We start from the raw sequence: 144179 nt of genomic DNA on the forward strand, positions 1-144179 counted from the left end.
TGGGCCACACACTATATATATATATTGGGGGGGGGGATGAACTAATTCCTTTGCCCCACAAATAACCCAGAGATACATTTTAAATAAAAGGACACATTCTACTCATGTAAAAACACGCTGATTCCCGGACCATCCGTGGGCCGGATCTAGAAGGTGACTGGGCTGCATCTGGCCCATGGGCCTTAGGTTGCCTACATCTGATCTAGAGGAACACATGGCCAATGCCAAGGAACCAACCCCTTTGTCTCTCCCCCGCATGGCGGTTGCTGGAATGACCCACAGGAAGCACTTAAAAAGGTCAGTGAGACTTGCACATGTGTGCACACAACAAAAGAGATGTGTGTGCAAATTGTTGCATTTGGCAATGTACAGACAGCTTGCATCACTTTCTTTTTCTGAGACAAAGCATTACCTGTGAAACGCATTTGTCATGGTTTAAAAAAGCCTCAAGACAATGTAGGCTGTTCAGAACACACTGAATGCTATACCAGCAACCTCCAGTGGGGGAAGACAAGGGTAAACCTGTGCTTTTCCAGTAGATAAAGGGCTGGTTGTGAAAGTCTCTGTGGGCCTCTCAACAAGGAAGGGGGGGGGGCGAGACTCACATGGTTTCTGTACGCTCTCATTTTAGGTACAGACTGCCCCCTACAGGAAAAATTAACAGTGGCAGGCTCCAACGCACCAGCTTTTTCCAGGTTTGTAAGAAAAGGGCCTTGGTCTTCAAAATAATGACCCTGGCACTATCAACCTATTTTTTTCATTTCATTTTTTCATTTCTTCTAATGATCCATAGGGCCTAGTTCTCAGCTGAGGTGGTAAGCCTTTTTGTGGACCTGACCCCCAACGATAATCCCGTCACCTAGCATGTCAGATCAAAAGGGGGTAACCTAGACACGCTAGATTGGCTTTTGTGTATGTGTTGGATGGGGAATAGTCCATGATGTGAGTCCCCACCTGCAGTTTCAAGTGGTTCATTCCAGCCATAGCTTTTGCTGCTCCATGGTTAATCTTTGGGGTTCAGAGTGGGAAAACGGGGCTGAGGGAGAACAGTGACAAAGACAGCAGCATGTAGATCAGGGGTGGGAAACCTGTGGCACTCCTGCTCCCATCAGCCCTAGCTAGCATGGTCAATGTCAGGGATGATGGGAGTTGTAGTCCAACAGCTACTGGAGGGCCACTGCTTTCCCACCCTTGCTTTAGAAGACGGATTCTCCAGATAAAGACGGCGGGGCAATGTGTGTCAAAAACCTGCAGGAGAGAAAGGCCCATGAAAACACTCTATCAAGTAAACACTGCTGTGAACTGTGAGTGAATGAAGCAGCAGCAACTCAGTCCACCCAAAAGCTTCAGATCTGCCCACCCACTTGGGCTGGAGAGGATTCTTATAACTCTGGAGTTGGAAGCAGTACTGGGTCAGCCTATAGGCAGACTAAGCACATGCTTAGGGCACCAGCAAAGCAGAGGCACCAAAAAAGAAGAGAAGAAAAAAAAAGACACTTTAAAAAGAATTTGACATTTGGTATTTCAAAAAAGCATTGAAGTCGTCATCATAGGAAAAATCTGAATTTTGTTAGACATAGAATAGTAGCCATATGGGAGATTAGGGCTACAGATAATAAAGTACTAGGAACATCCCACACCGTCAGGAGGAAGATGGTATGTCTATATCAACTTTCATCCATGCACTTAACCTCGGAAGAGCAATTGAAGAACATGCTTGCCAAACAACTCACAAGAGCAGCTACCTTTCTATGACCACCGTGTTTTAATTTGAAGACTGTTAGACAATCATTATTTACATGTTACACAGCTGAACCTTTCCACATGAAGAGGGCAGTGGGTGGGGAGAAGTGGTAATAATCCTGTCCCTCTTTGCTGCCCCTCAAAAACATTTTGTTCTCTCCGGCAGGGACTCTCAAACAGCAGCACATGAGATCACACAGGCTTTCCAAAATAACTTTAAAAAAATAATAATACAGTTAACAGATTTCACCAAGACATGCATTTGGGTCTCGAACAAGACACTTGTCGTGAGCATGCTGGAGACTGAAGTTTAAAGTTGTCCGTGGACTGGCGAAGTGGGACCAGACTTGTTGTGAACTGAAGTCTTAACTCCCTTCTCAGGAGGCTTCCAGAGGCACACATGGTGGTCGCTCTCATCATCAAGCAGCCAATAGGGGAGACAAAGACTTTAGGAGCCAGCTGCTGCGACCGGCATGTTTTGATTGGCTGTCTTCTTAGCTGCCACATTCAAGTATTTCTGGGGAGAGAATGGAAGTCTGGACATCTTTCCAGGCAGTCTGCATTCAGAGACAGATAGATAGAGTGCACCACAGAGCATCTCCCACGCTTCCAGGCAAACATCTAGGTCTATTTTCAGCTGGAAAAAAGAAGCGCCCCCCCACCAACAGGCCTTGGAAACCAAGTAAGGTGGATAGCGTGATCTTTGGATGAAGAATGGCTTTGCTAGTGGGACTGGGAGAGTGGATCTCCAGGCTTCTTCATGAGCCAGAGGCAAGTCCAGGCCACAAAAGGTCTTCAGCTCATTTCCAACTGCAAACAATTGGCTGTGTGGGATTTTCATGGCAAAGAAGGCAAAATTGTTGGCTTTTCTTATTTACTTTCTTCCCTCCTCCAGTGCCGAGTGAAACTGTCACAGGTTATGGAAGAACACCAGCCAACCAAAAGCACAACCCAGTTTATTGTCTCTGTTCAGTCCAGACATAAACCTCAACCTTGTATAGAGATTGAGGTACAAGTTTAGAACCAATGATATGCTGTGATTTTAGAGTCCCACATGAGCAGTAAGACTGCACTGGATTGGCGGTATTCCAGAATCAGCTGGGAGATCACTGTTAAAAGCCACAGATGAGGTGGCTGTGGCTTCCTAGATGGCGCAAGGCGTTTTGGAGAAAGATGCCTTCACTGGATTTTAACCTGGCAGAACCAGTTATCAGAAACAAAGCAAACAACATCATAAAAAAGGCGATGGACCAACACATCCATCAATCCAACACATTGGTTAGCATGGTTATGATGCAGAGTGGACCCTGAAAGGAGATATGGGAGGTCAAGACAGTTGATGAAAAGGGTTAACGCAGCCAAATCAAAATCTCTGAAGCAAGGAGAGATATCAAAAATAAAAAGAGAGAAACAAAGAAGAAATAAATCCTATCCAGTTATTTTGTACAAAGACAGCGACAAATCATCAGACACAAGAAAGAGAAAGAAAGAAAGAAAGAGAGTCCCCTTTGCTGGAAAGGGTTCCAGTAACACTGCTTTTGTGGGGAGGGGAGAATAAAGGGGTTTGGGGAAAAGGTTACGTGGAGAGGAGGGGAATCACTCTCCCCTCTCAGTAGTACATGTGCTTCCCCTCTCCGTGGCACCCAGGGGTGGGGGCTTCAGGACTGCTGGAGCTGTGGACATCGAGTGGGGCTCGGGGGGAGCCTGGCTGCAGCGCTCTGCTCTGTCCGGAAGCTGTAATCGTACTGTGGGAAACAGAAATAGAGGTGTGTTGAGCTGGATTCACAGATAAGCCACACCACACAACAATCAAGAGAGCCAAGGCAGCTGAGGAATGGACACCTAGAGATTTTAAAGCAGACTCTTTCCAAGCTGACCTCACTTGTGTTTGGGTAACAAAGAGAGGCTTAGGTCATCATCCACCACATGCATTTAAAGCACATGGCTTCTCCGCAAAGAATCCTGGGACATGTAACTTGCCCCCTTAAAGGTAAAGGGTAAAGGTAAAGGTACCCCTGCCCGTACGGGCCAGTCTTGACAGACTCTAGGGTTGTGCGCTCATCTCACTCTATAGGCCGGGAGCCAGCGCTGTCCGCAGACACTTCCGGGTCACGTGGCCAGCGTGACAAGCTGCATCTGGCGAGCCAGTGCAGCACACGGAACGCCGTTTACCTTCCCGCTGGTAAGTGGTCCTATTTATCTACTTGCACCTGGGGGTGCTTTTGAACTGCTAGGTTGGCAGGCGCTGGGACCGAACGACAGGAGCGCACCCCTCTGCGGGGATTCAAACCGCCGACCATGCAATCGACAAGTCCTAGGCGCTGAGGTTTTACCCACAGCGCCACCCGCGTCCCTTAACTTGCCCCCTTACAGAGCTATAAACCCAAGCACCCTTAAACTACAGTTCCCAAGATTCTTTGGGAGGTGGTGAAGCCACTTTAAGAGGTTCCCCATGCCCCTGGTTGGCTTTCTCTAGGGAATGAGTCTTTCATGTGGCAATCCCTGGCTTGTGGAACCCCTTGCCAACAGAGGTTTGGCACGAAGCACCCTTCCCTTCCTGAAGATGACTTCAGGAGGGAAAAAAGGTTTAGTCAGGTCTTTACATCACTATATTTTTCCTTTCAACCCATCAGCATTTACGGATGTTTTTAATTATAGTTTCATGCATCTCTTGCTCATATTACAGTGGTACCTCGGGTTACATACACTTCAGGTTACAGATGCTTCAGGTTACAGACTCCGCTAACCCAGAAATAGTACCTCAGGTTAAGAACTTTGCTTCAGGGTGAGAACAGAAATCGTGCTCTGGCGGCGCATTAGCTAAAGTGGTGCTTCAGGTTAAGAACAGTTTCAGGTTAAGAACGGACCTCTGGAATGAATTAAGTACCTAACCCGAGGTACCACTGTATTCTTATATGATGCATTCTGCCTTGCTGTATTTCTATGGAAGTGCATAGTTTGTTTTGCAAACAAACAAACAAACAAACAAACAAACAAGCAAGCAAAGTGCTTTAAGTGTAAGGTGTAGATGTGACCAGAATCCCTAAATCTCCTTAAGTAATTTTGGGGTGGGGAGTGTGTGGAGGGAGTGTTAGTTCAGGGGTAGGGAAGCTGTGGTCCAGGGACCAAATCTGGCCCTCCCTTTTATCTGGCACTCACTCCAAACCATATATATCCCTCACTGGCCCTGCTTTGCACTCTTCTTGCTTGAGTGTTTCTGTTCCTGGCTGAAATGTGTTTTTGCCTCTTGTTTCCCTGGATGGAGGACAGAAAGAAGCATGTGTAGGAACCAAGCTAGTGCACAAAGCTTTAACATTTAAACTGGTCTGGGGAAAAGTTCTGAGAGCCAGACAGAGAGGCCTGGGGGCCACATTAAACTATTTGGCCTAAGGTTTTTTTTTTTGTTTTTTTTGACATGCAGTGGCAGAGTAAGTACAACCATCTCCTCAACACATGGAAGTTCTTTCAGCTGGGGAGGGTGTGTGTGGAGGATTCCAAATCATCTGTTCCTGCAGATGTCCCTAAAAGCCCTTGGCTCCTGCCAGAAGGGATTAAACCAGAGAAGTGTCTTCATTGAGCTGTTACTTAAATCAGCATTTACTCCAAAGCCTAGTATGAAGAACAGTACATGTAGAAATACTGCCACCTTGTGGCCAAACCACAGTGCAACACCAAAAGTAAACATTTGAATACTAAATACTGTTTTCTTACTGGCTGGTCCCATCTTACTTCCTGGATGAGACCAGAGATCCATCTAGCCTAGCATTACTGGTGACCATAGGAAGCCCGCTGATAATATTAATAGGCTCTTGTGTATTTCTGAGGCTTTAAAGCACATGCTGCAATCTGCAGGGTAAGCCAGTATTGGTGTCCTGAGAGTGAAGCTGCCCACAAGCCACTGCTAACAAGATGCTCTTGCTCTAGACTCCAACCAGCTACTCAGTCATGCCTTCGTGCAGCATACAATAAGAGGGTGCCAGTTTACTTGTATCTCACCCGATGCTGAACGTTCTGTGGCTTCTGGAGGCCAGTGATCATGCTCAGTCCCTCAGGGGGTCTGGGTTTAGGGTCCTCCGTCACATTTCAGCTTTTTTAAAAATTATAAAAAAATACCGTATTTTTCGCTCTATAAGACACACTTTTCCCCCTCCAAAAACTAAGGTGAAATAAATGTGTGTGCGTCTTATGGAGTGAATGCAGGCTCCATGGCTTCAGCGATAGCAACACCGACCCCTCTCACTCCCAAGGCTTCAGTGAAAGGAGGCTTCAGGCGGCTATCCCTGAAGCCTGGAGAGCGAGAGGGCGTCCTGGCGCTGCACAGAGAGGGAGAGCTGCGCAGCGCCCCTTCAGCCAAGCGGGAGGAGAAATGGAAGGGGCTCCGTTTCTCCTGCCGCTTCACTGAAGGGGCGCTGCGCAGAGAGGGGGAGATTCCCCCCCCCCTTGTTCTCCCCCTCTAAAACAAGGTGCATCCTATGGTCGGGTGCATTCTATAGAGCGAAAAATACGGTAGTTTTGCATGCCTACGTATCTTAGGTTCCACATCAAACAAGCATTGCTTCATTCACAGTAGCCCAATTTTTGTGCCATTTATGCTGGCATGGAACCTCTGAAGTTTGCTGTTAAAGAGGGAAAGCTGTTTCCAGATTAAGAGGAGGCAGCTGAGGTCACTAGTGTTGTAAGAACAGCTTGATCTTCAAGCCCCGTGTAGGACCTTAAGGTCCATAAATAGCAACATCCTAGAGGTCCCAGGCCCTAAGGAAGATAGATTAGCCTCAACCCATGCAAGAGAGAGAGAGAGAGAGAGAGAGAGAGAGAGAGAGAGAGAGATTAGCCTCAACCAGAGCCAGGGCCTTTTCAACACTGGCTCCGGCCTGGTGGAATGCTCTGTCTCATGAGACCAGGGCCCTGCAGGATCTGATTTCTTTCCACAGGGCCTGTAAGACACAGTTGTTCTGCCTGGCTTTTGGCTTGGAATCAACTTGATCCCCTCCCCCCCTTTCTTTCTTTTTTTCCTTTCTCCTTCTGTGATGGAACTCCTATTTGGGGACTTCCCTGGCTTTTTTCTGGCCCACGTAGGACCAGTCTGGATAGTTGGCCTTGGTGAAGATTTGACGTTTTCATCCCCCAAAAGTTTTTGATTTGAGTTTCTACTGAATTGAGGCTGCATTTTAATGTTGTATTTTAATCTTGTTTTTAAGTTGTATTTTAATCAATTGTTTTATACCTGGTGTTAGCTGCCCTGAGCCCAGTCTTGGCTGGGGAGGGCGGAGTATAAATCATAATCATCATCATCATCATCATCATCATCATCATCATCATCATCTAGCCTAGCATTGCTGTTTCTACCCTGGAACCCTCCAGTCAAAAGAGTCCTCTACCCCTGTCATTACCTGCACAACAAAGAACTGCCATTTGAAGACAGACTGTCCCCATTTAACATCACAGCTACTAGCTATTTGTAGACCTATCTCCTCCATGAATGTGTCTAAGCTCTTAAAAGCCGTCTAAGGCAGCAGCCATCACTATAACTTGTGCCACAGGCTTCATCCTCACACCACGGCCCACAAACGCCTTGAACATCTGAAAGACCCCCTCCTTCCCTAGGCCTTCTCAGGTGCTGAAACCAGCAGGGGGTGGGGCTTGGTAGTTCCTCCACCCTCAGACGTTTGGGATGGTGGTGGCCCAGGAGAGGGCAATTCTCTGTGGAGACCCCTAAGCTGCGGAACTCCCTCCCCACAGAGATGCATCATTCATTGATTTCCTTTATTAGACGTATTAGTCACTTGTCACCCAAAGGTATCCAAGCAACTTACAGCAAAAAGAAAAAAGCAATGCCTATTACCATGGGGAGAAGGTGGGGGCGATCATGTAATATATTAATATTTCATATAACATAACATCCATTTAAAAAAATACTCAAATAATAAACAAAGCACAACTAAGACTTGCTAATTCATAAAAAAACCTTAAGGTAAAGGTAAAGGTATCCCTGCCCGTACGGGCCAGTCTTGACAGACTCTAGGGTTGTGCGCCCATCTCACTCAAGAGGCCGGGGGCCAGCGCTGTCCGCAGACACTTCTGGGTCACGTGGCCAGCGTGACATCGCTGCTCTGGCGAGCCAGAGCCGCACACGGAAACGCCGTTTTACCTTCCCGCTAGTAAGCGGTCCCTATTTATCTACTTGCACATGGGGGTGCTTTCGAACTGCTAGGTTGGCAGGCGCTGGGACCGAGCAGCGGGAGCGCACCCCGCCGCAGGGATTCGAACCGCTGACCTTTCGATCGGCAAGCCCTAGGCGCTGAGGCTTTTACCCACAGCGCCACCCGCGTCCCTAAAAAAACCTTAACCTCCCCCTAATCCAAAACTCATTCACATCAAACCAACTGTTTCCCCCACTTTAACCTCCCCACCCAGAAGTCTGGTGTCAAGGCCAGCTGCTGCTGGGTGGTCCAATGCCCGCCAGCGATTCTCCTCTCCCTTCGGGGGGCCGTAGCAAAGCAGGAAGACAGCATTGAAAGTTTTACCTGCTTTGCGACGGCAGCAAGAATATTATTGGCACAAAATTGGAAGCAAGAAGAAATACTGACAAAAGAAGAATGGAGGATGAAACTGATGGACTATGCAGAATTAGACAAATTAACAGGAAGAATTCGAAACCTGAGAGACCAGAGATTCACAGAAGACTGGTCTAAATTTACGGACTATTTGAAAAGTAATTGTGATGATCAGATTACACTTGTAGGTCTGCAAGAAGTTTTGTAAGGTGAATTATTGCAAAAATGGTAAAGAGGAGAATTGTTAGTTAAGATAATTAAAGGCAATATGAATTTAAGAAATGCAGAAGAAGTGGTAAGAATGGTGGATCATCAGAAGTGCTGATGGAAGTCCAAAATGATTGTACAAGTGAAGTTTTGTTGTATGTATGATAATATCAACATGTTAAAATTATTAAAAAATTACTATATTAAAAAAGAAAGTTTTACCTGCTTTGCAATTGACTCAGCTACTGCTCTCCCCCCCCCCCCCCCTGCAAATCTGTTCCAGAGTTTTCCCCAACCCTCCAGAGCATATTTGGGGAGGGGACAGGAGAGGGGATAAGGTCCTGTTGCACAGGCCTGTACTTTTATTTAGGGCTTAACCACACTTCTGCCGGTCCAGCCACTTTACGCTGGGGTAATCCACTGCCCATTGGTGAACTGGAACAGAAGTCAATCTGCAGAAAAACCAAATGATGTTTGTTCCGACTGAGTGGCAAACAGCAGGGAAAGCAACAAGGTGACAGAAAGACCGCTCAGACCTGGGACAAGAGGAAGTGTGGGCGAGCTGTTTGTTGAATATCGCCCACCTTATGACACCTTCATTATACAGCTTCCAGCAAATGCTGCAGGTGCACCTCTTTACCTTGGCTTTTGATACCTTATGTGTATATTTTTTTTTTACCCACCTTATTATTTTTGCTATTTTATATTTGCTATTATATTTGCTATTTTTGCTGTTTTCAATATTGTGTTTTAATGTTGTAACCTACCCTGGGACCTTAGAGTGAAGAGTGGGAAATAAATAAATAAATAAATAAATAAATAAATAAATAAATAAATGTATGTAATAAAAAAAATATTTTGTGTTAGCATAGGCAGTTTGTATGCAACAGCACAGGTTAACACTGATACTTTCTGAGTGTAATTTAAGACAGCTTATGTTTATTTATCAGAAGCACATTCAGGTTTCACTATCTGAACGCAATACATTCTCAGGAAATTGTTTGTTAGGCAAGTGTTCACATAATGAGTCAATGATTTCCATTGTTTCCTTTGGGGAAATATCTAATGTGTTCCTGATAATGGAATTTCAACCTTCAAATGACAGGGAAAAACTAGGAAAATCTAGGAAAATCTTGCAAAACAAGTATGAAAGAGAACTTTTATTTGTCTGATCTCTCCCCCTTCTTCCCTGCAAGGTTTCTGGTGAAGGGGCTGCCAAGAAGTAAGGCTTCTTAAAGGTTGATTTTTTGTTTGTAGTACTACACACAGGTCAGGCTGTTTGATATCTGAATCTACGGTGTGTATGGCACGACTTGGGTATTAATTCCTCGTGTCTGGATAAGTGGATTTCCGTACAATGAGCATTTGGAGAGACCCCAAAAGGAGGTGGAGGTGGAGCCAATGAAAGGCAGAGCCAACTAATTCTGATTTTGTTCCCATTCTCTCTGAGTTATACAAGGGCAATACTGAGACCTGAAGAAGCAGCAGCTGATGGGCAGGGCCAGCCCTTGGTTTAGATGTAAGAAGGCAGGCAGTGTAAGAAAAACACTGGGGCCTAATTTGAATAGTAGAGTGCCTGGTATCTGGTGGGCAGGGCTTGTGTGTTTTGCTCTGGAATCAGCCCTTCCCTTCAGTGTGTGTTCAGTTAAGAATGTCAGTTGAGAGGGACCAACTGCCTCTTCTTGTTTCTTGCCTCAGACTTGCCTCATGATGCTGCTTTAGTTTCTCTCAGTCATTGTTATTTTGTTAGTTTTCTTTATTATTAAAGCTTAGTTTACATTTACGTGAGCCACTTATTTTTCTCAAAGAAAAAGAAACTCTGCTGAAGAATGGTGGAATACAGTGGACGCTTGGGTTGTGAGCGTGATCCGTGCGGGATGCATGTTCACAATCTGCAGCGTCATGTCTGTGCAAACATGGGTTGCGATTCGGTGCTTCTGCGCATGCACAAAGCACGATTTAGTGCTTCTGCACATGTGCGACCGCCAAAACCCTGAAGTAATCCATTCTGGTACTTCCGGGTTTCGGCAGTCCGTAACCCAAAAAAACGCAACATGAAACATCTGTAACCCCAGTTGTGACTATATCCTAAACTTGGGCGAGTGAGAGGATATTTCCAGTTTGCCAGGAGGACTGATTTTGTTAATCATCCCCCCCACAACAGGCAGGTGGGGGCTGGCTGAGGTTGGAGGGGCAGTGCCACATTCAATGAATGAACCAGCCTCTAAATTCTCCCTTCCTGCCCCTCATACATTTGAGCCACCACCCAGGATGCCTCCATAACAGCAGAAAGACTTGGAGGCCACATTTGACCCTCAGGTCTGAAGTTCCCTAGCCAAAAACAGCACTAAACTAGATGGACCAATGGTCTGGCTCTATATAAGGCAGCTTCTGACATTCCCAGAATTTGGGAGCATAATTTGAGCGTTTGGGTTTGCCTCTGCAACTGTGTGGGATTGAATGATCCAGTCGCTCCTGGTGCCACAGAACTACCCTGCCTTTAGTGAAGCTACAACCTGCACTTATTCTAGAAGCTGTCGGTCCATGACAGACAATGCCTCTCTTGTTGGGGTCCTCGGAAAATGGTGCCACTGGATAATGTAGCTAAACTAAAGAAAGCAGATGGTGAAATGGAAATGCCTTCCTCACAACGGTTGTAAACACAAGAAATGGAAATATAACAGGCAATGGAATTTGAACGTATGGAAGTAGGCTAGAATTAAGTGACAAGGAAAAAATATGGAATATTATTCCAATATGTGCTCAAAGTGGAGAGATTTTAACATGGACATGGGTGGAAGAATTTACTATTGCTTCGTATGGAGGAATGGTGGTGGGAATTAAGGGAGCTGAAGTAGGGTTGTCATATTTCAAAAAGTGAAAATCTGGACACAAAAGTTGTTGATTATTTTTTTTTGCAAGATCTAGAAAAAGTAGTAGTAGTTTTGGAGCTTTTAAAAGGAAATTCACTCCCCAAAATCATGGGTTTTCCCAGACATTTTAAGACATTTCCAGACATATGGGAGCCCTAGGTAAAGTAAAAATTAAAGAAAAAACATGGTTGATACCCTCTTGGACTTTCCGTGGGAAAAATAAATGAATGGTTCTGAGAAACTTTGACTTAAATATTATTTAACAGAAAGTGGAGAAGATCATGGACTGAATGTCTTAAATATTTTTCTTTCTTTCTAATGTTAACTGATAGATGGAAAATCAGTTTTCTCTACTGTTACTTTTTCTTTTGTCTTTTTCATTTCATTTCATTTTGCTCCTCTCTCCCCCCCCTTCTTCTTTCTTTCTTTTTTCTTTTTCATTTCTCTTTGGAGTCCTATGTATGGGACCCTTGTAATGGTCCAGGGATTGTGTACTCATGGGGGTGGTAGATGGTTAATGGAGAGCCTTGGGTGGGAGACAAAGTAATGTGGATCTCCCAGGGTGAGAGGCTGGAAGGAAAAAGGACCCTGGGCAAGAGCTGGGAAGCGAACTGGGGACTGAGAACTACTTTTAGGAAAAGACTCTGCATTTTACTTGTTGTGTTTGCATTTTTTGGTAGCTGTTATTGTATTGTATTGTGAAAAACTTTAATAAAAAATCTTACATACTTAGAAAATGCCTGGTGCCAAGGTGTGATGCAAAAGGAGTGCAAGTACAGTCATACCTTGGTTGTCAAACGCCTTGCAACTCGAATGCTTTGGCTCCTGAACACCGCAAACTCGTAAGTGAATGTTCCAGTTTGCAAACGTTCTTTGGAACACGAACGTCCGACATGGCTTCCAAGTGCAGGAAGCTCCTGCAGCCAATCGGAAGCCGCGTCTTGGTTGTTGAACATTTTCGGAAGTTGAACGGACTTCCAGAACGGATTCTGTTGAACAACTAAGGTACAACTGTAGAACATTCCAAAGTGGAGCAAACCTTGCTGGAAAGAGAAGCTGCAAAGCAGTGCCTGATTCCGATGACACAAACTGCTCTGTTTAGCTGCCCTTGCTATGGGCAATGACTGGCAGGGAATATGATCCTGGTTTGATGTTCTGGTTACTAAGACATGATTAAACCAAAAGCCATAGTAGAGCAACAGCCTTCATTAAAGCCCACCAAAATGTCACAAACTAATGTGCAACCATTTGAGTCATCCAGAGCTTTTCACCAGCTGAGTGTTATGCAATGGAGGGCAGGGCATCTGATCTGTGTACACAAGGTCCCAGGTTTAATCCACGGCATCTCTTGGTAGGGGCTAGGAGGTACCCCTGTCTGAAAAACTGGAGAGCTGCTGCCATTCAGTCTAGACAACACAGAGCTAAAGGTAGCAATGGTCTGACTCAATATAAGGCAGCTTTCTACGCTTTTGGCCAGGCGGTAGATCACTGGTAGAGAATCTGTTTTGCACGCAGGAGGTCCCAGGTTCAATCCTGAGCATCTCTAGGTAGAGCCAGGGCACACGTGCTGTTGGAAACTCTGGAGTTCTCCTGCCAGTCAGTGTTTACATTACTGAGGTAGATGGACCCAGAGTCTGGCACAGTATAAGGCAGCTTCCTATATCCCTATGTGGGGCTGGATGGGGATTATGAGGGGAGGGGGATGCAAAGACAGACATTGTGCTGGATGTTGAAGCTACGAGTGTGAATTTTTTCCAAAGACCAGAACATAAAGCCCAGCAACCAAGTTTGGATGTAATAGGAAACTGAGTGTTTAAATCAGGGATGGGGAGCCTGTGGCCCTCCAGAAGTTGCTGGACTCAGTGGAGAAATGTGCTTATACATATATGTATATATTGCATTTTTGTTTAAAAGGAAGATATATTCTGTGACCTCTGTGACTGCAACGTGGCCTTGTTTTGTTATAATGTGACAAGCCTGTTTGGCAGTTGGTTGCTAGGTAACAGGATTTGGCAGGAGAGGGGAGGCTGCCTTAAGACTTAGTGGGTGGGATTAGGGCTAAGGGTAGGCAAATGTCAGTCTGATTGGCTGGAGGTTTCAGTCAGTTGGACAGTTAACGGCTCAGCAACAGATTCAAATCTCCGTTCAGATATGAAACTTACTAGATGACTGTGCACCAGTTAACAACAACAACATCTATCATCATCATCATGCCATCCATTTGACTGAGTTGCCCCAGCCACTCTGGGTGGCTTCCAACAAATTAAAACATCGAACACAGCAAAACATCAGACATACAAAAACTTCCGTATACAGGACTTCCTTTAGATAACTTATAAAAGTCAGATAGTTGTTTATCTCCTTGACATCTGATGGGAGGGCGTTCCACAGGATGGGCGTGACTAACAATAAGGCCCCCTGTCTGGTTCCCTGTAATTTCATTTCTCAGTGAGGGAACCACTGGAAGACCCTCAGAGGTGGACCTCAGTGTCCAGGCTGAACGGTGGGGGTGGAGACACTCCTTCAGGTATACTGGGTCAAGGCAGTTTAGGGCTTTAAATCTCAGCGCCAACACTCTGAATTGTGCTTGGAAACGTACTGGGAGCCAATGTTGATATTTTAGGACCATTGTAATATGGTCCCAATGGCCGCTCCTAGTCACCAGTCTAGCTGCCGCATTCTGGATTAGTTGTAGTTTCCAAATCACCTTCAAAGGTAGCCCTACATATAGCACATTGCAGTAATCCAAGTGGGAGATAACCATGGGATCTACTACTCTGACAAGACGGTGCGCAGGCAGGTAGGGTCTCAGCCAGTGTACCAGATGGAGCTGTTAGACAGTTGCCCTGGACACAGAATTAATCTGCACATCCATGGACAACTGTCCTGGTCTTTCAGGGGCACAGTTACTCCATTCAGGACCAGGGAGTTCTGCACACTCACTTGCCCCTTGTCCCCCTGATATAGTACTTCTGTCTTGTCAGGATTCAACCTCAATCCGTTAGCCACCATCCATCCTCCAGACACTCACATAGGACATTCATCATCTACACTTGTTCTAATTTAAATGAGCTGCGTATAATCTGCATAGTGGTGAACACCCAGCCCAAACCTAGTGGTTTCATATAGATGTTAAAAGTGTGGGGGAGAGGACGGAGCCCTGATTTACCTCACAAGTGATCACCCAGGGGTCTTAGCATTCACCCACAACACTACTTTCTGGTCACGGCCCAGAAAGAAGCAGAACCACTGCATAACAGTTCCCCCAGAACCCAGCCTTGCTAGAGGGTCCAGAAGGATACCATGGTCAATGGTATCAAAAACCGCCGAAAGATCTAGCAGAACCAGGAAACAGCTTTCACCTCTCTCTCTCTATTCCACCGGAGATCATTGACCAGCACGACCAAGGCAGTTTCAGCCCCATGATGGGGCCTGAATCCTTACTGGAAGGCATGCATGGAGTTGTTCCATGACCACCCACTCAATCAGCTTGGCGAGGAATGGAAGATTTGAGACTAGGTGATAACTGGCCATAGTGGTCGGGTCCAAAGATGGTTTTTTAAGAAGTGGTTTAATAACCACCTCTTTAAGGGGTTCCAGGAAGACTCCCTCACAGAGAGAAGCATTCACTATCTCACAGAACCCACTGCTCAGCCCTCTCTGGCTCAGGATGGGCAAGGATCGAGAACAGGTGGTTGGTTTAACTTGTCTAAGCAGCCTGTCCACATCCTCAGAGATAACAGGTTGGAATTGATCCTTTACAACCTGACTAGACAGAGCACTGGCATTCTCTTTCTCTTTTTCTCAGCCTGCCCTACATAATAGGGTTGTTGTGAGGATAAAATATGATCACAGAATTCATCCTCCCCAGAGACAGCTCTTAGCATTAGGTAAGTTCCTCCAAATTTTAGTGATAAACCCATGTAACTGGTAGCTGCTAGTAGGATAGGTGGTAAACAAATAGAATGAATATTCAGAAGTTACTAAGCCATATTAAGTTGTGGAATGGGCAGTGACCTGAAGGAAAAAAGCTTTCCCCCCTATGAATGTGACCAAACCCCAGGAGGTAAAAAGAGAACAGGTGTTCTTCTGTTTATGGAATGCTCTCCCCTAGGAAAACTGCTAGGTGCCAACTGAGATTGTTTTGACCTCAGGCAAAGATGTTTTTGTTTTACAATGATGCAAAAGCATTCTCCTTTCCTGCAATTTCTAGAAACAGGTATTCAGAAGCATACTGCCTTAGACTGTGGAGGCAGAGCACAGCTATCGTGTTTAGTAGACAGTGGTAGCATTATGTTTTAAAGTCATCCAAGCTGGTGGTCATCACTACCTCTTGTGGGAATGAGTTCCATAGTTTAACTATGTGCTGTGTGTAGAAGTACTTTCTTTTCTCTGTCCTGAATCTTCCAACATTCAGCTTCATTGGATGTCCACGAGTTCTAGTGTTATGAGAGAAGGAGAGGAACCTTCCTCTGTCCACTTTCTCCGCACTGTGTATAATTTCACACACCTTTGTCATGTCACCCCTTACCTTTTCTCTAAACTAAAAAGCCCCAAATGCTGCAATCTTTCCTCAAAGGGGAGTCACCTCATTCTGTTGATCATTTCAGCCACCGTTTTCCAGAACCTTTTCCAACTCTACAATATTAGTTTTGAAGTGAGGAGATCAGAACTGTAGACATACCTGGAATGGAAGTTCTGTTGCGTAATGTTTGATGTATTACAGTATTTTAATATTTTGTTGGAAACCTCCCAGAGTGGCTGGGGAAGCCCAGCCAGATGGGTGGGGTATAAATAATAATAATAATAATAATAATAATAATAATAATAATAATAATTATAATTATAATTATTATTATTATTATTCAAAATCCAAAAGACATCCATGCCTTCTCTTTTGGAGTGAACATTTTACCACACCCTCAATTGCTATTTTGATCAACTGCTATTTTGATTAAGCCACCAGGGACTAATTGATTCATGTTTGTGGGGGCGGGAAGATTTCCAGCTCCAGATCACTAACTGGCTATCCCTGTCTGTCAGTAACATAATGTCACAATTTCATTTTTGTGAGCAAGTTAATACAGTGGTACCTTGGGTTAAGTACTTAATTCGTTCCGGAGGTCCGTTCTTAACCTGAAGCACCACTTTAGCTAATGGGGCTTCCTGCTGCCTCTGCGCCACTGGAGCACGATTTTTGTTCTTATCCTGAAGCAAAGTTCTTAACCTGAGGTAATATTTCTGGGTAATATTTCTGAAGCGTATGTAACCCGAGGTACCACTGTATGCCCTGTTCATCTACTTTATGTATGAGACCTACTGTGGTGTACAGTGGTACCTCGGGTTACATACGCTTCAGGTTACATAGACTTCAGGTTACATACACTTCAGGTTACAGACTCTGCTAACCCAGAAAGTGTGCTTCAGGTTAAGAACTTTGCTTCAGGATGAGAACTGAAATCATGCTCTGGCGGTGCAGCGGCAGCAGGAGGCCCCATTAGCTAAAGTGGTGCTTCAGGTTAAGAAGAGTTTCAGGTTAAGAACGGACCTCCGGAACGAATTAAGTATTTAACCCGAGGTACCACTGTAGTGGTTAGAGTGTCAGACTAGGACTTGGGAGACCTGGGTTTGTATCCGCACTTGACCATGAAGCTTGCTGGGTGGCCTTGGGCCAGTCGCTGCACCTCAGCCTCACCTGCTTCACATGGTTGTTGTGGGGATTAAATGTATGCCTCCCTGAAGAAAAAGTAATTAAATATAAATGCAATGAACAAGTACATTCCCTCCCAATGCAATATTTAATGCCACCACTAGATGACACTGTGTGACTATAAGAGAACAGAGTTTGTTTATTTTTTATGTTTTTTTGCATTGTTTTATTATCAACACCTGGTTATCTTGAAAGTTAATGGCTGGGGAAAGTTTTAAAGAAAGGAGAATACATTTTGGCATTATCCCGGTTGCAAGTTTGATTGCTACCTAGGTAACTGGGAAATGTACACCATGTTCTTGGAAAATTAATACGGACACCTGCTTAGCAAAGATGTTGCACGGAAAGTGATGTATGAGTACACATCTCCCTCTCCTTAAAAAAATAAATAAATAAAATGGCATGAAGGAGAGTCTTGCCGAGGAGATCTTCCTAAAGGCAGCTCAAAAAAAAATTGGCACCCATGTCTTCATTAATTTTATGTCAATGTCGCAGTGTTGCAGTGAACAGCAAGGGCCCGCAGCTAAGGCAGCAATAAGCGCTATTTTTCACAGATGCAAACGCATAAAGATGTCAGCTCAAACTGTTTACTAATTAACACTTAAAAAGATACAAATTAGATATGCGTGGGTAAGAGCAATTATAATCAAGACGAATTTCTCCAGTCATTTGGGATTGGGGTGTGAGGGGGGGAGAGAAATAACCAAAACTCCCAAGCTGAATCGCTGGAACCAACATTTAAAAAACAAATGAACAACCAAACCTGAATTCCTGCCAGTTAGCAAGTGTGTTCGTTTAAAGACCATTACATGTGACTGTGCTCAGGAGGGGAGGCCTGCTGAGAAGGAGTGGGGGCATGGGGCGTGAGGGAGGGAGGGAGGGAGGCAGCAACTTGGGAGGATCTGAATAAAATTAAGTCCTTTGAAATGCAGTTGAAGAGGCTTTGCTGAGATGGTGAAATTAAGCCATAAAAGCCAACAACACTTCCCTTGTCGAATCCTGAGAGACTGATTTATCTTAAAATGTATGCACTTGTGGCATCATGTTACTGTCAAACAGGGATAGCCAATTAGTGATCCTGGGGCTAGAAATCAGCACTTTGTAAGCTGCCTTACATAGTCAGACTCCAGTGGTCCATTTAGCTGAACCTGGGATGGGAAACCTCAAGCATAAGAATGGCCAAGGCCCCCTCTAGTCCAGCATCCTCTTCTCACAGTGGCCAACCAAGATGCCCATGGAAAACCTGCAGACTCTCCCCTCCTGCTGTTTCCAGCAACTGATATTCAGAAGCATTAAAGGCTCTGAGGGGGCAAAGTATGGCCATCAAAGCTAGTAGCCAATGGCAACCTTATCCTGTATGAATTTGTCTAATCTTTGAAAGCCATCCAGTTCGAGTGTTATGAGAGAAACTTTTTCTATCCCCTTTCTCCATACCCACCCCCACATGCCTGGGTAATGGGGAACAATTGTGGCCCTCTAGGACGCGGGTGGCGCTGTGGGTAAAACCTCAGCTCCTAGGACTTGCCGATCGCATGGTCGGCGGTTCGAATCCCCGCGGCGGGGTGCGCTCCCGTTGCTCGGTCCCAGCGCCTGCCAACCTAGCAGTTCGAAAGCACCCCCGGGTGCAAGTAGATAAATAGGGACCGCTTACCAGCGGGAAGGTAAACGACATTCCGTGTGCGGCTCTGCCTCGCCAGGGTAGCTTCGTCACGCTGGCCACGTGACCCGGAAGTGTCTGCGGACAGCGCTGGCTCCCGGCCTATAGAGTGAGATGAGCGCACAACCCTAGAGTCTGTCAAGACTGGCCCGTACGGGCAGGGGTACCTTTACCTTTAGGCCTCATTATCTGGTCCTCAGAACTCTTCCCAGGCCATGCCCCTCAATAGCCCTGCACTGCAATCTTCTTGGGTGTGTTAGTCTGGCTGGAATGTGTCTTTGAACTGTGATACTGCCTCTTGCTTCCCTGGATGGAGGAGTAACACTTGTTGCCTCACCCAGTTTTGCCTCTAAATAATAATAATAATAATAGTAATAGTAATAACAGCCTCAGAAGCTGGAGGAGAGGCTGAGTTAGATTTCTGCAAATTTTAAAGGCAAGATTTCATACCACCCTGTATGAGTTCTCCCAGTCTCAAAATATAAATATATCCCCACCAGAGCAGCTGACAAAGGCGAAAGCCAAAATGTTTTGCAGCAGAAATAAAATCTGTTTGTTAACCACCCTGTTGTATATATTATTTTAGTGATTAACTGAATCCCAACAGGGAACCACAGCAAGCTTGTGTTAAGTGCTGGTCTGAAGCTTTATCTATATGTACAAAATAAATTGTGCAAAGTGGGGAAAGTTATGCATATTTGCATCAAAATACAGACGCTGCAGAATTTGGGTTATGGTGGTGCAGAATTTCACCCACAGCCTTGTAAAGTGAATAAATCATATCCAGGCTCTGAAAAGAACTCAGGTGGTGAATCAAGGAAAGACAAGATTCCAGAAGGGACTTACCTCCTTCTCGATTTCTGCCAAGGATTTAATAGTGATGCCCAGGAGATCGACTGGCTGCATCTATAAGGAAATTCAAAATAATAATAACAATAGCAACAACAACAACAACAACAATCAGTTTATAAAAATGATAATTCCAGCAAATGAAATGTTCCAGCTTCCTAGCAAGTGCAGGGATTAGTTAAGAGGCTCACAAAAGTCCAGTGGGTCACAGGATCCCAATACATCGTGGGTATCTCCCCCGAAAAAAACAAGTCGACAATCCATTTAAAATTAAGCTTAAAATCAGGAAAACCACTGGGTTGGAACTTCTTTCCACTTCACCCTCAATGAGAGCAGTGTAGAACTTAGCTTGTGTCAGTTATCAGTACACTTATCTGCCAAAGCAGATACCTGATTATCACAATGGAGGTCACTCCTCCTTTGCACTCCATTAAAAAGTACTGAGAGCAGCCCAATACCAATTATAATCAATGTGGTTGGCTCAATGGATGAACAGGTGGCCTATCTGATTCTTCACAGGCTGGCATTCTCCCCCATCCCAAAAATTGTGCGTTTTTCCCCTAATTGCTAAAGGAAGAAAGACAATTATGTCTCACATGTGTGGCTTTTAAGAAAAGTTTTGAATCTGAGGTGCCTGGGAGGGGAGACTCAGAAAATACCATCTAGCAGAATGGAAAAAAGCTGGATTCTAGCACAGCTAGAAATTATTCTGGAATGTATGAACTTGGAGAACTGTTATAAGGGTGATATAATGAAATTCAGTTAGAGGAGATTCGAGGAAGTCAGTTATCAATTAGATATTTGAAGAAATAACTTTTATCTGTGTTTAATTTTGTTGTATTATGGTGTGTTTTTCTTTGTTGTGTCATTTTGAGATAAGTGTAGAAAATCAATTTTAAAAAATTGGGGGGGGGGGATTATTCTGGAATGTATGCCCTAAATATTTTGAATAATTGAATAATTATTTTGAATAATTGACAGACGGAGAATCGCGAGACACTCTTTTTCCTTTCCCTTTCCTTCTTATCTTGCTTTTTCTATGATTTTTAATTCTAGATAGCTCAGTGTTAATTCTATTTACATGTATGTTTTGGTCTTTGTATTTGGGATGGATAAGGATGTTCGTGCTGCAGAAATGAGAACTGGAGCTCTCAGTTGGGCTGGATTACCCAGGGTCTTGCTCTTAAGATTTGAAAAGACTGTGTGGCTTAGCGGTTTTAAGTGTCTCAGCAGTGTGATAGAGTTGGGGAGACACCCAGGTCCAAATCCTCTGCCAGGAAGCTTATTGGGTGATTCTTAGTTAACCAGCACTCTGTAGCTACCTTATAGGGTTGTTGGGGAGATACTATGTGATGTGTGTTTGTGTGTAGGTTGGGAGAGGAAACATGTATTCTGCTTAAAATTTCTTAGAAAGTTGCCAAGATAGAAGTACAATAAAATAAATAAATGAAAAGTGGCTCCTTTGAATTGAGTAACGGGCAGGAAGGTTTTTTTTTGGGGGGGGGAGGGGAGGAAGAACTAGATTTGGATTTGCCTGTTGCAATGGCCCACGTGATGGGGAGGAGAAGGGCACTCCACTACCCCAGGCCCACTTGCCATTCTTGGGGCAGTGAAAGGGGTGGCCTCAGGCCAGCTTCTTTGCTTTGCAAACTGGACACGTATGAGCTAGAGTGGTGCTGTTAAGTTGGACTTCAGGGCCCAACTCAGCAATAAGAATAAGGTGTGCTGAGTGTGCTAGGCAGCAGTGCTGGCTAAACACATCTCAGTCTCTCAAGTAATACACATTACCATCCCAAGCAAGGGAGCATAAACTTGGGCCCAGGGGCCAAATGCCTCCAGGCCTCTCTATCTGGCCCTTGGAATTCTCATGAGGCCACACCCCTTCTCCTCAGGCACACCCCTCACTGGCCCTGCTTTGCACCCTCCTTGAGTGATTTTGCCAGGCTGGAATGTGTCCTTGAACTCTGATCATGCCTCTAGCTTGCCAGGATGGAAGACAGTGAGGGGTGTGTTAGTTTACGGAGCCTACTGTACAAAGGTAAAACCTACATTTGTTGTTCTGCCTGCTATTACCTTTCACCCTGCCCACTACTGTCATGTGGACCCTGGGACATTGCCCAGAAGGGAGTGCAGCTCTTGGTCTGGAAAGAAAAAAATCCCATTCCTGGCCTAATACGCTAACAGCCCAAGAGGAGCTTTTACTGTATGAACAGACATTTGGGCACTGACTGTGTTCTCCAGGCAGAGGGGGAAGAAGAAGCAGGGAAGATGGACGAGGTTATTCTTAAGGCTGCGTTGCCGCTGCCCGGACTCCAGCTGAGGTCCATCTGCTGCCTCATTAGGACGTAATGACCTCTCAACTTCTGAGAGAGGAATTGGTAAACAGGACCAGCGAGGCTGTCCTTCTCTGCGGCAGCTGGGAGCCAGCCAACGTCGTCACGGCAACCAAGAGGAGTTGGGTCAGCTCAAGTTACTTTGCGCTCCATGTGCGGAATAGCTCACATTTTTCAAGGTCTAAGCAGCTCCCAGAAATAGGGAGTCGGGGCGGCGGGTGCAAGGTTCGGTTTCATTTGGCTGGAGACAGCACAGGAACAGGGGAAAGAGGCCATTTGATTCACTTGGGGTTGTGCCCAACTAAATTCTACTTGGAGTAGACCCATTGAAATGAATGAACATGGTCATTCCCCAATAAATCTATCAATAGATACAGACCTAACTTCTGGCAATCACTACATCTGGGCCATCCAGGAAAGGAAAACTAATACTGTTCCTCTGTATGTGTATTTCTTGTGTGCCAGGAGCTGTCCTATTTTCCTGTTCTGGATGTTGTCACAAGTTCTGCTCTTGGAATGGGTGCATGTTAAAAGTGGTTCAGGAGGAAGGTTGCTCTTTATATCAATGGCAAGATAGCCAGGACTGCCATCAACTGTAACTTTTAAAAACTTGTGTTTGAGCTTGCTTTTTTCCTTCTGCTTCTTCCTCCTTTTTCCTCACATGCCATGTCTTTTGAACCTGAGGTCAGGGACTGTCTCAGAACTGATTTTTATAAGCCACACTGAGAGCCTTTCTTTGGCCAGAGCCCTGAGTACCAATGCTGAAAATAAACAGAGAAGGAGCAGAGAGAAGGAATGATGGCCAGAGCGATTAGAAAATATACACTTATGTACATGGATAAAAGAACTTACCCCTTCGGAAGCGCAGGCAAACTTCTCCGAGATCATAAAAGGCACTCCTTCCATCGCTACAAGCACAAAGAAAGCAGCATTAGCCATCACTCAATGCTGATGTGATTCACAGCACTATTTTTCAGCCAAGTTCCCAAAATCTACATCTCTCTCACACTGTACTCACGTGTCAGTCTGTTCCATCTCCCTGACATTCCCCGTTAATTTCCACATTACATTTCAGCTTTCACACAACTTAAAAACCAGGTCCAGAAAACTAATGAGAGTATACTGTGTCATTTGATTCCAGAAAACAAATCTGTTTGCAGCCCCCTTAACCTGCAAAATTGGGGGAGCACAATGAAAAAACTGTGTGTGGAGGGGATATACTAGCATTCAGCTATTTCCTGCTATTTTCATGGAGGGATCATGGGGTAACAGAAGCAGGTATGTGTGGAAAGGGGTGAGGAAGTAGTGACATTGTTCAATTACACTCTTTGTGTCACACCACACCCACTGGTGGGAGTGAAATTTAGTGTGGAATGCTGATATACGGCCTAGGACCCTCGTACCTACGGGACCGCCTCTCCTGGTATGTCCCACGGAGGACCTTACGGTCTTCAAACAAAAACATCTTGGAGGTCCTGGGCCACAGGGAGGTTAGGCTGGCCTCAACCAGAGCCAGGGCTTTTTTGGCTGTGGCCCCGATCTGGTGGAACGCTCTGTCACAAGACACTAGGGCCCTGCGGGACTTGACATCTTTCCGCAGGGCCTGCAAGACAGAGCTGTTTCACCAGGCCTCTGGCCAAGGCACAGCCTGACCGCCTCCTTTGGTAATCCTCATAGAACTCTAGCCCAATGGTTGCCATTAATTTGATTTTGAATTGATTTTAAAATGATTTGATTTTAGAATGTTGTGTTACTTTAATTGTTGTTAGCCACTCTGAGCCCGGCTTCAGCAGGGGAGGGCGGGATATAATAATAATAATAATAATAATAATAATAATAATAATAATAATAATAATAATAATAATAATATTTTGGTCAAAAAGCCGCAGTTCTGTAGCACATCAGGTGCTGTAGGGTGAAAGAAACATTAAAAAAACAGGACCGAAGCACTTGCATTACAATCAGAAAAACTAATGCCTTGAGATCTAGGGGTATAGGGCAGTATACAATTTTAATAAATCACCACCACCACCCCATGTCAGAATGCAGCCCCTACTCACAGCACAACCATTATACTCAAGCTGGCCTTGTCTACATAAGTTTTTGACATGCCCTCCAAATGATGACACTTTGGGAAAACATCTCTCCCTCCCCATCTCTCAGCCTCATTTTGCCTGGGCTTGGGTTAGAGATGAGGGAGAAATTCAATTCAGTTTGCATTTAAGTTCAGTTTGCCTCCCTAATTTGTGCTGTCCCAAGCCATGAATCAAGGGAAACACAGCTATCCTTCGAAATTCACACTTCCCCCACCAAAGAATGCAAACAATCAGGAAAAGGGTGTATAAAAACTGATAGATTGGTGAAAATCACATACAAAAATGCAGTGCTTTAGATAAAACAGTTTTGCAAGACTGTGTGAAAAAAGCATACACATTATGAGAAATTCATGTTAAAATGCTGGTGAACTTTCATGAGGATGACTTTTTTAAAAAATCACATTTATTTTATGTATGTGGAATGCATAGCAGAGTACATACGGGTTTCTGCTCCATTTTCCATCCTTGTACTGAACGCATTAACTTCGGAAGGTGGCTGTTTCATGCGCCTCCCGATTAAACCCCAGGACTTATTTCAACCCACTTGTACGACTCATAAGGAACAGCAAGGAACTATAAACAGCAGAAGCTACTGGATCTGTGTGCTGCTCCCTCATGTGGTGAACTACTGAATGGCAGCTTCTCAGTGGAGGTACATTTCATGAGCTGGATTGCAGCCACCCACCTGAGCTGGTCACTGGATCCTTGTAAGCAGGAAGGGAGTACAAAGGACTTCCCGTTTAAGCAGGGACTTGCTTGAGCAAGAGGCCTTCTGAATTCTGGTGTGTTCCTGTCATTCTTAAGTTCTGGTTTCTCACTGTCCCTGCCTTGCACCTGCCATGCCTCTCTCTTATTTTTGCTTTGTTGATATACTATACTGAATTGTTCATTAAATTTTCAGGCAGAAACCATAATATGAGCTCAAGTACTTCTTCAGACTGGAGCTAGGACATAGAGAACAACTATCAGTCAGCGTATAGACAATACTGAGCATAGAACAATGGCCTGGCACAACAAAAGGCTGCTTCCTATGTTTGTTTATTTAATTGCATTCACAGCCCACCTTGACGCGGGTGGCGCTGTGGGTTAAACCACAGAGCCTAGGGCTTGCCGATCAGAAGGTCGGCGGTTCGAATCCCCGTGCTGGGGTGAGCTCCCATTGCTCAGTCCCTGCTCCTGCCAACCTAGCAGTTCGAAAGCACGTCAAAGTGCAAGTAGATAAAGAGGTACCGCTCTGGCGGGAAGGTAAACGGCATTTCCGTGCGCTGCTCTGGTTCTCCAGAAGTGGCTTAGTCATGCTGGCCACATGACCTGGAAGCTGTACACTGGCTCCCTCGGCCAATAAAGCGAGATGAGTGCCGCAACCCCAGAGTCGGCCACAACTGGACCTAATGGTCAGGGGTCCCCTTTACCTTTACAGCCCACCTTACTCTCCAAAGAGCTCAGGGTGGTGCATGAGTCCCACCCACCCCACATTTAATGCCCACAACAACCATGTGAGGTAGGTTAGGATGAGTGGCAGAGACTAGGTTACCCAGTGAGCTTCATGGAGGAGTGAGGATTTGAACTCTTGTCTCCCACATCCTAGTCCAACTCTTGCTCCCCAAACTTCCTCTTTAAATTGAGAAGCTTTGGAGAAGACAGGAAGCACCCAAATATTTATAAAAATCTAGATTCAGGTTCAGAGCCCACCTGCTATGGGGCTCATGGGGAGATTTTGTACAGGATTGTTGAGAGGATTAACTGGAGAGTGTCCTAGATCTCCTTCGAGGAAGGAGAAAGGCTATGAAAGACACCAGTGTGTGGAGAAACCCACAGCAGATGAAAAGTGGGGAAAATATATGCCAAAACGACTCAGCGCTACAATGTGGATTTGCCCAAGCAGATGAGCTTCCACAGAGCTGTAATTAAGGAAACCTGTAATTAAGCAGATGCCCTTTATCGGAACGATTGTGCTTTTTTTAAAAAATAAGAATGTCAAGACGCACAATGAGATCTGTTATTAAGGCTGCTGTGTCAAAGAGAAGTGAGCACGGAGTCGCAAGAATCAGTCTTGTCAAGGTCTGTCATCAAGAGATTATTTGTGAAGTCTATGCTTCGGAAAGTATCAAGCATGGGTGGATGGGAAAAAGAGAGACCGGGGAGATGGGCATGTTCAATGGCTGCTCCTTAGGGAGAGAGTACTGGCAAACTATTGCCATGACCCATTTACCACAGTCAGTGTGGGAAACTCACTTTCCAATAAATATCTTCTGCTGCTTGCCCCCTATTTCTTGCTAGGGATCTCAAACTAGAGACTCCAGATTCAAATGTACTTTTTGAGAAGGGCTGTAGCTCCATAGTAGAGAATCTGTGTGACACATAGAAGGTCTTAGGTTCAATTTCTAGTATCTCCTGTTATGGATGGACCTTGTCTGAAATCCTGGAGAGCGACAGCCAGTCAGTGTAAACCAGGCATGGCCAAACTTGGCCCTCCAGCTGTTTTGGGACTACAACTCCCATCATCCCTAGCTAACAGGACCAGTGATGAGGGATGATGGGAACTGTAGTCCCAAAACAGCTAGAGGGCCAAGTTTGCCATGCCTGGTGTAAACTATGCTGAGCTAGATATATCAATGGTTTGACTCAGAGAAGGCAATGTTGAAATGTTCTCATGTTCTTTCCTTGTCAGCCCATGCTGGAGGAGGAAGCTGCTAACTTGCTCTCTGGTGCCCCCTGTTGCTGAAGGTCAAAAGGTGGCATTACATTTATCAGCACAATAGGGGACAGATGAGATGAGGGGCCAGCAGGGTTCCAACTGGCCCTATGAAGCTGCTGGACTTGGCCTTACTCTTGGTTCTGATTTGTTCTTGCTTCCTGATTTGCCATTCAGCCCTGACTTGCTCTTAGGCTCCTGGCTTACCATGGACCAGCTTTGACATGTTAAAAACCTGTGACATCATAATGTATTAGCTAAGGTCTTATTTGCAGTGTTCTATTTCTGCATTGTTTTGTTAAGAGGGCTGACACTTTGGAGAAGATGGGCTGTGAATACAATTGTATCTGAAAGCGCATTGTCACACTTTCTCCAGGCACTGGCGCATTATGTACTCTAATGTGCCTGCTCTTCTTCTGTGTGCATCATATCCCTGTGCTTCAACCTCAAATTGTCACACCGGCAATTCATCTCCCTCCAGAATAGCTATATTTTTAGCAAAGGCTACCAACAATATCCCAAATTTAAACACACTGATGCATTCCCATTGGTCACATTGGCTAAATATACTGAGTTGCAGGAGAAAAGAGAGCTTCAGCTGAAACAGAACAACATTTCCATGAATAATAAGCACTTGTTCTCTCAAAAGGAAAAAAACAAACAATGGGATCAGAAACAGGAGGAATTCTAACTACTAATTGCTGTTATTATCTCCTATGTATATACATATCTGCAGCATTTCACGGTGATTATGAAAACGCGTGCAATTGTTCCTTTTGACTCATTCAAAGATCAGATGGTTTCTTCAAATCAATGTTAATAAAGAACTTTATGGAACAAAGAATGTGACAAGCTCAAGAAAAATTATCTAAAAGCGGGTGAGGGGAAAAAGGTATGCCAAATATAGCTGTCAGTAGCTGTGGAGTAAGGACTGCTGAATTTTTGCTTATGGAAGTTTTAATGGGGTTGAAAACTTACCTAATAACACCAGTTCATGCACCTGTTTTGCATTTTTTTCTGTTGCTTCCCCACTTTCATTTACAATATACACACACAATGTGTGCGTGTGTCTATCTCATGTCTTGATGAGGCAATTCCAGCCAACCAGGGATCACATGGATAATGTAATAATATTACAAAATCATGCTGCTAATTCAATTTTCAAAACCAGAATAAGGGTCCTCAAACAAAAACCTATTTCCCCCTCCACAGTGTAGCATAGCTAACCGGAATTGGCTAGGTGATGTCACAAAGCCAAATCAGAGTGAGTGCAATGTCTCCCTCTCTTCACTCTAAAGAGGTATTCTCATCTCCATTTTGCAACCTTTCCAAATGAAAAATTACCAAAGCAGAGGAGAAAGAAGGGGACATTTCCCCTAAGCCCTAGGCAGAACCAGGAACTGTTGGATCACTGATAAGCTGTCCCTCAGAGGGAGTCACTTTGAGCTGCAGATGTGAGAGCTGCCAGGATGACAAAGTCTCCAGAGTGGCTCCAGCCACCCTAACAGCCCACTAGTCTCTCCCCACCCAACTACGAAAAGTACCTGGCTCAGAGAGTTCCCCCAAGACTTCCGGGTTAGCGCCATTGGCGAATGGCGGATTCCCTCCGAGCTCCGGAGGGAATCGGCTCCGCAGGATTTGGGTCTTCCCGCTGTGGCGACGCGGGGACCCTTAAAAATCACAGGCGGTGAAGCCTGTGAACCTGGTGACTCGGCGGGCACTATTTGCACCCCCCCGACCTGCGAAGGAGCCTTTTTAAAGGCTTCGGAATGGGGGAGGGGGTGAGCGGCGCGGTGCTGAGAGTCAACTGCTTCTCCTGCGGAGTGAAGCCGCATTGCCATGGCCGGAGAGCGCTGACTTCTTCTTGTGAGTAATTGGATTTTAAAGCAACAACCCGTGAGTAGTACGGAAATTGGATTTGCAAGGAATTTTTTTTTTTTAATTAGGCACGATCGGGGAAGGAGCAAACAGGAAGTCCGTCTCCCCGTCTTGTAAATAATCTAAAGCAAGGACCTGCTAACTAAGGTCGAGAGAATCTTTTCTTTTTTATTGGGTAAAAGACATTAATTTCACGATTTGGCAGTATAAGAAATCTTACTGGAGGATAAGAGCTAATTTTGGGAGCTGAAGTGCCACCCCCCCGGACCCGGGAGTGATCCGCGAGAGAGCCTGTTGAAGAGGTATTGAAGAGTTTGACAGCTGTCAAATTAGCTGTCAAGACTGAAAAAGAGAGCTTTGTTTCTGTTGTCTCTGCTGGTTATATTTGTTATAATTTGGTTATAATTTGTTGAAAACAAGGAAGAACTGATACAAACTAACTTGACTTTTGGATTTGAACTGGAAGGAATATTAAGTAACCAAAATCCCTCTAGAGGGGGTTTTGGGACATTACAAGAATGGCTGAAGGAGGGAAAATACAAGCTAAATTGGACAGAGTTTTTGTTCTCTTGGGAAAGTTACAAGGCCAAATTGATGTTTTGGCTACAAATGTTGCAACTCTGGATTTAACAGTAAATAAGCTCATTGAATTTGATAAGGACTTGACTCAGGAAGTCCATGCAGCTGGACAAGAAGAGAAACTTGAGAGCTTTGAGAGTGTGGAGAAGGAGATATATGTTGTTCCTGAGGAAAAGGAAGGAGGAGCTGTAATGCTGCAGATGACAAAGGAGAGCCAGAGGCCTGACATGATGGCTACAAAGGAAAATAAGAACTTGATGTCGAAAATCTGGTTTGAATTGGAGATTGAAGAATGGAGAGATCTCCTTATGTGGAGATCTGAAGATCCAAGGATTACAAATCTGATTAAGGTGGAAGTTGGAGCTTTGGGGACATTTGGACTTTAAAGGAGTAAGAAACAAGATTCAGGCTCCACTTTTAAGTATGGAGGTCTGGCTGGAAGAAACATGGATCCCGTTGGGCCAGAGCTTCTCCGAGATCTGGTGTTTAATATTAAGGACCATCAAAAAAAACCGGCAGAGAGGAATTGAGAGAGAATTAAGAGCCTCGGACGTGAGATCTCCAGGCTGATAGTAGATTAAGACTGATGGACATTTGTTGGGGATTGAAACCGGGAAAGGGGGGGGTGGAGTTTGGGAATCCAAAGGGTGCATAATTATAACCTGTTTTTGTTTTTATTCTGTTTTGTTATTTGTATGAAGATTGGGGAAGTCGTGGAAGGGAATTTGGGTCGACTTTAGAAAAAGGTTTTAAGAATGAGTACTGATGTATAAATATTGATGTTTATAAGGTAAAATTGGCTTTTTTAAAATGAACTAAATAGAAAAAGGTAAAAATTTAGGGATAAGAACTTGCTGAACTAACAATTTGAATTGGAATATAAGAAGGGGAGGTGTGGGGAAGTCAGGGAAATATGTTATAGAAAAATAAGGATTGTGAACTCTATGTGTTTTTAAACTTTTTTGTTTTTCTTTCTTGATTTTTTTAATGTATTAAAGTGGAAAATTTCAATAAATATCTTTAAAAAAAAGAAAAAGAAAAGTACCTGGCTCAGCACTGGCCTTTTCTTGCCAGGGTGCTACTTCCCCTAGTTCTTGTTCCTTCACCTGTTGGATGCCCTCCTCAAACCCCCCAAGTCCTAGGAACTCAGGCTTCATGCTCCACCAACCCAGTAACAGCAAGGTACAATTCAGCAGAAGTTAAGACACCTATCATCTCCGGTGAACATATGGCAATGAGAACAAATTTTATACAACTGAGGGAAGCGATAACACTTTCCCCAGACTTAATACGTGCAGTAGGCGCTACGTATTTTAAAAGAAAGTACTGCCTGCATAAACACTCCCACGTCTTTGATGGCGTAGAATGCTGTGTATATTTGGACTATGAACAGACCCTCCCTGCTGCCACCTCAACTTTGTTGAAAATAAAGAAGCCTAATCTTCTAGAAACATAGGAAGCTATCTTATACTGAGTCAGACCACTTGGTCCATCCAACTCAGTACTGCCTACAGCGACTGGCAGCAGCTGCCCATGGTTTCAGCACTACCTGAAGATGCCAGGGATTGAAGAGCGACAGCCCCTTCTGTGCCCCCTTTTCTGCAGAGCCGGAGCATAGTTTGAGGCAAATGTAAATACCTCATTCTTTTTTGAGTGGTTCAGCAGTCAGCCTCACAGATAAGGCCGAAAAGAGCCTGCTCCATGTCATTATTTATGCAAATAATTAATTACGCCTGTTTCCGTCAAGCGGTTTGTCACGACACATTAATGACTTGATAGACTCCCATGAACTAGAGAACACTGGGGGGAAAAACAGCCCTGCGCGCCTTCGTCGTCATTTAATTTAAAAATGATCCTGTGTGAAATTATCTCGTCATGAGTGATGGAAGCATAAAGATCAGACTCAGCAAAGCTGCTTTTGGATCATTGCTTTATTAATGGGGACATAAGGGAAGTGAAAAATGCTGGCATTGTCAGACTTAGGCTCTCCTGAAGAAGCATGTTGGACATTTGGTATGCTGCAGGATGCACCAGCACAGCACGGGACGATGGAAAAGCCAAGGGAAGCCAGAGACCCAATGCATCGAGTGGGCATTCTGCTTTTCTTGTCCACACCTTAATATCTACTTTGTGGTACTGTTGCTGCAATTATCATAGCTACTGTTCAGCACTGTGGTTGCTTTTGGAGTCGGCCTAAAACCACAAATTAGCACATAATGCTGCTGTCAGACAACCCAGCACCTGAGGCCCAGAACATACAACTCCAATCAACCCTTCTCAACTTGAGGGCCACATTCCCTTGTGGCAACATTCCCTTGTGGCCATATTCCAATGCTGAGCCACTCCAGAGGCAAAAGTGGGCACAGCAAAGAATGTAAATTTTACTTTTGTACAGTAGGGGAGCTTTTCTCTACCCTCCATCTAGGTAAGCAAGAGGCACTATCAGACTTCACCAGCACATTCCAGCTATGTGGTGTGGAGGGCCAGTGAAGAGTGCAGCCTGTGGAGAGTTCTAAGGTCCAGAGGGCCACATGTGGCCCCTGTCTGAGGCTACCCAGTCCAGGCTTATTTGTTTTTGGGCTTGACTTAAAATACTGAAAATAGTCATTCAAAGCCCTAAGTGGCTTCCTTTGAGATAAGCCTCAGAGGCCCTGTTTTGTGGTCCATCCATAACATGAGAATCAGGCAGACTTGATGGAGGCTGAGTTCCCCTGCCTTGTTTTATGCTTTATTGCAAAGTTTTATTACTTAAGTTACAGAGACACCATGTCTCTCAGTACCTACTGCTGAGGAGCATAAACATGAAGAAGCTTTTTACCTTCAGGACTTGTCTGAGGGCTTCCAGAGACACATGATTAGCTACCGTTAGAAGCAGGAAGCCGAACCCTTCGTATGATCTAGCAGTGAGCTTCTTACATCCTTCTAACTCCTTCTAATAGAAAACTCAGTTGCTGAGTGCAAAGGATTGCAAACAGAATGAAACCACTTAGGCTATGGACACACCATACATTTAAAGCATCCAGCCCCTCAAGAAACCTGGGAACTGTCCCTTATTAAACATGGAGTTTGGGAATTGTAGGTGTGTACAGGCAAACTACTGTTCTCATGATTCTTAGGGTCTATGTGCTTTAAATGAATAGTGTTTATGGAACCTCAGAAACAAGGAGGTATCAGAATGATCAGGGGAACTCCACGTTTGATAGAAGTACAAAAAAAGAGAAACATTTAAGGATCCGTCCCACACCCACAAACCCCTTAACGATGCAACTGCTTTTAGATGTTTTTAGTTGAAATTGTTTATAGAACGATTTTCCTTTCCTTTTAAATTGTGACTCTGTTTGCCTCTCTGGGCTCCTTATGTAGGAAGGGTGAGATATAAAACAAACAAATAATAGTAATAATAGTTAGTCTGCTGTTCTATTACGCTGCATTTCATTTTTTCCGGCAAGCAGCTTTGAGACTTATTTTTAAATAAAAGTAGGGTGCAAATAATAAACTATACAAAAGGAGAACGGAATACTGGCTATGGGGTGGCAAAAGTGAATGAAACAGGCGAACTCTCCAACCCAACAGAACACCGTGAGAAGACAAACAGGCTGCTTTTGCATGGCAAAGACATACTGCTGTTTATTTTGCGGGTTGGGCCTGCCATCTGTTGTCGTACATTCAACAGAGGCTGCCTTGCCATCCTGCTTCCAAGAGGATTAGCCCAAACCAGCTGGGTTCCAGGAGCCCCACACATCCAGAACAGCTATTCTTCAAAGCATCCAGGATGGGATCCTTCCAAAGGATGGGCGGGGGAATTTGCCTGTGTTCACTCCGAAATCTATTCCATCCCATTTCTGCATCGATCTGTAATCTTCTGCTTGTTTTTAAATTTGCAGAAAAATATGGGCTGTATCCAACTAGATTCTACACATAAAAGGCATAATGAAATTAACAGATCTAAGCTAGTCATGCCCATTATTCTCAATAGGTCTACTCTGAGTAGGAGTAGCGCTGGCTAAAACACTTCAGCACAGGGTGGGGTGGGGATTCACCTAATGATCCCCACCAGCAGAAGCACTCCTGTGTAATGGAGCTTTCCCTCTTCTCCCCCCGCCGTGTCCCCTGATTATTGTTTAAAAGCCATCAATGAAAATTCATCAGTGTTTTAGTGCACCCCTATGTATATTAGTAATTTTACCTCATATTCACATTTCTGCAAAGCGATTTCCATTAATATAGTCCTTTTTTGCATGTTAATTTTACCAGTACATATGTTTTTATGGACACTTCTTCACAGTATACAGGCAACTCCCCATTTGCGTGCATTTGAGAAAAGTCTGATCACTGATGCGCACACAGTTTTCAGCTTCAGAAGGGGATGGAATAGGGTGAGGGTGGAATAGGGCGGGCTTATGCGTGTCCAACAAACATGTGCAGTGCCCTGGAAAGCAGCTCCCATAGATATGGGGAGTTGCCTGTATGCATTTTTATATACGTTACATGGCTGGAGAACACTGCAAAATTCAGAGAACTTGTCACCTGCCCCTACAAGGCATGCCTTCTTAAATCTGTAATAAATCAATCTTTTAGCGTGGTAGCCCCCCCCCCTTCAGAACTTCCTGCCTATCGACATCAAGAAGGCACCTTTGCTGTACACTCTTTGATGCCCACTAGAAAATGTTTTGTTTAGACAAGCCTATCTGGCAATGTGCTGACATTTGTTTTAATCTGCTTTTAGCTTATAGTTGATTTAGGGTTGCCATATTTTTAAAAAGTGAAAATCTGGAAACAAACGCTCCCCCCCCCCAATCTTTTAAAAAGTAGTAGTTTTGGAGTCATTTTTAAAGGAAATTCACCAAAAAGATGCCCGGGTTTCCCCAGACATTTTAACAGATTTTTGAAAATTCCGCCCAGATGCCACTTTTTGATGGACAAATCTTGGTTATGTCTGGGAAATTCCGGACGTATGGCAGCCCTAGTTGATTTTAATTATTTTCTGAATATTTTAAATAGCTGTCTAACCAAACGCTTTGAATTGTGCTGTTTTAAAATACAGTGTTGGTGCTGACCTTTAGAACCCTAAATGACCTTGGCCCTGTATGCCTCAAGGACTGTCTCCACCCACATTGTTCTGCCCAAACACAGAGGTCCAGCTCTGAAGGCTTTCTGGTGGTTCCCTCACTGTGAGAGGTGAACTTACAGGGAATCAGGTAGAGGGCCTTCTCAGTAGCCACCACTACCCTGTGGAACGTCCTCACATCAGATATCAAGGAGATAAAAAACTATATAACCTTCAAAAGACATCTGAAGGCAGTCCTGTATTGGGAAGTTTTTAATGTTTGATTTTTGTATTATATTTTTATATGTGTTGGAAGCCGCCCAGATGGGTATGTACGTACGTACGTATAAATAAATACTGTTTGTGGTCCTTTAACAGTGGTGCCAACATACGCAAAGACACCCCCCCCAAAGCACATGTGGCAATAGCTACATGCCATGCTTCCATATCATTGAAATTAAATTTATATTTATTCATTTAATGTGTCTCTATATTAAAGGGTTCCTTCAACCTCCTTAAGCATGCATCTTCAGCATGCAGTTCCATTCTGAAGAGATAAAACAAAAGAGATAGCAATTAGGTTGAGAGTGATTTAAAAACATTGGGGAGGGGTCTTTGGGGGGGGAAGGGAATCAGAATCATTAGGGCAGCAATGCTATTTCTATTAGGTATGTTTTATTTGCATATGCAAATTCCGTCAAAATAGGATGCCCCCATTAATGTAATTGCTAATTGCATAATAGCCACCAATCTCCATATAGATCAAATGCCCAAGCCTTGTAGCTATTAGGGAAATGGTGCTCTGTAATTAAGATTGTCCTAATTTCCAGATGCCAATTAACTATATAATTATTAGCCCCCTTTCACTAACACAAAATTAAGGATTTTCACCCACTTTAGTAAAAGGTTTGGGTGCCCCCCTAACATTACTTAAATAGAAACTACCAGGCGAAACAGGTCCCTAGGAAACCTATCACTGTTTCAAAATTCAGTAGGTAAATATGCTTATAACTATTCCTTCAAAGGCAACTTAAGTCTTGATTATTCAATTATTTTGTTCAAAATCCACCAAGGGGATATTGATGACTTCCATTTTATTAATTCCCTTGCAAGGTAGGCTAGGCTGGGAGAGAGTGGATGACCCATGCTCACCTAGTGGGCTTCATGGCTGCTTGGGAATTTGAACCTTAGGTCTCCCAGATCCTGGTCCAACATTCTAACCACTACACCATATTGCCTTTCCCCTATGAACAACTGCATCTGATATTAGCATTAGGAGAGGTCCTCTTTTTCATGAAGCAAGATCAATGGGGAATTGGGAAGAATCCCCATTTATTTAAATGATTGGTGCCTCAACTTTCTGCCCAAAGCAGTTAAAGATGACTTAATAAAAACCCTGTCGGCAATAAAGGGAGGGGGGAGAGCACAGAAGCACAATACTGTGTGGAAAGAATAGATAACAGCATCCGTTAACTAGCTCAGCAGTCAGGAAGCCCTCGATAGATAATATTGAGCAGGCAAGTCAAGTATGAACAACTTGCATACACCACAACTAAACTAAAGCTAAAACAGAACTCATTACCAGAAGTTTGAATGAACCAAAGAAGACTTTCAGCTTATCTACACTATACATTTATAGCAGTATTATACACTTTAAACAGCCATGGCTTCCCCCAAAGAATCCTGGGAAATGTAGCTCATTAAGGGTGCCAAGAGTTGTTATGAGATCCTTGTTCCCTCCACAGACCTACAATTTCCAGAGTGGTTTAACAACCATTCTCTTTTCCCAGGGGACTCTTGAGTGCAACAGCATTCTCCTCATCTCCAGTTCCCAACTAGTATTCAGAGGCATACTGCTTCCAACAGGAGGGTGAACACAACTATCATAGCTAGTAGCCATTGGACAGCCTTGTCCACCATGAATTTGTCTAATCCTCCAGCGTGGTGAGCCAGTGTGGTGTAGTGGTTAAGAGCGGTAGTCACGTAATCTGGGGAACCGGGTTCGCGTCTCCGCTCCTCCACATGCAGCTGCTGGGTGACCTTGGGCCAGTCACACTTCTCTGAAGTCTCTCGGCCCCACTCACCTCACAGAGTGTTTGTTGTGGGGGAGGAAGGGAAAGGAGATTGTTAGCCGCTTTGAGACTCCATAGGGTAGTGATAAAGCGGGATATCAAATCCAAACTCTTCTTCCTCCTCCTCTTCTCCTTTACAGCTGGTGGCCATCACTAAATCGTGTGGGTAAGCTCTGGAAGGCCTCTGGTTATCCCTCTTGCACAGCCCCCCAAATCCCCACTGAATTCTAGGGAGGGAAAGTCATAATCCTTGGAGATCCACAAGACAAGGTTATTAGACCCCAAGAATGGATCCAGCAAAAGCCTTTGGGGTGTGTGGGAGAGAAGAACCACAATAAACCCATCAATCAAAACTGTTCTTTTCTTTTAAGTCCTCCACTAGAAATAGCAGAAAAAGGGATTACCGAAAGCGCATATAATGGAATCACATCCACTGCTCCAAGCCAGCATCCCGCTCCTTTAAATCACCAGATGCCTTACGCAGAGGTGTGTGGCTCTGGAGGTCACCTGACCCTGCTTGGGCATATGAAAGAGCCAGTTCGATATCCTGCTGGCCCTGGGAGCTCTCCAAGTCCTGTAAGCTTGACAGGTTCCCGTTATCTGCTCCTCACTGTTGTGGATTGCCTTCTACTTTGGGTCAGCTTCCTTGGACCCTGTCTATCACACTGCCAGCTTTCCGCCCAACTAGATTAAGACAGACAGCAGACATTTGTGAGAGATAAAAACAAAAGCCACATCAGCAATACAGGGAAAGCTATCAGACGACTCTCAAAGGAATCCGAGAACAAGTGCACGCCTGTGTTCCTAAGTCCCCCCCCCACTCGGAAATGACAGTGAATTTAAGCTGGCACCTATGCCCTGTGACTAATGAGAGCTACCTGCTTGAGAACAGAAGGCCAGGCAGCCAGGTAAGGCACTCTTGGCAGGAATCAACCTGGGCCACACGGCATTCATCATCTGCTAAACCAATCCACCAGCTCCAACCACCATTTGTCATTAATTGTGCTAATCAGCAAACCATTACTCTCTTGATGACAATGCAACACTTATTAGCTAGTTATGGGGATGGAGGTGGGGGGAGGAAAGGGGATTTCTAGCCCCCCTCCAATGTGTATCTTAAACATGAGTCCATAGGGAAGAAATGTCCAATTATGAAAATAAGAAATTTGCTATCATCTCCTACTAATAAACCACCTGAGTAGCTTGAAACATCGCTGAAGCTAGAAGACGTAAACAAGAACAATCTCATAACAATGTACGTAAGAGGCCAAATAGCAGCAGGATAGAAGACCTTTGTTTAAGAAATGATTGGAGGACTTCGAGAATGAGAAAACAATAGGAAAGGTTGTACGATATAATCATATGAACTCGACTGCATCAAATGCTCTCTCTGTTCCATTTCTGGATCGGAAGTGATACTTCCAGCATGTGAGAAATATTTTCTGAGAAAATTCTTGATTGAGAGAATATTCACTTTCCCCCCAATCCTATTTAGTGTTGTTCTACTATCTTCTCCACTGTTGCTTTGGTGCAATCCTCTCCGCCCCCACCCTGCCCAATCAATTACTTTGTCAAATAAACATTCACATCATTAGTATTAGAGAATGTGTAGAAGGTAGAGAAATAATATGGTGTACTTATTTTCATCTTTATGTGTTTAGGTTTGATGTTATTGTATAAATATGTTATTAGTATTTTTTTCTTTTAGGAGGTAGCAAGGTGGTTGAAAGGAGAAACAAACCAGAAGCGGAAGTTGGGGGGAGCCTAGGAGGGGAGGGAGGGAGGAATGCATAGTAAATGTTATGGATATGAGATGTATGTAATTAATGAAAAAGAAAACTGGGGGGGGGGGGATAAAACAACAACAGCAATCAATTACTTTGTCTTGGCTGCATGACCAGATTATGGAAGGAAAACATATCCAGCGGAAAACCAAAGGCAACACTTCCTGGATCAGCAACACAGGAATGCTGTTGTGAATAAGTTCATATACACAAATAGAAAAAACAGGGGTTCAGGCCAGCATCAAAAAACACAATATATGGCAAGCAAAGTACTACAAATGTATTCGTCACAATGTACCTGCTATTACAAGGCATACAGTACATGCAAGCGGTACTCCAAAATCATCAAAATAAGTACAATATTACAATTAATGATATATTTTCATTATTTCTGACCCAAGGAACTTCTTGGGAGTGGCAGAGCAGCTGTAGCAAACAGGACTGGAGTCTGGTTGATCTCAGTTTCAAAGAGAAAACTCCTCCTTCAGCTGACAATATAGAAGAAAATTGTAGCAACCCAAGTCAAACATTATAGTGCAAACTTTTCCAGACCATGAGCAGGCTGACTCACCTGTGAAGTGAACAAGGTCCCACATCGGGTACAAGTAGAGGCAACTGCTGCATGCTGGCTAGCAGAGCACAGAGGAAGCCCACTAGTGGACATTTATGAGTAGAGATTGTGAAACACCAAGGGTTTCTTAAAGAAGAACTACAAGAAACAGCCCAAATCAAAAGATGTATTCAGCCCATGCGGTGAGATTGTATTGAGAAGATAATGAAAATATATCATTAATTGTAATATTGTACTTGTTTTGATGGTTCTGGAGTACCGCTTGCATGTACTGTATGCCTTGTAATAGCGGGTACATTGTGACGAATACAGTGGAACCTCGATTTTCAAATGTCTCAGCTGCCGAACATTTTGGTTTTTTGAACACCAAAGTGAATGCTTCTGTTTTCGAACGCGCCTCGGAAGTCAAACGGCTTCTATGGGTTTTTTTTCCATTTTCACCATTCACTTTGCCGACAACCCTTTGATTTTCGGTTCTTGAATGTTCTGGAAGTCAAACAGACTCACGGAACAGATTATGTTCGAAAACTGAGGTTCCACTGTACATTTGTTGTACTTTGCTTGCCATATATTGTGTTTTTGTATGCAAGCCTGAACCCATTTTTTCTCTTTGTGTATGTTCCTATACAGTGGGTTCCTTATTTTTGTGAATCAGATCACATCATGGTCAGATAAGGCTAGCAGACATCACTGAAAGCAAACCAAGACAATGAAGAGTGAAAGAAATGGCTCCCAGATAGACAACAGCTTCAGAAATTATCTTTGAAAAATGGCCAAGGTTGGGGCGGGGAGGGAACTTTTAAATGATACCCAAAGTATCATTTGCACAAAGTTGGATCATTTTCATCCCTGTTCTACTTATGGAATTCACTGCTGCAAGATGGGGGTGATGGTTATTAGCTTAGATGACTTTAAAATGAAACTGGAAGAATTTATGGAAGAGGAGGAGGACAGAGTTATCAATGTTTAGGGAAGGGCCATAAGCTCAGTGGGAGAGCTTCCGTTTTGCATGCAGAAGGCCCAGGTTCAATCCCCGGCATCTCCAGGTAGGGCAGCGAGAAATTTCTGCCTGAAACCCTTGGGAACCACTGCCAATCAGTGTAGACAATACTGTACTAGATGGACCAAGGGTCCAACTCAGCATAAGGCAGCTTCCTATATTCTTTTGGTACTGCTCATGGTCATGGTCTTCCACATCCAGGATTAGAACGCCTCTGAATACCAGTTGTTACAACAAAGGAGGGTTGTTGCTTCCATGTTCTGCTTGGGGATTTCCCAGGTGCCTCCAGTTGGCTACTGGGAGTGGTGGCAAGGAGGAAAGCCGGCCTAGATGAACCTTTATAGATAACTGTCTTGCTGGATCAGACTCGTCTCACAAAGCCACGGGGAAGATGAGTTTGGAATGCCAGCAGTCACCATGAGGACTGGAAACATGTTGCAGGTGAAGGGCACCCGTGTGGCTTGCCAAATGGTGGGGGGATTTAACCCTTTAAATCAACTGAGCAGTGCTACGGGGTTAGGAATGCAGTTGCACTGGAGGGTTTTGCTTCAATGGCAACTCTGGAGTTGTCCGCTGCCTTGACATTTCCAAGTTGTTTTGTGCAGCCACAAACTCTTCATACACATTAAGATCCTTAAAATTAGGTAGTAAGAGCTCATTAATATTGCCCAAGTAAATGGGCCTATTAAACCATCTTTAAGCAATATTGAAACATAAATCTCCTTAAACTATATTTAATGACTGTACTTAAGATACATTATATGTGACTCTTAATGAAACATTAGATAGCGTTTTGGAGATGAAAATGAGAAAATCCATACAACGTCCATCCGGTTAACACACCCGAAAGCTACAGTCATGAAATGCATTACGACCAAATGATTACTTCATTAGGACAAATATTTTTCTAATCATTCCTGATTTATATTATTAGAGCTATAGATATTTTGATAATGTGTTAGGAAAGCCTCCCAGTGGCCTACAATGTTTATGCATTTTAACACAGATCTACTATGCACCTTTAAAAAATAAATAAATTAATAACTTTGGAATCTTCAGCAATTGTTTAATGTTGGTATGGCTGGACATTTGGGCTTTGGGAGCAGGTCCACTGAAAATAATGGACCTATGTTAGTCATGTCTAGTAGTGTAGGGGCAAATTGAGAAGTGCAGGGTCCCTTCATGATAGTCACAGCCATGCACTCTCGCAGCCATGTCCCTTTCTAAGATTATACAATAATCCTATCATTATACAAAATTATTATTTAGCAATGCACTACAATGGCCAATGTAGTTCTCCGTGTATCGCTTTCCAGCCAGATCTACTATTTTCTGTGCACACACATGGGCACAGAACTTGCACATAATTCTCTTGAAAATGAAGCACCTTTTGTTTTCCATGTTCCTAATATTTGTATATTTGTGTGCATGTGCGCAAGTAAATACATCAATACTTGTTTTTTAATATTGCATTCCCCACTATGTTTTTAGCTGTTTCTATTTTAGCTGTAAGCTGCCTTGAGCCCCTATCAGGGAAAAACACAGAATATAATAGCAACTACTCATTGATGTTCTTCCTGCATGTCTTCTCCTACGGGCCAATTCTCAGTGGGCAATGCACCTCCTTTTACACTGTTTGGCTCCAATCAGCACTAAGGGTGAGAACAATTCTTAGTGGCTAAACAGCTCCCCTTTCATACTGACTAATGTAGACACAAGGAAAGTGCTTTTACAAACATACCCAAGTATCCTTCTCCATCCAGCTTCTCTTGAACTGAAACTTTATTACTAACCATGCTAAGTAGCAGAGAATATGTTTTGCATGTGGATGGTCCCCAGATTCAATATCCAGCAAGTCTGGTTAAAAGGAAATGGTTAGTAATTGATGGGAAGACTGTGCCTGAAACCTTGGTGTGGCAGTGATAGACAGCATTGTACAACAAGACTGTAGCATAAAAAGGATAGAGATTCGAGGCCTTCCAGATTCTGTTGGACTCCCATCAGTCCCAGCCAGCACTGCCAATGGTCCAACTATATAACGGGTTTTAGTCAATAACAGCTGCAGGGTCCCCGATTCTCCATCCCTACGTTGTAGTCTTCAGAATGGAGTCCTTCAAGAGGTGGAATAATAAGGGATTGGAAAAGTGTTGGATTCCATATGGAACCATATACCATATACTGACATATCAAGCTCAGTATTGTCTCCAATGGCTCTTCAGGGTTTCAGGCAGAACTCTCTCCCAGACCTACCCGGAGATGCTGGGGAATGAACTTAGGACCTTCTGCATGCTAGGCAGATGCTCTACCAGTGACCTTCAGACTTTCTCCAACTCCCATCAGCCCCTACCAGCATACCAATGGTTAGAGATAATGGGACTTGGGAGACCAACAACATCCATAGAGCTACTGGTTTCCTATCCCCACAGTGTAAGCTCATATATTCTCAACTAGGACTTCCCACAACCACATTTGCACACACATAGCATGAGGTGGGGGAACTTTTTAAAGAGACTGAATTGCAGCCACCACTCTCTACTACAAAATGCCTTTTCAATTACAAAAAGGGGACCATTGAGATATCCGAATTAGACGAGCCATGAAGGAGGATGGCGGTGACACCTGTCAACAGGACACAGCCCGTGCCAGTGATCTAAAAATTAAAATACAATTTGCCACCCTGATCATTAAAAGAAAATCATTCTTGATGAGAGGAAAGCAGTCACAACAAGGTTATTTCATTTGTTCTGCACATGGATCTGCTCTCCAAAAACGAAGAGAACAATTCCTTTGCATTTTATCTAAGTGCACAAATTATGCATTATGCATTTTTCATCAGCCATAGGCTTCTCTCTCTCTAGAAATGCTGTGTGTGTGTGTGTGTGTGTGTGTGTGTGTGTGTGATATTGTAATGAACAATAGTGAATGTGTTATATTATTCTTCATCAAGCCTCCAAGTGGAAAAAGAAAAAAGATCTCTCTGTTACATTATAATAGCTGTTGGCCAATGTAATTCAGTAGATTAAATTCAACTGAATGTGTGTGTGTGTTTTAACACACCATAAAACAGCACGATAAGGCTGCTATAATTTTTTTTAAAAATTTTACTCCGAACACCATCACACACATCATATACAAGCACCAAAAGAGGGGGTGAAAAAAACTGTGTGAAAAGTAATTTTGCATAATCAGTACACGCCATCTGGAACAATTAAACGATTTCTATAGAACTATGAGGATCAGTCATATCTGCTTATTAAAGATCAGAAATTATACAAGTAATAAATCCTCGAAAAAACTAAGCGTGCTCTCGCCTGTCAACGCTATTTTAACTTCAAATACTGAAGAATGCTTGATAAGGCTGAAAAGAGGAGATTAATATATGCAAATTACATTGAGCATTTAAAATCCCCTACAACTGTCTCCCGTTCTCCTGTCCCTTATTGCCGCATTTATGTTTTATTCATTCATTCACCCAACTCACCTGTCACTTCATAAGCTATAATATTATGGGGGTATTATTAAACAGCATAAAGCCCCCGCTTTAATTGGAAAGCTTCATTGCATTTTCCAATTATTTGGACTAAATTAAAAGCAGATGTACATAGTTTAATAAGGAGTCTAATATCAGTTCCGGGAAATCAAAATTCATTGTCATTACTGCACCGCGATACTTTTTGCAAACTGTACTCCATTTTCGGGGAGGCTTCCCCCCCCCAACTCAAGGAAATCTCTGTCGGCAATCGGTTAATTGTCATTCCTTTAATAACTGTTTAAATATCCAAACGCTGCAGCAGCTTCCTATTAAAAAAATTAAAACGGCGGGGCATGTACAAGCAAAACAAATACACTGCAGATTCCTGATAAAGGCAGGCGACTCTTACCACAACTAGTACATGATGCGCATAAGCATGTGTGATTAGCAGTGCATTGTACTGGAAGAAGGGGATGCTGAAACTTGAAGCGGTTCCTGGCTGAGAATCAACTAAATTGAATGCGAAATTGACACTCCTCACTCCTAACCTTTCAGTCTTCTTCATGTATTCAGCCTGGATACATGAGGGTAAAAGTATACAGACAGGCAGGGGTGATTATGTACACAAACTCCATTATTCAGCTTGCCCCTCTACCAAAGCCACAAAGGTCTTGCCTGAATTACAAGCCTCCTACTAGCCCCAATGGCCATGCTCTCCACTGTCGGAGGCAGCAGTATGCCTCTGAATATGGTATGCCTCAATATGCTCACGGGAATCGCAGGTGGGGAGAGCACTGTTGCACTCAGGTCTAGCTTCTGGGCTTCAGATTAAGGTATCTGGTTGCTTACTGTGAAAGCAGGATGCTGGACTAGATGGGCCTTTGCTCTGATGCTGCCGGCTCTATCTATGTTCTCATGATCAGAGAAGAAGAGGAGTTTGGATTTGATATCCCGCTTTATCACTACCCTAAGGAGTCTCAAAGTGGCTAACATTCTCCTTTCCCTTCCTCCCCCACAAAAAAACACTCTGTGAGGTGAGTGGGGCTGAGAGACTTCAGAGAAGTGTGACTAGCCCAAGGTCATCCAGCAGCTGCATGTGGAGGAGTGGGGAAGCGAACCCGGTTCACCAGATTACGAGACTACCGCTCTTAACCACTACACCACACTGGCTCTCAGTTCTCTCTGCTCAGTTCTCAGTTTCTCTGCTTTATCTCTGCTTTATCAGCTCTCATTTTAAGAAACACTGGGGCAAGGCCAGGCTGAACATCTCAGGAAAGGGTTTGGCTCTCAATAAATTTACACCTCCTGCCCATGCTAAGCAGTTTTTTCTAGGCAGCAGCCAAGTGGAATGCAGCGGGGAAAGGGCATAAGCTCAATGGCAGAGCACCTGCTTTGCATGCAGATGGTCCAAGGGTTCAATTTCTGAGATACCCCTGTCTGAAATCCCTGAGCTGCTGCTGCCAATCCATGAAGGCAATCCTGAGCTGGTTGGATCAATGGTCTGGCTCTGAATAAAACAGCTTCCTATGTTGACAGAGCCTTGTAACCCACTCATGAAGCTGGCCCTGCTGAAACCACAAAAGAACGCCTAACAGATGTAATGTCATCTGATGGCCATGGGCAACTAAAGTCAATCCTGCAGGGGGATTTCTTTTCTTTTCTTTTTCTAAAAAAGAAGAACATAACATTGTGCACAGTGCAAATTAAAGCACTCAATAACTCAGAAGAAGGAGAAGAGTTTCTCAAGGAAATTCCCTGTTGCTCAAGCAGACTTGCAAAAAAATTTAACTGACATTCTCCAACATCAATTCTTTTTCCAGCATTTGCAATCATAGACTGAAATGAGGATTTTTTTGGGGGGGGGGGATTTTTTAAATAGGAACCCCAGTGCAAAAAAAAAAAGTATATTGATACTTGGTAACATATTTAAAATCAGCCAAGACGTAGTAGTTAAGACAGGCGAGGGGAAACTTTGGCCCCCAGATATTGCTGAACTACTTCTCCCATATCTCTGTCTCTTGGCCATTATTGCCAGTGCTGATGGGAGTTGAAGTTTGGCAAAAACAGGAGGGCCAAAGGTTCCCATATTTAAATTAAGATTTAAAGTAGTTTCCCTCCATTTCAAAGCCTTAATGTGCAGAAACCAAACCAAAACAAGTGTGTGGGTATACACACTTGACATTCTAAAGGAATATGTCTTAAAAATTTACCTTATTTGTGTAAAATTCGGTATATATTCCTAAATCTGGAACTCCAGATGTGCTTTGGTTTGCATCCGAAACTCCTGAATATGACTACCTGGCCGCCAGGTTCCCCCATCCAAAATCATTCACACAATTATTCTATTCTGCTTATTTACAGAATAGCAAAAGACTCTTAAACACCTTTAATCCCAATAGAAATAGAGGCCTGTTGAGAGGGCCACCCCTATTATAATGGTGGTGTACAATAAAAATCACTAACACAGCATAAAGTTGTTAAACCATCAAGCAGAGCAGAACCACTCAGCACAGAAATTAATTCTCCCCTCCCTCTCAAGAAAACACCCCACTTGGTAAAACAGAAACTGAATGATGTTGTCATGTCACAATCCGTGTTGATCCTCACAATGCATTGCCATTATGGGGGCACATTTGAGGAGAAAATGGTGACTTACTAGGAAGAGTTCTGGCACCAGAGGCAGCAATAGCAAATATGTTCTTTAGAAAGAAAGCAAATGAGCCATGAACACCACCCAAGAAAATGGAGCCGCAGTAGTTCATGCACTGGGTACTTCAAGACTGTGATATGCTCTATGTGGGGCTTCCCTTGTGCTTGATCTGGGAACTTGCAGTTGGTGCAGAATGTAAATAACACCTGTGCTCAGAAATTGGTATTGGTTGCCGATTTGCTACTGGGCCAAGTTCAAGTTGTTACTATTAGCATATAATGCCCTTAACATATTGGGACCAAGTTTAGCTATGAGACTGCCTTCTCCTACATGTGCCCACTCAACCCACTTTTAATGTAAGATTTTTTAAAATAGCGGTGTATAGATTTTATAAAACATATATATATATATACACACACACACACACACACACACACACACACACACACATATATACATCTTTACAGAATTTGTGATAGGACCTTTAAAAAAACCAAAACCAAAACCAAACAAAATGGCTGACAAGTACAATTCCTCCCCGTTCACCCCAGAAATTCCTCCTTCAGAAGGAGGCACCAACATTTAGTGGAGCAGGGAAGCTTAAAAAAAAAGACTGTTGTTATTTATTTTCATGGCACAGAAGATGAATTTTGAGAAAACAATTATTATAACAGTAAACAACAAATAACTTGTCCTGATAAAATTACAGACTTTTATCCTGCCATGCATGATCCTTAAGGTTTTCTTTTACTCAGAAATCATTTCTATTTTACCACTGTAATCAGTGGACCTACACTGGTCATGCCTATTAATCTGGCCGGGCCTACTCAGAGTAGGCCTAACATTGGCAACAGACCCTCAGGCCCAAACATCAGACAAACACTGCAGCAACAACTGCCCAAACCTCCTAATGTTCCTTCCAAGAAGAAGCTGAAAGCAATTCTTTTAGCTGCAAATTAAAACAATGGCATCTCTTTTTCTTTATCCTCCTTTCAAAATTACCTATGTTAATAAAGGCGCCACCACACTGTGCTTAGTGAACTATTTAATTATCTTTGAAAAGTGAGGAGAGGGGTGGAGGGGGAAGAGATGGATCAAAACAATAGTTTTTCTGTGAAAAATAAATGGCTAAGCCCTGATTAAAATGTTCTCATCGCCTACAAAGAAATGATACAGGGTTTTATTTTATTTCTGTTAACGCACATTGAAGAGCACAAAGTTATCATGGAGGGGAGCACTAGGCATTTTTTTGGCAACATGGGATGAAATTTCCCGCCCTCTCTCTGCAAGAGAATTGGAGGTTTCAGCCATTCTGCCTTTTCAAAGCAAATGGCAAAAGGACATTTTTTTCTATTCAATCTGCCACCAGAGCTCATTAATCAACGCCAAAGTACTTCAGCAGACCCAGGCTTGAGACAAAGCTGTTACCAAACCATTGGCTGGATGCTTTATTTTCCACGCCAACTGCTATCTTGAAATTTAGACCTCATCTTCCAATAGTGCTCTGGCCAAGGTGCTTCTTTCCAAAGTTTGGTTTATGTTTTATAAATGCACATGGTGATAGGACAAAAAAGAGGAAAAATGTAAATTATCATCTATTACTATTAGTTATATCCCACTTTTCCTCCATGGAGTTTACATGAATGTCCTCCTCTTCATTTAATCCCCACAACAACCCGGAGAAGTACATTAGGCTGAGAGACTGTGACTGGCTTAAGGTCACCCAGTGGGCTTCATAGATGAATGAGGGTTTGAATCCTGATCTTGTAGGTCTAGAGAGTTTGACCCTCTAACCATCATACCACATTTGTTCCTCCCAAGATCCTTTTTCTGATTACAACATACAGGTTGGAAGTCTGTGATATGAAGGTACTTATCACATCTGTTAAAATTATGTATGTAGTAACAAGAGTAGGAGCTGCTTTCTTCATTTCATTTTTAATTTGTACACTGCTGTTCTAGATTACTGTACTCAAAAAAGTTTACAAAATTGACAAAAATATGCAACAACAACAAAATCACATTGCCATCCTATAACATTTCAAACTTCAATTAAAAGCAAAGTAACAGAATCCAAGATTCCATATCATATCTGGTATCCTAAGTATTTTAAGATAATAAGCTATCAGCAAATTACAGTGGACGCTTGGGTTGTGAACGTGATCCATGCGGGATGCACGTTCGCAATCCGCAGTGTTCGCAACCTGCAGTGGCGCATCTGCACATGCGTGGGTTGCGATTCGGTGCTTCTGCACATGCACAATTGCCGAAACCCGGAAATAATCCGTTCCAGTACTTCTGGGTTTTGGTGGTCCGTAACCCAAAAAACCCGCAACCTGAAGTGTCTGTAACCCGAGGTATGACTGTATAAAACAAAATCACCCCCATGAATTACAGTAACTTAAATAATGACAACCAACTAAACACGTTCAGACATTTCCCCATCATTAGTAGGAAATCTATTGCAGATGGCACAAATATTTTGCCACGTGATACCTGTGATATTCCACTTCATAGGAAATGATCAGACCACTGGTTCATATAACTCATTAGTGTCCACACTGACTGGCAGTGACTCCACCAGGATTCAGTCAGGAATCCTTCCCAGAGATGAAACTTGAAGCTATAATATGCAAAGCATCATTTCTTATCACTGAGCAATGGCCATGCCCTATAGAAAAGGAGCAGCAGAGCAAGTGGTAGCTGGACCTCTCCAGAAGAGTCATTGCTGTGTAGTCCAAAGAGCAACCTACTAAAGGGACCAGCACCTGGAGGCCAAAAGCAACTCCATGTGAGAACTAGAGAAGCATAGTGGCTAAGAGACTGAATATGAACTAAAAATGTTATCCAGGACCATAGCTCAGTGGTTAGAGCATCTGCTTTGCATGCAGAAGGTCCCAGGTTCAATACCCTGCATCTCTGTGTGAGGCCTGAAATGTCCTGAAACCCTGAAGAAGTATAGACCTTGGGTTCCCAGATGTTGTTGGACTACAACTCCCATCATCCCTGACCTCTGGTCCTGCTAGTTAGGGATGGTGGGAGTTGAAGTTCAACAACATCTGGGGACCCAAGGTTGAGAAAGGATGGTGATGACAATACTGAGTGAGACAGACCAATGATCTGATTCAGTAGAACGAAGCTTCATAAGATCCAGCAGGCTCTTATATTATGTTCATACCTTATGGTGACAATGATGCAGGATGATGACTGCTCCTCCATTCCTCGGGTCCATTCACCCCAACTTGCTTGCCCAAACACTGCTGGTTAAGGGACTTGTAAGCCACCTGTGTATCTATTTCAAGCTCTGGAATGGGGATACAACACAGCTATGCACACACAATGTCAAAGCACTGCCTGATGGAGTAAGGCCTGGAAGTCCTGGTGCAAGACATGAAACGAAGCAGAAGGCGCGGCTGTCAAATTATCGGTGTCTCACGCAGAACTGAGAATGCCATGTTATCGGTGGATCGCTAGATCTTTGATGCCATAAAACAACCCAGGCATGTAGGAGGAAGGGGGGCTGAGGGGAAGAGGGGGAAAAACCCAGCTCTCTAGATAACAAAGGATCTCAGGCTGGCATCATTCATTGTCTTGTAGACAATGGGGAGACAAATCTGCGGAATAATGAGCTCCTTTTCAGCGAGCTGACAGATCTGTTCCATCTCAAGTCTAATCTATGGGACCTAATGTTCTTTACAGTGAAGGCAGCCAAGATGTTCATCTTCAGCTTTGCCACTCTCTTTTGTTTTAAAGTCAACAACTCCCTGGGGACAATAGAGAAGCACAGATGGATACAAACCGGTAGGAAGCCTTCAAAACAGGGGTCTGAGTTGGCTCAAATCAGCAAGAAGCCTTCAAAAGAGGGGTCAAAGCTGGCTCAAACCAGAACAGAGCCTTCAAAAGGGCTCTAGGTATGGCAGAAGATGATGCAAAGTTTGCTATCCAGCAATCAATCAGTGTTGAGTCAATGGGCCACAGTAACACATTTAAAGTGCCACGATACCATTTTAAACAGACTTTGCTCCCCGTCCCCAAAAAAGGGAACTGGAGTTTGTTAAGGGTGCTGAGAGTTGTTAAGGACCTGTATTCCCCTCTGAGCTACATTTTCTGGGAATCTGAGGCTAAAAGCCAGGGAGCCAGAATAATGTTTTCCCCGCAATCCCTTCACCCACAGAGCTCAAGTGGTGTATCTAGTTCTCTCCCTGCCCACTGCCCCCTTCATTCTTCTCACAGTCTATAAAGGCAGGTCAGGCTGAGAGAAAGAAAATAGTTTAAGGTGTTTATCCCTTTCTCAGAATACTAGAACTCAAGATCAACCAATGAAGCTGAACACTGGGAGTCAGGATGGATAAAAATGAAGTACTTGCATCATTAGCCCACAGAATACAGAATCATAGACTTGCAGACTTGGAAAATGTCCCAAAGATCATCCAGTCCAACTCCCTGCAATGCAAAAAGTCACATCTAAATATATGCTATCACAGCATATAGTGATGGCCACCAAATCTGGAATGACAAGGCTGTCAATGGCTACTTGGTCATGATGGCAACAGACCCCTCCAGCATCAGAGGCACTATGGCTCTGGAGACCTGCTAATGAGGAATGCAAGAGGGCTGTTGTGCTCCTGTCCCGCCTGCAGTCTTCCCATCTGGTTGGAGACTGTGAGAAGAGCATCCTGAGCTATTGCTTACTGCCTATTGAGCCCCTCCCCCCAGAAATGTACGATTTAAAACAAAGCATATATTCTAAAACTGATTCTAAAAACAATTACAACTGAAAAACATATAAAAATCAGTTCCAGTTTTAAGAAATGTTGTAAGAGTGCTTAAAAACTTTCTTCCATCTAGTGATCTTGGGGCTGCCAGGAATAGTCTTCTTCAGCCACCAAATGCCTGGATAAACAGGAATGTTCTCAAATCCCTCTTGAAAGATGGAGACAGGTGCACGTCTTTTGGGTGGGCATTCCACTACCAGGGAACCACCACTGAAATGGCCCTGTTGTGGATCCATAGGAGCCAACTCCTAGGGGCTGAGGTTCCTTCAGCACTCTCCCCATAAAATATTTGAGGGGCTGGGCTCCTCCCAAAGTTAATGAGCACTGCCATTCAAATAGTGTGTGTTGCATCTTGTGATCAATTATGCAGGGTAGCGTTTACCTGAGGCCCCGATATTTTATTAAAGTTGGCACTCCCGCGAGGGGGGCAACCAGGCAGTCCTCGGTAGCAACACTACAAACAAGGCCTTCCTTGTTGGTCATACGGCATGAGGTGGTTGCTATTGGGGAAGGTGCAATTCACCTAATCTAGCAGGGCTCTTCTTATGTTCCTATGCCTCTCCCCCATGCTATCCATGCTGGACTTGGGAAGGTCTGACTGTCTGATCTACATACATAGATTCTCCAAATGGATTTAGAACCCTGCAGGCTATGTCAAGGATGGGGAACTTGTAGCCCTCTAGATGTTGCTAGATGCCAACACCAATCAGTTCTAGCCACTATGCCCAATGCTCAGGGATTCTGGGAGTTGGAGTCCAGCAACACCGATAAGAGTCACAGTCCCCATCCTTGCACTACACAGGGTGATATGTCACAACACCAGAGAGTCTATTAGATTTGGCTAAATGAGGGCATCACTGAGGCCAAGTAAGGGCAATTTAAATGGTTAAGCTAACATAGTTGCAAGTGTTGAGTCCGACAGAAAAAAGTACCAGAAAAAAACATCTGCAACCGATTTGTCTGTAATGCACGATTCATTTGTAAAACTTTCTGAAAGCTTGTGTGTCCATTTGAGTTTGTAGAGAAGAAACATCTTGCAACTGAAACGACTTTTGCTTGCAGCCAAATTCCTCTCCCCCCCCCCACATTTTTTTGGAAGCCAGACCAATCTTCTTCCCTTTGGGGACCATTAACATATTGTCCTGAAACAAGCTGTTTATTAACTTCACTGCAAAAGCTGCCAAGGTGTTAAAAAGCTGATCCGTTTAGCACAAACTTTTGATGGAATATTTGCACTCCTCAATTTGACATCTTTCAAAGGATGTGATCCAGTGGCCAGCTGAACAGAACACCTAAGTCCCATTGTAATCAATTGCGCAGAAAGAATTAGGATTAAGCATACTGTAGTTCAAATTAACTACAAATGTTATAATGAGCTCCTTTGATTTTTCTGTTACTGTACATTGCTTTTATTAAAATAACACACACTATGAATTGATATTTATTTAAAAATATAGAGCATGAGGTAGCCAAAAATAAGGCTACTTTCAATATTAGTTGGATAATTTAGTATACCAGTATCTCAACCATTGAAATAAAATATGCTTCTAGGCATAGGCAAACTCCAGCCCTCCAGATGTTTGGGACTACAGTTCTCATCATCCCTGACCACTGGTCCTGTTAGCTAAGGATGATGGGAGGGCCAGAGTTTGCCTATGCTTAACCGTCGCTGGAATTTGCTTATAGACATAAGTCTAATTCATTATTTTTATTGTTAATGCAACTCAATGGTCAGGATGACAAACTACTGAATAGTTATTCTTTGTTCCATTTCCACCACTTTCCTCTATTTGCTACCATGCCAAAATTTAGACTGGAGGAAAGAAGGACCTGTCTTTTTGTATTCTGCAAATTGGGCGGGGGGGGGGAGGGAGAGAGAAAGAGAAATTAAACATACCTGGATCTACAAATATGAGGGGGGGTTTTTGTTTGTTTTTTTGCAGTACTAGTCTATTTGGTCTGCAGACCATAAAAACCAGATGCAGTTATTAAAACAACCACAGCAGAGACAAAAGAACAACAAATACTCTCAAACTGTGGATTCTGCTACGCTCTTATTCTAAAAGGCACAGCCTGTGTGCATGCAGAGTGGATAGTATCCACATAAATTAACATAATAGCATTGGACTAAAGAGCCTGCTGGCTTAGGTCAATGGCCAATCAAGTCCAGCATCCAGTTCTCACAGCGGCCAACCAGATACCCATTATAGGAAGCCCTCTAGCAGGATTTGGGCACAATAGCGCTCCCTCCTATGGTTCCCAGCAACTAGCTTTCAGAAGCCTTACTGCCTCCAGCTGTGGTTGGTAGCTTTCACTGCCTCTTGTGGGAGTGAGTTCCATAGATTAACTATGTTCTGCGTGAATAAGTACTTTCTTTTATCTGTGCTGAATATTCTACTCAGAACAGACCCATGGAAATTAATGAACTTAAAAGTCAATTTCACAGTGTCTACTCTAAGAAGCAGTACACTAGCTACAACTCAACAGATATTTACACAGATTGTGCCTTTTAAAATATGAGCATAATTCATGATTTAAAATAGTTTGAATATACAGATAATTTTGACTCAGGACTCACCTTCCCTTTAACATCCTTGTTTCAAAGGCTGTAGCAAAGAACACTGTCACACTTGAGGAATTCAGATAACCCCCCCCCCCCAATTTCATAGAATCATAGAATTGTAGAGCTGGAACCCTGAGGGTCATCCAGTCCAACCCCCTACAATGCAAGAATCTCAATAAAGCATCATTAGCAGTTTCTGACTAGCATTGTTTAACAATAGCAAAACAAAAAGAACAACAAAACACAACCCCCCCCAACATTTTCCACCGAAACATGGAGGCTGAAACGAAGCCCTTCAGTAGATTTGTGTATAAAAAGACAGTGACCTCAGCACAGTATAGATGATGAAAACAAATTCCTAGGTTCAGAATATGCTTAGAGACATCACTGTTTTTCAACCATAAGAGGACCTGAAATTTGCAGGTAGATCTTCAGAGTCTACTAGAAACTCAGGTAAATTCAACAACCCTAACCATTCAGCCGACCACTGTTGCAGAGTCACACACATTGCTTGTATTGACAATCAACAATGCTTTGTGCTGTAAGCCTAAGAAGGCTGTCAACTGAGGAAAGGATATTTTAGCAGATTACTCTGCTTTTTAACAAACTACATTGATTTAAATTTAAACACACTTGCCTTATTTCCAAAATCTAATCATAGATGGCTTTTTCACATACCAAAGCAAGCACATGACGACGAAAAACTAATCCACTCATTCATAGCAGAAAAGCCATTGTGTATATTTCCTTTTTCATTCAGCATTACAGTAACACACAGTTAATCCTGTAACACACCAGTATAAAAAAAAAAAGGCGTATTGGTTTTCAAAATACACAAACGTAACCACAGAAAAATAAATCCTCAGTCCTTTGATTAGTCAACCAAAGCTCTGGTTGATTAATCTACCAATTAAACTGATTGAAGACCTCAGTTCTCGCTCTCTTGGAAAGGGCCTACCATCTGATTATTAACATATAATTTACAGGCCCTCTCTCCCACAAAAGAAACAAGACAATATAAATGCCACATTCATTTTAATAATACACATTGTACTCTGTGCCCAACATCTGCAGAAAGGTAAAACAGACTCCCACCCCCCCCCCCACACACACACACTTCTTGACGTGTCCCTCTCTCTCTCTCTCCCATCCACGCCTGGGCTTATTGTTTCTTAAGTGACGGAAGGTTTAATCAAGAAAGCAGGCAATTCATCAATTGCAACGAGGCCGCCTGCGTGGGGCTGACAGCCCCCACATGGCTTTATACAGTGGAAAAACCCGGCCACCTGTCAGCCTCCAACCTTTTACGTTGGGATATACAAACGCACTCTGCGATCAATCCACCAGGCCTTCCCATCCGTCCCCTCCCTCTGCCTGATTATATTCCTCCTTTATGTTCGGCGCCGTCCGTCCCTCGTTATTGGCGGGGACAGACGGGGAGAGAGACAAGACAAGCTATGGCTGTTTATGCGCCATCGTAAAAATTTATGCACCCTTAAAGTGACTTATTCCCCCTTCTGTTTGACTCCCATTATTATAAATAATCCCCCCCCCTTTCTACTTCTACTTCATTCAGGATTCTGCTTCACTTCCATGCTTTATTATCTGTTGCCCCTGTGTAAATACACATCCCTCCTTGGCCTCTGTCATTTCGCTGCTCTCTCGCTCTCTGCTTGCCCTCCTGGTTTAGAGAAGCTCAAACGATGCTACCTGAGATGTGTGGTCCAAGCAACCACTTTTAATTACGCCTCATGGGCCATATCGTATGTGGGCGGAAACAGTATCTATAACCTAATTAAGCCAGTTTCTGACTTCTCAATCCAGTTATCACCGTTGTCTGTCACACTTCACTGTGACCAAGAAATGGAAGTACAGGTGAGGCCATGCAGATAGGAGAAAGCAGGCTTAAAACAAAACACAGCCGGGCTTCCCACTGGGTCTTTTAATAGCACGCATGGCCTTCAGGAACCAGCAAGCAACGCTTATAAAGGCATGGAGTAGATGACACAGGAGTGATAGATCTGCCGACAGGTACTAGCCATGACAGCCTGTGTTCACTTTCAAGTACTCCAGGAGAGGAGAACCTCTGGCCTGGTGGGGTCTAATGTAGCCTCTCTGCCTAACACTTGGAACTCTCTCCAGGCCACACCCCCTCTCTGCAAGGACACAGCCCTCACTGGTCTTCTTTGACATCCTCCTTGAGTGTCCTTTGCCTGGCTGGAATGTGTCCCTGGCTTCTGAGGCCTCTTGCTTGCCTACGTGGAGAATAGAGTGGTGTGTAGAAACCAGCGTACTGTACAATGGGGGAAGTTTCACATCCTTTGTTCCTCTAGCTCCGCCCACCACTGGCAGGTGGCCTTTGGAAGAGAGTCCAGAAAGGGATGGCATCTCTCAGTCTGAAAAATGCTCCCCACCCCTGAAGAATCAGATGCCAGGGGAAAGCAGCAGGATAGCATCACTGTTATGCAGTGCTCAAATTACCAGTGGGGGGGAGGAGATGGATGTCCTAGACCCCTTTTGTTTTGTGGTGGCCCTGCTCACAACTGTTTTCAAAAAGCTAGACAGATGGGGACGTGGTGTGGCTAAAATGAGTGAGGGGCAGAAATGGGGTTGGGTGCTCTAATAACCTTGTCACCCCAACTTTCATTTCCCCCATAATTTAAGAACTGCCTTCATGCTTGGTTGTGGGCTTCTGGGGCAAGTCTGCAGCTCAGTAATAGAGCATCTGCTGGATGCAAAAGGTGCTGGGTTCAAACTCTGGCATCTCCAAGGAGGGCTGGGAACATCCCCTGCCTAAAACCCCTGCTGGAAGTCAGTGTAGACCATGGGTAGGCAAACTAAGGTCCGGGGGCTGGATCTGGCCCAATCGCCTTCTAAATCCGGCCTGTGGATGGTCTGGGAATCTGCGAGTTTTTACATAAGTAGAATGTGTCCTTTTATTTAAGATGCATCTCTGGGTTATTTGTGGGGCCTGCCTGGTGTTTTTACAGTGGTACCTCAGGTTACATCCGCTTCAGGTTACAGACTCCGCTAACCCAGAAATATTACCTCGGGTTAAGAACTTTGCTTCAGGATGAGAACAGAAATCGTGCGGTGGCGGCAGGAGGCCCCATTAGCTAAAGTGGTGCTTCAGGTTAAGAACAGTTTCAGGTTAAGAAAGGACCTCCGGAATGAATTAAGTAAGTAACCAGAGGTACCACTGTACATGAGTAGAATGTGTGCTTTTATTTAAAATGCATCTCTGAGTTATTTGTGGGGCATAGGAGTTCGTTTATTCCCCCCTCCCCAAATATAGTCTGGCCCCCAACAATGTCTGAGGAACAGTGGACTGGCCCTTGCTGAAAAGGTTTGCTGACCCCTGGTGTAGACGACACTGAGCAATGTGGACCAATGGTCTGATTCAGTATAAGGCAGCTTCCTATGTCCCTGTGACTGTCCTCTGTCGGAGAAATAATGCAGGGCCAGGTGGATCTGTAGTCAGATCTAGCCAAGCATTTGCGGTTTCCTTAATGGAACTGCAGGGTTCCCTCCCAAGCCATCCCAAGGCAGAAGAGCCCATCCAAAACTGAGCAGAGCTGTGGTTTCCACGGAGCTGGGGAAGGGAAATCTCTTCGACTTCCTCCCAAACCTTCTTCCCCGATCCGGGATCATTGCCAGGGCAGCATTCCTGCTCTCCTCATTTCCAAGCCAATTAAGACCACACCAGAGTAACAAGGGAGGAAATGGGGGGGGGGAATGAACACCTACATGAATTATGTGATCGTTACATTCCATCTCTGGAAGAAACCTACAGCGGCAGCTTGAGTAAAAACAAAAACAAAACCCTACCAGGATTACCATTTGATCAGCCCCTTCATTAAGGTACATGAGTTAATGCCATGTTCTTCTGTTATAAGTGCCAGTCACCATTAACACATGAAAAAGCCAAGGAAGGAAAACCAGCTGACAGCACCCCCCCTTTTTTTTGCATTTCTTGCAGTGCAATAGTACTCCCCTGCCAGAATTTCACAGCTTACTTTCTTTCCCTTTGTAAAAGATAAATCCCAGTTTCTCCTTGGCAGGGCCCAGCAAATTCAATGGGTCACTTTGCTGGATTACAACTCCATCACATCTAGAAACTCTTGATTCTACCCATGGGCCTGGGAAGCTCATGAAGAAGGTGTAGAAACTAGTTTGTCCAAGCATCTCTTATTCAGAGATATACTGTTCTTTTACATTGGGTTTGCATTTACTGTATTTATTGTGGTGAATGTTGGAAGATGCAGGTCAGATAAAATGGTGTCCTTCTTCATTCAGTGCATATTGAAGCTATGGAATTTGCTGCCACAACAGGCAGGGATGCAGAGAGTGCTTTAAACAGAGGTTCCAACACGCATCATTGGGACAAGTTAAGAATCATCCCAGCTGGACAAAAGCACTCAAGGACAAGGGTTGAGAAGGGCCAGAGAGGTGTGTTGCCTGGGAGGAGTCCAGAGAGCCAGAGAATCCTGGAGGGCTGGATTTGACCCCTGGGCCTAAGGTTCCCCGGCCCCAGCATAGCCAATTAGCAGATTAGACAAATCCATAGTAGAAAGTCTAAAAACAGTGCCTAGTCATGACTGCTATATGAAATCTATGGACTTCCAGCTGGCACAGCTCTAAACACGAGTTTCTGGGGCCCATCAGTGGGAAGGACTAGTGGGCAGCTGACAGCAGCATAGAGAGATGAGGCTGGAATGGGACTTTTCCACGGACTGTGGCACCCAACTGAACCAATGGCTGCTACAGGCAACTGAGGCTTCTGATCACAGGGCAGTTCCTTTTAAGACTTATAAGAACCATGTCTGAGCCCTGCATCAAGCACCCAATCAGACCACCTGCTTCTGCGGACAACTTGAAGCTTCTGCTAGCGACATGGAGGATCCTTTTAAGACGTGTGAGAACAACATCTGAGCATGACACCCCATCTTCTGCAGCATTGCAACAGATTCTGAGCTTCGTCATGCTCCTATAAAGGTAGAGTGACTCTACCAGGTGACTGTTTGAGTTGCCTGGGCAGTCAAAGATGGCTCTGAGTTATCTAGCATGTTTTTTTTTAAAAAAACCGAGTAACTAACACTTTGTCTTACCTGATATGGCATATAAATTGGAGTGCTGGTACTCAAAGTCTGGTCGAGTGCCATGCCCTTTCCCTCGAAAACTGGCCGGAAGTGTCAGAGATATATGCCTAGCAAGGAAAAACAAAACAAGTTGTTACAAGATCAAGGTTGCCAGCAATAGGAGTCCTAGAACCAAGCATGACCTGTCTAAGTCTTGAGATTGGCTTCCAAAGGTCTTGTTGCTCTTAGGAGGTCAACAGGTGGGTGGTAGGGCAAACAGGTTTCTTGGTTGTGACACCAAAACTTTTGAATACTTTGCTGATTTCCTTTGGGGCCAGGGTCAAGGAACAGTCGACTCTCAACTTACATGGGGCAGGATGCAAGTCAAATTGCATACGGTCAAAACACACTTTCCCTTCACCTCCAAGTGTTCTCCCAAGGGGATACAGAGTCTCCCAAGCCTGCTGAACACTCTTCCCTGCAACTCCAAATGTTCTCCCATGGTGAGTGTAATGGCGGGTTGGATTGCTGACTTTCCTCCCCCTTTTTCCAGACAAGCACATAAAGCTGAATTCACCCAAGTTAAATGTACATGAGCTGCGAGTGGACTGCATTCAGAAAGCCCTAAACATTTCTGGACCGATTCTTTATGTTCCGTCTCAATCAACGGGGTTATCTGATGGTTTGGGTGGTTCTACATACTCCTGAGGTTCCGCAGGTCTTCACTAGGAACTGAGCCTTAAGTGGGGCAGGCTGGTTCCTTGTGGAATTCCCTGCCAGTAGAGATTAGGAAGGAATTGTCCCTGTCTTCTTTTAGATGTCTTCTGAAAACTGTATTGCTTCAATAGGTGTTTGCAGTATGTTTTTTGTTTTCTTTTTCAACCAGCCAATGATGCTGTATTGATGTTTAACTGAACCCTATTCCTTTCACAGAGCTACAATTCCCAGAGCGGTTTAACAGTCAATCCCTCTTCCCAGGGGACTCTGCGAATTGTAGCTCTGGGAGGGAAATACGGTGGGCTCCTAACAACTTTCAGCATCCTTTAATAAACTACCGTTCCCAGGATTCTTTGGAGGGGAGAATGTTTATAAGGATAGGGTACTGCTTTAAACGTATAGTACAGATGGGACCTTATTTTAAGTAAGCGTTGCTGGTTGGCCAGGATGGATATAAACTTATTTATCCCTGCAAGCCAACAGCAGAAATGTGTTTTCCTTATGCCTTTAAAACTGCTTGTCATTTTATTCTATAGACAGGAAATTAGATGTGGAACATTCTCTTTCTCTCTCTTTCTCTCTCTCTCTCTTACACTTACACACACCCACAAGAAACCAACAACAGCCCAATTTATAAAAGTCCCCAAGTTCCTAAACACATATTGTTAAATGTGAGCAGCTTGGCACCATATGGCAAATCAATTACTAGTTTCAATTCCGAAACACAGACACGCACACACCCAACCCGAACAAAAGCAGGTTGGGGGAGAGAGAGAGAGAGAGAGAGAGAGAATGGAGGTGTGGAGCGGAGGAGAGAAACAGCAAGCCAGAGAGAGGAACAATCTGGAAACAATGGAAGAGTTGAAATGAACAGCGGCCGCCGGAGTTTTGAATACAATTAATCATCATTCCGAGCCAACGGGAAGCCATATTGACGCGGGCCCTGCATTTGAATATTTAATTAGGGCGAAGTTCTTCATCAAATTATTGCAGATTTGGGGGGGGGGACTGGTGTGCATGAGGAGGGAGAACAGGCGCAACTCAAACCCCCAAATCCCTTTGATCGAAGCTGCCAAAAAGCTGCACTGAGCCTGTTCAAAACCGCAGGGCTAATTCCGATGCGGCTGCGAAGGCATTTAGCAAAAATAAAAAACAGAAGAGGAGTAATCATTGAAGTTGGCTTATTAGAAATGCATTGGGAGTGGTGGTGGTGGGGCTCTGATATTATACGAAGAAGTGGAACACTCAAATGAAGACGGACACACAGATGGAGTGGGGGGAGAGAAAGAGAAACTTGATTTGGTACTGTGGGGGTCCTTTTCATTTTCAACCATTCCTGCTACCTTTAGCACGATCACTTAACCAGGATTTTAATGGGCACAGTGTCATCACGTGGATTGAAGGCTCACCACTGGCTGCCATCACAAAAATAAGATGGGCCCTTAAAAAAATAATATACACCCTGGCTTTTGACCCTTTAGGTGTATCTGTTTAGGACTCTTTATTTTTCTGTTCGTAAGTTGTTTTAAACTGCTTTCGATCCTGTGCTTTAACTACTGTAAGCGGCCCTGGGACCTTGGAGTGAAGGGCAGGCAATCAATCAATCAATAAGCAAGTGCAAGCCCAATGTAAAAATTAAACAATTTATATTTTTTATTGAATTTCTAACCCACGCACCCTCCCAAAGGACCCCCGGGGTGGCAAAACAGATGTATTGTTTGAATGCAACAAACAAACAGCAGACATTCTAACACAGATTTAAAAATTCTAAAAACAATTCCAATTAAAAACATCTAAAATCAGTTACAGGTTTTTTAAATAACAACAACAACAACAACAACAATAATGTGAAAATAAGTTTAGAACATTCCTCCAGCCAATCATCCTAGGGATGCCTGGAACAGTATTTCATTATATTATATAATAATAATAATAATAATAATAATAATAATAATAATAATAATAATAAACAACTAAAAAAAACAAAAAAAAAACAAAAAACACTGACTCTTAAAGCACTTAATCAGGAACAAGGAATCCTGTAGCCCCGCAGATGTTGCCTGATGACAACTCTCGTCATCCCTTAGCCATGCTGGCCGAGGAGTTGCTGGGAGTTGTAGTATACCATCATCTGGAGTACACCACTCTGGCTACTTGCACCCTCTGTCTCCCTACCCGCTCTCTCATACCACTAAGTCAACTCCCCCTCTGACATCAGAGGTGGGCAACCAGAGCAGGGTCAAGCTGTCCTATCCTCCCACCTCCAAAACGCTTCCTAAGAGAGGTTCCCCTGGTACCAACAGTTTCATTTCTATACAGATATATTTGATTTATATCCCACCAGACAAGGCCCATGGGCTGGAAGTTCCCCCATAGATATTTTAAGGCCACCCCGGTATTTCTGCCTCCTCCATTTACTGGATGCAGCATTTGAATGGGCAGTTGTGGGGCCTTTCAAAGACCAAATCCTTCTCTACCCAGTCCCTAAAATGCAAGTCAGTGTTCTTGCTCAGAAATTCTCCCCGTATGGGATACACAAGAGCAAGCGACAGTGGGAGACTGCGGATGAGGAAGAAAGAAGGGGGGAGGGGAGGGAGAATGTCTTTTAATGAGGAACAATACAGCCCCTAGTCTCTCTCTGGAGCCATAATTAGAGCAAATTAATTGAAGTTGTGTTTTGACACACTTGCTGAACGCACAGGCGATGCATGACATGCTTACAACTCCACTTGCGGCAAACAGCATGACGGAAGTGAGGATACAAAATCACTAGGTGCACACAGGAGCCGATTTGCATGTGCGGTGTGCAGGCACTAAGCCATTCAACGGTGCTCCTGTGAAAAGTTGCCACTGAACGATATTAACAGTAATTACTAAGACTTCAGGAGAATCTGTAATGCTGAGAGGTGGGAGGTAGAGGAAGGCTCTCATTAATAGGAGCCAGTGCCAGTTACTATCATTTCTCCTGCACATTCTGGAAAGCCAGAATCTCCCACCTCCATCCCCACCAGCATTAAAATGGCACAAAAGAGATGCGGTTCAGGTAAGAGAGAGAAACATCCTTTCAGGACTGAGAAAAAGCACTCAGGAGAAAGCCACCACCCTCCCACTTCCTCCCTGTAACAAAGAATAAAATCTACTCACAGGAAGCTGACATCCCAATCTATTCTGAAGCAGTCTTCACCCTTTCTAATGCCTCTCTTTAAAAAAATTACACTGGTTTTTCCATTGCTTTCCTCATTCATAGCAAGTTCCTGATCCTCATGTTTACCTACATTTTCGACCTGCCTGTTGTTCTCAGTTTTAATGTCCTGTGCTCACTTGCTGCCTACTGTCATTTCTTGCTGGCATTAGGCAAACGACTCCTCATTTGACCAAGCTTTTTTAAACAGACCTTCTTAATCTCTTACTATATTACATTTGGCTGCTGTGATTCTATGCTTTCCTCTGCCCTGACATTAAGAACACACACACAACAACAACCAGGTTTAATTCAGTTTCAAAATCATTTTACCAACACCTTAGCTGCTGTGTGAGCAGCAATACTGAAGGGTAGCTTAAAGGTAAAGGGTAAAGGGGCCCCTGACCATTAGGTCCAGTCGTGACCGACTCTGGGGTTGCGCGCTCATCTCGCTTTATAGGCCAAGGGAGCCGGCGTTTGTCCGCAGACAGCTTCCGGGTCATGTGGCCAGTATGACTAAGCCGCTTCTGGCAAACCAGAGCAGCACACGGAAATGCTGTTTACCTTCCTCCCGGAGCGGTACCTATTTATCTACTTGCACTTTGACGTGCTTTTGAACTGCTAGGTTGGCAGGAGCAGGGACCGAGCAACGGGAGCTCACCCCGTCGCGGGGATTCGAACCGCCGACCTTCTGATTGGCAAGCCCTAGGCTATGTGGTTTAACCCACAGCGCCACCCGCGTCCCGAAGGGTAGCTTAGAAATTAAAATTTCTAACAATGAATGTCCATCATTTAAAGGTGGGATGGAGAATCTGTGATCATCCAGATGCTGGGATTATGACTGAACGTCTCTAACACTCCAGGTTCAATCCCTGGCAGCTTCAGGTGGTTCTAGGGCTGAAACCCTGGAGATCTGCAGCCAATCAACACATTTATTTATTTAAATTCGTATACCTTCCTTAATCCGAAAATCACAGGGCAGTTCACCACATAAAAACACAAAATAGCAATGCAAAATAATGGTCTCACTCAATATAAGGCAGTTTCCTTATATCCTTATATGAGGTGTGGTTGATTGCTTTTGAAGGCCCCCTTGGAAGGCAAATCACAGGCAAATGTCAAGTCAAGCTTTTAAAATACACTGGAAAGAAAAAGAGCCACTAGTGCCAGACCACCAGAGTTAGACGCTTATGCCTTCTTTTGCAAAACTGAAGCCAACATCAACGTATTTTAAGTTTCTCGTCCAGGCAGGGCTCTGCAGGGAGGGCCAACTGTTAAAAGTGTTTGTAAATGTTTAAAACTCTCATTGAAGCCCATTAAAATATAAGCTCACGCTGCTCTTAAGTTCCCCTGCTTCTCCCTCAGACACGACACCCCCCTCCAAGTTCACCCTCGTCTGCAGACGAAACCCACTGAGTTGGAACCACTTCAGGTGCTTTGACATCCAAGCAAGATGCAAATCATGTGGGTTCTGTTAAACAATATTCTGGAAACAGCCTCTGGGCTCTGTTCTCTTCCAAATACCACTTGATGGGAATTGCAAGAGGAAGAGTGCTACTGTGGTCAGATCCAACTTACGGGGATCCTACACTGTGCTCAGATCCTTTCTATTTGGGATATCCAGCTGGCCACGATGAGAAAAGGAGGCTGCACCAGATGGGCCACTGACATGATCCAGCAGGTATTTCTGATGTTCTAGGGAGCCAACCCTGCTAACAGGTCTGGCTGCTTGCCCCTCTGCCCAGTATTCCGTTCTCTTGGCGGGCAGTGGCATTCCAAGGTAATGAGCAAAGAGAAAGCCCCCTTTCCCCATTGCCTGTTACATTACCATTTTAACTGGAAATACCTTGGGTTTAATCGAAGACCTTTTGCCTGAAAGCAGAGTCATGGGAAGATATCCTCGACCAGGCTTGAAACTCATCCATCCAATTAAGCATTATCTACTTTGACTGATGCTTATGAGCCATACTTGCATTCCATAGATTCTGGGTTTGATAAGCATATTAAGAACTTGAGAGAATGACCATAGCTCAGTGGTAATACACCTGCTTTGCTTGTAGAAGGTCTTGAGCTCAATCCCTATTGTCTCCAGGGATAGCTGGGGAAAGCTCCTGCCCAAAACCCTGAAAAACCACTGGCCGTAAGTGTAGATAATACTGAGCCAGATGGAGCAATACCTGGATTGATATAAGGTACCATCCTATATGGGACGCAGGTGGCACTGTGGGTTAAACCACAGAGCCTAGGACTTGCCGATCAGAAGGTCGGCGATTCGAATCCCTGTGACGGGGTGAGCTCCCGTTGCTCGGTCCCTGCTCCTGCCAACCTAGCAGTTTGAACGCACGTCAAAGTGCAAGTAGATAAATAGGCACCGCTCCGGCGGGAAGGTAAATGGCGTTTCCGTGCGCTGGTGTGGTCCGCCAGAAGCGGCTTAGTCATGCTGGTCACATGACCCGGAAGCTGTACACCAGCTCCCTCGGTCAGTAAAGCGAGATGAGCGCCGCAACCCCAGAGTTGATCACGACTGGACCTAATGGTCAGGGTCCCTTTACCTTTACCATCCTATATTCATAATATTTGCAATCTTATGTGCCTCCCTACCCCAAGCCAAGTAACTGGCATTTGGAGGTAGACTGCCCATGGACCTGGAGGGTCCATTGACCATGGGTGCTATTATTATACACATTTATGGGAGACCAATCCAACAAAGTTCCAGCAGGGTTCTTCTTTCGTACTTGTGTCCCTGACTTCTGACTCACCACCCCGACACACTAGGTTAGGTGCTGTGTTGCACCCATCTTTCTGACATTATGTCTAGCAATCGCATGAGCATGTTTCACACACCCACAGGATCAAAAGCTATTTGGCACTCAAGGATCAGAGCTGGGAAGAGAGGAGAGGCAAAATTCAACATTAACATGCAGAAGTTGAGACCAAAATCCCCAGTCTTGGGCAAGTGGGACGTGAAACGCAGCCGACTCATCTTTTCGCAATTGGAGTGTGTTCCATTTCCCAAAGTGTCTGTCGCAAGCTGATAACTTTTTTGTTGTTGCTGCATGGATGTTAAGTACAATTATATCTGCCACTGGGGGGTGGTGGTGGGGAGGAACGCACAAACACAGAAAGGAATGACATCTTTGCTTGAAGCTGACAGATTGTTTGGAGACCGTTTCAAGGATAGCAAGAGAGGCACTGCAGGAATGAATCCCAAGCACGCCAAGGGTAAGTCTGGGTACAGACTGGCAAATCTGCCCATTTTTGGTTCTTTCAAGTTAATAATTTCCCCTCCTAGCTGTAAGTTCACTCCCGTGAATCTCTGCACCAGTGTGTGATTTAATTCTGTTTAGAAAAACCATGCACACAACACATTATCTTCCCCCTATGAGGAAAAGTGCAACGTTTTAGAATTTTTTAGTTTAGAGAAAACATAGAGGTGGTATGTTAGAAGTTTATAAAATGATGCGTGGCATGGAGAAAGTTTTTCTCCTCTTATAACACTAGAACTTGTGGACATCCAAAGGCAGCTGAATGTTGGAATACGGAGGACAGATAAAAGGAAGTTCTTCTTTACGCAGTACATAGCAAAACTGAGGAATGTTCTCTTGCCGGAGGCAGTGATGGCCACCAACTTAGATGACTTTAAAAGAGGATTAGACAAATGGGGAAAGCTAATGATGGCTACTTGCCAAGATGCCTATGCTCTGCCTCCACACCTTCGAAGTATCAGCTGCTGAAAACCATCTAGTTGGCCACTGTGAAAACAGAATGCTGGACCAGATGGGTCATTGGCCTGATCCAGCAGGCTCTCTTTATGCTCTTAAAGTACTTCCTTGCCCAGCATAGCTACGCTTTAGAATGTGCTCCCATAGAAGGAAGTGATGACCACCAACTTGGATAGCTTTAAAGGAGGATCAGAAAATTTATTAGCGGAATAGGCTATCAATAGCTACTAGTCCAGGGGTTTTTGTGGCTTGGGCTGGTTCATGGTCCCGCAGATGTCGCGGTGGGCCGGAGTGTGTGTGCGCGCATGCGCAAATGCTATTTCCAGCGATCCTTCTGGCATGGAGGAGGCGTGCGCAGCTTCCCATTGGCTGCAGGAGCTTCCCGCAGCCAATGGGAAACTGGCCAGCATCGCAGAAGGCGGTCCCCACTCTGCTCCGCGCAGGTTTAGTGCGGTGCACGGGACTCGACTGAGCGGGCAGCGGGGGTCCCCAAGCGGTCAGTGGGGGTCCGTGGGCCCCCCATGGGGGGCCACTTGCGGTGTATGGGCCTTAGGTTGCCGACCCCTGTACTAGTCACAATGTCAGAGGCAGTATGTCTCTGAATACTAGTTGCTAGGAACCCTTTATACTGCTTGTTGAAGTACTCTAAGTGGGGATATGGTGACTAGTGCTAGCATATATATAATGCTTTTTATTCTTATTACAGTTTAATTGTTTTTAGCTGTTCCCCCAATGAATTTAGCTGTTCTTATTTTATCCATAAGCCGTCTTGAGTCCCTGTCATGGAAAAAGGTAGTAGCAATAAGGACTATATTTTATGTAATAATGCCCAGCTTTCAGGCTTCCCACAGGCATCAGGCCAGCCTAATCCAGCAGGCTTGTTTTATGTCCTTATGCTCACAGTTAACAGGTATCCCATAATACTTCTGCATTTGTAAGAACTTGATTACGGTGGTACCTCTGGTTGCGAACGGGATCCGTTCCAGAGGCCCGTTCTCAACATGAAAAGAGCGCAACCCGCAGCGGCGTGTCTGCGCACGTGCGGTTTGCGATTCGCAGCTTCTGCGCATGATGTCATTTTGCGCTTCTGCGCACGCGCGAGCGGTGAAACCCGGAAGTAACCCTTCCCAGGACGTAACCTGAAAAAACGTAACATGAAGCAGACGTAACATGAGGTATGGATGTATTTAGTCTGGCAGCACCCACACTTGGGAACTCCTTGCCTACTGACATTCGGCAGGCACCTTCTCTGTACTCTTTTCACCACCTGCTAAAAGCATTCTTGTTTAGACAAACCTGCTAACATGTTTAGAAAGCTGATGCAAGTATTATTCTATTTTTAGTCTACTGTTATTTTAACTTTTAGAACATTTTAAATTATTAATTCTTATTGACAATTTCATTGTTTTACGCTTTAGTAAACTACATCATCATCATCATCATCATCATTATTACTTTATACTGTCAAGTGGTGTATAAAACTGTATAAAAATCCCACTGGCATTGAAGAACTTGAGAAGAGCCTCACCTGGGAAGGTTAGCAGCTGGTGTTGTAGCTGGAGCTTGTGGAGAAGGTGTCGTGGGCTGAGACGTTTCATGGTTCCTGGGGACTTTGCCCATGCGGTACCATATGCCCATGTTGTTCAGTTCCCTTTGCAGCAGACAAGAGAAGACAATCAGCCACACAGCTCAAGTCAATGGTCAAGGTAACAAATAGGCTAGCACTTGGGAGGTCTTGGCAAACAAACAGCGTGGGGTCCCTTTGGTAGGGAATGCTGGACTCCTATCTGGAAAAACCTCAGTTCCAAAATTCCTGACTTAAAGGGTGAGGAGGAGATGGGACCCTTACCCAATGAACGTATACTGCGGAGGGGCTTGTTTGCCCCGGCCCAGGATCCGAATATCGCAAATTGCGGCCTCCGTAGAATCCCGCGGAATGAACTTGATGCAGAGCCTCTTCTTCCGGAAAGCAGTTTCTTCTGCAAAACGCCACAGCGTGAGAGTTCAGGGGTAGGTTCCCTCTTCACCTCCAAACCTCTTTACAAAACCCAGACCTTCTTTAAGTGCAGCCCTCCTCTGAACACCCCCACACCCCCCCCATGCCTTGTAGTACTCCCTGATTTTTATACCGATAGTGGATAGTGATGCTGTTTTAAGCATTTGCTTTTTGTGTAAATCATTTGACGTATTATGTTTCTTCTACATGCATATTCATATGCATGGACTCAGGGGTTACCTGACAGGTAAAGATACCAACCTCATGTAGTAGCCCTGGTGATGATTTATAGATCGCTCAGTATGTGAAAAACTCAAAATGGTTCACAACACATAAAAATATCCAAATCATAAAATCATGGAGGTGGAAGGTAACTCAAGGGTCCTGTAGTCCAACCCCCTGTATTCTTGCATTGCAGGGGGTTGAACTAAATGACTCTTAGGGTCCCTTCCAACTTGGTAATTCTACGATTCATGTATTTTTACCTACTGTAACTTGCTTCAAGATCTTTAGATAGTAAATGGTCCATAAATCATCATCAGGTCTACTTTGTTATGTTGGAATCTTTATACCTCGGCCAACACCTGAGCCCATGTACAATTCTTTCTTCTTCTTTTCTTTCTGCGGAGAGAAACCTAGAACCTGGACCGCATCATCAAAGGGATCTGGTAGCCCACTGGCCCCCCTCCCCACTTGACTGCGGTGCACAGCCTCTAAATCCAAACCACACAAATTATAGTGTGGGAGCAAATCTGGGATGAAGCACAAAACACGGATATAATTCCCACAGCAGGTGGTCACCACTACAAAGCTACTTCTCTAAGAGGGTATGCACAGGATCTGGTCACCGCAAAGAGCAACAGTCTCAACTCACGTGTGTCCATGGTCTCTTGGATAGGAATGAAGCCGACAGGCAAAGTATCCTTGATGTCTATGAGCTTCATATCGACCAAGACATTGCCCAGGTGGCTCTGTTGGGAGACAGAAGGAAAGTGATGGCCAAGAGGTGATGAAACCCAAACAAAATGACAATTCTTAGAACTGAGCGTGCAGTTATGCACCTGCCCCACATACGCAGTGTGCAAATGGAGCAAGAACTTGTCACAATCAAAAGGACTAGAAACTTAATTGCTCCTTTATTATTACAGTACTATTATTAAAAGTGCCATTCCCAGGACGTTGAATTCGACAACTAGGTTTGCATCCAACTAAGTTGTGCTTATGTCATGATTTCCCCCCAAATACCATATTTTTCGCCCTATAGGATGCTGAAGCAGAGCGCCCCGCGCTTCGGGCAGACATCCGCAGGGCTCCCTAGGCTGCAGATAGCAGCCTGCTGCCTGGAGCGCAGGGCGCACTGAAGCCGCAGCTGGGGGAGGGGAATAATTTTTTTATTATTCCCCCCCCAAAAAAACCCTAGGTGCGTCCTATGGGCCGGTGCGTCCTATAGGGCGAAAAATATGGTAATTTTGGGAGCTGTAGTTTGTTAAGTATGCTGAGAGTTGTTAGGAGAGCCCTTACAAAGCTACAATTCTCGGAATGGTTTAACAATTAATCTCTCTTTCCAGGGAACTCTGGAAATTGTAGCTCTGGGAGGGGGATATAGTTGTCCTAACAGCTGTCAGAACCTTCTGACATTAAGAGCTGTTTGTGACAGTGGAAGGGACTCCCATGAGAGGTGATGAACTCTCCTTCCTTGGATGTTTTTAAGCAGAGGCCACCTGTCTATTTGATTTAGAAATTCATTCACTATGATTCTATTCTTCACCTAGTCCAACTCCACTCAACCTGCTGCCCAGTTGTGAGGGGAAATTTAGTTTTTAAAAAAATCAGTTTTAATCAATTATGTGTTGCTGTGCTTGTGGGGTGTGGAAAGATACCCAAGAACTTTGGGATTCAGTGGGGGTTGCATTTAGGGACAGGGAAAGGGGCAAAAAGGCTGCCTTCAAAATTTAAATGGGGAACTAATCTGGCTGCATACACACCACGCATTTAAACCACATGACTTCCCCCTAAGAATGCTGGGAACTGTAATTTACTACCCACAGTGCTACAATTCCCAGCACCCTTAAACTACAACTCCCAAGAGTCAATTTTTTTCCAGGGGTGATGTCATGTGATTTAAATTTGTTCTGTGTACACGGCCATTGTGACATTGAACCCTACTTTGATCAAACAAACTTTGGGGGAGAGTGAGAGGGTTATAGTTGATGCTAGTCCTACTCATTGAGTAGACCCACAAAAAATCTGAAACAACTACCTTATATTCATTCATATCAATGGGTCTACTCAGAGAAGGACTAGTATTGGACACAACCCAGGGTGTTTAAACACATCCAGCAAGCAGCTCTTATCTGGAGAGCAAAGACATATGTAATGAATCTGGCTAATTAGCTCTACGTGTATTTCGTTGCAAGGTCCAAAAACAAGAAAAGTTCCTGGGGGGAAAGAAAGAAGAGCAGCATCTGCAAGCCAGCTGGAACAAGGAACAGTACATGGAATCCAAACTGACGTCTTCCCTGATTAATCAAGCACTGGAGAAAGCAAAACCTCACGAAACACCAACAGATCCTCTGATGTTCGGGCAGCGAGTGCCGTTCCTTAATGTATGCGAAAAGGTGCAATATACACAGAAACTGGGAGGGACCTGCAGGCTTGAGGGGAAAATCCTAATGTCTGTAAAAGTACAAAAAAATATTTGCGAGGAGGGGAACAAAGCAGGGAGTGGGAGGCAAGCCCAGCCCAGTTAAGACTGGGTGTGGTCAATGGTCATGGAATGCACATGGAATGAGCAGGAGGAATGGGAAACTGGAGGAAGAGGGAATGGAACGCAGTTCCTGAACAGGAAGCACTTCACACTGCAACTGTCTGTTGCAGGTTCCACCCTGCTTTTTAGCCTTTTCAAGTAGTACAGGGGTTGCCCATTTGGTGCCCTCCAGATATTGCTAGATTGCAATTCCCATAAGTTCCAGACAGCATGGCCAATTAGTCAGGTATAATGGGAGCTGCAGGGACGCGGGTGGCGCTGTGGGTAAAAACTCAGCGCCTAGGACTTGCCGATTGCATGATCGGCGGTTCGAATCCCCGCGGTGGGGTGCGCTCCCGTCGTTAGGTCCCAGCACCTGCCAACCTAGCAGTTCGAAAGCACCCTTAAGTGCAAGTAGATAAATAGGGACCGCTTACTAGCGGGAAGGTAAACGGCGTTTCTGAGTGCTGTGCTGGCTCGCCAGATGCAGCTTTGTCACGCTGGCCACGTGACCCGGAAGTGTCTGCGGACAGCGCTGGCCCCCGGCTTCTTAAGTGAGATGGGCGCACAACCCTAGAGTCTGTCAAGACTGGCCCGTACAGGCAGGGGTACCTTTACCTTTTAATGGGAGCTGTAGCTCAGGAACATCTGAAAGGCAGCATACCTGACTGCCTTTGAACCAGCATTTCCCAAACTGCCTATGTGGGTTAGTATTTAGGATCCTTCCATTCCAACAGTAAGCCATGCAAAGGTGCCTGCATACCCCTTGCTGAAACTTCTTTTTAAAGGGGTGACTTGCAAAAGCTACATTTCCAAATTGTTTTTTTTTAAAAATGAAACACTTAGACTACTTAATCACAAAACTCTCTTAAGCAGCAAAACGTGTGAGCTTTTATTCCATCATCAAGACATCTGGGATGAAAGCATGTGTGAATATCGGTGAGAAAATCAGTACTGATGCCAAACAGGCCACAACTTAACTCAAAATGGAGTGGGTGGTAGTAGTCTTAAAGTAGCACAAATCACTTGAACAATATCTATAGATTATGTGACACTTTCTCCTTCAGTGGGATATCAAAACATTAATGCAGCATGTGAACAGTACATTTACCTGCTCACCTGTGGCAAGTTAAAAACCTTCAACAGGCAACCAGGAAAGAAAGCTTGATAGAAATTTGGTTTGTTCTGTTTCTTACTACAACCTTTCTTTTCCCCTGACCAGCCCAGGAAACAAACACCCGAGACTGAGAAGCAAGCCACTCACATTCTCTTTAGAAAAGGTCCTTGTGAAGCACAAATATCGTGTGACCTTGGATTTAAACAGGCCATCTTTCCAGAGGTCAGCATCCAAGCCATCTGCCGTCTGTGCAACCTGGAAAAAATATCAATAGCCAAGAGTTGGTGAAGGAAGAGAAAAAGAGGACAGGTAAAGCACACTATAGCTAATACAGGTGCAAAGCTCACCTTTTACACCTAATTAACACTGGCCCGAGGCTTTTATTACCTCATTAAGTCTGTCTCCTCCAATGGAGAGAAGGATCAAAAGCAAAGGGTGTGTGTGTGTGTGTGTGTGTGTGTGTTTGTGTGTGTCAGTCCTAAAAATACTGTCACCAGCGAGTCAACTGATTAAAGAGAACCTCACGTAAAATATTAATCAAGGTAAAACTACCTTTGGCCACTACTTCTTGAGGTGTTTTGGAGGTTAATGGGAGAAACACAAAAGTCTTTGTCCTCCCTCACAGGCCTATGGTTCGAAAAACGAAGGGAAATTGGTCACATGGTGTGCAGGCAGAAATACTGCCTGCTAGGCAGTCAGTTAATCCACCCTTCAATTTAGACAACCATTTGAAGATTTGGTGCTGGGGCACGGAGAGTTCATAAATATAACACGTTGACAAGATATGGTGCAAATCCAGCATGAAGAGTCTGGTCAGTGATAGGCTGGAGAAAATCATGTGTTCTTCTCTGACCCTCTATATAAAGATTCCAGCACCGGCTTCTTCACAGGATAGAGAAACTGAAGTGGCTTTGCTACTGTTGTCTGATAGGCATGGACTGCCCAGCTTGAGCTGTATCTGAAACACATGCTTAGTTGTCAGAAGCCTTCATTCAACAGTAGCAGCTATCGCTTAAGATGGTGACAGGGACTGTTGTCAACTGGAGCACCCCATTTGAGCCTCTCTCTCTGAACACCGGCTGATGCTTGCCAGTTCGTCTTGCATGCTTTTATTTATTCATTCGGATGATTTCTCACTTAAGACAATTCATATGCCCACCTTCCTTTTCAAAGAAACTCTTCTCCTTCTTTGCAATAGCAGGAAAGAAAGAAGAATTCGCAGCATACTCTCTATAAGCCACTGGCGCTGCAGCAAGAACCCCAGCTCCACTAGAAGGGAAGCGAGGTAGCAATCCTCAAGGAGTTGCAGTGGAACTCTCTAGCTAACCATCCCATGTCAGAATCAGCAGCTACTACAGGCAAGTAGAGGCTTCTGACCATTTAGGCTTTCTGTGAGAACCAAAGAAGTGATTCTGTTGGTGCCACCCAGAATGCTTTGTGGCATAGTAAGAATCTGAACTCAGGTTCCGCCCACCCCTCATAAAAAGAACAACAGTATTCACTATAGACTCATTCCTCTTAAGGGAGATCTGTGAGGCAGCCCTATCCACTAAATGCCATTCCTTCCCTAACAGCTCGTGTGGGCTGTGCAACACTCCATTTGCTCACTCACCTGTTCTTTCGTCAAGCCTACTGGCAACCATGAGAACTACAGTATGCTTATAAAACTAAGGTATAGAGAAAGAGATGCATACTTTATTCAGAGCTCTCTCTCTCTCTCTTTTGAGGATGAATTTCCTCCTGTTTGACAAAGTCTGTCTACTATACTAACCTTAAATCTAAGGAGACAGAACTAAGTATTTAAAAGCAAATACTTATTTCTCCCAGCCTGATCAACACTGCTTTTTGTTAGCAACACAGATGATAACATTAAGGGACACAAAAAAACAGTCAGAAGTGGTATGGTGTGACTTATATAATCCCTACAAAGTAACGACATGTCTAGACAACTTTGCTATTTTTAGCTTCTAGGTTTGCATTTTCTTTTTTTAAAAAAATATTTTTTAAAATCCTCTTACGAAAGTAATGTTGTTATCAGCATGATCAATGTGAGGGTTTGGGCTGAAAGCCTAATCTAATTACTGGCATATGTTCTTAAGATCCTGTTTGCACTACCTTCAGAGAGGGGCTTTTAAAGCCTCAGTCTCTCTCGCACGCACGCACGCACGCACGCACACACACACACAAACTTCAATAAGCCTAAATTGAAGGTTCCTGTTTTGATTGTTCGTTGTTTAATGCTGAGTGCCCAATTGGTTATTTATTTCCCTTGATTCCAGGGGAATGAGCGTAGGTCAGAGCAACAGCAACAGCTTTGCATGCAGAAGGTTCAAAGGTTTCAATCCCTGGCATTGCCAAGTAGAGCTGGGAACTTCGCCTGCCTGAAACCCTGGGGAGCTGCTGCCAACGAGAGTTGGAATGCAAGAGAAATCTGGTCCGTGCCTTTTATTTCCATGTGAAGTCACCTATTTCACACTTCCTGAAAGAAACTGCACTCCTGTGAATTTTGTTGTTGTTGGACTACAACTCCCATCATCCCCACCTAGCGGGACCAGTGGTAAGGTATGATGGGAACTGTAGTCCAAAATCAGCTGGAAACCCAAGTTTGGGAAACCCTGGTTTACAACATTTGAAGTTAAAAGAAGAAAATTCCCAAGCTGGTTGCAAGGAAGTAAAAGGAAGAAGAAGAAGACGACGAAGAAGAAGAAGAAGAAGAAGAAGAAGAAGAAGAAACCCAGTAAAAGAGAAAGTTCATTTACCTCCCCACAATTCCCTCCCCTAAAGCCACTTTGAAGGGAAAATATTTGCTGCAAGATGTACCCAAGAGAGGATGTCCATGACACAATTACATTTCTATGCAGATAAAGCTTGTGATCAAACACCTCCTTGGATAAAAGGGGTGAAGTCCGTTCTGTAAAAACAGAAGCAGTCAAATCCAAAACTAGAATAATCCAGCGTAAAGGAGAGGTCTGGGGCATTTGCCAATGCAGAATTTATTCACACATTCCACAGCTAAACTATGGTATTTGCTTCCACAAGATGCAGTGCTGGCCACCAACCTGGGTGGTTTGAAAGGAGGGTTAAGCAAAAAAAATGGAGGATTGAGCTATAAAAGGGTACTAGCCATGATGGCAACATTCTGCCTCCACTGCCAAAGGGAGCATGCTTCTGAATACCAGATGCTAGGAATCCCAAGTGGGGGAAAAATTTGTATACTCAGGTCCTGCCTGTAGGCTTCTCATGCCGACTGGGCATCCAGTCGGCAACTGTGAGAACATGAGGTTGAACCAAATGGGCCACTGGCCTGATCCAGTTCTTAGGAGCTCATAACTAGAGATGGGAAATTATTTTCACTTGTGTATTTGCATGTGAAGGATACAGGAGGAGAAATAGCAAAGTCCAGGGTTCCAAAAATTCATATATTACTATGTCCTTCCATTTCAGATGTTCAGGCTATGTGTGCCAAGGCACTTGCCTGGGTGCTAAGCTCCATGGGTGAGCACCTTCTCTTGGTCCCATCAGCATCAGAAGCACAGATGTTGGTGACAGATGGCTGCTTCCACATTGTGGGATTCCCTCCCATGACACATTAGACAGGCTCCCTCTTTGGAATCCTGGAGAAGACCTTCCCATTCAGACAGGCTTCTGAAAACTAAGGTGCAGGCAATGCTGGCCACTGGGCTACTAGATACTAGTTGCTGGTTCTCAATGTGCTTAGATGCATTTTGACTATTGTTTTTAAACCAGTTTGTTTTTATTACTTTTTATTTTATAATGATGTTTTAAAATTTTGGAAGCCACCTTGAATCTCAACTTGGGAGAAAAGTGGAATGTAATGAAACAACAACAACAACTATTATTATTATTATTATTATTATTATTATTATTATTATTAAGCAGCCAAAATTGTGTCATCCACACAGAAAAAGGAAGCTGCAAGCAGGCTCAGGATAACCTGAAGGTGTTCAGAAAGTACTTTTAAAATATCTTTAGGGGGGAAATCCTGCCCCATTCCCACCTGAGCAATCTTCTGGGGGCCGCATGCCGGTTGTACAGAGGGCCAGATACAAATATGGGCAAAAACAATGAATGCAGATTTTACCTTTGTACAGCAGCCTAGATTTTACACACACACACACACACACACACACACACACACACACACCTCTATCTAAAACCCAGAGATGAAAGGGGCATAATCAAAGTTTAAAGGACACATTCCAAAGGAAGATATGGAGTCAGCTGGTGCCAGTGAGAGGTGTGGCCTTGAGACAGGGGTGTTGCTGAAGATGACATATAGGCTGGGAGAATCCCTAGGGCCAGGTAGAGAGGTCTGGAAGGTCACATTTGGCCCCAAGGGCTGAAGTTTCAGCCTCAGGACACGTGTCAGAGAAATTAAACTCAGAAGGTTTGCACCAAGAGAAATAATTGTGTCCTTAAACTCCCGGTTCCTTCCTTCCTCTTTAAATGGAGTATTACTTAATTACTTGAAGGGAATTGAGCAGGATAGCTTGCAAGAAGATACTTAAAGGAACCTCATCACAAGGCAAACGGAAGCCTAAGAAGGTGAGAGAAGGAGCAATTAAGAAATGAGTAACAGCAGCCAAGTCTAAGTAGCTCTTTATCACCCCACAGATTGAGGCCACATTCACAAGGCCCTTCTATGTGCCATACTACAAACAGCTACCAATACAGCCACTGTCACAACACACATTTAAAGCACTATTACACCGCATTAAACATGCATGGCTCCCCCAAAGCATGCTGGGAGCTGCAGTTTATTAAAGGTAATGAGAGCTATAAGGGGACCTCTATTCCCCTTGTTATAAGAATTCTAAGGTTTCAAATATAGAATAAGTGTTCATAAGTGTGCAAGGAAAACACACATACACAAGCTATTTAAACCCCAGCTGCACCAGTCCTTGTCAAAACCATCTCACTTCCCTCACCACAGATACACGCAGGTTAAGTTACAATCTGTACGCTGAAAATTATACAACAGACACACAGATTTCCTCCTCTGCCACCACTGCACAAAACGTTTGTTAGCCCCGCCAAGTTCAACAGATAAATTAAAAGCTTCAAGGGAGCCGCCTTTCTTGCTAACAATTTGAGATAATTAACAGAAGCCACAAGTCATTTCATTTCCTGCTATAGCTTGAAAAGAGGCTCCTGTATTTATCTTTGGGGACTTGTTAATGGTTTTTAAGGACATGCCATTTAAATAATTAACACGCACGCACACACAAAGCAGGAGGTCCTGTCTACAAAATACCAATAGCTTTTAGCATAGCAAACCGTTTTCTAGTAAATGGAAGACTTCTTGTCTAAAGAAGATTTTGATTGGAAGAGGAAGACCACTGAAAACAGTCATTGATTTTGGCAGGGTCACAGAGAGCTCTGACTCTTCTTTTCATTGGCTCCCATTGACCCAGGCATCCTATAAAGTACTTCCAGGTTGCATTCCAGCTCCAGCCTGTGTGGTGCTGTGGTCAGAGAGTGGGACTAGGACCTGGGAGAGCAGGGTTCAAATTCCCTCTCAGCCACAGAGCCCATTGGGTGACCTTGGGTCAGTTTCTGTCTCTGATCCCAACCAATCACATGTGGTTGTTGCAAGGATAAAATGAAGAGGGGAAGTAGTGTGTACATCTACCTTGAGCTCCTCGGATAAAAGGTCACATCATGCAGCCATTCTCTCTTCTGGGTATTTGAAATGGTGCTGTTTTTGTGCTGGTACATACTTGCTGGTACATACTACTGTCACCCGTTTTTGCTGCCTATGGCAGCCATTTTGTGCTGGAAATCACAGCATTTTTATCATGTGTACCAGCACCTCATTTTTTATCCTGAAAGAAGCACTGATATACAGTGGTACCTCGGGTTAAGTACTTAATTCGTCCCGGAGGTCCGTTCTTAACCTGAAACTGTTCTTAACCTGAAGCACCACTTTAGCTAATGGGGCCTCCTGCTGCTGCTGTGCCGCCAGAGCACGATTTCTGTTCTCATCCTGAAGCAAAGTTCTGAACCCGAGGTACTATTTCTGGGTTAGCGGAGTCTGTAACCTGAAGCGTATGAAACCTGAGGTACTGTAATTCTGTAATTCTAAAGCATGGCCCCCCACTCAGGGAATGCTACCTGATATCCTCCAACCTATCACTAAGAATGCCACAAAAATCTGCAGGCCTCTTCAGTGCGCCAAATATTAGGGCAGGTCACAGCAATTCAGGGCACAGCATTTGCATTTGACAAGAGAAGAATTTTTTCACTTGTATCCGCTTCTGCAGCTATGGAACTTGTGTAGGGCCTGGGGGAAAGGGTGGGTTGGAATATCACGCATCAGTGAATCAACAGAGCTTTTTGCTCATCTAACTACTTTCTCCACCGACTTGTCAGGCAACTTTTTACAGCACACTGCCATTCCCCAGATCGGCGAGGGAATTTCAGTCGAGAAATCACCTATGATTTTGATTGATTGAATTGTATATTAGCGATCGGGTTTTTTTGTTTTTAAAAGCAGATTTTCCAACTGCGCAAATTCCCCATCCATGGTGGTTCCCTCACTGCAAAAAGGGAAGTTATAGGGAACCAGGCAGAGGGCCTTCTTGGTAGTTGAGCTCTCCCTGTGGAACGCCCTTTCGTCAGATGTCAAAGAGTTGAACAATTATATGACTTTTTGTAGACATCTGAAGTCAACCCTGTTTCAGGAAGCTTTTGATGTTTTGTTTTGTCCCTTTATATTTTGTTGGAAACCGCCCAGAGCGGCTGGGGTAACCCAGTCACATGGGTGCGGTATAAGAAATATATTATTATTCCTATTATTATTCCTCCACAGCAGCAGGTAACTCTTATCTCTCATCATCATTATTAGCATTATTTATTATTAGCATTATGAATCCCCGAACCAGGATTCAAGATGCTTTACAAAAATTAAAACAACATGGATAAACTACAGAAAGCTAAAAATGTATAAAAGGTAAGAGTTAAAAAGTAATTAAACTATAACAGAATCAAAACACTAGGAAAACAAATCCATTAACATGCAGATACAGCCATACCTTGGTTGTCAAATGCCCTGTAACTTGTATGTTTCGGCTCCCGAATGCCGCAAACCCGGAAGTGAGTGTTCCGGTTTGCGAACGTTCTTTTGGAACCCGAACGTTTGACAGGGCTTCCACGGCTTCTGATTGGCTGCAGGACCTTCCTGCAGCCAACCAGAAGCTGCAATTTGGTTTTCGGACGTTTTGGACGTCAAATGGACTTCTGGAACAGATTCAGTTTGTCTTCCAAGGTACAATTGTAGTAAAAAAACAGCACAGCGGTATTAAAAGCTGTTTCCTTAAAAACAGTCAGTTCCACAAAGCCTGTTGGAATTAAACAAGTCTTCACCCACCAGCAGGACAAGGAGGGAGCCAGTCTAGCTTCCCGAGGGAGGGAGTTCCAAGATCTGGGAGCAAGCACCAAGTAGGGCCAATACAGTGATGACTCACTGATGAACCTGCCTTAGTTCAGGAACTAACAGGCGCCAAAGAAAAGGAGCACCTTAAGGGTGTTTACAAGGATGCAATGGAGCATCACCTGCCTGAAGGTGAAGAAGAGGTGGTTCCGGCCAGAAAGAAGAAGGTGTTTTAATATGGTTTGAGCATTTTAAGTATGGAAACTTAAGTCTACCTTGATATAATTCCTGTACATGCTGTCCCTCCCTTTACCTGTTATTTAAGTGCTTAATAAATGCATACACCTAACACTTCTAACCCCCTCCCCATTTTTTTCAAGCTGCACATTATCAGCTTTCCAAGTGCACCATTTCCCCTCTAAATCCATATTTTGTACCCAACTGGCACCCAACTTAAAACAACAACATGGATGTGACAACATTCTGGAAAGGAGATGGGGAGATTTCTTGGAGCCGGGGGTGGTGAAGCGCTGGCCTAACCCTTATCCCCATGTCTTTATTTACCTTTACCTCCCTTACTGCTTTCCTGTTAAAGACATGGATCAAGTGAAGGGATTGCCTCTCAAAAGGACACTCTCATCTCCTTCCTGAACTGCAGAGCTGAAAAGGAACCCAAAAGTCATCAACTCCAACCCCCTGCAATGCAGGAATCACAACTAAGGAGTCACTTGGGGCAAAACTGTTGAATCTGCAACACCCTTCTGTTGGTTCAACAGGGTCATAGCACGTGAACAAGTGAAACCCCTCTCTGTCTCTCCTAACATCAGTGAGGCTACCAGAAGGGGAGAGAACGAAGCAGCCCATTCATTTTGCTGCTTAGATTAAGCTCCATGACCTGCTGAACTCTATAACTAATACCCAGTACTACCTGACCTTGGGTTTTTTCCTCCTCCTCCTCCCTCCTTTTGTGTTGTGGCTTTTAGATTGCAGCCCTGATCTTCGTACACTGCTTTGCGAGCCTCGTTCTGTGGAAAGGTGGAGTAAAAATGCTTGGGAGGCAAAGGAGCAGAGCCTCCAGCTGCCATGCCTATGCATGCAGATTCAGACAAGGTGCCGAGCTGTGCATATTGGAGTTTACAACTTCTTAGGACTTCCAGCAATACTTGGGCACTAGGTTGCGGGAGGCTGATCTAGATCAGCTACCCCCAACCTAGTGCCCTCCAGATGGTGTTGACTGCCTCTCCCATCACAACCGACCATTGGGAATGCCAGTGGATGGACACAGTAGCCCCAGAAACATCTAGTTTGGGGGAAAGACTGATCTTGAGGAACTGGAATGCATTGGAGAAAATGGGCTGCAAACTAAAGGAACATGAGCCAGCAGAGATAATACTGTTCACCTCAGGAATACTGGCTTCCTCCCCAACTTCCGACATATATACCTTTTCCTTTCAAAATACTGCTTCCAACTGCAGCTAGGAAAACACAGTATTCCTAGGCAACAGCAGTCTGTTAAAGCCCAAACAGAGCGTTCAAATTCCCTGGTCCAGCGTGAAAATTATTAGGAACATAGGAAGCTGCCTTATACAGTGTCAGGCCATTGGTTCATCCAGCTCAGTGCTGTCTGCACTGACTGGCATCAGTTCCACCAGGTGTATTTCCACCAAGTGTATTTCCCAGCCATACCGGGAGAGGGCAGGGACTGAACCTGGGACCTTCTGCATGCAAAGCAGGTGCCCTTCCCCAATCAGAGCTCCCTTGCAGTTTAGTGCTAAAAGCATCAAATAGGTAACCTGTAGGGGACGCGGGTGGTGCTGTGGGTAAAACCTCAGTGCCTAGGGCTTGCCAATCGCATGGTCGGCGGTTCGAATCCCCGCGGCGGGGTGAGCTCCCGTCTTTCGGTCCCAGCTCCTGCCCACCTAGCAGTTCGAAAGCACCCTTAAGTGCAAGTAGATAAATAGGTACCGCTTTATAGCGGGAAGGTAAACGGCGTTCCGTGTGCTGCGCTGGCTCGTCAGCTGCTGCTTTGTCACGCTGGCCACGTGACCCGGAAGTGTCTGCGGACAGCGCTGGCCCCCGGCCTCTTAAGTGAGATGGGCGCACAACCCTAGAGTCGGACATGACTGGCCCGTACAGGCAGGGGTACCTTTACCTAGGTAACCTGTGCTACCCACCCTCTCTGCTGCATCAAAAGTAGAAGATAAATCTGCTCCAAGGGTTTCCAAATTCCATACCCAGAGAAGCTTAAGTGTCTACATGCTGCATGGATCATGCAAAAGATGAGAGCCTGTATGGTTTTCGCAAGGGTTGATCAACTCTTGCTAACCAGAGGGCTGAGGAATGGAAGATCCATGCACAATCCTTTTCATCCCCCACCAAGCTCTTGAATTTCACCACGGTTCATGCACTTTCAAGAGTTTTATTGCACTTATAAGGACTAGCAACCTGTTGCTTGTTTTTGGAATCATACCGCTCAGGATGGCTTTTGTTTATACACCAAATGATGCGATGCATACAGTTCTACCAAAAAAGGGGGTGGAACATACACCAAACGTTTAGTTTGCATTAATATGAATAAACAAGGTTGCAATCCTATCCCCTCTTACCTGGGAGTAAGCCTCACTGAATTTGAAAGGACATACTTCCGATTAGACATGGGACTGCATTCTACCATGTTCTACTCACAGTAGACCCACCGAAATTAATGAACCTAACTTAGCTATGATCACTGGGTCTACTCTGAACCAACACTGGCTACTCCAGAATGTCTCTGAGCATATTCCGAGTGTAGGAATTAGTTTTCATCATTTTGGTTGAGCTGAGGTCACTGTACTTTTATGCACAAATCTTCTGACAAGCTCTCTTCATTTCAGCCTCCTTGATCAGGAGGAAAAAGTGATTTTGTTTTTGCTATTGTTAAACAGTTGCCAGTCGGAAACCCTCACAAATCAGCTTTAGTTGAGATCCCTGAATTACCAGGGTTGGTCTAAATGACCGTAGGGGTTCCTTCCAACTCTACAATTCCATGATTCTAAAAACTGTCTACTTTTGAATTCAAACTGGCCTAACTCCCAGGTAAATGCCTAATGTTCCAATTAGTGATAAATTAAAAGGCACCACCCTGCATTCCCCAAATCTATCACCTCCATCCCATCCCATGCTTATAATCTTTTGCAGGTTTCTGAGGAATGTGGGTAGAAGAAAAGAGTTGTATTCCCCCCCACCAAAAATAATTTTTTATGTTAACATTGTTCACGGCTGAATTTGTGCAGTCGATGCTTAGAACACTCCATCATAGGTTAGGCATCCTTTTTAGCAATCAGAATACATTCTCTAAGACAAGAACCAAAAACCCAGCTGAGCTCCGGGGAGACTTCACACTCTTGTTCAACAACAGTTCATCAACATCCACATTCTCCGCCACCCCCCAAGGATCAGGTTCATGCATCTGCTTTTTCGCTACATACCTCCAGCTGGCTGGTTTCAGATTCCCTGTCCCCAAAAAGCACCTCCCTTCCCAAATCCAAGCTCAGATATAGGGTGATCAACCAGTCAACCTAACCCAAAAGCATCTGCTCTGGCTGACTCTCTTAAGCTCCTTCCCAGCTTCTGCCACCTGTATCTTTACAATACACAGGAGGGGAGCCTCAGGCCTGGGAGCAGAATCTGACCCTTGGGACTCTTCCCTAGGTCACTTCCCCTTCCCCTCCCCTGGCTGGAATGTGTGCATGGCATTCCAACAGGCGTGAGATTCCAGAGAGTAGATGCTGTCACACAAAAATATAGATTTCTCACAAGTCCGGAGCAAACATTATGCGACACTTGCACGAGAGCCACTTCCGCAGAGGGATGCGATTGAGTGGGCAGGGCAGCTCTGAAGCCTGAAACAATGCATGCTTCCATGTGGAGCCATACATTCTGGGGCAGGTTGTATCCATTTGCAAGGATCTTAACAAGTCGGGTCCAGAATACCTTAAGGACCACCTGATCCCTTAGACTCTTGCTCGATCCCTGAAATCTCTGGGGGAGTCTCTGCTGGTGGCCCCCAATGGCTCAGGTGCATAGCTTGTAACTTCAAAAGCCATGCATTCAGTGGGCTCAATTCTGTGGAACTCCCACCCACCAGAGACAAGACATGTTTGATGTTTTACCGTGTTTTTAATATTCTATTGGGAGCCGCCCAGAGTGGCTGGGGAAACCCAGCCAGATGGGCAGGGTATAAATAATAAATTTACTCTTCTTCTTCTTGATGGTGAAGGAGCTGCTGCAGAATCAAGAGGACCTGGATGGTGAGGGAGTGGCTACTGTGACCTGCAACACCTGTGCCATATTTGTGGGGCTATCTTTGAAGGTGACCCGGAAACTGCAATTAATCCAGAATGCAGCAGCTAGGCTGGTGACTGGGAGTGGCTGCCGGGACCACATAACACCGGTCCTGAGAGATCTGCATTGGCTCCCAGTACGTTTCTGAGCACAATTCAAAGTGTTGGTGCTGATCTTTAAAGCCCTAAATGGCCTCGGTCCTGTATACCTGAAGGAGCGTCTCCACCCCCATCATTCAGCCCAGACACTGAGATCCAGTGCTGAGGGCCTTCTGGTGGTTCCCTCATTGCTATAAACAAAGCTACAGGGAACCAGGCAGAGGGCCTTCTCGGTAGCGGCGCCCACCCTGTGGAACACCCTCCCTTCAGATGTGAAGGAAATAAGCAGCTATCATCTCTTTAAAAGACATCTGAAGGCAGCCCTGTTCAGGGAAGTTTTTAATATTTAATGCTGTATTGTTTTTAACATTTGATTGGGAGCTGCCCAGAGTGGCTGGGGAAACTCAGCCAGATGGGCGGGGTATAAATAATAAATTATTATTATTCCTGCTACAGAACGTGCAAGAGTATACTTTTAGCAAGTGCAAACTGGTCTCCTTGCTGGAAGAGAAGGTGCAGCAACCTGAGGCCCACCCAGCCACACTTCAGGCTACAGGACAAGATGCAGAGTTTTTCGATACAGCTGAGCGAACTGCAAGACAGGTGGGGTGCCCCTAGGAAGGAGCGAGACCCCCCATTCCAAGAGACAAACCCCTGGAGAAAAATGACACAGGAGTGAACAGAGGAAAACATCCAACATGATCAAGGTCTGGAAACCAAGCCTTATGAGGAATGGTTGAGGGAGCTGGGTATGTTTAGCCTGGAAAAGAGGAGACTAGGAGGAGATATGATAGCCACCTTCAAATATCTTAAAGGCTGTCACATGGAAGATGGAGCAAGCTTGTTTTCTCCTGCTCTGGAGGATAGGACTCTTCCAGTTATGAGAAAGAAGATTCCAACTAAATAACTTTCTGAGTGTAAGAGCTGTTTGACAGCCTCTCAGGAGGTTGTGAACTCTGCTTCCTTGGAGGTCTATAAGCAGAGGTTGGGTGGCCATCTGTCATGGATGCTTTAGCTGAGATTCCTGCATTGCAGGAGGTTGGACTAGATGATCCTTGGGATACCTTCCAATTCTATGAGACAGGCACCCTCCTTGCTGAACTTCAGGCACATGACAAAGTCTTCCTCACTCCAGCAGAAAATGCCTGCTGGTCAGCCTTTGCTTTTGTGACATATTTTTTATTCTCTGTGTGGTTTATTTACATGCACACTGCTCAGAAATGCCAACGATTAAGCAGTACCTAAATAACACAAGCAGAACAAAAAGAAGTTAATGACAGGCATGAATAGCCCTCCAGGTTATGGCAGCCACTGGAGGGCAAATCTCCAGAAGGCGCTTTCTGCATAGCAAAGTGTGTAACATGAACCGAGGTCAGTAGGCAGGAAGCCAACAGGCCTATCGCTACATAGCAAGACTTGTTGCCAGAACAAACAGAAAAATATTTAACCCAGGCAGATCCCCATGCAATAGCAGGAAAGGAGACCAAAACGTGGTAGCCTGTGTTACGCTCTGTATTAAAGGAATATGTAACCAAGCTCAAGAATATCAATATAAGCATTCAAAGAACTTCCATTTGCTTCATCACCCCCAAGCTTCTAGTCCAGGGGGTGGTGGACCTCAGGTCTGAGGTTGATTGCAGCATTCCGGGCCTTTCCATGTGGCTCTTGGAACTCTTCCCAAGGCCATGTCCCTCACTGAACTCAAGCATTTTTGCCTGGCGGGAAGGCAAACTTAAACTCTGATCGCCAGATGGAAGACAGAGAGGTGTACATGTGCACTCACAGAAACCAGGAACAACCTGCCCCACTCACTATGGCACTTGGCCCCCAGGGAAGTTGTTCAGAAGGGAATGTGGCCTCATAGCTCTAGACCTCGGAGCAAAGATGGGAGCCTGGAAACTAAAAATCTCATACGCTAGAAAACTACTTCTTATTAGGATATGAGGAAGTAAGTAAGTGAGTAAGTAAGCAGTGCTTACGGAAGCAAAGCAACTAGAGACAAGTCATCAGGATGAATGCAGATTTTTTGTGCACGAAATTAAAAAGAATTCGAAACCCACATAATCCAGATTCAATGCCATGAAAACTCTGAGAGAGAGATATTTAGGATTTTGTATTAAGGAGGGAAAATACAAGACAACTCATTTTGTACTTACGACATCGTAATTTGTAGGCGCTCGGTTCCGGGAAGCAACGACCCCGACTCCAGTGATTGGGTCCATGGGCACATCTGGCAAGGCATCAGCAAGTTCTCTAACCTCAGGCATTGTGGACTGTTCCTGAAAGAGTGAAGAAGATTTAGAGGGAGGGCAAGGTCAGCGGGCAAAAAGCCAGTGGGCTGCCCTATAACATAGTATAACAAGAGGCTGCCAAAATAAACACCCTGGCCTGGGCACACCTAACTCAAAGTGGCATTTGCAGCTGATAAAAACTCACTTGAATTGACTCCCTTTTCTGATAGGCTCTCAACTAGGTTCAGCTAAGGATCACTGCCTGAGGAACATTTAACCCAGGCAGGTCTTCATCTGAGAGAAGCAAAAGACGCCCAAGGGTGGTAGCCTACTTTTTAAAAAGGAGAAGGAAACTGCACCCAGGTCTGCATATCACCCCATTTGCAAATAATGAGTTTACTGACTGAAAACCTTAAGGACTGGAGTCCTTAAGGACCAGTCCCCCAAAAGCTCATACCTTAGGGAGGCAGAACAAGGCCAATAGGCTTCAGACCTCAAAGCAGAGTGGAAACATTCAGTGGTACACAAGATTGCAACCCCTGCAAGTACCAGGAGAACCAACATGTAGGTGGGAGTTCCAGGGGCGCTCCTATCATAGGAGAAAGGGGTTGCAGCTGGGTGACAAAGCCCAGGGGGGCAATTAAATCTAGCAAAGAATGTGGAGCAGGAGAAAACAGCAATAAATAACTTTTCGTAGTGCTCCAATTTAGGTAAAGGACGGCAGAGGTCCTCCAGCCCTGGCCTAAGGGCTAAGCAGCATTTTATGCAATCATTTCCATGTGGTTGGAGACTCAGAAGGCTACACCCACATTATACAGCATGCTAACATTGCAAGGGCCCCTATTTAAGGAGACAGGTGACCCCCAGGTGCACAGTGAGCACCTGCCTTGGGCCCTCTCTCAGTGGCTAAGGCAAATAGCACAGAATAGTTCACCTAAAGCACTGAGCTGCGTTCAGGTGACTAGGATCAGACCCATGGGTGGGTGGGAAATTGTAATCTCACAGATCTTAACAAGAGACAAATCAGGCAGTAAAGTGATGGTGCAGGATACTAAACCAAGGAAGAAATAAAAAGGATTCAAAAGTGGAACGCAGGTTCACTTAGATTCAAAGTTCACACCCACACCATCTATTTAAAGCATTTTGATTCCCCCAAAGAACCCTAGGAACTGTAGTCTATACCTCACAGAGCTCCAGTTCTCAGTACCCTTGAAACAAACTAGAGTTCTCAGATTCTTAGGGGCTCAAGCCATGGGCTTTAAATATAGCTTGGGGGTGTGACCCAAAGGCAGCCCCCCATCCACAAATGTATATATCCAAAAAAGAAAAAAATACATTTTTTTAAATAGAAGCAATACAATATAACACTCCGAAAAATGGGGGAATTACACTAAAAAGACAGGTGCAACACACATGACATATTCATGACGTCCTCAGGGGATAAAAAGTCCCAGTGTTGCAAATGTCCATAACTGCCCTTGATCTGTGTTTTTGTTAGTCTTTGCTGCATGCATATGCAATAAAGTTCTGCTGGGTGGTGTAAAATGACTACGGTAACTTTTTTCCTTGACTAACCCATATTTTACATGTGATTTTCTCCCATTATTGCTAAAGTCCAAATTGTTCGGTACCAAGCTGATAGGTTTAGGCCATTCAGATTTTTGCACTGCCGTATGATGTTGCGTTTAGGAAATGCGAAGTGAAGTCCTTGGTCTTGAGATCCCTATTATGTCCCATAAGCATAGAAAACAAAAAATAATTCTGGTGTAAATTCAACACTATCTCCTGTAATACGGTGTTCTTTCAAACTTGGGTCGCCAAGTATTGTTGTTGGACTACAGCTCCCATCATCCTTTGCCACTGGGCTGAGCTGGCTGGAGATGATGCAAATTGTAGTTCCAACAAAGTCTGGGTTGAAGAAGGCTGAAAGAGGTGCCACACAGCGTCAGGGATTAGCACAGGGCTGTCAACGTGGATGCCCTCCAGAAGCTGTGGACTACAACTCCCATCAGCCCCAGAGAAGCTTCAGTGCAACATCAGAAGGGCATCACCCGGGGCTTAGTGGGTGGCTCCTCCCTGTCTTGCCCAACTATGAGTGAAGGACAGTGAGTGGAGCATCTCTTGAAAGCACATAGAACTATGGCAAGGGTAGAGAATCTTAGGCCAGGAGGTCAAGTGAGGCCTTCAAATTCTCCCAGTCCAGTCCCCAAGGATCTCTCCCCACCCAGAACACAAACCTCACCCTGAGTGCTGTCAACTGGCTGGAGTGTGTCCTTGAACTGTGATGACGCATTTCCCCTGCCATGATGGAGACACGGGTGTGTGGAAACCGCTGGTGTGTGCCTGGCTGCTGTGATGCAGCCTTTAATACAACAGTACAAATTAACTTGTGCTGCCCCATCCACTTTCACCTGTCTTGACCACGCTTGGCGTAAGCGTTCCCCCTTACTATGTGATCAACCAACCACTATATATCTAGGGACAAAGAACACTTTGGGTTAATTGGCAGGCGGAGAGACTTACAAGGTGGTCAAGGCTGAAGACCCCTCAGTGAAGTAACCTGAACCCTGCAACCATCATCTGCGGCCCTTCTTCATGTGCTGGTGGGTGGCAACAAGACAGCAGTCCTTTTCTTCAGCGGCTCCCCATTTGTGGAATGCTCTCCCCAGTAAGGCCCACCTTACGCCTTCATTATACATCATTAGGACCAGGCAAAAACATTCCTCTTCTCCCAGGCATTTCGCTGATTAAACAATCTATGGCCTTTTAAACAGGGGGAGGTATTTTTTGTTGCTTATCATATTATCTATTTTTGTGTTTTCACATGGTAAACTACCCTGTGATCCTCAGATAAAGGGTGGTATAAAGGTAAAGGTAAAGGTACCCCTGCCCTTACGGGCCAGTCTTGACAGACTCTGGGGTTGTGCGCCCATCTCACTCTATAGGCCGGGGGCCAGCGCTGTCCGAAGACACTTCCGGGTCACATGGCCATTGTGACAAGCTGCATCTGGCGAGCCAGCGCAGCACACGGAAACGCCGTTTACCTTCCCGCCAGTAAGCGGTCCCTATTTATCTACTTGCACCCGGGGGTGCTTTCGAACTGCTAGGTTGGCAGGCGCTGGGACCGAGCAGCGGGAGCGCACCCCGCCGCGGGGATTCGAACCGCCGACCTTTCGATCGGCAAGCCCTAGGTGCTGAGGCTTTTACCCACAGCGCCACCAGCGTCCTTAAAGGGTGGTATAGAAGTAATTTAATAAATTAAAATAATGATAAAGAGCAGCCTAGTGGAACAGTGGCCATCTTCCAGAAAAAAGGGCAGCATTTGCCAAGTGACCAAGTCAGGCATTCCTGGATGTACTTTGGCAGAAAGAACTACGTTCTCTCACCCCTGTTAGAAGATGCCAACAATAATCTGCCTTTGGGTTCCGGTGGGGGCGGGGGGGGGGGACACAGTAAAAAAGAGAGAAAGAGCAAAGCCATTGTCGGCTTGGAAGCACAAAAGCCTTCTTGTGGGTGTGTGACTCAGAGCGAGCGGCAGGGGGCGGGCAGGAAACCCAGCATCAATTCGGACTTTGTCGTTGGGCACACAAAGACCCATTTTATAAAAGGGGTGGATGGTGGGGGGGGGGAGGAAAGGCGGAAAGGGAGAAAACTCAGGCCTTTCTGTACTAGGCGGGGGCAATTGCCCACTTTCTTAGGGGGCGGAATGGGGGAGCAATTAACAGGGCCCACCCCCCACTATCCAGCAGAGGAGACACCAGGTGCCTCTGAACACTCAAATCTACATCCACTGTGCATTCCGTTTTTCTCCACTTTGGGGAGTCAACTTGTGGTGGAAAGACGCCAGTGTCTAATTAATGCTGATGAGTGAAGTTCTTGCATGCTAACTAGCAATGTGCCTTTCCCACACACTTATTTTGCCCCATTTCCCCCTCCCCTTCTCTCTCCCATCTCCCACCCCCCAAAAAATCTTCTGGGTTTCCTATTGCTTAGACCCTTTGGACTGGCTCACCTATTTGAATATGCATAGTATGTCACTTATTATCTCCAGGATGGTGAGCAGTAAGAGAGGCACTATCTCTCATGGGAACAGCACAGTTAGGAAACTGACATGCCCAGTCAGGCCACTGGGTCCATTTGAGCACACTGGCTCAGCTCATATCTAACATTAAGCCCAACCATAATCATAACCATTATTTTTATTATTAAATGTGATACAGAAAAATAGGGGTGTTTGGATTTTGCTGCCCAACTCCCCAAGGAACTGAGTCCCCCAAGTCCATGAATAGGCAGAAATGAATGGATGGAGGCAGGTTGCAGTGAAAGCAAGGCAGATCTTTACTTTTCTGTTGCATCAGAGCTCAGGCATATCACACCCTGGCCTGCCTGAGCCATAGTAACCCCACTTTATGTGTGATGTAATTTCCGACTCTTCGTAGAGGGGATGTGCTTCTTCTCCACGCCAAAATGCAAACCCTTAAGAGAGATGTTTCTTCTTGGTTCTGGGTCTCTCTTGCCTCCTTGCTAGGAGGGGAGGGAACTCTGTTGCAACAGAAAAATAAAGATCTGCCTTGCTTTTACTGCATCCTGCTCCATCCATTCATCTCTGACCGATCATAGACTTAGGGGACTCAGTCCCTCGGGGAATTTGGCAGCAAAAGCCAACCACCCCTCTTTTTCTATATCAAATGTATTTATATCCTACTTTTCTCTGAAGCTGGGAATCAAGTCGGGTTTTAACATTTAAAAAAATCTATCATAAAATATCAAGTCATAACAACAAACTAATTAAAACAATTATTAAAATACACTGGAACGCGGTCAGCACCGTCTGATCCTTAGTTTCCAAAGGCCTGTCAGAAGGATAACAAGGAGGGAGCCCATCTAACCTCTCTTGAGAGGGAATCCTATCTAGGGGAGCAGCCACAGTAAGGCCTCTCTCCTGTCACCACCTACTGGGCTTCTGGTGTTAATGGGACAGAGAGGTGGCAGCTTAGCATGAACTAACCATGACTTAGCATAAACACAGAGCTACGCAAGCTCCCAGAAAGATTATCAAAAGGTTATCCTGATGACTTTAAGATGTTAGAATGTTCAGATACTGTAATCGGAAGAGTGCTTCTTATGTCTTTATTTCCAGAGGCCACTCTTTGCAGGCAAGAAGTCTCAGATTCAATACCAGGCATCTTCAATTAAAAAGATCGGATAACAGGCGATGGGAAACACTGCCTCTTCTCTTTGCCTATGACCCTGTAGGACCACTGCCAGACAAGAGAAGTCAGTACTGGGGCAGAAGGGCAAGCAGCCAGACCTGGTAGCGGGATAGACTCCCTAGAAAGAAAGAAATACCTGCTGGGTCAGGCCAGTGGCCCATATGGTTAAGCATCCTGTTCTTACAGTGGCCAACGAGATGCCCCAATAGCAGGACCTGAATGCAACAGCAACTCTTCCCTCCTGTGGCTTCCAGCCACTTGTATTCAGAAGTGCTTCTGCCTCCGTCAATGGAGATGGAATGCAGTAAGAGCCTAGCTGGTGGGTCAGGCCAAATCAATTGACTGATTTATGGGGAATGGAAAGGTAGGGGATAAGAGAGGAAAGTTGCTGTAGGAGGAAGAAGGGTGAATTTAAAAGAACCTGGAAGGAGCAATGAAAGAAACTGTTTGGCTGAGGGGGAGAATAAGGTACAAAGCTGAAACGAATGAGAGCAGAAATTACAAAGGATGGGAGGGGGGATATTGTGGAAGTGGGAAGTAAGAATCTAAAAGACAAAGCTTTCTCGGCTTAGAGCAGGCATAGGCAAACTCGGCCCGCCAGATGTTTTTGGACTACAACTCCCATCATCCCTAGCTAACAAGACCAGTGGTCAGGGATGATGGGAGTTGTAGTTCCAAAACATCTGGAGGGCCAAGTTTGCCTATGCCTGGCTTAGAGCAAATTCTACCTAAAACGGGGAGGCCAAGGCACAATATCTCCAGAGCAAAGTATCTGTAACTTGAGGAAAGCTGAGCTATGGGATTCCTTGCCACAAGGAAAACACTGTGGCAAAAAAATTAACCATTTCCAAAGATGGATGAGATATCAATAGAAACTGATGTCACTAACTGCCAAATTATTATTCCACACTGCCTCCATTTTGTGACTGACTCTGCCTTTATACTATGTTTTTGTAATGGGGGTGGGAAGAGGCAGTAATTCACAGTCATCTCAAGAAGGCCCTGGGTGTTGAAAGGTTTTAGAATTGCTGCTCTATCCTGGCCTGAAAGGAATGGCTCAAAATCTCAGCAAAACAATAACCCAATGGACACAGGAAAGACAAAATGCAAAAAAAAAAAGAAAATCCAGCCTCATAGAAACCCTGTGTGTTTCAGAATTCACACACCTCAAACACAAAGAACTGTTCCTTGCTACACGGTGCTTTTCCATTGATCTAAACAAGCTGTTTTGTCTTGTTGCTAGCTGCCTCTTTAAGGGCATTATTATTCTGCCTACAGGATGTGTCCAAATCAGACCTAAAAAGAAACCGGATATCGCTTGGGAGATTTAGATAAATATTGTTCTGAACTTTACACAGACCGTTAGATTTTGCTATCAAAGGAAGCAGCTGGCTGGGTCCCCTGAATACCCCACCTGTTTTGTTTTATTTTAATATTTACCATCTTTTGAACTTGCCACTGGGTATTGTGTCTGATACACAACTTCAGGATGACTTCTCTTTAAAAAAAGAAAAGAAAAGCCATGCATTACTGCAATGGGGGGGGACCCCTCCTTTGGTCCTTAAGCCCTGCTATGATGACTGCAGCCAAGCTAGTCACCAGGCCAAAATACTGCAGACACTCTCCACGGCTGGTGGGCTCCTGGGCCCTTGGACCCCTTGCGCAGCCAACTGATAGCAAGCTGCCATGACTGTCATAGGAGCAACAAGGAATGGGTTTCCTAGCTTTGGAAGTTGCTGCAGGCGAGATAGAAAAATGGCATGTCTGCCTGGTTGGGAGATGACATGTCTTTTCAGCTCTTGAGCAACATCCTGGTTTTCAGTTCGCAACGCAAGTGTTTGCGGTGGGGAAACAGTGAACAGGAGCATAGGAAGCTGCCTTAAGAAAGTAAGAATTGTCCTGATGGATCAGGCCAATGGCCCATCTAGCCCAGCATCCTGTTCTCACAGTGGTCAACCTGAGCACAGGAGCACTCTCCCCTCCTGTAGTTTCCAGCAAATTGGATTCAGAAGCATTACTGCGACCCTCACCCACTTTCTCCACAACATGCTTATTTCTAATGAACTTCTATCATGTAGCCTCTTACTCGCATTTTTGTTAAACCAAAGAGTCCCAAATAGTGCAACCTTTTCCTCATATGGGAGTCGCTCCGTCCCAGATCATTCTGGTTGCCTTTATGCCCAGTCAAAACTGAGCTAGGCTGGCAGTGGCTCTCCAGGCATCAGACATTCCTGGAAATGCTGGAGATTGAACCTGAGACCATCAGCATGCAAAGCAGAAGCTGTACCACTGAGCTATGCTCCTTTCCCAGTACAGGGGCACAGGAAGCTGCCTTAGGCTGAGCCAGACCAGATGCTCTGCTCCCTAAGCCACAACACTTTCCCCACTCAACAGGTCCTGGAAAATCTCCAAGCAGCTCAGCCCTACCACAGGCATGTTGCAAGGTCAATTCTGCTCTGAGCTGAAGGAGATGCAGCAATGGGGAAGGGAAATCCGATCATTTCCTTCACATCACATCTGATACCAGCATTGTTATCAAACAGGAAGCATGTCACTCAGCCCTGCACAGACAGAAGCTTTAAGCCCTCCTGTGAAGCTTCCTGGAGCGAGAGCAAAGGAAGTGCAGTTTCAGCAACCTCAAAATACTCATTCTAAAAATGCTCACCCAAATTTGCACCAGGAAAGAAGTCTTCCTGCAATGACACAAAACTGCACCAGATGCACTCAGCTATATCCTCTGAAGAAACCCAACATGAGCTGGGCAGCTGTTCTAGGGCTAGTATCTCAGCAAGGAGCAAAATGGGGGAATCTCAATGTGATCTATGAACAAGGACTGAGCATCAGAATTCATGTTGCACTACAAGCTGGCATACTTGTTGCAAGTGTGACAAGCATCAAATGTCACTCTCACAGTCAATCCACCTTGGAAGTCACACACATTGCTTTCAACCTGGATGACATCCTGCTTCTCCTTCCGTACTTTTTAAGATGTTAAAAAATTTGGCTCGAGTATCCTGCCACACAAGAGGGATGCGGGTGGCGCTGTGGGTTAAACCACAGAGCCTAGGACTTGCCAATCAGAAGGTCATGGTTCGAATCCCCATGACGGGGTGAGCTCCCGTTGCTCGGTCCCTGCTCCTGCCAACCTAGCAGTTTGAAAGCATGTCAAAGTGCAAGTAGATAAATAGGTACCGCTCCGGTGGGAAGGTAAACGGCGTTTCCGTGCGCTGCTCTGGTTCGCCAGAAGCGTACAGCTCAGTCATGCTGGCCACATGACCCGGAAGCTGTACGCCGGCTTCCTCGGCCAATAAAGTGAGATGAGTGCCACAACCCCAGAGTCGGTCACGACTGGACCTAATGGTCAGGGGTCCCTTTACCTTTATCCTGCCAGACAACTCCCTGGAAGCTACCTTAATCTAATATAGGTCACATCCATATATTTAAAGCACTCTTATGCCACTTCCAACAGTCACTGCTTCGCCCAAGAATCCTGGGACCTGGAGATTAAGGGTGCTGGGAACTGTAGCTCTGTTAGAAGTCTAACAGCACTCTGAGCAAACTTCTGTCCCTAGCATTTTACGGAGGAAGCCACAGGTGTTTTTAAAAAGTAATACATGGTGGTTTAAAAATAAGATCTAAGAAAGTGACCTAAGGAAACATCAGAACACAGACAATGTGGTATGCTAATTGTTTGTGTGTCCCCTCCCCACAACAATGATATCTGCTCCCTGGCAAACATCTAGCTCAGAATTGCCCACACTCATTGCCTGCGACTCTCCAAGGTTTCAGGAAAGAGCCTTTCCCAGTCCTACCTGGAAATGTTTGGGATTGAAGCTTGGACCTTTTGGCTGCAAAAATGCACAGCTCAATTAAGAAGAAGAAGAAGAGTTTGGATTTGAGATTCTGAGAGACTTCAGAGAAGTGTGACTGGCCCAAGGTCACCCAGCAGCTGCATGTGGAGGAGCAGGGAAGCGAACCTGGTTCACTGGATTATGAGTCCACCGCTCTTAACCACTACACCACCCTGGCTCTCTTAAGCTACAGCCCCATCCATTAAAAGGCCATGCAAGAGAGCCGTGTCTTTGAGAATCTGTTTAATGTGACCAGTATAGCTGGGTGGAAGAGGCCTACTATCAACAGCAAGCTCAGGTGTATGTACCCAGGATGCAGCATTGTCACTAGAAGCCCAGGTGGACTCGGTGTCACAGAAGGTCTGTTTTTCTAGCTTTGGCTGTGTCACTATTTCTGGACAGGTATATTTTCATGGTCTAGCAACCTCTCCAATTGGATTACTGTGATATTTTGCTACAAGGGCTGCCCTTGAAGACCACTCGGGAACTTCAATTAATGCAGAATGTGGCTGCCTGAACTTTTAATTCCTATATAATCCCTTTTAAGCTAGTGGCCACCGACTCCCACTAACAAAAACAACACACTAACAAAAACAACACTTGCTTCTGAATGAACATGCTTAGAATCATACTGTCAATTATGCCTTGTGTGAAAAAAGTAGGCTATATTTTGAGAGCCCTGAACTCATTCAAATGATCCTGAGTTTTAGATTTATAAAAGGAATGTTGCTCTGTATGTGTGTGTGCACACGTGCACACACAACTGTTTGTAATTCTGTGCACTTATGTGGCGCACCCTCTTTCTATTTCTAAACCAGGGATGCGGAACCTGTACCCTTTCTAGATATTGCTGAGCAACAGCTCCCATGGGCCCCAAATATTGATCACGCTGGTTGCAATTGATGGGAGTTGTAGTTCAGAAACATGTGGAGGTCCACAGCTTAGTCACCCCTGTTCTAAACTTAAGTGACCCTTTTTTTGCAAGTACAGTGCTCTAACCCCTTGACAATCTGGAGCTGCACTTTGCTGTTCATTTTTCCAGCCGAGATGGAGCAATCACAACACCAGTCACCCCAACAAAGGTGCTTGTCAGGGAACTGCCATCGGAGAAGCAGGAGGTGAAAGGGCTCACAGAGGCTGGGAGAGACTATTCAGCTGAGGAGGGAACCAGCAGGGGGAGAGGTGGAGGAGTTCCAAGGGAAAGTGAGTCGGAGGGAGGGCTCAGAGACACTTCCAGCGAAAATAGTGGGGAGGTTTCAGGACCTCCCATAGGGACACCTACTCCTCGCCGGAAACTGTCACGCCGAGAGTCCAGAAGACGCGTTTCCGTTAAGGAACTTTTATGCTGGAAGAAGTTCCGTAAACGCCCACTGTCCGATTCTACGAGCGACTGATGGAGCCATGCTTAAGGAGCTCCGTCACAGACAGAGGTTTGTGGACTTAGCCAAACTCTGAGGGACTAGGATTTTACGCACAAGCAGCTCACCATCCCATCACAGTGCTGTTTTCATTTCCTGCAAAGTTTATCACTTTGTTTAAAGTGCTCTTAGGACAGAGCTCTCCACCCCAAAATGCTACGGCGATATGTCTTAATAATACCCTTTGTATTCATGCAGCAAGGTGTTCCACAGCTCTGTGACTCTATCTTCAAAAAAACCGATAAAGCTTCCCTTTCAAAGTGCAAAGTCCTGTTCATTGCAAGATTGTACACTTTCGGTATTAAGGAAAATTGATATATCTCACTGCAATGTGTTTTTTAAATGGCTCACATTAACTGGGACTGGAGTGTTGTAGAAATCATCCAACCTGAAGTGGTAACTAAGAGATGGGTGTGAAGATATGAAAAATTGCACAGGTTTTTTGTTTGTTGTTTGTTTTTAAAAAAGAACAAGAAAAAAAATCCATGTTCATAAGAATGTATGGTAACAAGAGCCTGCTGGATTAGGCCAATAGCCTATCTAGTCCAGCATCCTGTTTTTACAGCAGTCGCCCAGATGCCCCAATGGAAATCGCTCAAGCAGAACTCAATCACAACTCCTCTCCTGTGGTCTTCAGAAGCACTGCTGCATCCGACTGTGGAAGCAGAACTCATTGGCAGTCTTATTCTCTATGAATATGTCCAACCTTCTTAAAGCCATCCAAGCTAATGGCCACCAGGGCCTCCAGTGGGAGCAAGTTCCCTAATTTAATTATGCGCTGCATGAAAAAACACTTGCTTTTATCTGTCCTGAATCTTCCAATGTTCAACTTCAATGCAGACTTGATGGTCTTAACTTAGGCAAACTAAGGCCCGGGGGCCAGATCCGGCTCAATCGCCTTCTAAATCCGGCCTGCGGACGGTCCGGGACTCTGTGTTTTTGCATGAGTAGAATGTGTGTTTTTATTTAAAATGCCTCTCTGGGTTATTTGTGGGGCATAGGAATTCGTTCATTTTCCCCCTTCAAAATATAGTCCAGCCCCCCACAAGGTCTGGGGGACAGTGGACCGGCCCCCTGCTGAAAAAGTTTGCTGACCCCTGGTCTTAACACTAAGGTAGTTGGTTCCCTCTGGCCTCCCTCTCTACTTTCCTTGACAACTAGCTCACAGATAAGGAACCTGTGACCCTCCAGGTGGACTCCAATACCCATTACTCCCTGACCCGTGGCAATGTTTGGCTGGGGCTGATGGGAGCTGGAGTCCAGCAACATCTAGAGGACCACAAGTTCTCCAAACCATGACCTCGCCTGGAGAACTCAAGAGCTCACTCACAAGGATGTGACTTTTGTATTCACCTCATAAATGTATTGTCCTATGGATCTGTCTTATGTTACCTTACTTTTTAAACAGGAAGAAACACACAATACATTTAAAGCACATTCAAGCCTGTGACACCCTCCTCAAAGGATCCTGGGAACTGTAGTTTGTCAAGTGTGCTGGGAATCGTGAGGGGAAAACTACAGTCCCAAGGCTCTCTGTTAAATGTGGTTGAACCATATGCTGTGGCTCTGCCCAGAAACACACCCTACCAAGAAGACAGCGGATGACAGGTTTAACCCTTGTATTAAACCTGTCATCATGTGTGTAGAGAGATTCTCATCAAAGGACTGGGAAATCAGCTGCCAATCAAAGCAGGGCGCACCAGCCAAGGCCAAGCAGTCAACAGTTCAACCCAGTATACAGTGGTGCTTCACAAAGTCGACAAATGGCAGGGTGGTACCAGCTGGTAGCCAGAGGGTTATAAATACCTAGCCAAAGCATCACGTGACATATTGAATAACAAGGGCTGTTGTATCCAATGCTAGGCCTACTCAGAGTAGACCCAGTGGAAACAACAGACCTGATTAAGCCATGGTTATTAGTTTCAGTAGGTTTACTCTGAGTAGGTCTAGCCCCACGGCATGTGCCTGGCTGGATTTCCACTGATTGGTTAGAATCTACTGATTGTTTGGGATATATACTTATAGTTTCCCCTGGATCAGGAGATGGACAAGGGATGGGAAGAGATATTTAGGCTGAAGGCCAGTCCATTGTTATGAATCCTTACCAGGAAATCATTTATTTCTTCCTTAAACCAAGACCTATTCTCAGGCTCCCAGAGGATTTCGAACAAGGGAAAGCTGTGTCCACACAATGAAAGGAAGCGGCTGAGGGATGCCCCCACCATCACTAGCACCCTCGAGCACGTTTTGTTGTTTGTTTGTCGGCTTGTTTTGAGTACCTCCCCCCCTCTCAGTCCAGGAGAAGCATCCTATCTATTGCGGAGGAAGCCCCGCTTACAACAAAAGGCACCCCTGCAACACAAGGTGTGTGTAGGGTTTGGAGGTCACAAAACCAAAAGGTGAGGTGGGGAGGGGGAAAAGGAAGCAATGCAAAGCCCTCACCCCCAGGGAGAAAAGAGAAGCAGGGGAAGGAGAAGGCGCAGGGCCCAGTCCGGAGTGGGGGGTAAAGGGGGTGGGTGGGCCAGCCGGGCCTGGCCCCGAAGGCTCCTTGGAGGGGAGACACTTAACTGTTGCCCGGGGCGCTGGCGGCGGCTGATCCCGGCTCCCCCGTTTCAAGCAGAAGCAGCTTCTCATTGCCCGGCAGGGCGGGGAGCGGAGGCAGGAACAGGAGGAGGAGGAGAAGCGGAGAAGCAGCGGCAAGTGGGAAGGAGAGGCGGCCCTCTCAGGGCCCGCAGGCGGCGGCGGCGATCCTTACCCGGGCGGGCGCGCTAGACCGAGCCCCCGCTCCCCAACAGCCCGTTGCACCGAGCGCAGGAGCCCATCAGGAGCCGAGGCCGCCGGCGGGAGCCATGGGCGAGGGCGGAGGAAGGCGGCCGAGTCGAGCCTGGCGCCGCCTCTGAGGCGCTCCGACGAGGAGGAGAAGACACCGGCGCCGCGGCGCAAGCACAGAGCCCCCTGCCTCCCGGAGCCCGCACTGCCGCTCGCTCTGCTTTCTCGATTCACCCCCCAAGCACCCTGACCGGCCCAGAGAGAATGAATGGGCGAGCCTGGCCCCCGCCCCGAACGAGCCTCCTGCGTCCCAAGCGCAACCACCAGGGGCCCCTTGGAGACTTACGCTTTGCGCCCAGGGCGCACGCCCAGGCAGCCCTTCCCAAATGGAATCCTTTGGCCTCGTCGTCTCCACCACGCCGAGGCCTCCCGTAGAGTTGCCGTTTAAAAATACAGTAAAATTAAAAATCACGCCCGCCCTCTTTACTACCTTGGGGGAGGCTCCCGATAGGGCGAGGTGCCCCTAGCCGAACGCCTCGTTCTCGCTTCCCTACGCACGGCGTGCACGTGGTTGAACCCTAGGCGTCTCCTGGTGGTGGGGAAGAAGAGCCCCAGGGTGGCACCTGGCGAACACGAGAGCTAGAGGTGCCTCTTCGGCTGCAATCCTATGCAGCTTTGGCTCAGGAGCGCATATACAGCTTCCCAGCGCAGGAGGCAGTAATGCTTCTGAGTAGCAGCTGCTGGGCACCGCGAGCGGAGAGAGTCGCTGTTGCGCGCGGGCCACGCTTTCAAACGTTCCATTAGCCTGTGAGTACAGGATGCCAGATTAGATGGGCCTTTGCCCTTTCTGAAGGCTGCTGCGCATCTTCATTGAGCGATCCACTGCAGTCTCCAGTCCTCCGTGGGCCGTCATCTCGATTTCAGACCCTAGCGGTTGCATATATGGAATTAGGAATTATTTATTTATTGCATTTATATCCCAGCTTTCCCTCCAGTTAGCTCAAGGTGGTGTGTGTGGTTCTCCCCCATTTTATCCTCACAAAAATCCCGTGAAGAGTGTTAGGCCCCTAGCTGTCAACTTTTCCCTTTTCTTGCGAGGAATCCTATTCGGAATAAGGGAATTTCCCTTTAAAAAACGGAAACGTTGACAGCTATGGTTAGGCCAGTGACCCGCCTTAATTCATCCAGGGTGCTTCATGACTGTGGGTATTGATCCTTGGTCTCCGAAGTCCTGGTCCAACACACTTCACCAGTACACAACACTGCCCCAGTGTGCACAAGTTTACGCTTGCTTTTGCATCAAATTGCATTTGCCTTTTTGTTCCCTTTTCACCCAGTTTGAAGAGATCCTTTTAGAGTTCATTGTATCATCAGCAAATGTCACTGCATCTTGTAACAGTGAGTTCCGTAGGGTGCTATTACCATCAAATGTACGGTATTTATTTGCCATGTTTCCAAATTATTCTCAAAGTGGCTTGCACAAACATATCCATACAGTGGCGAAGCTGCATGCTCTGCTACTGGGGGCAGAGAGCAGGCGGGGGGGTGACTGGCACCCCCCTGGGGGCGTGATGTGCTGCCCATGGGCATGGCGCACGTTCTGGGGACGTGGCGCGCTGCCTGTGGGGGCGTGGTGCGTGGCGCGTATCCGGGGGTGTGTGTGCCGTGATGGCACCCTACCAGAACAGTGGTGCCGGGGGCGGTCCGCTCCCTCCGCACTCCCGTTCCTCTGCCAGTGTATCCATATATACAGTGCTTTTTTTATTTATAGAAAAAAAAGTGCCAGTATTCACTTGATGCTGGTGAGACACTTTTAACATGGGGGGGGGGGGAGGGAGAGAAGTGCCAGTACTGTGTACCCTTGAGGACTGCCAGAAAAAACCCCACTGCATATATAATTTTTTTTAAAAAAACACCCTTGTTGTTGTTATTTAGTCGTTTAGTCATGTCCGACTCTTCGTGACCCCATGGACCAGAGCACGCCAGGCACCTCTGTCCTCCACTACCTCCCGCAGTTTGGTCAAACTCATGCTGGTAACCTCGAAAACACTATCCAACCATCTCGTCCTCTGTCGCCCCCTTCTCCTTGTGCCCTCCATCTTTCCCAGCATCAGTGTCTTCTCCAGGGAGTCTTCTCTTCTCATGAGGTGGCCAAAGTACTGGAGCCTCAGCTTCACGATCTGCCCTTCCAGTGAGCACTCAGGGCTGATTTCATTAAGAATGGATGCATTTGATCTTCTTGCAGTCCATGAGACTCTCAAGAGTCTTCTCCAGCACCATAATTCAAAAGCATCAATTCTTCGGCGATCAGCCTTCTTTATGGTCCAGCTCTCACTTCCATACATCACTACTGGGAAAACCATGGCTTTAACTATACGGACCTTTGTTGGCAAGGTGACGTCTCTACTTCTCAAGATGCTGTCTAGGCCTGTCATTGCCCTTCTCCCAAGAAGCAGGCGTCTTTTAATTTCGTGGCTGCTGTCACCATCTGCAGTGATCATGGAGCCCAAGAAAGTAAAATCTCTCACTGCCTCCATTTCTTCCCCTTCTATTTGCCAGGAGGTGATGGGACCAGTGGCCATGATCTTCGTTTTTTTGATGTTGAGCCTCAGACCATATTTTGCGCTCTCCTCTTTCACCCTCATTAAAAGGTTCTTTAATTCCTCCTCACCTTCTGCCATCAAGGTTGTGTCATCTGCATATCTGAGGTTGTTGATATTTCTTCCGGCAATCTTAATTCCAGCTTGGGATTCATCCAGCCCAGCCTTTCGCATGATGTATTCTGCATATAAATTAAATAAGCACGGAGATAAAATACAGCCTTGTCGTACTCCTTTCCCAATTTTGAACCAATCAGTTGTTCCATATCCAGTTCTAACTGTAGCTTCTTGTCCCACATAGAGATTTCTCAGGAGACAGATGAGGTGATCAGGCACTCCCATTTCTTTAAGAACTTGCCATAGTTTGCTGTGGTCGACACAGTCAAAGGCTTTTGCATAGTCAATGAAGCAGAAGTAGATGTCTTTCTGGAACTCTCTAGCTTTCTCCATAATCCAGCGCATGTTTGCAATTTGGTCTCTGGTTCCTCTGCCTCTTCGAAATCCAGCTTGCACTTCTGGGAGTTCTCGATCCACATACTGCTTGAGCCTTCCTTGTAGAATTTTAAGCATAACCTTGCTAGCGTGTGAAATGAGTGCAATTGTGCGGTAGTTGGAGCATTCTTTGGCACTGCCCTTCTTTGGGATTGGGATGTAGACTGATCTTCTCCAATCTTCTGGCCACTGCTGAGTTTTCCAAATTTGCTGGCATATTGAGTGTAGCACCTTAACAGCATCATCTTTTAAAATTTTAAATAGTTCAGCTGGAATACCATCACTTCCACTGGCCTTGTTATTTACAGTGCTTTCTAAGGCCCATTTGACTTCACTTTCCAGGATGTCTGGCTCAAGGTCAGCAACCACACTACCTGGGGTGTACGAGACATCCATATCTTTCTGGTATAATTCCTCTGTGTATTCTTGCCACCTCTTCTTGATGTCTTCTGTTTCTGTTAGGTCCTTACCACTTTTGTCCTTTATTATGGTAATCTTTGTACGAAATGTTCCTTTCATATCTCCAATTTTCTTGAACAGATCTCTGGTTCTTCCCATTCTGTTGTTTTCCTCTATTTGTTTGCATCGCTCGTTTAAGAAGGCCTCCTTGTCTCTCCTTGCTATTCTTTGGAAATCTGCATTCAATTTCCTGTATCTTTCACTATCTCCCTCGCATTTTGCTTGCCTTCTCTCCTCCGCTATTTGTAAGGCCTCGTTGGACAGCCACTTTGCTTTCTTGCATTTCCTTTTCATTGGGATGCTTTTCGTTGCTGCCTCCTGTACAATGTTACGAGCCTCCATCCATAGTTCTTCAGGCACTCTGTCCACCAAATCTAAATCCTTAAACCTGTTCGTCACTTCCACTGTGTATTCATAAGGGATTTGACTTAGATTGTATCTTACCGGCCCAGTGGTTTTTCCTACTTTCTTCAGTTTAAGCTTGAATTTTGCTATAAGAAGCTGATGATCTGAGCCACAGTCAGCTCCAGGTCTTGTTTTTGCTGACTGTATAGAGCTTCTCCATCTTTGGCTGAAGAGAATATAATCAATCTGATTTCGATACTGCCCATCTGGTGATGTCCATGTGTAGAGTCGTCTCTTGTGTTGTTGGAAAAGCGTGTTTGTGATGACCAGCTTGTTCTCTTGACAGAACTCTATTAGCCTTTGCCCTGCTTCGTTTTGATCTCCAAGGCCAAACTTGCCAGTTGTTCCTTTTATCTCTTGCCTCCCTACTTTAGCATTCCAATCCCCTATAATGAGAAGAACATCCTTCTTTGGTGTCACTTCTATAAGGTGTTGTAAGTCTTCATAGAATTGGTCAATTTCAGTTTCTTCAGCACCAGTAGTTGGTGCATAAACTTGGATTACTGTGATGTTAAAAGGTCTGCCTTGGATTCGTATCGAGATCATTCTATCATTTTTGAGATTGCATCCCAGTACAGCTTTCGCCACTCTTTTGTTGACTATGAGGGCCACTCCATTTCTTTTACGGGTTTCTTGCCCACAGTAGTAGATGTGATGGTCATCCGAACTGAATTCGCCCATTCCCGTCCATTTTAGTTCACTGATGCCCAGGATGTCAATATTTATTCTTGCCATCTCATTTTTGACCACCTCCAACTTACCCAGGTTCATGGTTCTTACATTCCAGGTTCCTATGCAATATTTTTCTTTACAGCATTGGACTTTCCTTTCGCTTCCAGGCATATCCGCAACTGAGCGTCCTTTCGGCTTTGGCCCAGCCGCTTCATCAGCTCTGGATCTACTTGTACTTGCCCTCCGCTCTTCCTCAGTAGCATGTTGGACGCCTTCCGACCTGAGGGGCTCATCTTCCAGCGTCATAACTTTTATATGCCTGTTGTCTTTGTCCATGGAGTTTTCTTGGCAAGGATACTGGAGTGGCTTGCCGGTTCCTCCTCCAGGTGGATCACGTTTGGTCAAAACTCTCCACTATGACCTGTTCATCTTGTGTGCCCTGCTCGGCGTAGTTCATAGCTTCTCTGAGTTCTTCAAGCCCCTTCGCCACGGCAAGGCAGTGATCCATGAAGGGGAAAAAAACAAACACCCTTACAGGACTGCATTTAGTCCTGTATTAATTCACATGGCCCTTAACCATTTGGATCCAGGATACTTCAAGGACCGCCTGATCCCTTATATCCCTGGCTACTGAGGACTTGGGGGGAGTCAATGTTAGTGGTGCCCCCTGCCTCAGGTGCACCTCTTGGATTCACCAGGAGCCTTGCATTCAGTATTATGGGCTTGGTTTTGTGAAACTCCTCCCAATTGAGATCAGACAGCCCCCCCCAGTTGAACTTCTGATGCCTACTGAAAACATTTTATTTTTATTCCAACAGGCAGTTTAATCAATGTTTGATGTTATAGTTCTAAATGGTGTTTTGTTTTGTTTTTGGTGGGGATGCTTTGGATGGATCACCATGTCATGGATGCTTAGCATTTCAGGGGGTTGGACTAGATGACCCTTGGGATCCCAACTCTACAATTCTATTATTCTGTTAATTGTTTTGAGTTATATATCATACGTAATTGTTTTGAATTGTTTTTACATGTGGAATTGTTTTTATTGCTTTTATTTTTGATATTATTATTTTTACTGGAAAGGTATTTCATAGAATCGCCGAATTATAGAGTTGGAAGGGACGCCAAGGGTCATCTAGTCCAACCCCCTGCAATGAAGAAATCTCAGCTAAGGAATCCCTGACAGGTGGCCATGCAACCTCTGTTTAAAAGCTTCCAACGAAGGAGAGTTCATCACCTGAGGCAATCCATTTCATTGTCAAACACCTTTTACAGAGTTTTTATGGGAAGCTATTCATAAATGGGTGGGACGCGGGTGGCGCTGTGGGTAAAACCTCAGTGCCTAGGACTTGCCGATCGTATGGTCGGCGGTTCGAATCCCCGCGGCGGGGTGTGCTCCCGTCTTTCGGTCCCAGCTCCTGCCCACCTAGCAGTTCGAAAGCACTCTTAAGTGCAAGTAGATAAATAGGGACCGCTTTATAGCGGGAAGGTAAACGGCGTTCCGTGTGCTGTGCTGGCTCGCCAGAGCAGCTTCGTCACGCTGGCCACGTGACCCGGAAGTGTCTTCGGACAGCGCTGGCTCCTGGCCTCTTAAGTGAGATGAGCGCACAACCCTAGAGTCGGACATGACTGGCCCGTACGGGCAGGGGTACCTTTACCTTTTTATTCATAAATGGAAGCAAATAAATAAATACAGTGGTACCTCAGGTTACATACACTTCAGGTTACAGACGCTTCAGGTTACAGACTCCGCTGATGCAGAAAGAGTACCTCAGGTTAAGAACTTTGCTTCAGGATGAGAACAGAAATCGTGTGGCGGCAGCGGGAGGCCCCATTAGCTAAAGTGGTGCTTCAGGTTAAGAACAGTTTCAGGTTAAGCACAGACCTCTGGAACGAATTAAGAACGTAACCAGAGCTACCACTGTAGTAGTTTAGTTGGTTTGCAGACAATAAATATCTGATATAACACAGGGTTATTAAGACAATCACAGCTTGGGAGGGCACATAATATGCATGCACAAAGAATGTGCCTTTTAAAGAAAGAGCATAACAGATTCCATAATTTAAAACAGTTTAAAAGTACTGACCATTTTGACTCAAAATAGCAATCCTAAAAATATCAAGCGTATATCATAATATTTAAATTTGTATTAGCAAGTACAGATTTTCCTTAAAGATGGAAAAACACTAATCTTTAGCTTTAAAAAAATCCACCTTTGGAGAAAACCTCTCAGTAATTAATCCCAAATACGGGTGGTGACTGTAGTGAAAAAATGTGGAAGAAAAACTGAGGAGATGTAGGTTTGGCCTCATGCAGCCAACCTTTGCTGCCAATATTAGGAGCACCAAGCAGCACAGGTGGCAGCCTTGGAGACATCCAGCCTCACCTGGTTGAGGCAGGTACAAATAGTGGATGGCAATATGGTAGGTGGAGGATGGACCAAACACTGCTGAGGCGGGTAAAGGTCTGGTGGGGAAAATTGTTTCTTTGGGGTTATTTCTCATTTTCTATTTGAGGTTTACTGTTTGGGGGGGGGGTTGTTGCTGTTTGAGGAGGTTTTCCTATTCTGTTCAAATGAAAATATATTTTTCCTCAGCTATTGACTACCAAGGAACCTGCAGTGTTAATTGGCAAAACAGTGAGCCACCAGTAGCTGAAAATGCATCAGTGGCAACATTTCCCAATTTTAAAACCAAAATTCAATTCAAAAAGTTGTTAGCCCAACTCAGAGTAGACCCATCCAAACTGGTGGACATGCCTAACGTAGGTGCATTGATTTCAGAGGGATTTCTTTAAGTGGAACTTAATTGGAGACAGCTCAAAGAAGCAGCGTTACATTCAGGGAACCCAAACACATTGAAAAAAGTAGGGAATGATCACAATCAACACTGTCGGTTCCCCACTATATGCCCATAGCCGCCGAAAGAAATCTCATCATGTTCCATGGGTTTCTTCCTACAGAAGCTTCATAGGTATTGGGCCGCTGGACCATAGATCTATTGTTCATAAAGTGGTTGTAACATGGAGAGCAGAGCATCTGCTTCACATATAAAAACTCCCTGGTTCACTTATAAAAGTTTCCTTTGCATCTCCAGACAGGGCTGGGAGAGACCCCTCCCTGAAACCTTGGAGAGCTTCTGCCAGTCAGTATAGGCAGTGCTGAGCTGGGTGGACCAATGGCTCTGACTCAGAATGAGACAGGTTCCTATGTAAAGTAATCTGAAACGGCAACTATTACTTTGTCCTGCAGCAAAGAATTCCAGACATGAATGAGTGAAATAGCTCTCAAGGAGGGCATGGGGCAGGAACACTGGCTGTAGTCTGGATGATTTATTATTATTGTTGTTGTTGCTGCTGCTGTTATTAATTTCATTTCTATACCGCTTTATTTATTTATTTTATATAAAAAAAATCCCAAATGTGTTTTGCAGCCTCCCTTAAAACATCAAATAAAACAATCCAGAATACGCAAAACATTACTGAAGAAAGTCAGATATGAAGTATACCTTCAAAGCAACATGATTAACAAGAAACTAAAATATTATCTTAAAGATTTCAAAAGAAAACGTTACTAAAGGACGTCAAATATATAATGCACGTTTAAAACACCACAATTAGCAAAAGAATAAAACGTTATCACAAGCGTGGAACATATCTGCTGCTGTTGCTGCCAATCCTGCCAAGGGTGGTTAATCTGACAATCCAGAAGCAACACGGTAGGCTAATAATAGACTTGCAATACTTTTATATCACTACTGAATTATGTCTTAATTTGCAATCAGATAACGTACAATATATACATGGTGATACCAACTACTATGAGTTAAGAAAATGTCCCAAAGTGAGGGATTTTAAGGCTAGTATAACAGGAAGGACTGTCCTGTTGCTGTGTTTAGAGCAGCAACATCCTTCAGCTCACTCCCTGCATAACACTGCATAAGACACTTACTTTGGAAGGCATGTTGCCTCAAACTTTAGTGATTCTTTGTGACCTTATACTAGCCTTAAAATCCCTCACTTTAGGACGTTTTCTTAACTCTCATTAGTTGGTGTCACCATGTATTTATTGTTCGTTATCTGATTGTAAATTAAGACATAATTCAGTAGTGATATAAAAGTATTGTAAGTATATTGTTATTAGTATTAATAATAATAATAATAATAATGAATTTTATTTATACCCCACCCTCCCCAGCCAAGACCGGGCTCAAGGCGGCTAACACCAGGTATAAAATAATTGATTAAAATGCAACTTAAAAACAAGATAAAAGTACAACATTAAAATGCAGCCTCATTTCAGTAGAAACTCAAATCAAAAACTTTTGGGGGATGAAAACGTCAAATCTTATTATTAGCCTACTGTGCTGCTTTTGGATTGTCAGATTGTTCCATTTGCAACACAAGGGTGGTTAATGGCAGACAGCAGCTGTGGAAGCTCAGGCTCAGTGACCTGGGTCTGCAGTAAGAGACAGACAAAATAGGGGCTGTGGTCAGAGAAGCATCCCAAGGGCCAGACAGAGATACCTAGATGGCTGTATTGGGTTTCCTAGTCTGAGACTCCCCACTGTTGCAATAAGATGAACCAGTAATCGCCAGAATGTGTTAAAGCAGCTTTCTATCACAAGATGGGCAAGGAGCCTTCTTAGTGGTGGTTCCCTGGTTCTGTGATCTCTTCCCCTTGCCATCAGATGAAGCAGGTCCTGTTTGCCAGAGCTTTTCATCTTGCAATTTTTAGTAATTGGATGTGATGACTGTTTTAATCAGAACCTGCACACAGCTTCTGGTCACATACTCTGCTTAATTTATTTTTTTAGCCTGTCGCCTTTTTGATTGTTATGTTATATGGTTTTGTAAGAGGTGTCAGCTTCCAGCATCAGCCAAAACGCACACACGGACAGCATCCTTTTGGCCTATTGTGCTTCTTCCTAGGGTGATGCTGGCATCCAAATAGGTGAGGTGGGGAAAGACCCACCTATTTGTCTCCACAGCAATGGGGCAACATCTTTGGACATGTAAATGGCAGCACCTGGCCAGCCAGCTAAGGCGATTATCTTATAAACAGACTTGTCTGACTAGTTTAGCAGCCCCTTGACTAGATTCTGAACCTCAGGCAACGGACTGGCTGGATTCAGAGGAGTGGTGGGAGGCACCAGCTAGGGAACCCATACCCTCCAACATTTCTCTGATGTAAATAGGAACGTCCCATTCCATAACGATAATTTGACTATTTATACCCCACACATCTTACACTGGGTTGCCACAGCTACTCTGGGCAGCTTGCAATATCTATATAAAGATAAGAAAACATTAAACAATTAAAAAAACACCTTCCCCATACAGGATTGCCTTTGGACGGCTCGGGGGTCAGATAACTCCATACCCTCCAACATTTCCCCAATGAAAATAGGGACATTCTAAGGAAAAGGGAGACATTCCGGGATCAAGTCAGAAATGTGGATGGCTTTTCTAAATCAGGGATGTCCCTGGAAAATAGGGACACCTGGAGGGTCTGGGAACCCCCAAAGGAAGAAGGCCCAGAGCCAGGGGATTGATGGTGGGACGGTGATGTGTGGTCAGAAGGAGAAGAGGAGGAGGAGGTGCTGGAAGCTGAAGCGGCAACAGGGTTTAGTGAGCAGGAAGAAGCTGGGCAGAGAGCAGTCCAGGCTCAGAAGCAGAAGAGGAGGTGGGCCAAGAGACAGGGATGAAGCAGGCTGCTGAAGAAGCCAGGGACTCTCCCTCCTGCTGTGAACAGCTTCACTCCCCCCTGGTCTCTCAGAACATGCAGAGAAATGAAAAGAGCAGAGAAGAGATTGGTTGCGCACAAACACAGTTTCCGATTGCTTGGGGGGGGGAACCCTGGAGAGTCGGGGACTTAGGTAGCTGTGGGGAGGCAGAGACATTCAGTCCTCACAACTGCCTCATTGGGGGAAGACCGACTGGGAAGAGTTGCTGTGATCACTAGGTCTGCACTGTTTTGGCTTCTCTGAATACAGAGTTTTCACCGACACCATGTTTTTTTTATTGCTGACTTACACCTGACTCCAGTTCCTGACACCTCATGGGATCATAGACCTGGAGGGGGTCCACAGATATCATTCTGAATGACCCCTCCCCCCAAAAAAACCTTTAGCAGTTTTCACAGGATTCAAAAGCTGCCTCAGAAAGTTGTTAAGGCTGAATGGTGGCTTGCAAATCTTTTTTTATCCATAAATAGATAACAATGTTCATTTGTTTATTTTACTTATCTATTATCACAGTGTTTATCCTGTCTTTCTAGAAAATATCCAAGTGACAAGACAATGCCTCTTGGTTTGATTTGTGATTCCTTTTACCCACCACAAATTTTGGGGCATGGAAAATTCTTAAGGCTGTCACAATCCCAGTGATTTACTGGGAGCTGAACAGGTTCCAAATGCTTTCCAGTTCTCCTCTGCAAATCACCCCATCCCTCCATTGCCCTCCTTGATCCTCCATTGTTGCCTTCCTTTAAAGCCAGCCTTCCTTCCTGGTGCCTTGAATTACTGCATCTCCAGGTAAGGCCAGAAAAGAAACCCCTTGTATGAAACACTGGAGAGCCACATACAGTGGTACCTCTGGATACAAGCAGGATCCGTTACGGAGCCCCGTTCGCATCCAGAAGCAAACGTAACTAGTGACAGCACGTCTGCCCACGCACACGTCACTTTTCGCCACTTCTGCGCATGCGCGCGACGTCATTTTGAGCACATGCGCAAGCGGCGAAACCTGGAAGTAACGCACTCCGTTACTTCTGGGTTGCCGTGGAGCGCAACTCGAATGCGCTCAACCCGAAGCGCATTCAACCTGAGGTATGACTGCACAGTGATACCTTGGTTTACATACTCTTCAGGTTACATACGCTTCAGGTTACAGAATCCTCCAACCCAGAAATAGTACCTCAGGTTAAGAACTTTGCTTCAGGATGAGAACAGAAATCGTGTTCTGGCGGCGCGGTGGCAGCAGGAGGCCCCATTAGCTAAAGTGGTACCTCAGGTTAAGAACAGTTTCAGGTTAAGAACGGACCCCCGGAATGAATTAAGTACTTAACCTGAGGTACCACTGTATACAGAATCAGGCCATTGGTCTGTTGAGTGCAGCATTGACTTCATTGTCTTTCCCAGTCGTACCTGGAGATGTCAAGGACTGAACCTATCTGCATGCAAGGCACGTGATATATCACAGAGCTATGGCCATTCCCCTAGCCAATCCAGAAGCTATGGAATATAAGTAGGGCTCATAATGTCCAGATCTAGCTTGGATCTCTGAATTTGATATTGCGCTTCCTTTCATTTCAGGGTCTTAAGGCTATCAGAAATACAATGGTCTATCTTGCCGCTGCCTGCCGCCCCCCCCCCCCCGCTTTGCTTTAGAATGGAGAATAATTTTAAGACAGCAACGGGTTGTTTGGCAGGCGGAATATTCGCCCCATACATAATAGATGCCCCCAACGCCCCATTAACAAATGCAAGAAGATTCCTCAAACTGAAAAAACTGGCACACATTTTGAAGTGTTAATGCTTCCCCATGGATCTGCTGTTACTGAGACAATCTTTAGAGTAATAATATTTTTTATAAACCTTGCGTTTCAATAAGATCCGGCAGCAAGGGGGCACCCATGGCTTCCCAAGGAAGCATCTAATTGGTACTTAGTAGCCAGGAAACATTGCTGTGTATATTGCAAACATATGGTGGTGGTTTTAATTTTTTTCAGGATGGAGGCATCGTCCACAACAAGCTGTGTGTCTCCCGACCCATCTCGCCCTGCTTCATAGGGACTAGCTACTTTTCATGCAAAAAACTAACATGTGCTTCCTCTTTTTGCCTATGGGTAGTGTTCAAGCCTGTGCTGGTGGAGACTGACTGGTTTGCTTGGGCAAATGGGGCACAGCCTCTCCGACATCAGTCTGCTCTCAGTTGTCCCCTCTTGCCACCTCCTTTTTTACTTAACACCCAGTCAGCTTCCTCTTCTGAAATCTTAATGTTGCCCTTGTGGATTTCTGCAGTGAAATATACTCAGAGTCGAGAGTGGATTTCATGCTCTTTATTCAACTCATAGTATCTGCTTTATATACATTATTTACACAATGGGCTGCACGTGATTGGCTAATTCCGGAATTCTCCTGTAGGCCAATCAGGTTGTGGATTCACTTCCATCTGGAGCCGGATTGGGTGGCTCCTGCAGACCAATCATACTGCTGCATTGTTCTAGGACCAATCAGACTGCTGCATTTTGGATCCTATTCAACTCAGTACATAACATGCAGAGAGGTGGATAGGGTCAAAACCAGAACGAATGGGTGTGGCCTGTCATTGTCTCTGGTTCTGCTGGGCTCCCTGCCTTCCATCCTGCCAGTCCCAAGGGACACTAGCCATCACCTCCTCTTAGCTGAATACTGCTCAGGTTGTTGTATTGAAAAAAAGGAAAAGCCAGCAAGCCTACCAACATGCATAATTTAGTCACCTATATAACTTTATCTCTTGTGTTACTGATAATGCTTTCTAAATCTTTTGTAAAGTGTTGTGGATTTTTAGCTGTGTTTTAATTACAGTTGCATGCGCCATTTCACAGAGCTTCTTTGATTAAGCAGCTTATAAGTCTTCTATATAAATAAAGTGCTTCAACCAGTCCAAAGTCACTTTCCAATGACAATTCTAAAATAAAAATGGGTTCAGGCCCTATCCTGACTTGCTGGGAAAAGAGTGCCATGGATTCGAGGATGTTCACACATGCAGGTTTCATGCAGTGTCCTCATCAAAATTTTATTTATTTTATTTAATAAAGTTTTTACACTGATTGTATTTTTTTAAAAAAAACAACCCTCAGAGGTTTTGAAAAAAAGATAAAGAAATAATATTATCAATATCTAGAATTAATAACAATAATTTGAGACTTAAAAGAAAACTGGGGGGGGGGATAAACTAAAAACAGATTAAAATTCACATCAACTTTATTAGGTCTCTGGCTAAGCTTGTCAAAACAAAAATGTTTTTAGCAGGCACTGAAATGAGTGCAGCAAAGGTGCCTGTCAGCTATCAATAGGCAGGGAGTTCCAAAGTGTAGATGTTGCCGCACTGTAATTCCTTTATTTTATTTATGCATTTGTTTAGTGGGGTTCATATAATCATCAAGCCCTCTAAGGCGTTTGTATAACACAATTTAAAGCGTATCATAAAAGATACTGATATACACTATGGGTTTCTACTCAGAGTAGACCCACTGAAATTAACAGATCAAACCTAGGCATGTGGAGTATTTTTTTAATAGTTTTCTTAAATATATTGTTGGCATCTGTCTCATGAGACAATGGAGTACACCTCCAGGGGTGAAGTCAAACATCTGTGTTAGCAGCACTAAAGAGACCTGCCTGGGGTGCAAGTCTGGGTAGTGTGTGTGGAGGTTTTGGGCTGCCCACGCAGAAAGACCCCTCTTGGCCTGGCCACTGTTGCATGCTGACAGCTTCTAGGAGCCACAGGTGTGAGATGAGTGCAGAGTGAAGGCCAAAGGTGGACAAACTACACCAGAAGGAACTTGACCTCCACCAGAGGTACTACCCCCCTCCCCACACACCCCATAAATAGACAATGAATGTAAATAACAACATAAAACCTCACTCGCTGGCGACTGAGCACAATAGGTACTCATGCCACTGTAATATTCTTGTATTTAATTCTTCGGCAGGATTCTCCCATCTTATTCCATCAGGGATGTATGGAAACAGCCCTCCTCATTAAAATCACCTCCAACTAAAGTAGCAACAAGTATAACATAGTCATGACATGCAGATATGTAGCAATGTAGCTGAAAATGTATTTTGTAAACCCTTTTCATTAGTATGCAAAATAAACGGTATTCATTTTTCAAAGAGTTTACTCTGAGTAGGACTAACACTGAATACGCTGTTCAGGTGCTAAAGTGAACAAAAGCGACCTAACCATTTTTCAAAGTTTAACTAAAACCAGCCCCCCCCCTCTCTCCACACGTTCATACACATATTACATGTTAAAACCCGTGACAAAATTACATGTCTGGGTTGTATTTTACTTATTTATTTAACAGCACTGACAGACACCTTAATGGCGAAAATGTATACCTTTAAAATGCCAAATAAAACCAGATGTTTTATCTGGTTTTATCTGGGCTCCTTTGGGATGAAGGACAGGATAGAAATTCAGTATACAGTGGTACCTCGGGTTACATATGCTTCAGGTTACATACGCTTCAGGTTACAGACTCCACTAACCAAGAAATAGTACCTCAGGTTAAGAACTTTGCTTCAGGATGAGAACAGAAATCGTGCCACTGGGGCGCAGCAGCAGTGGGAGGCCCCATTAGCTAAAGTGGTGCTTCAGGTTAAGAACAGTTTCAGGTTAAGAACGGACCTCCAGAATGAATTAAGTTCTTAACCCGAGGTACCACTGTATAAACATGCCCATCTACTTCAGCATCCTGTTCTCACAGTGGCCAACCAGATGGACTCCCCCTTATTGTGATCCTACTAACTGCCATTAAAAGAGGTCTTGTCACCAACAATGTGTTCTGACTGAACACGAATAAGACTGACTCTCAAAGCCACTTGCTCTCTGTTGTTCTGTTGCACTGGCAAATATAACAGCTGAAATTTTTTTAATCTCAGCTGTTCAGAAATCTGGAAGATGGGAAGTGTGGGGAAAAATTAGTTTCATTTTGGTGGCAATTGGGGAGGGGGTGATAAATTCCGTCATTAAGGAGTTTTGTTATTTCTCTTTACTTATTTTGAAGAGCAATGGAGAAACTCTTGGACAGATTTTTCACTTCCCTTATGGGACGGCGAATGAAATTAGAGATTCCTCTCAGCCCATTAATGGTGGTGATTTCGTGTGTTTTTTTCCAACACAGCAATGTATTCATTAACTCATCAAAGGGAAAGTTACCCTGCCTTGGCAGAACAAAGCAGACAAAAGCATTTATGAGTTAGGAAGTTGCCTTCTCGCCTGAATCCAGAAAGGCACATAAATTGGTAACGATGCCATCTGCGCAGAAAACCTTTCATTAGGGGACGTTTTCTGATTTGAAGAAAGCTGGGGATGCCCATTTCACTGACTCGCAGCTGAGAGGTCTCAAGGAAAAAACTTCCAGACATTTTAATTGTGTGGCAGTATCATAACTAACCTGAAGAGGGAGCCGCTGTCCTGCTCTCTACCATTGTCAGATTACCCCCTCTCTGTAGCTGGCCAGGAGTCACCGCAGTTTATTTATTGGCAGTGGTTGTCAGGTGGCATGATTTTGCTTAATTCCAGCAAAGCCTCCGATGAGTAAATTGTGTTCGGAGTTGTAATCTGGTTGAATGTGTAAATTGGCTGCATTTGGAAAATGAAAGGGGGCATCAGACCCAGTAACCTGTCTCCAACAAGGCCAAGCAAATTCTGGGTTTTATTCAAGTAGGTTTTACTCAGAGTAGACCCTCTGCAATGAACAGGCCTGAGTTAGTCATGTCCATCGATTTAAATGAGTCTGCTCTGAGTAGGGCTAAGGCTGGCCACAATAAATTGGTTTTTAAATGTATGTTGCTTAGGAATTTATTTATTTTTGATTAATTGGTTTATCAGTTCTTATCTTGTGAACTGCCTTGAGATCTTTTGATGAAGAACAGTATATAAATAGAATGAATGAATGAATGAATACATTTCTAGGAGGCCCACAAGCAACCCACCCCTGTGCTTGGAGTTCATCAACACCACCATCAACATAAAATATATTTGTACGCTGCCTTTCCATAGTTTAAAATTGTGTTCAAGGCGACTTATAAAAAACATTTACCAATTTAGATACATAACAAAAGCAGTCATAAACAATAAAACACATCAGAAAAATTTGCACATAAATCATAGAACTAAAAATAAAGATACAAAAAATGGATATCAGTGACAGGACCAACCAACTCCTCCCTCAAGAAAACCCCCTAAGTAACACCCCAGCCCAAGCAGTCTCAGCTTTTGTAGCTGGAGTCAGTCAGGGCCCCATTCTCCTAGGCCAGGTGGAAAACGCCTGCGAGGCAGGGAGCAGGTCTTCCAGGAGTCACAACCAAAATGGTCTCTGGAGGTTGCATGCTACCCATTGTTCACTTATGGAACTCACTGCCACAAGATACGTTGATGGATATTAGCATAGATGATAGTTTTGCCACAGCCTGATGATTGTCAGTTGGTGCTAACACAGAGGAGGGCTTTTTCACTGGCAGCACCTGGGTTCTGGAATGCTCCTTCTGCAGAAATATGAGAGCTGTCATTCATATTGGCATTCCGCCAGCTCTTGTTTTAGCAAGCTTCTCCCTGAACCTGAACTTCCAGATTCTGATTGTGTTAATCCTTGTTATAACAGTTTTAGTTGGCATAGTTTTTAACTGGCTTGTTTTATTGTAAATTTTAATCATTGGGGTTTTTTTCCATCCTAATGTTTTGATAGTATTGTTTTGTGTTTTAATAATGTATGGATTTCATACTTGTGTTTTGTTCTACACTTCTAAATTGCTTAGAAGCCATTAATAAATAACAAGTACAGGAACACCATTTCACAGACTAATTGCTTTAGCAAAATAGCTAAAGGGAACTTCTATGTACAGGATTGTGGGTTCAAGCCCCACGTTGGACAAAAGATTCCTGGGCTACGTGGGTTTGGACTAGATTTCCCTCGTGGTCTCTTCCAACTTTACAATTCTGTGATTCTATAAAATGCTAACTTTTAGGATTCCAACTTCTTGATTCCATTCTTCATCCTTGTTTTCCATCTCCCCACCCCAAGCTAGTCAGTATTCTAAAGATGCCCCCTTTTAGGCTTTCCTTTTCCCTATACAGTGGTACCTCGGATTATGTACTTAATTCATTCCGGAGGTCTGTTCTTAACCTGAAACTGTTCTTAACCTGAAGCACCACTTTAGCTAATGGGGCCTCCTGCTGCTGCCGTGCCACCGGAGCACAATTTCTGTTCTCATCCTGAAGCAAAGTTCTTAACCCAAGATACTATTTCTGGGTTAGCGGAGTCTGTAACCTGAAGTGTATGTAACCTGAAGCGTATGTAACCTGAGGTACCAATGTAGATTTATCTTGTCCTTTTTGCAGAGGCGGAGCTAGCTGTGCACCCAGGGGTGGGGCTAGCCACTCGTGGGGGTGGGGATTGCATCCCAGGGGGCAGCGCAGCGATGTCACCCCTCTCAGGGATGACGCCCAGGGTGGGCCGTACCCCCTGCACCCCCTTCCTCTGCCAGTGCCTTTTTGAAAACCTCCTGACTTGGCTAGGCATCCTTCCTCTGCATGGGATATTGATGTTTTGGCTACCTAAGGATGCCAAATGCCTGAACATCACAAATATTGGGGTTTGTGGTGGTAATGGCCATCCTCAACAGTTTGTCCCCAGCATCTGGTGAATGGAAGTATTCTGAAGGTAGAGTTGCTCAACACTTTGACAGACCCTCCAAGTGTTCCTATTTTCCAGGGCCACCCCTGATTTACAGAAGTTGTCGCAGTTTCTGATTTGATCCGGGAATGTCCCACTTTTCCTTAGGATGTCCCTATTTTCATTAGAAATGTTGGAGAGTATGGAATTATCTGAGCCCCTGAGCCACCTGAAGGCAATCCTGTATCTGAGCCCCTGAGCCACCTGAAGGCAATCCTGTATAGGGGAAGAGCCCGCCCATCAGTCGGAGCACCCTGGCGGGCTCTTCTGCTGCAGGCGGCTCTCCACCCCAACCCTCTGCCCTCCTGCCCAGCGTCTGACGGCGGAGTCGTCATCAAAGTCTTAAGGTGCCATGGCGCTGTGGGACCAAAGTGAGCAGGCGCTCTGGGCCCCTGGACAGGCTTTCACAAGCCGCCTGAAGAGACTTGCCATTTAGGTGCCCAGTGGCCGCTGGCCTTAACTTTCCTCTTTCCCTTTCTCTGCTTCCCAAATTTTAGGTGCCTATTTTAGGAGGGTGACATGTGAGCAGGGAGGGCAACACAGGCGACAAAGGGAAGCTTTTAATGTTTGATGTATTAGAGGATTTTAATATTTTTTTGGAAGCCGCCCAGAGTGGCTGGGGAAGCCCAGCCAGATGGGCGGGGTACAAATAATAAAATTATTATTATTATTATTATTATTATTATTATTATTATTATTATTAAATAAATCGGCTCAGCGGAGTCCCTGGCCATTTGATTTGATTTGTAACCCCCTCCCTGTCACCAACATCAGGCATCTGACCGAATTCCGGCTGCAGCAGCTCCGTCTGGGGGGGGGGGGTGGCACACCGGGCAGATTTTTGCACCCCGGCACCGCATATGCTTAAGACAGCCCTGCCTAAATGGCTTTGGACCCAAGTAGTTTGGACCCAGTGCTAAGCACCTCAGACCTTACAATTTGCAATTCAGACCTAGCTGGTGGTGCCACCACCGGGGCGGACAGGTTGGCACTTACCTGTGACAGGGCCTTTTCAGTGGTGGTTTCCCAATTATGGAATATTCCTGTCTCCATTGTTACTAACTTTCAGGAGGAATTTGAAAACATTCCTCTTTACCCAGGCATTTGGTGGCTGAAGAGTACTGTCCCTAGCATCCCTGAGATTGTTTTTAGCATCAGTTTTATAATGATTTTGCTTGTTTTTTAATTGTGTGCTTGTTAGTCACCCTGGGCTCATTGGAGAGGAAAGGCAAGCTATAAATTAAAGGAATAAGGGACTGACTCAGATAGGAATGCTGGAGGCTGCCATCTACAGAGAGAAACCATTGGTCCATCTAGCTCAGTATTGTCTGCACTGACTGGCAGCAGCTGTCCAGTAGGGTGAAATATGAAAGACAGACAGACAGACAGAAAGACAGACAGACAGACAAACAGAAAGAAAGAAAGAAAGAAAGAAAGAAAGAAAGAAAGAAAGATGGTATAGTGGTTTAAACAAGCTGGTAGCCAGGCTCTAGAATAGGCAGAGAAAATTATTGCGGCAAATGGACTAAGTTGGATTGGTGACCTGTTTCCAAAGAAGGTAAAACTGATCAGCACCTTTCCAGACAAATACTCAGGTTGAGGGTGATAAAATGAGGCCCCAATTAATTCCTCCAGTCACCTGGTGCAGCTGGGCTGACGAGATGCAATAGTGCCCTTGACCATTTCAGCACAGCGGATAGGTTGGAAGCTTCCTTGGACAGTGCAAGAATAGACCTGTGGGCAGAGGAAGTAAGGTGCCTGGGGCCCTGCTCCCAGAGTCCCAGAGTGCTCAAGAGGCCTCCCCCCCCCGGACCTTACACCATGCACCAGCAGCTGATGGTAGGAATGACAAGTGATGCACAACCATGCGTAAGCTAAGCTGTCATAAGTGACAGCCAAATGTGCGAAAAGTGTTGTGTTTGAGGTGATCCAGAAATCCTGCCCATGCTTTTGATCTGTTATAGAAGTAACACACGTGTGCATGAAGAAACATCACTGTTGTTCAGCCAGAGGTTGCCAAATATCCATTAACACATCAGAGCCTTTGAATTATAATAAGGATATCTATCATCTATCATCTATCTATCTATCTATCTATATCATCTATCTATCTATCTATCTATCTATCTATCTATCTATCTATCTATCATCTATCATCTATCATCTATCATCTATCATCTATCATCTATCATCTATATCTATATCTATCTATCATCTATCTATCTATCTATCTATCTATCTATCAATCATCTATCATCTATCTATCTATCTATCTATCTATCTATCTATCTATCTATCTATCCATCATCTATATGATGCATTTTTATATCTATAGGATGCATTTGGGAAAAATGCATCTATCAATTTCCTTTTTTATTTTTCCAGTCTTAAGCCCAGTTCTCCACCTTGCTGTTTTTTTCTTAAAAGTCAGTGCAAATAACCTGGCAGAATTTTAGTGCAGATTTCTTATGATGTATACATTTTTGTATGCATTTCATCCTACTGTATAACTTTTTGTAAACATGATTTGGTTGGAGCACTGCACTGAACAATTCAGGGAAGTGTGAATTTTGAAGGCTAAGTGCATTTCAGTTTATGTCTTGTTTTCAGAAAGTGAAAATAATGGAAACCCCCCCCCCAAACACACACACTTCACCTCTCCATCCATTCCATGTGTGTGTTTGTGTGAAGTACCATTTATGATACACCCATGGATGATTTTTACTCCCTCACCCCAATAAGAGCAGGACAGAGAAGACTAGTTTGGCTTGCAAAATCTCTCCCTGCAGCTTGGATTCAGGAAAGAGATCCTTCCTTAACCTCTTCGGCTATCAATTACAACCTTTCTTTCTTTCTTTCTTTCTTTCTTTCTTTCTTTCTTTCTTTGCCGTTGCGAGAAACGGCTTCCAGCCCCGCAGCGTCTGTTTCCATTCTTGCCCCACCATTCCTGGTAATTTTGAGAGCGTGCCAGCTCTTACACAACAAAGACCCCTGAATGGCCCATTTCCTCCCCACACGTGCATCTTAAAGTTTGTGATACCAGACCAGAAGACTTTTTTTCTTTTTAAAGGCTAACATCTCAGTTTCTTTTTTAAAGGCCTGACTGGTCGAGTTTTCTTTCCCTTCATTCTCTCCTTGCTTCCTCCTGTTCTTCCCTTTTAATGCAAGAATGGTACGATCACAAGCAGGTCACAAACGCGGGAGACCGGGGGAAAGTGAAGGCACCCAGCGGCCCCGGTGGCTGGACAGCCGCGGAATGCTGCGTCGTGAGGTTACTATTTATCTAGCGCGCACGGCGTTGGCATTCGCATCTGGCGCCTGGCACTTATTGCAATTATTTATGATTTCCACCAAGATTTAAAAGCTCATCGTCGGCCTTGTAATGCAGTAACTGATTGCACAGCTAATGTAATTAAGGGAAGATTATGATGTCCACGTGGCACGGCAGATGGTGGCGCTCATTGCAATCGGCAACGCACAACTGGCAGGGAACCGCACAAGGGCAGCGAGGCGCCAGCAGCTGGAGTGCGCCTTCGCCACCATCCATTTGGAGAGGGAGGGGGAGAGGAAGGAGGGGAGAGATGTGCTTGCTGCATTCACCGCACGGGAAACTCTTGCAGGCTGCTAAGGACTCCTCGCGCAGGGAAGATGTCCCCGCATTGCATTCCTTTGTTGCTCTGCTCTGCCGGCCTCTTTGGGTCAGCCGGGGCCAATTCTGCATTATGAGGCTCCGTGCAGTTGTTTGAGGAACACACTCAGGCTAGAGAATGCATGGTCTTTGTTGGCTGGGGAAGATCTAGTTGAGCAGTGGCAGTTAACACAAGTTCCAACTCTGCAATTCTATAATTCTGTGAAATGGTGACTAGCCACGATGGCTATGTTATACCTCCGCTGTGGAAGCAGTATGGCTCCCAGTACCAGCTGCTAGGAGTCATAAGCAGGGACATAAGAAGAAAGTAAGAGTAATTTTGGGTTTGTCCCCTTCCTCCTTCCTGCTGAGTTACTAAAGGAGGGATGGTGAGACTAAGAAGGGGGTTTACTTGCAGTGCCACCCCCTGGACTGTAGGTGCTGCTGCAGAGCCAGGTAAAGGTAAAGGTAAAGGGACCCCTGACCATTAGGTCCAGTTGTGACCGACTCTGGGGTGTGGCGCTCAGCTCGCTTTACTGGCCGAGGGAGCCAGCGTACAGCTTCCGGGTCATGTGGCCAGCATGACTAAGTTGCTTCTGGCGAACCAGAGCAGCGCACTGAAATGCCGTTTACCTTCCCGCTGGAGTGGTACCTATTTATCTACTTGCACTTTGACATGCTTTCGAACTGCTAGGTTGGCAGGAGCAGGGACCGAGCAACGGGAGCTCACTCCGTCGTGGGGATTCGAACCACCGACCTTCCGATCAGTAAGTCCTAGGCTCTGGTTTAACCCACAGCGCCACCCGTGTCCCTCGCAGAGCCAGCAGAGTTGATCTAACTGCCATGGGGGCAGTTCCTTAGGCATCTGCATCCCACTGCCAAGTGGCAAAAGACTTCTTTCCCCAGTCCATATATCATCACCTAACTTGCAAGTAGGAAGGAAGTCAGGCAGGTGGGGAGTGAGGTTGGTGGAGCAGTGTTCCCCATTCATTCGATTGGAGCAGCCTCTACTGGTGGCATAGAATTCTGAAAGAGAGGGGAAGAAGTGGAAATGTAAGTGGGGATCACAAATTAGATAAGTTCTGTTATTCTCCGGTCCTCCTTGCTAACCTCCCCTTGGGGCGTCTGGTTGGCCACTGTGAGACCAGGATATGGACTAGGTGGGCCTTTGGCCTGACTGAACAAGGCTCTTATGAGTAGCGGCTGTTGCATTAGAGGCAATGGGGCACTGCCCCACCAACCTCAGCCAGCTCCCCAGCCGCCTGCCTGCTCTCTTATTTACCAATTTGCCAGTGGTCATGGATAATGGGAACTGTAGTCCAACAGCATCCAGGAGTTGTACTTCAGCAACCTCTGGATGGCCGAATGTTTCCCACCCTGTCCGAGATGAACAAGCCTGACTTAAGAGGAACCTGTGTTAGTTCCTTCCACCTCTTTAACTGTCAGAAGCAGAATGATTTGATCCTGCGATGGAATTCATCTCCCGCTGTCACCCATGCCCTGCAAGTTTGTTTCCCTTTTTACTTTGCTGCTGCTGAGCGCTAAAGTGTCTTTTGCCGGAGGCGCTGTCATTTGGGCATCTTGGATGCATTCCTTTTCCAGAGCCTCGGGCTGGAATCAGAGTGCTAAAAGGAACACTCTCCACTGCACGTGCGCCATGGGACTCTGTCAGGGAGCAGCAGGTGCAAGGGATTGTGGGAGGGGGCTCAGGGACAGCTGAGTGTACAGATATGGAGCTTTTCAGCAGACTTCATGGAGAATTATTAAGGCTAGGATTGTGGGCAACTATGTTTTACACAGAGTAGACCTATTAGAATTAATGGACCTAATTTATGTTCAGTGCCACCCCCTGGACTGTTCATTAATTTCAGTAGGTCCGCTCTAAGTTACCCTTAGTGTGCATTCAGCTATGGGGAATATTGGGTTAGTTTTCCCAGTTATAATGCCAGTGCTTCTGTCCTGTTTTCTTATATTCCTCTTAGACTGCAGTACCTGTAGTTTTATGGAACAGCAGCTTTTTCACAGTTTAAAAGCATGTCACACTGGATTTCATTCACGCCAGCTTGTGTGGCATGACACAACAGCAAATGTCATTGGACAACATTGCTACTCCCTCTTCCTTTGTGCACATGTGTGCTTCTATTCCCTGTGACCCCCCCCCCCAATTTAAACATGCAGGAAATAACTGTGTGCTTGCATACCACCCTCCAAATTCTATCACTTTACTCCCAATATTTTCAGCGTTAAAATGTGCCGCCCCCCCCCCCCCCGGAATCAAATAACACAGAAATGAGCACCAGACATGCACTATATTCCACTGGTTTTCCAGAAGTGCCTTTCACATCATGTGAAATCTCAAATACAATGCAGAAATTAACATGTATTGATAAATTTCATTCACACCAGTGGATGTGGTGTGTGACACAACAAACGTCATTGGACAACATCAAGTTTTGAAAGTGTGAATTTTGAAGGACAGCTGTGTTTCTGTTTCACATGTTGTTTTGGGAAAACTTGAAACATGAACCAAACTGAATTTCTCCCCTCATGTAGTAAATGGAGTGGCAGCACTCTGTGGTAGGATTGCATGATGATATCACTGAGGGCAAATGAGGGCAGTGCAAAGTAAAAGCAAGTGATGGTAGTCCTACTGCTTTTTTCCCCTGAAGACACAACAGTCTGTTTCAATACTTATTGATTGTAACCAGGACACCAAGAGATCAGGCTAGGAGGAGATAGCTGCTCCTTTTCCTGCTCCTGGGGAAGGGGTGAAGCTCAGCAGTGGAGCCCCTTTCTTTGCCTGCGGAAGATCCCAGTTTCAATCGCTGCCTCTCCAGGGATTGAAATGGGAAAGATTCCTGCCCAGCTCCTTCATATCACACAATAGGGTAGGGGGTCAGGAGCTGCTGGGTCAATGTGTAGCTGCCTCATGTGACCAGCCATTGAACTGCAAGTGGCAGCTTCTCAGTGAAGGACCTTCAGGCCCTGGGCCCCACCCACTCAGAGTAGAGTATCATTGGCTTCCTGTTCAGCTTGAGCTTCACTTGAGCAGTAAGATATTCTTGAGCTCCTGTGCAATCTTGCATCCTTGGTTATTCTTTGGTCATGACATCTGGCTAGCTAATTGATTCCTCCTTCTAGTTTGGCCACCAGTTCTGATTCATTCATCAGCCTTGGCTTTTGTCTTTTCTTGACTCCTGTTTCCTTCTTTGTCCTTGTTTCCTTCTTGGTCCCTGTGGCACCTTGTTCCCACCTGTTTGCCCACCTCATACTGCTGACCATGGCAAGTGCCCAGTGAAGTACCTTAAGGTCCCAGACTGAAGCTAGGCTAGTCATTAGATCCTCCTGGACAGGACAGGAAAAAGTATACCAAAAGGCTTCAGATTCCAGCTGAGGTTTGCTCAGCACCTGAGTTCTGGTCAATTCCTGCAGCCTTAGTTATTCATTGGTCCCGACTTCTGAGCTGTCTAACACAGGGCAGGCTCTACTCACTATCAGGTTTACAGACTTCTCAAATTCATGAGAAGATGCCAATGTTGTTAACCAAACAGGCCTTACCTGGGAGAGCATTCCACAGGCAGGGGAGCCACCACTAAAAAGACCCTCTCTCCCTTGTTGTCAGTCTCCAGGCCTGTCTTAGAGCGGGCACATAAAGAAGGGGGTTGGATGATTTATTGATCATTTAATTGACTTAGTTTATATACCGTGTGCCCAAAGTGGCTTGTAGTGAACATCCACATTATCAAAATACAAAGCACTGGCGGGGGCAGGGGAAAAGAAACCAGTTCACAAAGCCCTGTGCCATCTAATCCCTTTTCTTTGGAGATGGCAGGAATCAAACTGGGGAGCTTCTACATTCAAATCAGGCCCCCCAGAACTGAGCTGTGGTCTTCTTGCACCCATCTAGGCTGAGCTCTGAGCAGCTCGTCAGCACCAAGCTCCTTATCAGAGGTAAAAATAGGAATTGCATTCTGTGTGGTTTTATTTTTAGCCATTGTTAACCACCCCCACCCCACAAGCTTGTGGAAAAGGAAGAGAGTTGAAGCTAATTACATAATAAATTTGAGTTGCCACATCTGGAAATATATTGACTATGGACCACTAACCTTGCAAGAGGTTTGAACAGCCAGATAGATCTTTGGTGTGTGTGCGTGCTCACATGTGTCTATACATAGGTGCATGTGCATATTTGTGTGTGTGTGTGTGTGTAATATATATATATATATTTACACATGCACATATTTCCGTTGTTGCAAGCAGAGGTTAATGTTTTTATTGTTCAATGTCATGTTTATAGCGGATTGTTGGGGGAGAAGGGTGGCAGGAGGGGGAGAACCCATCTCATGATTAATTGCAGCTAAACTGGTGGATCTACAATTATTTGGTTGTTGTGAACAAATAAAGGACTCTGGTATTCATCATATTCAAATGAGGCAGTAAAATAAATGACGCTGACGCCATTGACGAACAAAACCTCGCCATGTTCCCCTTTGCAATCGGGAAATGTACTCGCACACTCACACACACAGGGAGAGAGAAAAATATTGTAAATGAGATACAGCCACTGTCAAGGGATCGGCGGCCATTTGTCTTCGCGCAACATGGCGCAATGCTGACCCATCACTTGCCGGTTTTAATTTATGTCACGAGATGCTCCTTCATTATGCGCTTTTGATGAAAACGAAGCACCAATTTATAATACAGACTTGTGTGTATGTGTGTGTGTGTTGCAAGTAGATCTCCCCCCGCAACACCGGCAGAAGTTCTGTCTTTCATTAGCACCCATTCCGCCAGGTTAAAGCGCCCAGGTACCGACGGAAATATGTCCCATCATTCATCATAATTTTGCTTTCCACTTTGTCACAGCTTGGGTGTTTAAGGAAGATAGATGGCACAAGATGTCTCCTTTTCAGAGGCTCTTTATGCTCTGGTAAGTGTGTCCGATGCAAAATTAGTTTGCCACTTTATTATTTCCCTGTGAGTGTTTGTCAAAAGCCGCGCTCTGCCTCCTGCCGTGCAGAGACGCCGGTTGTTGGCTGTCATTCAGAGGTGTCGCCGGGGACACGGCAGATCCTGGGAGCGCCATTCCATGTTAGCCCCATCAAGCCTTCGTAGCAGGGGAGGGGTACTCAGAAGGTCGCACTCATTTGCCGTGGGGCCTCCGACACATCTCCCTGGACCAGAATTTCCATCAGGTAATTTCTGCAATGGCATGGCGATGATCCTCATCTGCCTTTGGGAACGTATATTTCATGGTGAAGAAATGTCAGGACCTGGCAGCTCCCAGAGATCCTGAATCAGATGGGACGGGACCTTCTCAGAAGAGGGGGCAGAGGCCATCTGTAGACCTTGGGAGCAAGAGGAGGTCCCCGCTCCTTACTGGGGAGTTCACGACAGCTGCTGTAAAGGACACACCACTGTTAGATCCTCAGACATAATATATCTTGCCACGTGCCTATACAGCACAGAAGAGGTGGGGAAACTAAGCCCAGCCAGCAGGTCAGATCCTTAGCTCCCCCACACCACACAGGCCAAGTTTGACAGGTGGATGAGTCCATTTACCTGTTTATCACTTTATGTCACAATGACAACAGATGACCTGCTTTTGCACATGCAGGTCATTGGAGATTACAAAGCAGCATGCACAAGAATTTGCAAGTGCAAAGTGACTTTGGCCCAGCTCCATCTTTAGCTGCCTCACCCCTGATGTCATATATGATGGCAGGTATAGGGCAGGTGAGGGTGGCTGGGTCAAAAGGTCTTGTGGGCCAAACAGGGAAGCCTGGTAGACCTAATTAGGCCCATGGGCCAGAGGCTTCCTACCCCTGTTTACATCCTGATCCACAAGCAAAAATATTAATTCATTTTTATGTGTTGAATTTATATTCTACCTTTCTCCCAAGGAGTTCAAAGTGGTATACATAGTTCTCTATCTCTGCCCATTTTATCCTCACAACAACCCTGTGAGGTAGGTTAGGCTAAGGGTGAGTGATTGGCCCAAGGTCACCCAGTGAGTATACCCAGGCAGAAGACTCCATCAGGAGACTGAGCACATGAGGCCTCCCTTCTCCAAGTTCTTTGGGTGAATCAGATCCTCCACTGATCCATCAGGAAGGGTTAGGATGCAAGGAGATGAGTCACAGTGGCAGAGCACAAGAGCTATGAGGAAGGGTCATCCATAGCTCAGTGGTAGAGCATGTGCCTTGTAAGCAAAAGGTCCCAGGTTCAAAAGGTCCCAATGGCATCTCCAGGCAGGGCGGAGAGAGAGCCACTGCCGATCAGAGTAGACAATACTGAGCTATGGACCAGAGGGTCCGACCCAGTACAAAGCAGCTTCCTACATTCCAAGCCCTGACTATATGAACACTCAGTTGACACCTGTCTGGTGCCAGTGAAACACTGATTTCCCCAGCTTGTTGCGGTGTGCACCCAGCATTTAGTTATGTGGGAACTTCTCTCTATCAGAAGATGTGAATCAGGCAGTTGTTGCTGCTGCTGCTGCTGTATGACTGGGAATGCTGCAAAACATGAGAACATAAGAAGAGCCCTGCTAGATCAGGCCAAAGGCCCAGATAGTCAAACATCCTAGTTTCACAGAGGCCAACCAGATGCCCCAATGGGAAGTCCACAAGCAGGACCTGAGCAGCACAGCAGTCTCCCCTCCTGTGGTTTCCAGCAGCAGGTATCCAGGGGCATTCCTGTCTTCAGTAACGGAGGGACCATAAGCAATCAGAGTTGGTAGCTTTCAATGCAGGATTGGGGGGGGTGTCATCCATTGCACACCCGGCAGGACTTCATATCAGCCTCCCATGACTGCCGTCTGAAAAGGTCTCTGGGATTGCAGTCTTGAAGTGAGGAATGTGCATGCATGAGCTGGTCTATCAGTAAGGAGCGACCCTTCACTGTGCTTTTATTAAAAGCAAGCCTTTTCAACAAAGACACACACACACACACTTTTCTCAGTATCAATGCCTCTGAGATTAATACATTTTTTTCAGGTGCCGTCATACCTGACAATATGCAATTATCTTTGCCGAGAAAGTGGGGTGGGGTGGGGGTAGGAATAAAGATTGGGTGATCGTGTGTGCTTCTCTTTGGTGTTCTTTGAATAGAAAGTGGGCTGTTCTCCAGAGGTGTTCATCAGATGTATTCTGCAGAGGGAATGTAGCATCCCGATTAATTTGGGGTAGAATCTTCATGTTGACGCTGGCAGATTGAGGAAAACGTTCTGGAAACACAGGGAGGATATGGGGTGGCGGGGGGGGGGTGATCACACCAGTTTTTCAAACATGCATTATTTGAGGAGGGGAGGGGCATTTCAAATAATGTTAAATAGATCTTGAGAAAACAGAGCTGGTGCAATGAAGCCTTCTAGGGATCAGCTGATGGCTTTAAAAGAAAAGAATGCATGCGAGCTTTGATGTCGTGCTTCCTTTATCAGCCTGCCGCACCACAGCCTTCCAAGAAATCTGTAAATTAATGCTATAGATGCTGAACATAAACTACTGCTGTTTACTTCATTTCTGGTTCTCTGTGTGTATCTGTGTTTCGTAAGTGCCTTCAAAATCTCTCACAGTGACTTAATTCTTTTCAGTACTGGGGGGGAGGGAATTTTCTCCATTTTCAGGTAGTCTTTGTCCATCCCTGCATCCTCAATGAGCAAATATTTTAACTTGTTTTAACTGTTTTTTTAACATGTTTTTTTTTAATTTGGAGTTTTGTTTGTTTGTTTAAATTAAGGGGTGGAATATGTGCCTGTGAAGAGAAGAACTGCAGAGAGCAGTGGGATGGCCTAATCGCAGTGGCTCAGTGCAAGGGGAGGTATGTGTGGGAGGTGGTGCAGGCCAGGTAGGGGGCACACAGCACAGGCAGCTGCCGGCTGTGCTGTGTGGCAGCCCCTCCTCTGACCTGGGGAGTTGCAGCTGTCCTATCAGCCAGCCTTTGGGTCTGCGGATGCTGTTGATGAGTGTCAGGTGGGCCTAGAGTAAGACTCCCTCATCCACGATCTGATTGTAGTTGAGGAAGCTGATTCAGCCTGTATCATTGAGACCTGGGTGGGTGAGCAGGGTGGAGTTGGTCTCACCCAGCTACGCCCACCTGGGTACTCTGTGCAGCATCAGGGCAGATTTGAGGGTCGGGGAAAGGCAGTTGCTGTGGTCTATAGATTCCATCTATAGAGCGTGTGTTCCTGACATTGGGCAGTTGGGACAGATCAGGGATTCTGCTGGTTTACCACCTGTCTTACTGCCCAGCACTCTCCTAGCCTGAGGTGGCAGCTGGTTTCGGAGGCAGTGCTGAAGACTTCCAGGCTGCTGGTTTTGTAGGACTTAAACATCCATGCTGAGGCAATTGGCTGTAGGGTGGCTCAGGATTTCATGGCTGCCATGACGACCATAGGACCGTCCGAATATGTCACCGACCTAACACATATGGCAGGCCACATTCTGGACCTTGTTTTCTCAACTAGGCAGGAAGAGGGTGATCTGAAAGTGAGGGGTGTTGACACCAGCCTCTTGTCAGGGTCAGATCACTACCAACTGAGATTTAGGCTTTCAGCACCTTTCCAGTGCTTGGATGGTTATTTCCAGAGGGTGATACTAAGGGAGTGTTTTTTGGCCTTGTGGAACCGAAGTGTGGGGTTCCTCAGGGTTCAGTTTTATCCTCTAGGCTGCTTAACATCTAAATGAAATCACTGAGTAGGGTTATTCCTAGTGCTAGAGTATGTTGTGAGTAATCTGCTGATGACACATAGCTCTACTTCTATCTGCAAGTATTCACTGATTGTGCTAGACCGTTGCCTTGCCTTGGTAATGGACTGGATGAAAGCCAAGAAACTGAAGCTTAATCCAAATAATCCTAACTACTGTTGTCTATGCTCTGGTAACCCTTAGGTTAGATTACTGCAACATGTTATTTACATGGTGCTGCCTTTGAAGATGGTTTGGAAACTTCAGCTAGTGCAGAATTCAATGGCCAGGTTGTTCACTGGGAGTAAAATAGTTTGAGCATATAATACCAATCCTGATCCAACTGCACTGGCTACCAATTAGTTTCTGGTCCTAATTCAAAGTGCTAGTTTTGACCTATAAAGCCTGAAATGGCTCAGGATCACAATACCTCAAGGACCGCCTTTCTCCATATGAACATACCCAGACCCTGCGATCATAATCTGAGGCCCTTCTTTGCATGCCTCCTCTGCAGAAGTCTGGAGGGCAGCAACATAAGAGTTGGCCGTTTCTGTTGTGGCTCCATTTCTGCTTTAGGCACAGGCAGACACGGTTTCCTTTAACGAGGCCTTTGTCTGATTCTATGGCCTTTTATTGGTTTGTTTGGTTTTTGTTTTATTATGCATCTTGTGTTCTCATTTTGTATTTTTATGTTGTGAACAGCCCTGTGATCTTTGCATGAAGGGTGGTATACAAAACAAGCAAGCAAGCAAATATTAAAGGGGACAGATCCACTGCTGGTTTCCCCCAACATGCCTCTGAGTAACTTGAGACCTTAGCTGTAGCACATGACAAAGCCCTAGGCTAGGGATAAGGAACCGTTTTCAGCCCAAGGGCCTCATTCCTTTGCAGGCAACTATTCAGGGGCCACATGCCAATAATGGGTGGGGCCAGAGGCAAAAAAGAATTGAGGGGGTGAATGTAAATTTTACCTTTGAATAGTAGGCTAGATTGCAGCCACACAGAAGTCAGAGGTTTTGATACACAAATGTGCCTCTTTCTAACATCCATCCATCCCCCAAGCTGTTTCTTTCAAAAGGTTGTGTGTGTGTGTATGTGTATCTAGGGTGGGGGAGCCCTTTTCAGCCTGAGGGCTGCATTACCTTCTGAACATCCTTATGGGGGGGGGAGGGAGCATCCTCCTGGGTGGGGCCAGAGGCAAAAGTCGGTGGAGCAAATACCTCTTTACAGTAGGCTAGTTTCTACACATGCTCACACACTTTTCTCTATTCTCCATCCAGACAAGGAAGAGGCATTATCAGGGTCCAATGACACATTCCAGCCAGGCAAAAGCACTCAAAGAGGATGCAATGCAGGGCTGGTGAGGGGTGTGGCCTGACCAAGGAGCTGGGGGCTCTTCTCAGCCCCGGGGTCTGGCCTTCCCCACCCTCCCCCCAGCCTAATGCCATCTGCAGGAAATCTGTAGTTGCAAGACTGGGACAATTCATAGCCAAGGACTTAAAGCTGTTTCTTTGCCCAGACATATCAATCGTTCCCCCTTTAATTTGAACATCTATTGTTAGCAAAATCACTGAAGGCAGAGCACTTAGCATCTGTGGGACTATGGAGGGGGAACAATGAGAAATATCATGTTAATGAACAAGATAAGTATTTGTAAGCACTGCTGGGAAGAACTACCTCATTAGAGACTTTTCGGGGAAATTGGACTTTATTTGTACCATTTTGGAATCGATTGAGACCCCTGGGAGTGAGCACCGATGGACGTCCTGACAATGTGATGGACTTACTTAATACAGGAACCACAGGATTTAATTTGATTTAATCTTTGGCATTCATCTTTTGTAATAGGTCTATCATCATTATTATTATGAACTTTTAATTTTTATTATTTGAAAACAATTAAAACAAAATTTAAAGGACATAAAGCCATGCTTTTGCACAGATGTATCGAATGTTCCTTTTTAATTTTGAGCATTTACTCTGAGGAGGAGGTCTGTTTAACCCCAAAGCTCCAAGGAGCATAGGAATCTGCCTTATATTAAGTCCATCTAGCTCAGTGTTGTCTACACTGTCTGGCAGCATCCCTCCAGAATTTCAGACAGGCAGCCTTTCCCAGCCGCATCTGGAGATGCTGGGGATTGAACCTGGGACCTTCTGCTTACAAGGAAGATGTTCTTTCATTGAGCTATGGGATGGTCCTTCTGCATAGCTCTTACATTCTTTACAAACACTGATTGGTTTCAGCACACACCAAATTTCTCAGAGGATTCTGGGAGTGTACTTAGGAGAATATTTTGTTCAATAGTGTACAGGTGCTTCCAAAAATTAATATAAAAATCATCTAAGACTCCTTGGCAAGAGAGGAGAGGAGAGGAAGTAGGCAGACTCTTTCTTTCTTTCTTTCTTTCTTTCTTTCTTTCTTTCTTTCTTTCTTTCTTTCCTTCCTTCCTTCCTTCCTTCCTTCCTTCCTTCCTTCCTTCCTCTATCACATATCTATCCCACTTTTCCTCCAAATAGCTCAGGGTGACATACGTAGTCCTATTCCCCATTTTACCCTCACAGCAACCCTGTAGGCAGGTTAAGCTGAGAGTAACTGGCCAGCCAGAGATCACTAGAGAGCTTCACAGCTGAAAGGGGATTTGAACTCTTGTCTTGCAGGTCTTAATCTCACCTCACCAGCTCATAAAATGGCACACATGGTTCTCCTCTTCTCATTTTATCCTTACAACAACCTGCGAAATAAGTCAGACTGAGAGGCAGTGATTGGCCCAAGGCCACCCAGCTTCATGGCTAAGTGGGAATTTGAACCCTGGTCTCCCAAGTACTAGCCTGACACTCTAATCACTATAGCACACTGGCAAGTCATGGGGAAATGAGTCCACCATTTCTGATTTTCTCATTGAGGATCCCCCAATAAGCTCCTGAGGACCACCAAAGTTCTCCAAAGCACGTTTAGAAAGCCATGGTAAGTGACCAGACGTTTTCCATCTGGAACCCTCCATGTGATTTGCACTATGACTGCTCTGGCTGGGGGCTGATGGGAGTTGTGGTCCAAAACACCTAGACAGTAATAGGCTTAGGAAGGCTGTAACAGACCAAGAAGATGCCTGTTTTGGAAATGCATATTGTCCTTTCACCACACAGTGGAGCTGTTGACACCTTACAAAAGCAGCCGAGGTGCCTGCAAACTTTCTAGCACTGGTTGAACGGTGAGCCGCACAAAATGGTATGGAAATGGGAAGAGTGTAAAGTCGAGGCAGAATTTGAAAGCTATATTCCAGTGAACAAAGACAGTCACAGACAATATTGGATAGATACTCAAGTTGTGACAATAGAGTGGTGAAGACAGGTTAACCATCTCCTTACTTTCTTTGTGTGTGCTATTCAACGACTCTTCACAGCTGCTTCCCTTACCCTGATTTGTATCTCCATTGCCATGTAAAACAAAAACAAGGATACTTTGAAAGGTTCTTGAAGCAATCCTAGCCATAAAGGGACCACAAAGGCATCACAAAGCCAAAACAGAGGAAGGGTGCACAGCACTGCCACTCTGAATAGGCTGCACCCCTCACTGGCCCTCCTTAAGAGTTTTTGCCTGGCTAGAATATGTCCTTGGACCCCGATAATGTCTTTTGCTTTCCTAGATGGAGGATAGAGAGGGGTGTGCAAGTGTGTGACCAAAACTAGCCTACTGTATAAATGTAATTCTTACATTTGTTGTTCCACCCACTTTTGCCTCTAGCCCCATGACAGGCATTTGCCGCTCTGAAAGGAATGTTGCTCTCAGGCTTGAAACTGCTCCCCACTCCTCTCCTAAAGTATCCATTATACTCATACCCTGTTCTCACACTGGCCACCAAGTGATCTTCTGCCCAAGGGACCTTGGATATACCTGCGCCTGCTTCATTTTGGCAGGCTAGCAGATTCTGGTCCTGAAAAATTATTCACTTTGCCCCCTGACTCTTGCAGGGTAATTGCACCCTGCCAACAATATCCCCGAAAGCCTCTACAGAAAATACTGGGAGAGTATGGATGGACCTGCTCAGGTGTTGCTCTGTTGGCTAGCTGGCCATATGCCAAAGCGACAGGATTCCTTCTTGACATTTTGCTTGTTGCTCATCTGCAATATTGATTACAGAAACTTTGCATTCAGGGCTATCTGCAAAATGAGCTAGAGGGACAAACAGCCTGAGTGGCTGGATGGGAGTTTTCCTAATGGAGGAGAGGAGAGGAAACATTTTGGGGAGTAGCCATAGAGGATCCAAAAGCAAGAGCTGATGAGAGGTATTGTAGGAGCCAATGTAGTGTAGTGGTTAGAGTGTCAAACTAGGATGCAGGGGACCAGGGTTCAAATCCAGACTTGGCAAGCTCTCTGGTTGACCATGGGCTGGTCACAGTCTCTCCTGACCTACCTCACAGGGTTGTTGCGGGGATCAAATGTGGAGTAGGAGGAGAACTATGTACACCACCTTGAGCGCCTCTGAGGAGAGGTGGGATAGAAATGTAATAAAGTAAATAAATAAACAAGATTAGGATCCTTTACACATTGCAAACGTTCTGTGCCAGACTTGCACAAAGGATGGGCTATGCATGGTTGTGTGTGGCAGAATACAATGGAGTGTCCCCAGTGGTAGTTATACTTGGAGCAGACCCACTGAAATTAATGGACATTAATAAACTAACTTGGGTCCATTGATTCCAATAGGTCTACTCTGAACATAATTTAGTTGGTTATAACTCAGTGTCTCAGATTTCTTTCTCCAAGTCAGGAAGACAAGAAGGCCAGGTGTCATCCAGACAAGTGCTGAATCTAAACCAGTCCAGGCAATTCAAACCTTTGTAAGGCTTAGTAAAAGACTATTGGTCACACAGGTCACCTGACAACTGCAACACCCCTCCTGACCAGTTGAGGGAGAAGCACAGAGGAAAAGCAGGTGGTCTTCTGCCACAATGTCATAGGGAGTAAGGCACTTAGGGCCAGCTGAACACACACACACAACCACCACAGCTCTAATCTGGTTCTTAGGGTCCTGGTACTTCTTGCTAGTTAGCAGGAGGCTTCTTGTCACATCCAGAAAGCCACTCTCCCCCTGCTGACTCAGCCAGAAAAGTTATTTTGTTCCACTGGACTTGGCTGCAGCCCAGTAGATAGGTCAGACCTGGGGGAGTTATATCAATAGGGTCTCTCATATGGCCATTGTCCTCCAGAACAGTAGTCTTCAACTTTTTTCAGACCTGGGACCCATCTCTAACCAAAGCATGAATAGTGATGTTCAGGAAACAGGGGTAGCAAACTGGTGGCCTTCCAGATGTTGCTGGACTACAGCTCCTATTATCCCTGACCATGGACTGGGCCTGATGGGAGTCCAGTGAAAGCTGGAGGGCCACAGGTTCCCCATAACTGCTCAAGATCAAGTAATGGAGGCCTTCTCTGAGAGTGTGTGGGTCCTTCCTTGGTTTTCGTGAAATGGCTAGTGAAATGGTGGTGGAGTCATGTCCTGGTCCAATGCCAGAACTCATGGGGAAAGAGGACCACAGATTGAGCAATTTGCTCTAACAAAGGTTTGCAGTAGACTGTGGCCTTCTGTGTCTCTGCTTCCAGGCTACCTCCAGACCACTCATTTGAGGGCCAACCTTCTGGCACTCCTCTTTCATTCCAATCCCACCTATCGACTCTGCCCAGCGTGCCAGAATTTCAGAAGGGAGAGGGCTGAATTTATAGCAACCCTGGAGGTCGAAGATGATAAATAATGAGTCCTATTGCACATTCAACGGCGGGGAAAATGGGGAAGAGGGTCAAAAGCCAGCGTTCTCATGATCCAGCTGGCTGAATGTGTCCCACTAATAAATTGGTTAATTAAAAAAAAGGGTGGGGGACTCGGAAGATAATGTCCAGATTTCTAGGTTTGTAAAAATAAATAGGCTTAAAAAATGTTATGTGAACAGGAGAGGGAGAGGAGGAGCATGGGGAATCGGACGGCGGTTTGCGAGCTGAATTCCTTAATGACATCCTCATTAAAAAGGCTTCACTGCCAAACGCTGTTTGCCTCTGCCTTCGGAAACTGTCTGCATTAATAATGAGGAGCTCCACTTGGAAGGTATTTACATAAAGTATTGTAGTCCTGTCATGGTTGGAGACAGCAAACACCGTGCTGGTACAGATAGCGTGTGGGGGTGGGGGTGAGAGAACAAGAGATTTGGTAGTCCAAGCATTCATAGGAACCAGTGATGTTTGAGATTGTAAGAGCATAAGGCGAGCCTGCTGGATGAGGCTAGTGGCCCATCTAGTCCAGCATCCTGTTCTGACAGCGGCCAGCCAGATGCTCGTTATGGGAAACCTACAAGCAGGACCTGAGCACAAGAGCAGTCTACTCTCCTGCAGTCTCCAGCAGCTGGCATTCAGAAGCATTACTGCTTCTGACCACAGATTTCATTTTGATTCAACAGGAAGGGCTTTCTTGTTGCATGAGCTTTTAATGAGAGCATTAGGAAGCAGAGAAGGATAGAACAAATGGTGGATCTTGCCCATTGGGACTGGTGGGGCAGAAGACACAGAGACCAACAGCAAGGAGAGCCAGAGCCAATGACTGGTAAGGCCAGAGTCAATAAGAGGGGGAGCCAACTTATTCTAGTTTGTTCCCCATCCTTCTCCCTGCCGAGCTCTTCAAGGGTATCACTGAGACTAAGTAGGAGGAAGGTGATAGCCAGGGCTGGACTGATTGTAAGCAAGCCGGAAGGCAGGTGTGAGGGTTGGCTGTGGGCAGAATGAGGTTAGTGGGGCAGTGCCCCATTCATTCTAATGGACCAGGCTCCTGAAGCCAGGCAACAAACAACTATATTCATTTTGTAGGCATCAGAAGAGCCCTGCTGTATCAAACCAAAAGGCCCGCCCAGCCCAGTATGCTAGTTTTCCACACTTGCCAAGCCAGAGAACACATGGCCCCCCTGCATATTTACTCCGGATGTATTTATTTCCATACCACTTACCAGCTTTAAAATATTTCTAAGTGGTGTACAAAAAAACTGAATCAATAACAAAATATTACAATAATGCACAGTTACGTATAAAAATGTTACATCAATGCAAAGTCACTAATATATATAAATCAAACCAATTCATTTTTCTTCTGGGTTCTTCCAGGGTCCAACAAACTCTACTCACCCACAAAAGTCTCACAGTGAGAAGAGATCCTGGAAACAGCAGACGTCACCCTGGTTTCTTACTCTAGACTTGCTTTTTATGGGCAGCCCCAGGGCGGATGATACTTCCTCAGGCTGCATCCCATTGCTTCATGAAATAATTCTGTATCCTCACACATCTTTCGTTTTACCAGTTTGGTTGCAAAATAAAAACCCTGTTTAACTTCAGCCAGTGTGGTGTGGTGGTTAAGAGCAGTAGACTCGTAATCTGGTGAACCAGGTTTGCTTCCCTGCTCTTCCACATGCAGCTGTTGGGTGACCTTGGGCTGGTCACACTTCTCTGAAGTCTCTCAGCCCCACTCACCTCATAGGCTGTTTGTTGTGGGGGAGGAAGAGAAAGGAGAATGTTAGCCGTTTTGAGACTCTTTCGGGTAGTGATAAAGCGGGATATCAAATCCAAACTCTTCTACTCTTCCTATGTCTTCAGGTGCCAGAGTTTCTTTTAAAAAGCCAAAATTAGCCAGCAGCACGATCCTTTTCCCCAACCTTCCTTTGAACTGCTGTCAAGTCCCTGCCTGCTTCTCTCTACGACAGGGATAAGCATAGGAGTCAACTCCTAGGGGCTCAGGTGCCTTTGCCCCCCACCCCAAAATATTTGAGGGGGCTGGCCTTCCCAAAGGTGATGGGCATTGCCATTGAAATGACATGTGTGTGCTATGTCTTATGATAGATTATGTGGGGCAGAGCTCACCCCCCCCAATATTTTATTCAAGTTGGCACCCCTGGAGGTAAGCAACATTTTTCAACTCAAGGGCCATATTCCCTTCTGGGGGCAACTTTCTAGGGGCCACTAGAGCAGCCAGAAGCAAAAATGAGTGCAGCAATAAATGTAAATTTGTACAGGAGGCTGGTTTCTGCTCCCATTCACACATTCCTCACCATCCTCTATCCAAGTTATATCAGTTCAGGGGCACGTTCTGGACAGGCAGAAACACTCAAGGAGGGTGTGAAGCAGGGCCAGTGAATGGGTGTCATCTGGGGAGAATGGGTGTAGCTTGAGAAGGGGTTTGGCCCGAGGAGAGTCCCAAGGGCCATATAGAGAGGTCTAGAGGGCTGTACCTGGCACAGGCCTGAGGCTCTCCACTGCTGCTCTAGGATGGGAGAAATTCCACAAATGGGAGTCAGAGCCTCTTCTGCCTGCCCCATCCTTCTATGATATCAGGGAAGCTCAGCCAATCACTGCCAGAGGTTTCACCACCACCAAATCCCTAAGAGCACTGCAATACAGATGATCTTTAATTATTCTTAATGATAACGAAATAAATCCTTCAAAGCCCTGGTTTATCTAAGCTCATAAATAACAAAGCCATCCTGAAACTCTTAAAGCTATCCTTGCTAAGAAGGGTCCAAAAAGGAAAAGAGAAAAAAGCAGATTTAGTGGAGGATCTTGAAAGTTTTCACTTGCTAATTGACAAAAGGGTTTTAATTGGTGCTGTCTCTTGCTAACAGCCAGAGGGTCCTACAGAATTAAGATTATCGAATAATTGACCTTTCTGGCACATTTTACACCCTTATCTTGCTCTGGCAGAACTTAACTGCCAGGTGCTGGCAATTATACTCCCATATTGCCCGGTTTGTTGGGTCATCCCACTTGAATAATTCACCCAAGTTCGAGTATTAGTGTCTAATGGAGTGATTTCAGGTATTTATCGGCTAATGGACAAGCCAGTAATGGAAAGGGGTTATGTCTTTAAACCTCTCTAAAGGCGCATATATCCAGCCTCATTTTCAGACAATATCTTTGACGTTCTTTGTGCAGGCTGATCGCTTGCAAGCTTAGATGTAAGAATTTGCATATGGACTAAACTAGGGGGAAGGAAACCCTTTCCAGTTGGAGAGCTGAATCTTTTGGGGCAACCTTCCTGCAGCCCCATGCCAGTGGTGGGTGGGGCCAGAGGCGAAAGTGGGCGAAGTCACAAATGTCAATGTTACTTTTGTACAATAGGCCTCTCTCTGTCCTTCATCCAGTCAAGCAGGAAGCATGATGAGGGTTCAATGGCATATTCCAGCCAGGCAAAATTAGTCAAGGAGGGTGCAAAGCAGGGCCGGGGAGTGATGTGTCTCAGGGCCAGACAGGGCCACATTTAGTCCTTGGGCCTGATGTTTCCCATCCCTGCTCTCCTCTAACAGGCAGCAGCTCTTGAAGGATTCAGAGAAGGGGCTTTCTGATCAGCTGCCACCTGGAGGCACCAGGCATCAAAATGAAGACTTTATGCATGGAAAGCTGGCCCTCTACTAATAGAGTTATAGGCCCTCTACAACTCAGCTATATGTCATGCCTCTGAGATCAGGCTGCCCTGTTTGTAGGATGGTATCAAGGACAGGTTCCAGCCAGGCAACAAACAGCGCTTCCTCATTTTCACAGCTGGGTTTCCCTACCATATGGTGTGTGTGCGTGCCTTGGAAATTGGTGGGGGTTGTGGGAAGAAATGGAACAGGGACAGAGCCTATATTCAATGGTGGCGGCAGAGCTTTTCTCTGTGGCTGCCATTGAGCAATTTCCCATAATACTCCTGTGTTGGCTGCTTTGTGGGGACCACAAATCATAGAACTGTAGAGTTGGAACAGACTGTGAGGGTCATCAAGTCCAACTCCCTGCAGATCAGGAATCTTTTACCCAGCATGGGGCTCAAACCCACAAGTCTGAGATTAAGAGCCTCATGCTCTACCAGCTGAGCTACCCTGGGGCAGTGCGTTCCATAAGTGAACAAGGCACTCACAGTGTGTGATGAAGCTTCTTATATTTGTGTGTTTAGAATATGCTACACATCTGTTGCTTTGGACGACCCTGAGTTCTAGCCTTGTGGAAATAGGAACATAGGAAGCTGCCTTATGCTGGATCAGACCATTGGTCCATCTAGCTCAGTATTGTCTACACTGACTGGCAGTGGCTCTTCAGGGTTCCAGGTAGGGAATCTCTTCCAGCTCAGCCTGGAGATGCTGGGGATTGAACCTGGAACCTTTTGCATGCAAAGCAGATGCTCTGCCACCAAGTTACAGCCCTTCCCAAAGGATGCTCTCACCACAAAATTGTTAATTCTTATAAACCTTGGCTGTATCCTGTGTTAGTCCTGCTGACTGAGAGTGATAGAGGCGCCTCCCATATGTGTGGCATCAGGAAGATATTGGGCGTCACATGGCAGGACAGAGTCTCAAACAAAGATGTGCTCTCCCAAGCCCACATTCCCAGCATGTTCTCACTCCTGTCTCAGTGATGTTCATGCTGGCTTGGTCATATCCACAGGGAAGAAATCAGGTTCCCCAAGGACGTGCTCTGTGGGGAGCTGGCCCATTGGCAGACCAACTCTGTGTTACAAAGATGTCTGTAAAAGTGACACAAAGGCTTGCAACATTAACCCCGCCATGTGGTAATCCCTTGCAGACACTGCAGTCCCTGGAGACAATCAGGCAGGTTGTGTATCCACAGCAGTGACCAGAGGAAGAATGACTGCTGGGAGGAGTGCAGAAAGAAGAGACGCCATAGTACTCCTGCATCAGCGCAACTGAATACCTTCATCTGCTCCAGCTGCAACAAAAAAAGTCTCTTCTGTATTGGCCTCTACAGCCACAGCAGGTGCTGTAACTCTCCAATGGTTTGACTTCACCTCCAAAGGGACACTCTTCCATTATCTCGTGTGTGTGCGTTCCCCTATTGCCTGCACAAAAGAAAAATGTGTTTAATAAAGAGTACCAATCCCAGACAAGTCATCCTTTTGGCTTAGAGCTTCTTATTTTTAATATATCTGACCAGGGCTGCATTGTATGTTCCCACACTGGAATGTTCACATTCAGGGATTTTGAGGTGCAGAAATACCTCCCCGCATAATGCCCACAATGGGTGAATGCACACTTTTTTCATTCTTGGTTGCAGTTGTTTCCCCTCATCTGTTGCAACCAAATTCCTCCTCCTGATTTCAAGGGCTTCAGTAAACAAGTAGCCTGAGAATATCAGGGACCATGTAATTAATGGTAGCCAAGTGGCAATTTCACTCAAAGCAGGTTAAACTAATTGCGAGGGAGGGCAGTGAACTCATTGGATCAACCACACACACTCAGCTCATTGGAGGGCTCATGAAATGTTGCTATGTGCCAACATCACTGAGGAAAAGTCAGTTCAGAGTGAGGGCCATGTTCCCTGAATAGAAGAATACTTTCAAAATTATCCCCTCCTACCAAAAGAAAAGAGAAGTGGTTGTCACTGCCAAAAAGGTTCATTTGAAAGTGTCCTGCGTTTAAGTCTTGAATGTGACAGAATAGAACTTGAAAGAACTATGTCCAAGAGTTGCATTCTGAAAACTAGTGTTCCATGGTAGGCCACCAAGTCTTCAAGCCAAGACTTAATAGGCCAGGGGAATCTCTTTCTGATCAAGCCAACGAGCCATATATCTGCTGCCCTCACAGATGTTTCAGATTTTAATTCTCAGTAAATTTTGATGCATCACATTTATTGCAGTTTTGGACTGGCGTAATTACGATCTTCCTCCCAGGGCTTTTTTTGCAAAAAATTGAGAAGCTTCTCAGTGAGAAGATGCAGTTGCGGATGACACAGCTGACCAGCCACAGTCTGGTTCCCTAGCTGGAAGCACAATCCAAAAGGCTACCACCCAACAGAGGCAAGTGTTATGTGGATCATCTCTGCCTCCAACTGCTCTGCCCAATTGCCCAAGGACCCCACTCTCTCTAGGATTTCCCAGAAAATGGCAACTCTCTGCCATCATTCTGTGTGGTTAATACCTGCAGATCAGGGAATGCCAATGTGAGGGAGAGTGAGGACTCTCAGACAGTGTGGGGTACTGATTAGTGTGTTGGATTAGGACCTGGAAAACCAGGGTTCAAATTCTACTTGGCCCTGAAGTTTGCTGGACTACCTTGAATAGAATCCAGCACCTCTGGCTTGAGATACAATAAACAAGAGTCACTCATTGCATGCATTCACATGTAGCGAATACTGCATTAGTTTTCCGGATTATAATGCTAGTATTTCAGTCCCATTTTCTAATGCTCCTTTTGCCTTGTAGCACCTGTTGCATTATGAAACTGTGACCTTTTGACTGATATACTGTTTTGAGGGGGTTTTTTTAAACAAACAAACAAACAATCAAATAGTGTGTAAATTTAAGGGAGGGGTGAACCTGGCATATCACACCAGTGGGTGTGGTGTGACACAACAATGAATGTGACCAGACAACTACACTACTCTTCCACCTTTCTGCACATGTGTGCTTCTGTTTCCCCACCATTCCCTCAAGAAAACAGCAGGAAAGAACTGCATGCCAGTATACTGCCCCAAATTTTGCCAACCTCTCTCTCCACCCCACCCCCCGGTATTTCCAAGGTTAAGGGTGTGGGATATTTATGCAGTCAAACATAACTGTGCGTAATTTCCAGTAAGGTAAGGACCTCAGAGCTGTATACAGCTAGAAAAGGCTTGGCTATATCATGCCCCATCAACTTTGGCGAGGGAGTAAGCAGACATCTGAGGCTGGGGCTCCAGACTGAGACCACATGCTTGAGACTAATGTCTCTGTTTTGTAACCAATAATACCTTACCTGTGTTCTGCTGTGGCCTTGAATGATACATGAGTGAGATCTCTGATTACTGTAAGTAAAGCATTTAAACTTACTTAAGGTTGTGGTCTATTCACTCCAAGAGGAGTAGAGGAGGTGAACAACAATTGTAAGTGCTTAATATTGGGACATTTAAAGATCTAACAACCCATATTCCCCACTTTGCAAACCCTGCATAGAATTCTGTTTTAAACTGCTGGGGGCTTTTTTTGGGTAGAAAGTGAGTCAAGCCCCCACACTTTTTGAATCAAGGCAGTCAGCTGTTTTTCTTTTGCCATTTCCCACACATTTGACTCTTCAGGATTCACTGGTATTTCCTAGTTATTTCCCAAAAAAGAAGAGGGTAGAAATGGACACCCCCCCCAAATCAAATAAAAGAGAAATGAGCACTAAACGCCTAAGCTCTATATTCCATTAATTTTCTGGAATTGCTTTTATATGAAAGCTCAAATATAATGTGGAAATTAACAGTTATGGAAATGCCGTGGAAACTGAATAAACTGTCATGTGAATGCAAACCCTTCTTTTGAACCATCGCCATTTCTTTCATGGACAGCAAGCTGGAGACCGAAAAATAAGACATGGCCATGATCATGGACAAGGATCAAAGTTGATCATTTTTCGGTTTGTAAATTTCTTCCATGTCTGCTCTCTTCTCTCTGTTGCCAGGATATTGATGGCAATGCAAGAACATACGATGAGCCTGCTGGATCAGGCCAATGGCCCATCTAGACCAGCATCCTGTTCTCGCAGTGGCCAACCAGATGCCCCATGGGCAGCTTGCAAGCAGGACGCAAGCACAAGAGCATTCTCCCTTCCTGTGGTTTCCAGCAACTGGTATTCAGAAACAGCCTCTGACAGTGGAGGCAGAGCAGAGCCACCACAGTTAGTAGCCATTGATAGTGTTCTCCTTCATGAAATTGTCCAGTCCTCCTTTAGAGCCACCTAGGTTGGTAGCCATCACTGTCTCCTATGGGAGCAAGTGTTCCATGGTTTAACTATGCTCTGTAGGAGGAAGCCGGAGAGGCACTTTGCACCCCAAGAGCTTTTGCATGGCTGGGATGCGTCCTTGAACTGTGATCATGCATTTCACTTGTCTGGTTGGAGGACGGAGAGAGCAGTGTCAGAGAGTGTGTGTAGAAACTATCCCATTGAACAAGGGTATAATTTACATTCATTGTTCTGCCTACTTTTGCCTCTAGTCCTGCCCTGCTCTAGCATGTGGTCCTCAGAAAGCTGCCCGGAATGGAATGCAGCCTTCAGACTGAAAAAGATCTCCAGCCCGTTTAATGTCTAAATACAGTTCTGACTTAAAACAGCTTCTTTTCTTAAGGCCACTGCATTATCTCAAAGCCAATAACCTCAACCCGAAAGCAATGTGTCTGTTTCACATTCCCAAGTGAAACCATCCATGCTCCGGAGCCAATGGGAAACATGTGAGAAAGGAGGGAGGAGTTTCACATCAAGGGCTGGAATGAGAACCATCTTGTTATGAAATCTGGGTGGTGGTGGTGGTGGAATAGAATGAAATAATCTTTGCAGAAAATAATGCCTTTCTTGCTTCTTCTGCTAATGTAGGGTGGGGTTAAGGCACGGAGAGAAACTCTATCCAGAGGTCTTAACCGTTGTACCATTTAATTATCCGATCTCTCTAAAGGTATCCCTCAGCAATTAGAATAATCATTCATACTTCTGTTTTTATGAGGACAGTTTTGGTTTTATCAGACAGAGCTCTGTTTTCTTATTATTATTCTTATTGCTCTTACCGCTTTGATTCTTGCCTTTTGTTTTATGCTACACAAATGCACATGCAGAGAATGCACCCAACGCTGTAAGTTTCTTGAAATATTAGTTTAATAAGACACAAGAATAATATTAAGGATGCAATTCTTTTCCTTATATATTATTTATATGTGCGGCATGATTTAGAGAGGTATTTGAATCAAGACAGTCACTAGCAAGGTGCAGTAATCTCTTTCTGTTTGTGTGTGTGTGTGTGCGCGCGTGTGTGTGTGTGTGCGCATACACACACACACACACACACACACACCCTGGCAAT

The 144179-nt window shown here is 45.1% G+C and overlaps 1 protein-coding gene across 5 annotated transcripts; it reads right to left on the reverse strand.

The window, feature by feature from the left end:
* Positions 1–1746: 1746 nt before the first annotated feature.
* MVB12B (multivesicular body subunit 12B) lies at positions 1747–99658 on the reverse strand. 5 transcript variants are annotated; one of them, XM_053374740.1, is made up of 10 exons: positions 99452–99658; positions 85636–85758; positions 71813–71920; positions 68677–68773; positions 67656–67785; positions 67335–67457; positions 58217–58314; positions 22779–22834; positions 19591–19650; positions 1747–3488 (listed from the first exon to the last, which is right to left on the reverse strand). In XM_053374740.1, exons 2-10 carry the CDS (start codon positions 85744–85746, stop codon positions 3402–3404), a joined length of 870 nt encoding a protein of 289 aa, XP_053230715.1. In that variant the 5' UTR covers positions 85747–85758; positions 99452–99658; the 3' UTR covers positions 1747–3401. The 5 variants fall into 5 exon arrangements, with proteins under 5 accessions (XP_053230715.1, XP_053230717.1, XP_053230713.1 ...); XM_053374742.1 differs by lacking the exon at positions 99452–99658 and adding an exon at positions 99308–99428; XM_053374738.1 differs by lacking the exon at positions 99452–99658 and adding an exon at positions 98761–99201.
* Positions 99659–144179: the final 44521 nt, after the last annotated feature.

This window comes from Podarcis raffonei, chromosome Z (genome assembly GCF_027172205.1).
Source record: "Podarcis raffonei isolate rPodRaf1 chromosome Z, rPodRaf1.pri, whole genome shotgun sequence".
NCBI classification, from domain to species: Eukaryota; Metazoa; Chordata; class Lepidosauria; order Squamata; family Lacertidae; genus Podarcis; species Podarcis raffonei.

Coding starts and splice junctions, on each gene's coding strand:
- MVB12B (XM_053374738.1), bottom strand. CDS start 98,826: ATGAGAAGCTGCTTCTGCTTGAAACGGGGGAGCCGGGATCAGCCGCCG. Junction 58,315..67,334: donor CCAGCTGCTAACCTTCCCAG/GTGAGGCTCTTC, acceptor TTTCCTTGCTAG/GCATATATCTCTGACACTTC. Junction 22,835..58,216: donor CAATTTATATGCCATATCAG/GTAAGACAAAGT, acceptor TTGTGCTTGTAG/CGATGGAAGGAGTGCCTTTT.